General features: G+C 40.0%; 1 protein-coding gene across 1 annotated transcript; it reads right to left on the bottom strand.

Moving 5' to 3' along the window:
- Window positions 1–24,722: 24,722 nt before the first annotated feature.
- SLC39A8 (solute carrier family 39 member 8) lies at window positions 24,723–97,377 on the bottom strand. The gene is made up of 8 exons (XM_036340858.1): window positions 96,901–97,377; window positions 70,471–70,633; window positions 63,940–64,109; window positions 60,508–60,630; window positions 59,856–60,023; window positions 28,909–29,116; window positions 28,539–28,723; window positions 24,723–26,230 (listed from the first exon to the last, which is right to left on the bottom strand). The coding sequence occupies exons 1-8, from the start codon at window positions 97,123–97,125 to the stop codon at window positions 26,081–26,083; spliced, it is 1,392 nt and encodes a 463-aa protein (XP_036196751.1). The 5' UTR covers window positions 97,126–97,377; the 3' UTR covers window positions 24,723–26,080.
- Between the last annotated feature and the right edge of the window lie 14,320 nt (window positions 97,378–111,697).

The raw sequence follows: 111,697 nt of genomic DNA on the forward strand, positions 1-111,697 counted from the left end.
CTCCTAAATGATTTAATCAGTAATGGCCATTAAATTCCCAATTCAATACTAGATTTATACTTTTAACCACTTTTAATTTACCAGTGCTTCATGATTTTTCATGTGAATCACGTAACATCTTTACATGACCCTACCCGTGTATCTGTGATCTGGTATCATTTCACAAATGGCCATTTTAACTGCATTCAGTAAATAAAACTATGGTTCTTCACAGCTCCTAAGAAAGATAAATTTGCCCGTCATTCTGTTTTCAAGAAATTGGGAACAAAAGATGTGACACAACAGTTAGGAAAAAAATTGACCATGTTCACTGAACTCTGTAGCCTAGTAATCGCACAACCCAAACGGGCAAGATGATCACAGACCTTCGGTGACAGTTCTGATTATCTTAAAGAACAATTTAGCAGGAAGGAAGACTTCATCTTGTTCAGTAAATGGAACATGTCAGAGTTCAATAGCCATCATTCTTACAGCATCTGTATCCCAACATCCAGGAAAAAAGTCATGAGGTCTGAATCCAGGTGATAATTTATTTCTGGTAGACACATTATTGAGTAAACAATAAGATTTTAATTTGAATAAGTTAACTCTCCTTTCCTGGACTAATACTGTCCCTACTTACTTGTGAGAGAATTTGGTAAGGAAAAGGAGTATAGTGAGGAAGTGAGAGGAAGTTTCTTGATGACCAATTGAAAACTACTCACATTTCTTGCACTGATTCTGAAAAGCTCTTAGGGAGAAAAAAAAAAAAGCTCTTAAAGTCAGATTGTCTCTTAGAACAAAGGAATTTACCTTAAATATATGAAAGATTTTTCTTAACCTGTGAGAAAAATATTTCTTGGCTAGGTAGTAGACTTACAGGCCCCCATTCTTTGCAGTAGACTAGAATCATGACTTCTGTCCTTCCAAGTCTTCATGGAAGACCCCTGGGCCAGTAGAAGGGACAGTCGGATGGGAGTCCCCAGAATCAGCAGTAATGGAACCAGAAATAAACTTTCTAAATGGCAATTCAGTGTTTCTAATGTAATTATACCCAATAATTTCTTTTTCAACTTTCTTAAAACACCCACTAATACTACAGAGCAAGATTAGAATTGTAAATTAGCATGAAGGAAACAATAGAGTCAGTATGGAATGTGGGATGGCAATACAAATTCTGGAATCAGAGACTGTTGAGTATAAATTTCAGCCTTCCCCACTCCCCCCTCATTTTTAGCTGCATCAACTGGGGAAGCTACTGTACTTTTCTAAGCCTCCATGTCCCCAGATATTAGAGGAGATAAGCATGCTTATTTCACAGCATTGATTTAAAGATTACATAAGATTATGTACGTTAAGCATTTCCCAGAGTGCCTACAGTTGCTCAGCACTCAAGACATTGTACTTAGTGTCATGCTGCTACTAATAAGGATCCATTGTTGGCTCACATATAAGCACTGCTAACACTTTAGCATGTAGTCTTTCATTTTGTTTTCTATATGTCTGCTTAGCATTTTTTATACAATAATGGGATCATAATGTCGGTATGCATAATGTCTGTAGCTTGCTTTATTAAATAAATCTTTCCATGTCAAAAAAGTTCACAATATAATTTGCAATGGCTGTACAATAATCTCTTTTTATCTCTACAATAATTTATTTCACTGATCCCCTTATGGCTAAGCACTTGGGAGATGATTCCAAATTTTCACTGTGATAAACAATGCTGTGATAAATTGCCTTGTACCTAAATATTTCCTCCTGGGGTTAAATTCCTAGCACTGAAGTCACTGGGTCAAACAAAGTGCATGTGCACATTTTTAGGTTTTTGGCATATTTTGACAAAGTCCCTTCTAGATAAGGCTCCCACTGAGAATACGTGAGATTCTCTTTTTCTGAAACTATCCACAACACTGGGATGTGTCATTTCACCTTCAAAAGAGAAAAACATTGCCAATATAAGAGCAGTGAGAGGTGTTTTGTGGCTGCCACTATAAAATAAAAGAACCTTCTAATTGCTTTTTGAAATGGCTAATTGGAATTTCCTGATTGCTGTCTTCCAGTTGAAGTTTATTCTAGAGGAGTCGACAAACTATGGCCCACACACCAAATCTAACCTGCTGTCTATTTTGGTACATCCCACAAGCTAAGAATTGTTTTTACAGATGAGCATTTGCAGTCGCTTTGTTAATAGGGAACAGTGACTTGAACTCCAATTAAGCAAAATAGTGGTTTTTTTTTAATTCAATTCTTCTCATTAGCCAACCAATATTACAAAAAACACTCTATCTTTATTATCATATTTTGAATTTTGTCATGAGTTTTGTAGAAATGTGCTTTCTCTCCTATTATGTAAGTATCTACATAATATCGTCACTTTTGCACCGTGGTCCACATTGCCTAAAAGATTCACTACCTAGCTGTTTACAGAAAAAGTTTGCCAACCCCTCTTCCAGAGTGTCCATTAAAAATAGAAAAGTTTAAATGTATTTTTAAGTAATTCACCTAACATAATATGCCGGGAGCCGGTCCATCCTTGCTGTTTCAAGGGACCTGGCATATATGGCATACTGTTCTTAATGTTTGCTCACCTTCTTGGCACTATGTGTTTTAACCAAGGTCACCTCTCTGAGAAAGGTTGTTTCCCCAGATAGGGATTTTCCCCTGAAGTTAGGGAGGGAATAAAACCTCTTAACTAAGTGCCAGGCGGGTAATTAATCACTTTAACTATGAACAATCATGCTTAAGCTACATAATCTTTACTCCCTGGAATGGAGATGAGAAATGCCCTAACCTTTGGAATAGAGATTGATAGGATTGGAATCAACTGGTATAAATACAGATGTAAGAACACAGAACTTAGAACACAGAACTAAGAAGACAGAACCAGGAGGCATAGAACCTACACAGAACATTCTCTAGAGACAGAAGAACTTCGCTGGAGAGAACATGGCAAAAGATACTGGACAGAAACTGGCCTCAGAACCTAGAGACAGAACCTAGCGAGAGAACATGGCAAAAGATCCTGGACTGAACTTGACTACAGAAATTGGCAAGAGAACCTGACTAGAACCTGGTGACTGAACCTGGCTGGAGAACCTGGACAGAACCTGGCTGGAGAACCTAGCGAGGGAACATGGCTACAGAACCTGGCTGGAGAACCTGGAGAACCTAGCAAGAGAACATGGACACAGAACCTGGCTGGAGATCCTAACCAGAACTTTGCTGGAGATCCAGACCAGAACTTGGCTGGAGATCCTGGCTGGAGATCTTGGCTAGGCTGCTGATCAACTGAACGCTGTCTCTGTGTCATTCCTTCTTCGCCGACTCCATCCACACCTTTGGGGAACCCTGGACCTTCTGGTGCTGGACCCCGGCAATAATAGAGTGAAAAATTTAACAGGGATATTGGTTTATTCTGAACATCAGTCGTTTTCAAACTTGGAGTTCTCAAGTTTCCCAGAGATCATCTTAGGAGAGAAATGAGGACAAAGAAAACCCAGCAAGCCTTCATACTTCAACCATTTTTATTGTCTCTTATTTCATACTATGGGTCCCAAATAATATTCCACGTAAACAATTCCACTATAAAAATGTGTCTAAAAACAGCTTCCTAATATGGAACCGGACCTCCTTCAAGCCAGAAGCTTTTGTTCTACCTTCTTCCAGTGACTGTTAACAGTGGACAGTTATTCCTGTGGGCCCCAGCCCACTTCCTTTCAAATCCAACGGGCTCCCTTCTTAAAAGGTTATAACTCTAATTGATTGAAATGGCCAATACAAATAAATCTGAATTGGTATTTGTAACTTTTTCTCTTTTGGAGAGGAAACTAATCTTAATGCATACAAACTCTCTCACATTTACAACGGTGGAGCCACTGTTCGCACAGTAAGGGAGGCAAGAGAGAGTGTAAAAGAAAAAATGAGCAAAGAACAGAAAAATGCAGGCCTACCTTTTCTTTATTTTTCTGAGCCATTTATTTAGGCAGTGAGAGTAAACTTACACTGAAGCTATTACTTCACTTTGAGACAAACTGTAAAGAAATGGTTAGGAGTGGAGAAAATAAACACAGGAATAAGTCTGGGCTGTTTTTCCATTAACTGTGACTTTCTTGATGACTGTGCATTTCCAGAAGGTTTAACGCAAGTGCCTCTTTTCCCTTCCTGAAGCTTGTTTAGATTCGGCCTGACACATTCCCACACTTATAGCTCTTCTACCCTCGGGTTCAGTTTGGCAGGGAAATTCTTTCAAATAAGCAAGAAAGAAAATAGTCTGTTTTTTACAGGGCATATGCTATAAAAAATCAACAACAAAATACATATCAATTCTATGACAGGAGCAATGGGCACTAGCATTAAAATTTCTATAGAATTTATATCAAAGTTATCTCCATTCCAGAATCAGATAAGTCAAGACAATGAGAATATAATCAACAGAATTATCAAAAGAGTAACAGTAACAATGGCAATCATACCCAATGTTTGGGTGCTTTCTGTATAACAGGCCATGATCAAGTCACAAGAACCAGATTCAAATGACTTTCGATAGTACCAGCAAACACTCACTTATGATGACCAGGCCCTGTTCTAAGTCCATTATGTGTATTAACTGCTTCAAGGCAATGGCAGCAGTGAGGTAGGCACCATTATTGCCACCATGTTACTCATGTGGCTCAGCAGGTTTGCCTGCTCACAGAGCTGGTACACACTGGCCCTGGAATTGGAACCCAGGCCTCTTGGTCCTAGAGCTATGCATGAGGGTGCTCGCCCCTGACATTCTGCTGCCTCTCATATCCGCCTGCTGATGGCAGGTGAGGACATTATAGTAGGATAAACTCCAGACTAAACCGACACTGAAATATTGAATAGAACAGTTCTGTTCTCTTTTGAAAGGATTATAAACTGCTGAGAATGAACAAGGAGGTAACTACTACAAAAGTGGATTTAACCCTGATTATCTTCAAAACTTTCAAAATAAAGACCAGAAAAAATGAGCTCCACACCATTCACAATACATTAGCCCATTTTAGACTGACAAAGCCATGGGTCTCAAATATTGCCCAGGGGAAAGTGATACCACAAGAAGGACAAACATGTGGGGACCTAATAAATGCTGATGCAGCCACATTATTGATGGGTACCAGGCTAAGTGGTGGTTGTTATAGGAATCACAAAAATTGAATGAGAGTAGGATAGTCACCATTTCCTGAAGGAATTAAGAAGTACAAATTGGTAGTTACAAAACACTTGTGGGGAATATAGTCAATAATATTGTAATAACCATGTACAGTGCTAGGTGTTTTCTGGAAATATTGGGGGGAACACTTTGTAAAGTATATGATTGCCTAACCACTATGCATATATCTAAAATTAGCACAAAATAATACTGAATATAAACTGTAATTAAAAAATAAAATTTAAAAAATAAACCTCCCTCTATCCCCACCCTAGCCCCCCCCCCCCCGCCCCCCAAAAAAGTAGCCACCATTTCCAAAAGTGTATTCTAGGTAATGCTAATAAGAATTATCCTAATATATAAAAACCCAGGGTCTGTAACATCCAAAATGACCAAAGCCTTGACCAACCAGAAGTCAGTCTTTCAGTCAGTGCTGGGTTGCATGGAAATTCAGCACTGACTGCCGAGGGGGCTGCGGATCAGGCCAAGAGAGAGGCCTGGAGAGAGCAGCAGGGTCTGATCCATAGCCTCTGTGGCAGCTGTTGATCAGCCCTGGTCTCTCTCTTTCTCTCCGGGCCTGGCCAGAAGCTGTGCCTCTCTTTCTCTCCAGGCCTCTGCTAGGACTGATCAGCCCACCTCTCTGATCAGGCCCAGAGATAGGCCTGGAGAAGCTGACTGGCATAGAAACCGACCAATCAGAACCAAATCTGGGTCAACTGTGAGGAGCCAATGGCTGCCTACTAGGCAGAGCTTCTGATGCTGACTGGCATAGAAACCGACCAATCAAAACCTAATCTGGGTGAACTGTGAAGGCAGAACCTAAGGTGGGGGGGGCTGAGGAGGGGTTTTAGGGGCAATAGCTGCTTGGTGTAAGGTGTAAGAAAGTGGTTTAATTTTTTAATGACTGGTTTGGCAGTATGGTGCATATGGCTGGCTATCAGTCCAGATATAGGGATTATGTATTTTTGTCTGCCAAGAGCATCTCCTCCTGATGAAAAAGGCTTTTCCCCCCCATTTAAGCAATTCTATCCTATATAATCTACCTATACTAATAAAAGGGTAATATGCTAATTAGACCGGGTTGATCGGCCATCTTCCGGACGTCCGACTTCCTTCTGGACAAAGCCATGATGGTGGGGGCTGAGGCAGAGGCAGCTAGAGGCAATCAGACTGGCAGGGGAGGGCATTGGGGGCAAGATCAGGCCGGCAGGGGAAGGCAGTTGTGGGTGAGATCAGGCTGGCAGGGGAGGGCAGTTGGGGGCAACCAGGCCAGCAGGGGAGGGCAGTTGGGGGTGATCAGACAGGCAGGCAGAGGCAGTTAGGGGAGATCAGGCAGGCAGCCAGGTGAGCGGTTAGGAGCCAGTGGTCCCAGATTGTGAGAGGGATGTCCGACCACAGGGATTGGGCCTAAAGCGACAGTTGGACATCCCCCAAGGGGTCCCCAATTGGAGAGGGTGCAGGCTGAGCTGAGGGAACCCACCCCCCATGTACGAATTTTGTGCACCAGGCCACTAGTCCTATATAATAAAACCCTAATATGCAAATCAACCAAATGGCAGAATGACTGGTCACTATAATGCATACTGACCACCAGGAGGCAGACGCTCAACACAGGAGCTGTCCCCTGGTTGTTAGTGCGCTCCCACAAGGGGAGCACCACTCAGCCAGAAGTCAGGCTCACGGCTGGCAAGCACAGTGGTGGTAGTGGGGAACAGGTCTAAGCCAGCAGCTGGACATCCCCCGAGGGTCCCAGACTGTGAGAGGGCACATTTCAGGCTGAGAGGACCCCTCCTCCCCCAGTGCACGAATGTTGTGCACCAGGCCTCTAGTCCAAATATAAAGAAAAATGCTATGTGGTTTGATAATATGAGGAGAAAAGCTAGGTGACACATGTTTCTTTACTGCAAGACTTAGAATCTTGCCAGACTAATATGAATCTCCATGAACCAACTCTAGTATGCCACATTTCTTAAACTTTTTTGAACACAGAATTTTTTTCTTGGAAAAAGACGTTAACATTTTGTAGATTACCCACTTTCCAAGAAACACAGTTTGAATAAATTAATCAACCTTTATTCTTTCTTTGTGGTAAAAATGTCAGAGTGCATTGCTTAGGGGAGGGATTTGTGCTGTGTGTCTCAAGTGTTCTCTTCCATGTAACTTACATGCAAAATAGTCTCATAAATCAGCAAAAACAGGCTGCTTTATCAGGTTCATTGCCATGTGACCCATATGCAGGACTGTTAAAAGCAGAGGTCCACTTGCCTTCGCCTGGTGGCTCAGGAAGGTGGAGCGTTATCCTGTGAACGAAAGGGTTGCAGGTTTGATTCCCATCAGAACACATACCTAGGTTACAGGTTCAATCCCCAGTTGGGACATATGCAGAAGGCAACCAATCGATGTTTCTCTCGCGTTGCTGATTAAAAAATAAAGTGGGGATGTGAGGGCAATCTGGCTGCAACATCTGTCACCCCATTGATCGCCAGGGTTGATTCGGCTGATCTGGCTGGGTAGGCGGGTGTCCCCCTCCTCCCTCACCGATCCATGTGCGTCCCTCCTGAAGCTGCCCGCTCAGTCGAAGAGGACGACCTTCCCCCCCCGAGGAGAGGACCGGTCTTAGGTCAAGGGTATACGAGTAGCTGCGCTTCCCTGCTAGAACCTCCAAAAAATAAAGTGGAGTCGGGGAGGGAAGAGGAACTGCAGAAATGTGTGTATGCATGATTATTACTGCTGTATACAGAGAGAGGCACCATTACGTTAATCAGAGATTTAAAAAATTCCAAGATCCAAAAAAGTTTAAGAACCAATTGTACTGTACACAGTAAAAATAACCTTTACAAAGTTATATTAACACTGAATTCCAGATCTCCTTAAAATGTCAGACAAATCATTTCTTTGGGGTTTAGTTTCCCTAAGTGCTATGCAGAGAATAAAGGGACTTATAAAATAAAATGAATTGAGTGTCTACCATTTACCAGACATGTTTTAGGCATGGGCACATTCTGACCTGGAAGATAGAAATTATTATCACTGACTTACTGATAAGGAAACTGAGGTCCAGAGAGATGTACCCAAATTCACATAGCAAGTAGATGTCAGACGTAGGATTAAAGTCTGGTCCCCGATTCCAAAATTCTTTCCTTTTCAATAAAACTGTTGTTTCTATAATAAAAATAAATTTTAAAAAACCACTAAATAATGAAAAGTTAAGAAACTAAAAACAACTGCAGAGAAATGTTTTTGGTAATGAGAGTTCATACCCAAAAATTTAGGTACCTGAAATAAGCTTATTTTAATCAGAAAATAAAAATAAAAATTTTAATCAGAAAATACCTCTAGAATTATCCCAGAAACTTACTTTTGTAATTACATTTATAGGAGATATTTCAAAAGAAACATTACTTGTAACAGAAGTAATACTTGACAAGTGGTAGTGTAAGTGATAAATGAAAGAAATAACATAGCATAATTAAAATTAGAAGTATTTAATGGTTAATACTTATTGATTGATTGACAATAGACCCGCACTAAAAAATAAAAAATACAAGTGTTATATTTAATAAAACGTTCCCTGCTCAATATTTCCTATTTTTATACTGATCTTGAAATAGCAATATCAAGTTCTGTATTTTAAAACCAGGTTGAAGGATGATCTAGTTTCTTTGCACCCTCTGCGCCCTTTTTAAGAAAGTTTCTTACCTTCACAATTTCTGTGAGAACACCTCACAAAACATTCATTTTAGCCTGATAAACACGGCATTCAAGGAAGACACTTCCCATTCTTTACTCATCAGCAATAATAAAAATCATCTTCAGCAATAATAAAAAACACCTTTCCCTGAATGTCCATTTACCACTAATCCTTCAATAAATAACGACATACAATGGGAACCCATGCTAGCATCCCTGGGTAGAAAGCCCACAGTTCTGTCAGGAGATCATTGAACCCACGACCCACAATACAATTGGAAGCAAAGACAGCCAATTAGGAATTCCACCTGGAAGTCAGGGGCTGAGTTCCAGGATAAAGGATAAAAAACCATCCTTTCCCTCCAAATCTATATATACCCCATTCCCCTGTGAAACTGTTATTGTAGCAGCTTAAAGACACGGGGAAGCCCGTAGAAGATGAGGAGACAGTAGGAACCCTGTCAGCCAAAGGCAGCGGGTGTGCAGTGTCCCGCCCTGCAGCCCCTGCGCCCGTGCAGCGACAGCTAGCCCTGGCTACCGGCTGCCCAGGAGCAGGGAGTTCCACGGGGCCCGCGTCCAGCCGCACTGCCCACCTCTAAGCCTAGGACACCACCCTCTGTGCTTTCCCAGGCCTCCCGTCCTTAAGCATCTTTCTCCCCAGCACCCCAAAGAGTCTCTCCACCAAAGCGGAGAGTATGGAAATGACTACCTTTCCTGGGTCCTAGAGATTCCAAGCCCAAAAGCCAACCGTCAAAGGTGAGGAGTCAGAGCCCAGGCCTGAAACTGCTTCTTTTCCTTCTACCCTGCAACCACCAGCCGCTGCATAAAGCTCAGTTAAGTAAAGAATGCAGACTCACGCAAACCTAACAGAAAAGTCTGTTGGGGCTTATCTCATAAAAGGGGGTTCTCTAAAGCAGCGGTTCTCAACCTGTGGGTCGCGACCCCTTTGGGGGTCGAACGACCCTTTCACAGGGGTCGCCTAAATACATCCTGCATATCAGATATTTACATTACGATTCTTAACAGTAGCAACATTAGAGTTATGAAGTAGCAATGAAAATAATTTTATGGTTGGGTCACCACAACATGAGGAACTGTATTAAAGGGTCGTGGCATTAGGAAGGTTGAGAACCACTGCGAAAGGGTCCTGGCTGGGCTCAATTCGCACTCTTTCTGGTTTTCACAGAAGCAGGGAATCTTTGGGGGGAATAATTTATCCTTCTCTGCCTCTTGGGTTGTCACTTTTTATTTATTTTTTTGTTGTGGCAAGAACAGTTATGGTGAGATCTACCCTCTAAACTATTTTGGTGCACAATGTGTGCAGCAGTTCTCTAAAACGTATCTTGCTTAATTGAAACTTTATGCTCGTGGATTAGCAACCTCCTACTAGTATTTCCCCCTCTCTGCCCCCCTCCCCCCGCAACTGCCATTTCACTGTCTGATATGATTGTGACTACTTTAGATACTTCTAAATAAGATAGTTTTAGATGAATGGCATCATGCAGAAACAGAGGACCTGTAGGAGAGAATGTGGAGGGCGGGACACTGCACACCCGCTGCCTTTGGCTGACAGGGTTCAGATTCCTACGGCCTCTGCATCTTCTACTGGCGCCCCCGTGTCCTTAAGCTGCTGCACTAACAGTTTCACAGGGGAATGGGGTATAGATTTGGAGGGAAAGGATGATTCTTTATCCTTTATCCTGGAATTCAGCCCCTGACTTCCAGGTGGGAAGGCAAATGGTGCAGCCACTATGAAAAAAAAGTGCAGAATGTCCTCAAGAACTTCTAAATAGAACTACTATATGATCCAGAAGCAATTCTTTTGGGTGAACGCTTGTAGGTGTTTACCCAAAAGAATTGAAATCAGGGTCTTGAAAGAATATCAGCATTCCCATGTTCATAGCAGCATTTATTCATAGTAGCATCTATTCAATAGCCAAGACATGAAAAAGAAGTAAATGTCCACTGATGGTTGAATGGATAAAGAAAATGTGCTACATAGGTACTATGGAATATTATTCAGAGTTAAAAAAATGAAGGAAATCCTGAAATGTGTGGCAACATGGATGAACCTGGAGGACATTATGCTAAGTGAAATAATTCAGTCACTGAAAGACAAATACTGTCTGGTTTCTCTTGAGTTTAGACATATAGAGAAACTTCTGGGAGACAAGTGGGTGAGATGGCCAGGTGGGCAGAGTTGGACAACAGAATTTGCATTACAGAAGAGAACAGTGAGGAAGGCTGAATCAGTTTGCTTTAATTTCTGGCCATCTGAAGCAATTCAAAAGGGTTTGCACAACTAAGAAAAGTGATGATTACGCGCATCAAGAAGTCCCAAGGAATTGGGACTCTAAGGAGAAGGCTTGTTAACTCATCTGCTAAGGATAGCAAGTAGGGGCGCATTTCCGCTTTCTACTTTGCATTCTCAGCAAATCACCTTTGTTCTCATGTTAGCTCCTCTCAGTGTACTAGTTTAGTTTGCTTGGGCTGCCATAATGAAGTACCAATGACTAGGGACTGGGGAGCTTTAAAAAACAAACAGAAATGTATTGTCTCACAGTTCTTGAGGCTAGAAGTCCAATATCAAGTTGTGCTTAGGGTGAAATAGAATCTGTTCCATGCCTCTCTCCTAACTTCTGGTAGTTTGCTGGTAATCCTTGTCATCCCTTGGCTTATAAAAGCATCCCCCAATCTCTGCCTTTAACTTTTCATGGCATTACTCCTGGGTGTATATCTGGGCCCAAATTTCTCCTTTTTATAAGAACACCAATTATACTAGAAAATGAACCCACTCTACTCCAATATAGCCTCATTTTAACTGATTATGTAACTGCAATGATCCCATTTCCAAATAAGGTCACAGTTTGAGGTACTAGGGCTTAGGAATCCAACATAGCTTTTGCGGGTGGAATACAATTTGACCCCGAGGAGTAGCAAAACAGCTGCTCCAGACATCACATCTAGATACAATGGCTCAAGGAAGTAGAGGGTATCTCTTCCTCATTCCTTCTGAGAAATTTCTTGGTACACATACTGTCTTGTCTTAGTGGTCAGAACTGTGTCATATGCCTATTCCTAAGCAAATGAAACATATTTTCCATCTGCAAATATTACACACATACATCTAGAGGCAATATCATTGACAAAATAATTAGGAAAAGATATTTAGCATGTGTCAAAGATTTAAAACAGTAACAGGACACTTTACAAAAAGTTGTGTGGGAAATAAAGTTCTTAAGCTATACATAGGAATGTAACATTACAGAGTATCTTATAAAATACAATGACAGAAATATAAAAGGACCGTGCGTGAAGGAGTTGGAATTACACAGATTTGGAGGTGAAATGTTTCAGAGAATGTAATTACTACCTACACTGATGGATATGGGGAAGGAGCATACCAAGATATTATGCAAGTTGGCTACTGTGCTCCCCAATTTCTTCAGTCCTTTAAGTTGTCTCCTTTTTTCCAACAGCATTTATTATCTTTTTTAGGATAAATGTTCATTGAAGAAAATTGAGAAAATAGAAAAAAAATTCTTGAATGATTTAAATCCCACCAACTGCAATTTATTCTTTTAAACCATGGATACAGACATGTTTATTGAAGAAAACTGGGGAAAAGTTAATATTTTACACAGAACCAATTTGAAACAATTCATGATCCCACAAAAAAAAAAATGGAGTTACAGAGTACATACTCCTGAGTAGCCTGCACTTTAAAGTTAATACTAATTTAACTGTTTACATTTCCTTTAATGTTGTAATAATACTAATAGTAGTCATATTATCTGGAACACCTCACCTCAAATATATTCACACTCTGCAGCATAAATGATACCAAAAGGTATACAATTGGTATCAATGGATATTCATCAAATAGATACAGAATACGTTATACCAGTTTAATGAAACCAAAAGTAACATTCTGGTGATATCAAAAGTACCATTTGTTGCCCTAACCGGTTTGGCTCAGTGTATAGAGCATCGGCCTGCGAAATCAAGGGTTCCAGGTTCGATTCCGGTCAAGGGCATGTACCTTGGTTGCAGGCACATCCCCAGTGGGGAGTGTGCAGGAGGCAGCTGATCGATGTTTCTCTCTCATCGATGTTTCTAACTCTCTATCCCTCTCCTTTCCTCTCTGTAAAAAATCAATAAAGTACATTTTTTTTAAAAAAGTACCATTTGTTATCATTAGTTGTAAAAGTGTTCCATCCCAAGTTAAGTCACAGAGTGAGTTCTTGTTTGCATTCATGGGAAGGAGAAAAGGTCTGGTCAGAAAGGAATTAAAAATTATTCACTAAAACCAATGTTAATAGTCAGATGCTACCTTCTCTGTGAAGTATTGCTTGACTGGCTCTCACTCTAACCTAAGGAGAATTCTCCTACTTGTGCCCAATTGCTATTTGTCTGTGTGTCTGTCTATCTATCTGACTGACCGACTGACTGCCGGCCCCTGTCCTCTAACAGCTGGGTTAGTGGTATCATTGGTTTTTACATGCCTAGATCCCCATGAGCTTTCTGAGGGCAGGCATGGACTCTGATTTGTTTTGTATCCTCTGAGCCTGGCTTCAGTAGACATCGAATATGTATCTTACTGAGCTAATGAATTCATGCATTCACAGGACAACAAGCTCAGATTTTTTTTTTCTCATCCCATGCAATGATTCCCTGCAAAGGTTTCTCTTATTTTTTAAAGTAGGTAAATTTTTAATGGTTAATTTTTAAAGTGTCATTTGGAAGAAAGTGAAATGTAATTATTCCAACACTAACCTGAATATTATGCTTAAGCATTAGTGAGGTATGAGCCTAAAAAAGCCAGGTGTCTATAAAAAATCAAATAATAACTTGACAACCAGATGATAGTTGCTAAGAGACTGCATTTTTCTGCAAACACATGGTGTATGAAGTATGGCCTAGATTCCTATCCCACATAAAACACCTTCCTTGAAGTTATCGAAAAAGTCTGACTTTGTATGGTTTGTCAAGGCATATAAGTTACTCCCTTCAATACCTTGCTCCTGCTATTAAAAACCACTGGTCTTGCCTTAGCCGGTTTGACTCAGTGAATAGTCAGCCTGCAGACTGAAGGATCCTGGGTTCGATTCCAGGTCAGGGCACATGCCTGGGTTAGGGGCTTGATCCTCAGTAGGGGGTGTGCAGGAGGCAGCCGATCAATGATTCTCTCTCATCATTGATGTTTCTATCTCTCTCTCCCTCTCCCTTCCTCTCTGAAATCAACAAAAACATTTTTTAAAACCAGGGGTCTATACGTAGAATATTATCCCAACACCATTATCTGTTCTGAACCCCAAGTTTTTTAGATTACAGACTGAGGGCCCCTTTAGCTCCAAAGTATTTCAGTGGTGTTGAATGTTACCCTCTCCTGAAGTCACCAGTTAGAAACAACCATCACTCATGATGTACTAACAGAGCTAAATAAAAAAATTAAATATCTACAATGTCTCTATGTTCCAAAGTGAAATAAAAAATGAACTGAGGTTATCTGCCGGTTTTGAAAGACTTGTTCACCATTAGTGGAACGTATTGGAGATTTTGCAATATCTGCCCAAAGCTAGAAATTGTGTTTGAAATAAATATGTCAATACCTAACTGCTGTACAGTATTAGTTAGAATGTTTTATTGCAAGTAACAGGAACTCAAATCAAGTCATCTAAATCAAAAGAAGAAAGGACCTCCAGAATAGCTTGGGTAAATTGAAGGAATTGCAGAAAAATCAGAAGCATATCAAGGATGTCAGAGACTAGGACCACTGACAACTGAGTAAGCCCCTCTCTACCTTAGTCTTCAGCCATATCATTGTCCTCTCTCTGGGCATCAGCCTCATTTCCTCAGGTTTCTCCTCTGCCAGAGATGTGACCAACCAGAAGCTCTGGAGCAATGTCCAATAGGCAAAAGCTCGGCTCCTCGCCTCCAATGTGAGAAAGATTATGATTGGATCAGCCTGGTGGCTTGTCCTGCTTGAGGCACAGAGGTGGAGCAAATGCTGTGATTGACAGGCCCTCTTGACCACTGGAGGCGGGAGCAGCCCGTTTCTAAGAGGAAGACTGAAGCTGTTACAAGAAGAAGGGCGGCAGTCAAGATGAGCAAGAAAAATCAGAAGTGCATTATTCCAACCATGTTGGCAATGATTTTAATATCACTTTAATCAGTTTTTCACTGCAAAGTCATAGGGGCACATAACCCCTATCTTATACAATTTCACCTCTAATATTCACTATTCTAAAATGTTTAAACTTTTCTCACCTCAAAACACTAAGGGATCACTATGACAGTTGATTATTCTCACACTAGAGGCCTGGTGCATGAAATTCATGTACTGGGAGCAGTGGGTATCCCTGAGCCCAGCCTGCACCCTCTCCAATCTGGGATCCCTCTCGCAATCCAGGACTGCTGACTCTCAACCACTCGCTTGCCTGCCAGCCTGATCACCCCCTAACCACTCCCCTGCCAGCCTGATCAACACCTAACTGCCCTCCCCTGCCACCCCGGTCACCCCCAACTGCCCTCCCCTGCCAGCCTGGTCACCCCTAACTGCCCTCCCCTGCAGGCCTGGTTGCCCCTAACTGCCCTCCCCTGCTGGCCTGGTCGCCCCTAACTGCCCTCCCTTGCCAGTCATCTTGTGACCACATGGGGGCGGCAATCTTGTGTCAAAAGACAGAAAGCAAAGGTAGAGAAAGGAGGAAGGTGCATACAGTTTCTAAGATTTCTAAAATCAGCATTTCCCGGTTCCTAGCAAGTCCTCATTTAATTCAAGAGTAACATTAAGACCAACGAATATAAAAACCCCAAAGGAAAAGCATTGTCTGCCCACAGGTGTCTACTGCAAACAGGCTCTCACTCTGCAGCCACAAGCTGGAGCCCCTGGTTTTCTCACTCAGCAATGCCTCATAATAAGTCAAAGTGCATTTTAACTGAAGGACTGTGATACCTCTATGTGGAAAAATTATCACAAGACACAAACTGTTTATTCAGCATCACTTACAGAAATATATTCACTCTGCCCCACCTAGAAATCCATGTCTTTATTTTAAGTGTGATGTTTAAGAAGTGCTGCCTCACAGATAGTTGGAATATTTTATCTGCTCCAAAGATGCTTATCTGCCAGAAGTACAATAAGTACACTTGATAGGTAGTCTCTCAACACATCCTAGATATTCTTCTCTGTTTGAATTGTTATTCATACAAATTAATCTATCTCAGCAATGTTCAACCTATTTCATCTCATGGCACACATAAAATAATTACTAAAATTCTGCCGCACACCCACAATATATATATATATATATATATTTTACCTTTCTGGCAAAAAAAAAAGTATAATTTTGATTTATTCACACCTATGGCTATTGTTGTGTTGGCTGTTGTCATGTTTTTATTTGACAATCTAAGGGAAAAGAGGTCAGTGCCCCTGACTAAATAGTCAGGTATTGCTTGTTTTAAAAATCCTTGCATCATACCAGTGTGCGGTGGCACACAGGTTGAAAATCACTGATCTAACCAATTTCCATCCTAAGAACACCTTCTAACCATCTTTAGCCCCTGGCAACTTTCAGTTTGCTTTCAAATCACACTCATTCCACTTCCCTTTACCCACATTAGTGTCTAACTCTCTCCCCAAAGTTCACATATAGTCACCTTCTCTTCCAGGATAAACATTTACTGCTGATCAGTCACAGTTGCAACTGGAAACAATCAGCCCACTCAAACTAGGGTAAGGTGAGTCAAGTTTATTTATTTACAAAGGGTCTACAGTCATGTGCAGCATAACAATGTTTTGGTCAATGATGGACCGAATATATGACAGTGGTCCCATAAGATTATAATGGAGCTGAAAAATTCCTTTCTCCAAGTGATGTTGTAGCCATGGTAACGTGGTAGTGCACTGCCTTTCTGTTTGGCGAAGGTATCAGTCTATGGATAGTAATACCTGGGCCCAGGTGAGCTTCCCACAGACTTCTTGCCTTTCTGAACCAAGGTTACAATTGAACACAATGCCCTTTAGCAATAACCATTAGGAACTTTGAAGGAAAAAAAGATTTTATTTCTTTCAAACCCTGGACCCTACCAGGGGGCACACAGCAAGGTCACAGGTAAAGAGAGAGAGAGCAGGTGTATAGGACTGAGGGTTCTGCTTTTATTGGGGTTGAGGGTGGAGGCCTAGGGTTTAACAGACCCCTCTTTTTTGGTGAATGGAGAACATACAAGTGAGCATTTAAAGTGTGGGAGTGGTAAAATGCAAGCAGCCCAAAAGGTCAATTAGCAAGAGCAACCAAAAATCTCTTTAAAAAAAGGACCCTCAGTGAGGGGAGGGGCCTGGATCTTAATCTAGTGTGAAGCTGGCAATGTGTTTATCTGAGATAGCTGGCTTTAAAGTGGATGCCCCTCGGAAATGGATGCCATTGCAATCAAAGCTTAAGCCAAGCCCTGCATTGCCTGCCCCCACCCCCCCCCCCCAAAAAAAAAAGAAGGAAAAAAAAAAGCTAACTGTTCTGGCTTACACTAGGATTACTCATATGTTTGTGGTGATCCTGGTGTAAACAAACATACTGCGCTGCTAGTCCTATAAAAGTCTGGAGCACACAATTACAGCAGTAGGCTCTCACCTAGGATTGTGCAAATGAACTCTATGATGTTCACACAACAATCACTCAGGTCGCATTTCTCGGAACACATCCTGGAGGTTAAGTGGCACATGACTGTAACTACAGGTGTGCAAGAGGGACTTGGGAAACCACAGCGTGAACCCAGGGCTAACTGCAGCTGAACTGTCTCTACCCCTATGCCGAGGGGTCAGAGAGAGTCCCTGCCAAAAGCAAAGGTGAGGGATCCACAGACCTAGTGTTTGTTCAGTGAGCTCCATACAGCAACTGAGAGGAAGCATTTACAACTTTCAATAGCAATTGGACAGAATAAGTGTGTGTCTTGTATGTAATAATAAAAAATGGTTTGGATTATCTATGTCTTTATTTTAATTTTTACTTCATTTTCTACTAAAGTACCAACCAGCGACAGACTAGAAATGAGAAAAATAAAGTGGCCCTTCACTGGCGGTAATGCAAGCGCTCTGCCTGGAAAAGGCTTCTGAGGAGGAGTTGCCTTCACTCGTGCAACAGGCAGCCCAGGGAGCCCAGTGGGAAGACAGCCCCTCCCCGCTCTCCCATCTCCTGTTGAAGTTCTCCTTTAGCTAAACTCTTTGACATCCATACAGGTCAGTTCTCTGGGACAAAGAGAAGGGTGGAGACAGAAGGGTGGAGAGTGGGTCCCCTTTTGTACAACCAGAAAAGCTCACGTCCCCAACATCGCCAATGCACCAAGTCCCATCATCACAGCCATGTTATTGTGGCCCTTCTCCCTGTGCCACTTGTCATGTTATTGCCTCTCAGCTCCAGATTCACCCTTCCACACATGCTCTGCCTAACGATCAGAGGTCCTGTAAGCAGCTCTCCTGTACAGCAAACACCCTGTTGAGCTTTCTCAGTAGAGGGCTCTGGGGACACTGCAGGAGGAAAGGGCTCTCCTGCTGTTCACAGCTGCTGCCTGGGGTCAGCGGTGCAACGGGGATGACTTCCGTCACACTCTGCCTCAGACACACACCCAGAGTATGTGGCCCGTTGGGAGCTCTCAGCTCCAGCCTAGCCTGGCATTAAAGATAGAACCCATTGCACCGGTTGCCGTGAGTACCGGTTTTAAAGTGCACATGGAATCAGCACATGGACATGCAGTTCTTACAAGGTGAGCCCAAAGCAACTTTGGTTACTTCCTCACCTGCTTGGGGCATGGGGACTGGGTAGGCCTTCACCCTTGGGTAAAGCTTGGCTGACACAATGACTGTTCTGACGCAGATTCCGGGGGGACCTAAGGTCTTACAATCACTGAAGAGAAACATAGTCTCAGGTCAATTATTGAAAGTTTCCAGTCCAGTATATAGATCAGTACTTCCATCTTTATTCAAATGTAAGACTTCTGGGAAGGAATCTTTCTCTTTCATCCCTCTTCCTCCCCCTGTTTGTTAGCTGTGACCATGGGGCCCTCCAGGGTTGAGTGCTCGCAGGGAGGAGGTAACGGAGGCAGAGAAAAGCTCTTACATGGCCATTTTAGTCAAAATATGGCTTCATGCTGTCTGCACTGACAGGTACTTAAAGCAAACCCTTTCTCTTCACAGGGTATATAAATGTCTAATCACTCTATGTTGTACATCTGAATAATATAATATAATATTGTATGTCAACTATAATTGGAAAATATGTTAATTTTTAAAAAGCTAATCCTTTCTCTTACTGACATCTGTAGGATTCCTCAGAGGGGTTCCTCCCCAGTGACGTATTCTAGTTCTCCATGAATCCCGCCTGACTCAGTCCTTGGTTTCCCAGAAGCCTTCTCGGTGCTGACCTTCTCTGTCCTCAAGATGTATCCCTCTCACATGTGATTTTAAATTGTTCCTGCCCGCGAAATCGCAAACATATGCCGAAGAAATTTCTTCTCTGATAATGCTCCTAGGGCAATGGAAACTAAAGAGAAAATAAACAAATGGGACTACATCAAAATAAAAAGCTTTTGCACAGCAAAGGAAACCATCAACAAAACATCAAGAAGACCCACTACATGGGAGAACATATTTGCCAATGATACCACCGATAAGGGTTTAATTTCCAACATTTACAGGGATCTCATGAAACTTAACAAAAGGAAGATAAACAATCCAATAAAAAAAATGGGCAACGGACCTAGATAGACACTTTTCGAAAGAGGACATACAGAAGGCCGAAAGACATATGAAAACCTGCTCAAAGTCACTAATTATACGAGAGATGCAAATCAAAACGACAATGCGTTATCATCTCACACCTGTCAGAATGGCTATCATCAACAAATCAACAAACAACAAGTGTTGGAGAGGATGTGGAGAAAAAGGAACCCTTCTGCACTGCTGGTGGAAATGCAGACTGGTGCAGCCACTGTGGAGAACAGTATGGAGCTACCTCAGAAGACTAAAAATGGAACTCCCATTTGACCCAGTGATCCCACTACTAGGAATATATCCCAAGAAACCAGAAACGCCAATCAGAAAGGATATATGCACCCCTATGTTCATAGCAGCACAATTCACCATAGCTAAGATTTGGAAACAGCCTAAGTGCCTATCAGCAGATGAGTGGATTAGAAAACTGTGGTACATATACACAATGGAATACTATGCTGCGGTAAAAAAAAAAAGGAACTCTTGCCTTTTGCAACAGCATGGATGGAACTGGAGAGCATTATGCTAAGTGAAATAAGCCAGTCAGAGAAAGATAAATACCACATGATCTCACTCATTTGTGGATTATAGAGAACAACATAGACTGATGAAAAGGGACAGATCCAAAGACTGAGAAACAGCAATCAGGCTATCAATCCCCAGAAGGAAAGTAGGGGAGGGCGGGGGTAAGGGGAAGAGATCAACCGAAGGACTTGTATACATGTATATAAGCCAAACCAATGGACATGGACAACAGGGGGATGGGAGCATGAGTTTGTGTGGGGGGGGGAGGTTGGGGGTTAATGGGGGGGATGAGGACACATTTGTAATACCTTAACTAATAATAATAATAAAAAAAAATTGTTCCTGCCCAGCTCTCTCACCCCCCAAGTGGCTTACACTAGGCCAAAAGAATATTCATGTAGCCCTTGTCCCAAGAAATCTAGGACTGAAAGTCAAGCCAAAGGCAGCAACAACGCTCCTCATTCACCTTCCAAAGCTACCTGCCAGCATCCCCTCAGCCTCTCTAGACTTTTCTGGAAGAGAGTCAGACACCATTCCACTGTGTCCATCCAACTCCAGTGCCGCCCCTACCGAGCACTCTGCAGACCCACTGGTGCGCACCACAAAATCAAAATGAGACAGGTTTTATGAACTTGCTCAGCTTTTTGAGGGAGGGCAGCATTTCTGATTTCAATGCTCCCTGAGAGACTCCCCTACAATTTATAATTTTACGTCTCTATTTTTCATTCCCATAACCCTTGGTCAGACATCTCTTTGGTGCCCACAAGCATGATCATAAATTATCCAAGTTAGTTTACTGGGGTTTTACCACAGACTGCTCCATACAGTTGTGGGGGTAACATGCACAATCACTTAAATAGGAATTCAACTATTATGTTCAACAATAATGTTTAAAACTTGCAAGCCCTACCCATTGAAATCATTCTTTAGCAATCTTGCTGTGTACATTCAAACTAGAGGATGTTGAGATTTTTATGTCACCAGTAGTCACCATTTTAATTATATGCAAAAACCAGATAACAAATAACATTTCTGATCCAACTTTGCTTATGCTAAATAGCTGTAATGACATATCAGGGGGAGTATCCTATATAATAAAATGGTAAGTGTCCTAATATGCTAAGTGTCTGGTCATCTGTTCAACCAAAGGTTAATATGCTAATGATATGCTAAGGCTGCTCAACTGCTCGCTATGATGTACACTGACCACCAGGGGGCAGACATTCCAACCAGTAGGTTAGCTTGCTGCTGGGGTCTGGCTGATCGGTTACTGATCAAGACGGGCCAGACATGCACTGACCACCAGGGGGCAGCTCCTGCATTGAGCGTCTGCCCCCTGGTGGTCAGTACACTCCCACAGGGGGAGCGCTGCTCAGCCAGAAGCTGGGCTGGCGAGCGCAGCAGGATTGGCAGAAGCCTCTCCTGCCTCCCTGGCAGTGTGAAGGATGTCTGACTGAAGGCTTAGGGAGCAGGCCTAAGCTGTCAAGCAGACATCCCCAGAGGCCTCTCAGACTGCGAGAGGGTGCAGGCTGGGCTGAGGGACCCCCTCCTCCCCCCCAGTGCACAAATTTCATGCACTGGGCCTCTAGTAAATAAATAATTTTTAAATTTTCTTTTTGCCAATGTTTGCTGATAGTTTTATAGCTTTGCATGTGAAGAATTTTAAACAGAAAGATCAAAGTCCATTAAAAAGGAGGTTTGGGGTTTTTTGGTGGGTTTTTTTTATTTGTTTTCTTAAAATTTAGACCATCCTTTGGAAACCACGGGATGTATAAAAATACATGTAGTACTCACAACAGGCTGAGACAGAAAGTACAAAGATGAGTACAACTTGTATGAACAATACTGTTGATAAGACTGGTTATGTGGGTCAGTATAATTAAAATGGTCAAGGTGACATGGAATTACTCTGAAAGAAGTCATGAGAATTCCTAAAAGAAGCAGTTTCCTGAACTGGCTGTGTCAGAACCATCTGGAACAATAATTCCCCCAAGTAAACCAGACACAAGCCTGTCTGTACCAGGGTGGCCACTAGTCTGCACAATGTCCATTCTTTGCTGCTTCTCAGTAGCAGAACCCTGATTTTATTGGTGCAGTGTATCCAAATAAAAGCAACATTTCCCAGCTTCTTTTGCAAATTTATATGACCGTGTGACTCATTCTGGTTGGTGAATAGAGCTAGAAATGTTGTATATTATTTCTGAGAACGCTCCTTTAAGAGGGGTGAAGAACTGGGTGTGAATTTTTTGTTTTTCTACACAACCCTCCTGAACTACTTAGAATTTGGACTCTACAGCTGGATCCCTCCAGCAAACATCTTAGAACATGAAGTAATCTTGAAGTCAGAAGCCCTAGATGACAGATCAAAGGAGCCCGGGTTCCCAGTGCCTCCAGCCCTGCACTGTTTCTGCCACCCTTCCTCTGCAGGAAGGAAAGTGAGCCTGACATGTTTAAGTGCCTGCTATTACACACCATCAAATCCCAAACACAGTGATCCTGGCATTTTCTTGGCCTTCCCAGATTCCAACAGATTCTCTTCACTTTCACACAACTATAACAACCTCAACAATGCCACCTGGTTGCTAGTGATTGTAACATGTCGCTTGGAAATGTTAAAATCTGGAGGAAATGCCTGTCTTAGAATGAATAGAGCAGGTGTTTGGAGTTTTCGGTTTATCGTGTCGCCTTAGCTTCCCTGAAATGTTACTGGTAACATCACTGATTATGGGACATGGAGAAGTTGGGGACCTCCAGTATAGGAAGTTGTATGACCATGAGAGGATGCTTTGTGTATACTCAGCACAGGAAGGAAGCTAAGGGAAATGTGATCTAACACATTTGCCACCCACAGCTGGGGCAAGGCAGCGTGTCAGTGAAACAGTAGCTATAGCAACATCAGTGTTAGGGAATTTATGTATTATTGGGTTAAGAATCTCTTGCACTGTAATGGAGCTTAACCAAACAAAGCACCTGGAAATTAGGATAGCCTACTGATAAATATCAAAGAAAGGCCCAAAGGAAGACAACTCCAATCAGAGGATGGAGGAGAGATAGGCCATCAGTAATTAGCCCTGTTAAAATACCTATGTTGACTATCCACACATAACGTACACTGGCAAAGGAAAGGAAATAATGTTCTAATAAAAGGGAATCTGAATAAATATTTGCATTAGAACAAGGAAATGGTTCTGGAAACTTCTAATGAGTTATTATTGATATTATGTATTTTCTACCAGGTAAAATGAAATACTAAATAGCCTATAGAAACCAGTTAAGGTAGATTGAATGCTTTTGTTCTCATTCTCCCCCTGTACTAGAATTATGCACCTATGCCCTTTGCCACATGACTTTGCACCTCTTTTTACAGCGGCCCAGCCTAGAAGACCCCCAGCCTGAAGCTGAGCTGAGCCACCCAGCAATAGCACAGGCTAGATCAGCTGGCCTCCAATCCACAAACCCATGAGCATGAGAATAGCCTGGTGTGAATCTCCAATTCTGCAGGTAATAAGGGGTCTTCTTTGTTATGAATGTGTGTCTTCTCCCTGGTCCATATGTTGAACTCTAACCCCAAAGATGATGGTATTCGGTGGAGGCTTCGGGAAGTGCTTAGGTCATTAGGTGGCGCCCTCATGAGTAGGATTGGTGCTCTTACAAAAAGGTTCTAGAGAGATCCCTTGCCCCTTCCACCACATGAGGATACATTGAAAAGGCACTATCTATGAATCAGAAAACAGGCTCTCACCAGACACCAAATGTGCTGGTGCCTTGATCTTGAACTTCCACCCTTCACAGCTGTGAAAAATGAATATCTGTTGTTTATAAGCTACTCAGTCTGGTATTTTTGTATAGCAGCCTGAATAGACTAAGACAGGATATGATACAATACTCAAAAAATGCCAGCGATTTCTGGGCATTTTTAAAAATTTAACAATACAAAACTAAAAGTATGTAACCCAATATATCATGCACTGGAATCATTTTTAGTTTGTCATAGCATCATTAAGTCTAAAGATTAGAGAAGGTTCAACTGAATGCTTCAGTATATATGTTGACTGATAGGGTTATACTTTGTCAAATAGGTATCTTGGATAATATAAATTTAATCATGGCTATCCATTTCCTACCTATTGGAGACAACACACATAGTCTTCAATAAGTAGCAATTTTGTTTTTGCTTTTTGTCCCTTCATGCTGTATTGCCTGTGTTCAACTCATAGTTGAGGAAAATGGCTAGAAGGTCAACACATGGAGAAGATAACATGAAGCACCCAAACAGTCCATATATGCAATGATCTATTGTTTTAATATCATGTTGTAAATAGTTTCTTAACCCAGACATACAATCTGTGCTTTGAAAAGGTAAGATTATTTCTTAAAATTTTGTAAACAGATGACATGATAAAAATAGATTCTATGCCTACTGCCTTGAATGAAGAGTTACTAACTTTATCATTTTTAATTTGCTGAATGTCCCTGAAAGAAACACGTCACCAACTTCCTATTTACCTATCTCCCTCATAATACCCAGTATATGAAAGTTACTCAAAAAAGATACATACGAAAATTCATAATGAATGACACAATACATGGTTTCAAAGGTGTTTACTATTTGGTCAAACAATATTTTTAATTGTCAGTCATAAAGTGAAATGTATATTCACATACATGTTAAATACCCATCAGACCTGCATTATTGCTATGAGACACCATTTTATACTCTGTGGGAAAATGCAATTCCTGAGGTCATTATTGGCTTTTATAAATCATTTTCTTCACCGTTAGATCATCTTTCCTTAAGTGACTTGGGAGTGTGAATTGGGGGCAGGATGTCAATTTCAGACCAACTTTCTGTGCCTACTAAATGAGAAAACAGGCTCTATCTTTTATAAAACGTAGAAAAATAACCATGATGTGCAGAATTTTTTTCCAACATATACCATAGAGGAAAAATGTAGAATGAACACAAAAAAGGGCTTTTCTGAATGATCTCAATCCCATAAGGAACGTATGTTTTCCAGATAATCAGTCCTCAACATACAGCAGTCCAGCTGTTGTTTTGCATTTATTTAAAACATCCTTTGCTAAATAATTGTGTTCATCTTTAAGAGAAAATTACTTAAAATTACATTCAATTTTTTTTTCTGAAAACCAGCATAAAGCAAGGACATTATACATGAAAACTGAGCCATCAGTTACCAGCTTTGCAGACTCTTTTTGTTTGGTGCAGCCACAACCTAAGTCATACAAAGCAATTCCTACTTTTTGTGAAATCTGGTAGATTTCTGATACTTAGAGATAAGTATCAGATACGGTCTAAATTTACTAAGGCTAGCAAAGCTTTATTGATTTCATAATTTATATTGGATGGTTTTCAAAACAATCCTATGAATGCCTAACTAAAGTATGACACAACAAAAGCTGTGAGCAATACTTCATTCCTGGGCTCAGGAAGGCCTGGGAATCCTTTGTATCTGGGTTGTGTACGTTTTGCTAGCCTTCCACATTTTTATGTACTTGCTCGTGAAAGTACTAGAACAAATCAATTTAAAAGAACACCACACTGAAACCTCTTGAATTCTTGATCCTACCCAGAGGTTTAAAAGCTTCTACCACCTAGCTTGGATTCTCCTCTGGGTTTTTGGTGTCTAAGTGACTATACACTGCATGTTTCTTGCTTTGTGATGATTTTCTAATATGTATGATACATGAAAAAGTATTTCCCAAAGATCTTGCATTCAAGGCTTTTCAGACTGGAACTATAATCTTTTGAAACATTTTTAATAACAAATAATAGCCTATTTCCCAGATCTGAAAGCAATAGCTAGTTTTCTTGACCTACAGTTGAAAAAAATTATCTTTTAACTAAAGAGGATCAGCTTAAAATCCCTCTGGAGATGTTTTTATTTGTTAAATGCCTTCATTACAACACCATCTTTCATCTCCTGCTACCCCAATTCAATTTCTCCTGCATACAGAGTAATGAGCAGGATGGCTGTGAACCCCGTTAACATTCCAGCGTTCTGAATCATGAAGAAGGTGAAGTCAATCTTTCTGCCAGTTACCTTTTCTCTCAGCATGTCGTTCATCTCTGGAAACTGGAAGAGAGATATATTGTTAGATAACTGTCGCCATCTTGTGGTAAAACATCAACTAGTCATTTATAGACTTCTGAAATAACCATTTATTTCAGATGTTTTGGTGTTTTAGGAATATCTAGTTCTATTAAATATCAAAAAATAAATAAAAGCACTAAAATAGTGTTCCTCAGTGAGTTAATTAGTTAACCAGTGAAATGGGATTTACCTCATTTAATATTCTCTCTCTCTCTCTCTCTCTCTCTCTCTCTCTCTCTCTCTCTCTCTCTCTCTCTCTCTCCTCTCTCTCTCTTTCTCTACCCCATCACAGCATTCTTTCAGGGCCTCAAACACATGGAGCCTCTTCCCACCCTCAAATCTTCACACCTGCTAACATTTTTACTGAGCTTTTCCACCTCCAGTTTTCCAATGAGCTAAATCCTTCAGGTTTCAACTTAAATCATACTTTCTTAGAAAGGCTTCTCTTAGCCCCTTCTAAGTTACATTAGGTTCCTTTACTTTCATCTCTCAGATATATTGCTTTATCTTTTATTTCACATATTTTTATGTGTAATTATTTAGTCATGTGTGTGGTTTTTGTTTCTTTGTTGAACTTTAGCTTCTCCTCTTTGTAAACAGGAAGCCCCATGAGTGAGGGGACAGTGCCGCTTGTTCACACCAGCATGCCCAGTGGCCTATCAATTTCCAGGCCTGGTGGCTGAATAAATCATTTTTTAGTAATCACTGTACATTTAAACCCTGTTCTTTTCAATTTGTGTATTTTTGCTTGCTCTGCCCCTCACAAAATTACAAGGTTTTTAAATAAATTATGCACTGCTCTAGGATTGAAGACTATAGCAGTCTCATTACAGTGAAAGCAATTAAACCCCCAAGTTCTGTACTTAAGATCTACTCTTTCTCAGCAGGTAACTTCTACTGAAAAGGCTCCATGTGGAGATCAGCAAATGCCACTCCTAAAAACATATTCCGAAATGCTTGCTGTGTGTGCAGTGGTGCATTGTACCAGCATCCAAGAGGTCCCCTCAGTCAGTCATGTGCCTGATTTAAGAAAATCGGTACGAAGATAAAATGGGTGAAACCATTCTGAAAAGAATGAAACTGCTGCAAGTATATACAGCATCATTTATCAGTATTATTTCTGCAAATTAACCACTCTAATAGAGTCTGTTCTTATATCAGAGAAAGGAGAAGTGATGACCTAGCATCAATAGAATAGGAAACACTAATTCTGTGAAGAAAACTGTAAATGCAGTGATGGCTCTAAAGGATGTAATCCTTGCTCTTATAAGGGGCTGAACAGCACAACCAACAGGGCTCAGCAATGATCATTTGGAGCTAAGAGTGCAGATGAAGGAATTTAAATTATTAAATTATGCCTGTATTTTAAAACATTCAGTTCCAAATGCAAAGGAAATAAGCCTTGATTTGCATACACTTAGCACCTCTTCATTTTCTAAAAAGCTGTACATGATGCATATGAAAATGCACAGGACTATTTATATTCTCTCTCTTACACACACACACACACACACACACACACACACACACACTAAATAAATAAATAAATAAATAAATAAATAAATAAATAAATAAATACACAAGACACAGCCATAGGTATAAATATAGATATAAGTATAGACTGATCCAAGTACATATTGTCTACTTTTAATTTACCAGTTTCAGTTTCACCCAAAAGTCTCTCACTGTTTAGAACTTTGAAATAACAAAATTCTATTTACAAAACAAGTTAGTCCTCTTCCAATGTGAGATCCTCACAACAGAGAAGGAAAAAACCCTAAGGGACATACACTAATAGAATACAAGGTTCATCCACCCCAAGACAAAACCTTGGGAAAATATCTCTACTTCAGCAAGAATAATTCATTTCCTCTTCTATCAATAAGATCATAACTTAAAGAATCACCCTGCCAACATGGCTCAGAGATTATACATCGACCTAGGAACCAGAAGGTCACAGTTTGATTTCCAGTCAAGGGCACATGCCCGGGTTGCAGGCTCGATCCCGGGGGTGGGGTGTGCAAGAGGCAGCCAATCAATGATTCTCTCATCACTGATGTTTCTATCTCCTTCTCCCTCTCTCTTCCTCTCTGAAATCAATAAAAATATATTTTTAAAAAAGAATCAATGAGAATACCTTTCAAATTACTATTCAAAGAGTTATCTGCTAAACCAGGAATGTCTTAAATTACAACAAAAAGAGTTTCTTTTCATCCTTAGTCAAATTGTAACCCAGATGTTTATTCATAAATTTTAAACTAAAACAAGATAAAAATTTAAAATTTCTTACCATGTCTGCCAGAGAAATATACAGGAACATGCCTCCAGCAAGTGCGAATATAATATTTGGAGCAAAGTTGTTGCCCACCAAAATGCCAAAAGCTAACCCAACATAACAGGAACACGCCGAAAGGAAATTGAATAGCAAGGCTTGTCGAGTGCTCATTCCTGCATTGAGTAGGATCACAAAGTCCCCTAGAAGAAGAAGAAAATATCAAGAGTTTTTTTTTCAATTTGGGATGAGATAAAAGATAATGTCTAACAAGGGCTTCTTTACTTTGATGCCATCAGCAGGGCTTTTAAGTGTGTCACCTGAAATGTCTCATTCCACTGAAAAACCAAGAAGGAACTGACTTTCCCAGCCTGAGCAGAGCCCTTACCTAGCTCGTGAGGAAACTCCTCGCACAGGATTGCTATAGAGGTGCTGAGTCCCTGGAGAAGAGACAAGGTGCAGGAAGCCCCAATCGCCAGGCCATCGATGAAATTGTGGAGGGCATCACTGAGCGTTATCATCCAGGCGATTGTCCCTATCTCTGACAGTTTGGGCCCCTTCAAGCAGGTGCATGAGCTTGACTCCTTTTTATCATCCTGTAAAACGGCAGAAAAATCAATCAGCAGAAAAAAAAAAAACATTTCTTGAAAGTGTAAGAAATATAGAGAAGTAGGAGATATGTTATGTCTTGAGGGAGACAAAAGGTTACAACAGAAAGTCTTTCATAGTGGATGGGAACCCCTCATCATTTGTAACAGAGAAAAGAAAACTTATGGTAGGGAAAAGGGAAATGAGTAGATTGGCAGGCCTTGAACAAGCCACTTAAAAGACATTTTATTTTACTTTCCCCTTAAAATAATCCTTTGATTTACATGAACAAATTCCTACCACTGCCTTCCTGAAATGTGACAGTTATTAATCTATGAATTTGATTTATTCACATACTTTGAAAAAAAATTTTAAAGGCTAAATTTAAAGTCTTTTGCATGTCACTATTTAAGTGTGAAATCCATGTTTAAAGCATGATGGCATCAAAGAACGTTTACTCTAGTCACTCCTGCACCACTATGGGACTGTGAGCAAGTGACCTGGGCCTCAGGTTCTTCAGCTGTAAAGGGAGGAGAATGTATTAGATGATTCATTTATTTTTCCATGACTTTTTAAATTTCCACCGTCTTCTAGATGCCATGCTGGGTGTCTAGGCTATAATAACGTAGTCCTACCAGCTCTAATTTCAACGATTCCCTTAACAAATTTCACAAAGTGTGATTGGAACAAGCTTGCCTTTATACTAACACTTCTTTCCATTTTGAAACAATTATAAAAATAGAAAATCTTACAATGAACCCTTTTTAAGAATTTAAATTTTCATGAAATTTACAAAATGTATAAAATCAAATGTCAAATGCCAACTAAAGCATTTTCCTGAAATTGTGGTGGGGGGAAAAGATAATGTCATGCAAATACATTTTTAAGTAGGGAAGCAATTTACAATTAACTGGAGAACATTTTATTCCTAATTCCCCACCCCTCAACTCTACTTTAGCAGCTAATCAACATATTTATTCAACATCTGCAATTTGGAAAACAGTGTGCTGGATGTTACAGGAAATGCCTGGAAGCATAAAATTCAGCTTCTATCTTCAACAAATGTATTTACCTTGGAGAAGCACGACTGTAAAGTACCTGACTGACTCTTTTTAAAAGGTGCACTATATATCCGGCTGAGAGAGACTTCCTTCAGAGCAATCATCTGAGAGTTTTTACATTTACTCCAACATCACTTCATTACGCAAAACACTTTGGGGACTATGCTTTCAGAATTGACTTTAGATCTTGCAATACATCTTTTCACTGTTTCCTTAGTGGCAAATATTCACCTTTGGGGGATGATTTTTGTTCGTAGACACAGCCAAAGTCATCTGGAGCCTATAAATTATTACATTTATATGGAAGAAGGGAGGATTGTTAGTACTAGTAATAGTAGAGGTGGTAGTAGCAGCCGTCTTCATAACAGCATTGGAAATAGTCATAGCAAAGCCCTATAGTTTTTTATTATGTGCCAGGTACTGTTCTAAGCACCTAGATAGCTAATTCCTTTAGGACAAGTCTATGAATTAAGCACAACTGTTATCATCATTTTATAGCTGAGGAAACTAAAGCACAGAAAGGTTAGTTAACTTACCCAGGAATACAAAGAAAGGAAGTGGGATTGTTTTAATTTTATTTTTTTAGTAACCATTTCACTACTCCAAAGGCCTGGTGGCAGAGGGGCGGGGACTTCTTGTTTGGAACAGGATCTGGAGGCAGTTCCCCAGGAGAACACCCCCTCCTGTCAAACACCTCTTCTAAACACTTGAAGCAGTGTTGGGGTAAGTGTTCACTCTCCTTTGGTTTTAAAAGGCAAAATCTCCTCAGCATAAAAAAACTTCATCTGGTCTTAAAATATATTTTTGTTACTTTATAGTGTTAAAAGACAAACTGAAGCAAATTAAAAATGTTAAAAAAGAGTTTTGTTGAGCAAAAATCGATTCAAATAGGCCCCGTCAAACAGGAAGTGGGGAGGAGCGCTGCACTGACAGGAGCTCAGGGAGAGACCTTTATAGAGACGAGGTAAAGCCAAATTGTTGATTGGCTGTAGCTTCCACCCAGCTGGCTGTTTGTGACTGATTGCCCTTGGGTTTCTATTTTGTACCTTTCAGGCATTTACAGGCTTAGATTTGAGTTTGCTTCCATGGGCCACCATAGCATTAGAGCCACCTCAGTCAATGGCCTCCTGGTTTAATTAATTTAACCATTGATGTATCTTAAACGCACAAAAATATACACAATTATGATTTAGTACATGGCTAGGAATAAATGCGGGAAGCATTTACTGCCAACAGAAAAACAAAGGCGGTCATGGGAAAAACCATAGAGGAAGAGACCTTGGCTTTGCAAAAACTTACTGCCAAGATACGCATACTAAGAACAGTTGTTTTAATCCTCCAGCTTGGTTTACCTAATCAAATATTTATGATTTTTAAATTTTTATTTCTTTTCTTTTTCTATTTTTCAATTACAGTTTTAAATGTCTTTATTTACCTATAATGACTTAGGGAAGAGACTACAAGACCAAGTCTTGCATGCCTGATATTACATAATATATACAAACTCTGTGTTCAAACTCCTTTAATTCTGAAAAAGAAATTAAATTAATATATTAGACATGATAATTTTACCTCTAAGTACAGTTATTATTGAATCTATTTATTATACTCCCTTTTAGCTCTATAAGCTCAGGTCTCCAATGGCACTGTTAGGCAGGTTAACAGTCATACATTTTTAATAGCTTTGGAATAAACAAAAGTAGGCAAACATTCACAAAAAAAGTCTTTTTTAATTTGCCTATAACTGAGCAGAGAGAACACTAAATTCAAGTCCTTCTAATTAAGTTAGTGACTATTCTTCTCTTTCTCTTTTTTATTTCTGTTTGCTGTTGTTACTGTTTGCTTGCTTGCTTCTTTGTTTAACTTGTACACTAAATGTAAAGCTATGTTCATCCTCAGCCATGATGAGACAACTCAATCTAGTGAAAAAAAAACAGAGGTCTGAAATCCAGAACTGAATTCTAGCTTGGTTCTGACGAGAATTACTGTGTAATCATCAGCAAAGTTCTTAACATCTCTCACCTTAATTATTAATGGAAATGAAAGTCAAGGAAAATTATAGAATAATCAAAATGGGGAGGGAAAGAATATCATGGACTGAAATTATAAAAGTAGAGGAGAGACTAAGTAGAAACTCAACATAAATATGGAGGAAGAAGCAAAAAGTAAAAGCAAGAAAAACTACAAAGTAATCAAAATGAAGAAAACAAGTGGGCTTACTGCAGAACAGTTAAAGCTGAAGCAAGGAGGAGGAAGATCTAAAAGAGAAAGCGGCATGAGGGGGAAGGAGGAGGCAGAAGAGAAATGGAAGGAGGAGGAAGAGAGAAAGGATGAAGAAAAGGAGAATAAAAAGAAGGAGGTAGAGAAGAATAAGGAGGGAGAGAAAGATGAGGAAAGAAAAAGAAAGCACGTGGCTATCCTTCAGTAGAATATAGTTTATAAAAATATGGCTTATACCTGCAATGAAATAGTATGCAGAGTAATAGAGATGGTGAATAACTATGTATTTCCACATGTAAAGATGTCCAAAACATAGTGCCAAGGTAAAATAACATTATAAAACAGCATGTCTATTGGGTACCTTTTCTGTAAAAATAATAATTATTATCCTATATAATAAAACCCTAATATGCAAATCGACCAAACAGTGGAATAACTGGTCACTATGATGCACACTGACCACCAGGGGGCAGACACTCAATGCAGGAGCTGCCCCCTGGTGGTCAATGGGCTCCCACAGGGGGAGTGCTACTCAGCCAGAAGCTGGGCTCATGGCCTGTGAGAGGGCACAGGCTGGGCTGAGGGACCTCTTGCCCTCCAGTGCATGAATGTTGTGCACTGGGCCTCTAGTAATTTTATAATGGTCTCAGGGCAAATATATTTGGAATGAGGCATACAAAAATGCTAAGCATGGTTCTCCCTGGGAGATAGTACTATGAATAATCCTTGTTTGTGTGTGGTTTTATATTTTATGGGTGTCCTGGATTTTTTTTGCAATTATATATTGTTTTAATACTCAGAACACAAAACATTAAAGCCATGGGGTAAGAATCTGCAAGAGGAAAAATGAATTTGTGATGACTCAGGAGTTATTATCAGCAACAAACAAGGTAAAGCTGGAGAAGCAGGCTGCCTGTGGGCTTGATCTGAATTGAAAAGAGGATGTATTATGTAACTTTTTTGTAGGGTTAATGGTTGCAAGTTCAGCACGATCACAATCAGACCTCATCTGCACTGGGGGAGGCAAGATGAGTCATTATTAATGAAAATGTTTTTATGGTTTATTGTCTGTAAGTTTTATCAGTAAGAAAATAAAAGCAAACAAACAGTACAGGTAAATATTAAATTCCCAATTCCATATTCCATGCTGAAAGAATTTTGCCAAGTAAGAGCTCTGAAAAAAAAAAAAAGAGACAAACAAGCCAAAAATGAAAGTAGCACCCACCAAAAAACACAATGAAGATGGCAAAAGGAAGTATAAATGACAACAAAAGATGAAAGTTATATGCAAAAAAAACTCCATAAAATTTATGCCTGTGAAGGATAACCTAATGAAACATAAGTACAAATAACATAATATCATAAGAATCTGCTAATAAAGATAGATAGGTGAGATTTAATTTAAGGAAAGGAGCACTGAATACAAGATAGCTTAATGATTAAAGGGTATGTAAGTGCCTTGCTATCAAATGGGTGTGAGTTTGAGTATTGGCTCTGCTACTTAATAGTGCTGTGTCTTTCCGAAAGTTACTTGGGTTCTAGCTAATGTACTAAGATAAGAAAAGGCAATAAAAGGTATATACACATTGAGAAGGAAAAAATATAATTGCCTTTGTTGACAAAGATTACCTATGTAGAAAGTGCAAAAGAATTGACAAAGATGATCATGGAACTAAAAAGCAATTATAGCAAGGTTGTAGAATGCAAAATATACAAAAGTCAATTGCTTTCCTATATCCCAACAATTAACAAGTGGAATTGAAAATACTGTTTATATTAGCTCCCCCCAAAAACAAAATACGTAGGTGTAAATCCAACAAAATATGTACAAAATCTATATAAGGCAAAGCATAAAACTATGATAAAAGAAAAACTAAATAAATGGAGAGATATTCCATTCTTATGGATTGGAAGACTTGATATTGTCAGCATGTCAGTTCTTCCCAATTTGATCTATAATTCAGTGAAATCTCAATCAAAACCCTAGCAAGTTATTTTTTGGATATTTTGTGATTCTAAAGTGTCTATAGAAAGACAAAAAATCTAGAATAGCCAACACAACATTGAGGGGAAGGAACAAAGTTGGAGAATTGACACTATCTGATGTCAACTTACTATACAGCAACAGTAATCAAGACAGTGTAGTATTGGAGAAAGAATAGACAAACAGATCAATAGAACCCAGTACAAATCACAGAAATAGACTCATACAGATATGGTTAACTGATCTTTGACAAAGAAACAAAGGCAATAGAAAAAAATAGTCTTTTCAACAACCAGTGCTATAACTAGTGGACAGCTACACATACACACACACACACACACACAATCTAGACACAGACCTCCACCCGAAAAATTAATTCAAAATGGATCATAGACCTAGAAGCAATGCAAAACCATAAAACTCTTGGATGATAACACAGGAGCAAACCTAGATGACCTTGGGTATGGCTACAACTTTTTAGATACAATGCCAAAGGCACAATCCATGAAATAAATAATTGATAACCTGGACTTCATTAAAATTAAAAACTTCTGCTTTGTTAATACGGTGTCAATAGAATGAGAAGACAAGCCACAGACTGAGAGAAAATATTTTCAAAATGCACATCTGATAAAGGACTGTTAAAGAAAATATACTAAAAGCTCATAAAGCTAAACAATAAGAAAACAAACAGCCTGGTTTAAAAATGGGCCAAAGACATTAACAGGCACCCCACCAAAGATAATCAGATGACAAATAAACATAAGAAAATATTCTCCACATTATATGTCATCAGGGAAATGCAAATTAAAACATGATAACACAATATACCAAAATCGGGAACAATAACAACATCAAATATTGGTGAGGATGTAGAGCAAGAGGAACTCTTATTCGCTGCTGGTAGAAATGCAAAATGGTACAGTCACTTTGGAAGACAGTTTGGCAATTTCTTACAAAACTAAATGTACTCTTGCCATATGACTCAACAATTGTGCTCTTTGATGTTTAGTCAACGAAGTTGAAAATTTTTATGCTCATAGATGTTGCAGTAGCTTTATTTTTGTTTGCCAAAACTTGGAAGCAACCAAGATGCCCTTCAGGAGGTAAGTGGGTAAATAAATTGTGGTATATCCACGTAATGGAATATTATTAATACACACCCCCCCCCAAAAAAAAAAAAGATCTATCAAGCCATGAAAATGCATGGAGGAATCTTAAATGCATATTACTAAGTGAAAGAAACTAATTGGAAAAGGCAACAAACAGAGTGATTCCAACCACAGGACATTCTGAAAAAGGCAAAACTATGGAGACAGTAAAAAGAACACTGGTCGCCAAGGCTTAGGGGAGGAAAGTGGATGGATAGGTAGAGCACAGAGAATTTTTAGAGTAGTGAAAATACTCTATATTTTACTATAATGATGTACACATATCATTACAAATTTGTCCAAAGCCACCCAATTTTCAACACGGAGTGAACTATCAACTATGGACTTGGGGTAATTACAATGTGTCACTGTAGGCTTATCAATTATAACAAATGTACTGACCTGGTAGGGGACATTGATAATGGGGGAGGCTATACCTGTGTGAGAGCAGAGGTACATGAGAAATCTTTCTTCTCAGCTTTGCTATGAACCTAAAACTTCTCTTCAAAAAATTAAAGTTCTTAAAAAAAAGTTGCTTGGAATCTGACTTCAGGTTCCTTATCTGTAGAGTGGTGAAAATAAGACTACCAACTTCATAGAATTGCTGTGACGATTAAATGAGATGTTTATAAACCGCTAAGAGCTCCATGAATAACTATGTATCATATAGCTCATTTTATCTAACCGAGTGAAGATGAACACAGGATTATTATAAGGAAGAAAAACAAAACAAAACTGCCTAAGAGAAAAATGTGCAAAGCAAAACATTTCTCATGTATGATCCTTGAATATATTTAAGAGCATACTGATCAAGATTATTGGAGAAAAATGGAGAAAATTAAATCTACAGCAAAAAAAAAGAGAGCTTTAGGAAAATAAGAGGGTGCAAAGACTTGTTAAAAAGAAAAAGGCAATTTTTAACTAGGTCTCTTGATCTTGAGTATAAATCTACTCTTAAAGAAAGCTATTGATTTTCAACTACTGAAGTTCAAGGTGTGTGAAAGAGTCAAGCAATTAATTAGCCAGCAAGTAAAAAGTATGAAGTCTGAGTTAATAGGGTTATATGAATTATATAGCTGACTAGGTATAGGAAGAATAAAAATCGTAAAGATGTTAAGTAATATCGTGCATCCTCAGCACTTCACAGTTTACAAAGCACTTCCACATGTTAGCGTCTTCATTTTCTTTTGACTTTTACAATATATTCCTAGTAAAACAGAACAGATACTGGTGTTCTAATTTTAGAAATGAGAAAAATGACAATCCTAGAATATAAATGATTTGCTCAAAGTCACACAGAAGGTGTTGGGATTAGGCTACTCCATTATTGACTGAGCACCTATTTTACAGCAGGCAGGAACTGTGTGAAGAACTGAGGACAGAAATATAAATAAAGGAATATCTTGTTGGAATTCGCAGTCCAGAAAGGAACATCCAGGACTCAGATGTCAAGCCTGTGAGAAGCAGCTTTCATCTGCCCTTCCAGCGTGACTCTCCTCCTCCCGCCCTGCTCTCAGTCCTGAGACGGTCCCGAATGGGCCACCGCTACAGGCTTCTTGTTCTCTGGTTTCCATTTGAGATTGACCACTGGGGAGGCCTAGCGGGAGTTCAGCGGTAGAAAGGAGGGAGAAATCATGGTATGTATTCTCCTGATACACCTTTGTATGGTCACCTCAGCTGTCCATGACCCTCAATTGAAGGCCACGGCTCTTCTCAAGATAATTTCCTTCCCAGTTTCTAATAAATCCTCCTTCTATTCCACCCTTTGGGTCCAGGCATGGTCACTAATTTTCCATTACTGGTCCCTGGTTTATGCATTATCCCTGGGTCCTCTAACACCACACTCACACCCATAAATAAGCCTTCCTAAAATTATTCTAATTAAAGAGTCTCATCTGTTCCCTATCAGGATGCTCACAGATATAATCATTGGTGTGGAAATGGCCATAAGGAACAGATCCCCCCCCAAAAAAAAAATGGTATTTAATTGAGTTTTTCATGTACTCAAAGTAGAGAGAAATAGGAAATTGATTACCCATAGGTAGGCTGAATTTTTCAGTGAAGCTCAGAATTTGAAAGGGCTCTGCAAGGTCTAGGCTACATCACAAGCTTTTCTCCTCTTGGTCTTTATGGCCCAGCAGGCCCAGTAGAAGTGGAAGGATCTGTGGCTGAAAGAAGTATTTTTGCAAGCCTCAAACAGAGACTCACAGCGCAGGTCCCTCGCACATTCGGGTAAAGCCATGTTCTCTTTTGCTATTACTGGTAACTGATATATTTTTAGAAAGCGGTCCCTCGCTTGTTTCTGGGAACTTGTAGAGACTTCCCTTTTGTCCATGAGACATGAAGTGGCCATGAGATCAAGTTCAACACACACTAGATGGTATCGGATCCAGCAAGCCATAAACCAACCGTTCACATCCGCATTCCATTATTAAATTGTGTATACAAGATGAGGGCCACACCAGTCTTAAAGACACAAACTGCAATGGCAGGTGATTCAGACTCTCATGATATCTAAACTTAAGGCTTGACCTCTTGCCCTGAAAACAACAAGGCTTCGTGAGGGTTCCCTACAGCCATTTATCTGTGGGTGGATCTGGAACTGTGCCAGCACCAGCCAGCTACACAATCTCACTCAAGCTGAACTTAAAATATATTGATAAAGAGAAAGCCATTAACAGGAAAATAATAACTTCCAGTCACCTTGAAAATTGTTTCATTTCCCTCCATCCTTTCTGTGGATTATAAGTAAATTGTTTTGTTCTTTAGGAGTTGAAATAATTGCCTTTCATTTTCAGTTTAGGAGCATTATCATTTTACTGCCTTGATTAAAAAAAAAAAAATTTAGGAGAAATTTGAAGGGTTTCAAGAAGTATGCTACTATTCCATCAATGGAATTTAAAGTACATACTAATTAAGCATTTGTAGTCATCTCAATGGACTATTTATATCACTCCAAAAGATTGCCTATTGTCACTTCAGACGAGGATAGCATTAATGTTTGGTACATTTGGGAAGTAAGGTATCATTTCTTATGAGAAGCCTGCATAATGTTCTCCCCAACCCATACAACTCTCATTGTTAATGAAGTCTTAAAGGGAGTCAGGAGGCACAGAAAATTGGTTAAGTTTTTAAGGTAAATTACAGAAATTTTTGGCTAGGCTCCTGGAAAGTAGTGTTGTCCCCAAATACAGGAATATCTACCTTGCTCAGCATGAAGGCTTCCAGAATGATTCAGATGAGGAAACAGGAGTAGGGCAGGGTATGAAAGGGACCCAGGCAGCAGCTGCCTGTTGTGTACTTACCATTTGACAAGAACTGTAGAAGCTCCCACCCAATGCACTACAAACAATTGGTTAACTAGCCTTGCAAGAGATAAGGGAGGGAGTGCTCTCTGGTTGGCAGAGAAGATCTAGAAATGCAAGTCTCTTAGGGAAAGAAACCTGGGAAAAGTGCTAAAAGCAAGGAATGATAGATGACAAGAGGGATGAGATAAAGTGTTAACTGCAGTCATGGTGACAGAACAGGCATTTCGGATCATAGTGGGATGTTAAGAAATAGGCAGTCTGCCAGCAGAGAAGAAAATGAACAGCAGAGAGTTAGAAATTAAAAAGCTCTTCTCTTTAAGAGGGCACCCTGGTCTATATTTTAATGATTGAGAAAACAGAGGCCATCTCTACTTTGTATGTGGAGGGCAGGGGTGGACGTTCATAGGGGATAAGGGCACCAGGGCCTCACTGCCTCTTAAAGATGTCACTGTGATGCTCTGGGGACTTGATGACCAGCTTGAGAAAAGAAGTTCTATAGTGAGGAACTGAGTGTCAGAGATATAAGGTACTCTCATTGAGAAAAGAGCAGTAATAATGATAGTATTAGGAGTACAACTAATATTAATGATAATATTAGTTGTACAAGTCATTTAATCTTCATAAGAACCCAATATGGTTATTATTTCCATTTTACAGATGAGGGAACTGAGGTAGAAAGAGTTTCAGTAAGTTGCCGAAAGTCATACCTCTAGAAAACAGCATAACCAGGATTTGAACCTGTATGCAAAAAAACTATGCCTGTGATCTCTAGAAGATGTGGAATTTAATTTTCTTTCTTCTCACTCCTGTTTACCCAGTGTCTAGCATTGCAGACCCTCTGAAGATTTGGTGTCTGAATAAATGAATGTATAGTAAGAGTAAAAGTACATTTTTCTCTCATCACAGGTTCACAGATTATTGCCACGTGAAGCATCTATTCTAATCTTTTCGAAGAGCATTTACACGCAATATAAAAGGGGTGAGCCTAGAAAGGTGATCATTAATCAATTCCAAATCGGTTGCTCTACATTAAAAACACCCCAAAAGTACTGAAGTGTTTTTGTTATTCTTTGTTTTCTTGACAATTCTTTGTGACTAAAAGTTGTGGAGCCAAAGCAAAAGTTCCTGGAACACAAGAAAATTTTTTTTTAATTTCAGCCCAGAGCTTAACATTAGTAGGTGGTTCAATAAAAAAAAAAAAATGTATAATGAGTAATGAGATGAGGAGCTTTTTTTGTTGAACTGAATGGAAAAATGGAAAGCCAAAACAGCATGTTAGTCAACAGACCTCAGGATGCATCCACCCCAGTAACCACTAGAAAGAGAAGATTGTTGTCAGCAGCCATCTTGCATCTAACTTTATGAGGCTGACACATTTTTCAGAAGATTGTTGGAGGAAGAGGGCATCAACATAAGAATAGAAGCAACAAAGGCAATGTGAGTGCTTACTGTTTGCAAAGTATTCTCCTACATGCCATGAGATGAGTGCTTCCAACGTCAGAATCACAGGTGAAGTAATGAGGACACCAGGACTAGAAATGGGAAAGCCAGAACTTGAACCCAGACAATGTGCCTCCTAAGCCCCAGACAATGTGCAACAATAAAAAGCAGAGAGACTGCACAAAAGAACTGAGTGCTTTAGGTAAGAAATTCTGAGTTCCGACATTTATTGCTAGAATAATGGATTCTTTTATTGCTGTTTCCAGCCTCCATCCTGGAAGGCGCCAGTGACTGAAGCACCCCCGTTTTGAGTAGAATATGTTAAGTTGATATTCTGAGGTTTGCCAAAAGCAGGAAATCTTACCCTTGGTGACAGCATGGGGACCTGGGGAGTATGATGCCAAATGAAATAAGCCGTCAGAGAGAGACAAGTACCATATGATTTCACTTATGTGAAAACTAATGAACAGCATGGACTCACAAGCAAAACAGAAACAGGCTCATAAAGGCAGAAAACAACCTGACAGCTCTCAGAGGGGAGTGGGTTAGGGGCTCGGTGAAAAAGCTGAAAGGCTTAAGAAAAAAATAAATAAAACCGCACACACACAAACTCATAGACACAGACAACAGTATGGTGATTACCAGAGAGAAAAGGAGGTGGGGAGAGGTAGAAGACGGTAAGGGGGGTGGGGCGTAAATGGTGATGGAAGGAGACTTGACTCAGGGTGGTGAACACATAATTCAATATACAGATGATGCATTATAGAACTGTACACCTGAAACCTATATAACTTTATTAACCAATGTCACCCCCAATAGATTAAATTAAAAAAATAAATTAATACCTCCAACTATTGAGGAGGGAAAAAACACCATTTTGGGGCTTTCAGATCTATTCCATATAACCTGTTGTTTACAGACCACAGTATGGATAGAAAAATGAAGTTGCTTTCTTGACTGTCCCTTCCTGAGTTTGTTACATTGAAGAAAATGTAACCTTAGAACCAGCGACTTCCTTGAGATTATCGATACTATTTAAATGTTAGAACACAGCAACACTACCTTTGAAGAAAGAGTTCTAATCTACAATTTTCTCCAATGTCACTTTATATCAGCATCCATTATGCCCAACCTATGCTGACCTTCTTCTACTCTAAAACCCACCATACGCTTTCTCTCCCTCGAGACTCTGCACCAGCTCTTTCCTTTGTGGGGACCTTCTTCTCCCTGCTCTTTGCCTGGATAGCTGCTTCTTACAGTTCAGTTTTATCTTAGATGTGTCCCTGACCACCCAAACTAAAGGAGCCACCCCGACATCATCACATCACATTTTCATTCCCTGCACAGCCATGTGTAACCCTATAATGTTGAACTGTGTGTCCCACTGGAATGAAAAAGTTCCAGAGAGCAGAAACATCTTCTGTCCAATTTGCCACCATATCTCCAGGGTACAGAACAGGATACATGACAAGTGAATGAATGACAGGACGAATAACTGCCTTCCATCCTCCTGCCCTTTAATATAGCTTCACTGATCGGAGCTATAGACCAGGATGTCATTCAGAACGTGAAATGTTACCACAAATGAAGGCTCGATTTAAGATTGCCATTACTGTTTTACTATAAAAGTTGCATGACTTTGAAATGTTGGTCAAAGTCACAAAAGCTACAAAAAAACCCAAAGATAATGTAAAGTATTTCTGCAAAAGTGGTGCCTCCCCAGGAAAGAATTTCTGCAATTTTACTTTCCAAATGTAGAACAACCTCTAGATTTGGGTGCTTGTTTTGCAGCCTAGAAAACAATGATCTCTCACTTCCGTTTTTCCAATATGTATTTCATAACCTAGTAATAAAAGCAGACGAATTAGAAAGCATCAGACCCGAGATCTGCATGGTTTATTGAATCTTTATTGGTGCCTTCTCAGCTATTGAATTTTTTTTTTACTTTAATCCACCTTTACTGTGTTGCTATATAAGTTTAATAAATTCATGTTCATTAAGCAACTTGATATTACTAAATAGAAATTCCATAAAATGAAATTTGTTCTTTTTTTTACTTTTAATGCTCTGATAGCTAATAACAGAGAAAAAGTACAATAATGATATCCCACCACTTTAAAAATAATTGGGCTCACACATTGGGCTCTCTCTTTTCTGGTAAGAATTCAAAACTTACAATACATTTGAATAAGTTGGGCCACTGATTAACATGGTGAACAAAGTTAAGACAGGAAAAATTCACCAGTTAATTAAAATAAATGAGGTGTCATCAACTTAATTAGGTTGAGATCCTCAGAAAGGGTCTGAAATCCCCTATCTAGCGAGGAGGCATATAGTAAAATCCAATTTCACCACCCAATGACCTGACTCTAACCTGATGGTACATTTATTAAGGATGAGCACTTAATGTGGCCTTCAAACAACTTCAACTACTTTTTTTATTCACTAAGATTATCAGTAAAGTGTTAATAACTATAAAAGTGATATTTTTTATCTGGACATTTGCCTCAGACATAAAACTGAATAGACATGAATACAGAGACAGTTGAATAGCTATAGGTGTGTGTGTGTGTGTGTGTGTGTGTGTGTGTGTGTGTGTATCAGTTGAAACTCTACTACATAGTACAGTCATGTGAAACTCAAAAAAACATTTTGGCAAGACCACACTTCATTTGCCAGATGCTTTAGCTTTGTGATCTTTCTTAGTTTGAAATTTATAGAATAAATAGAGCACGGAATAATGGAATAAATTATAAATTCTGCCTCTTCCAGGGCTTCTCTTGGGGACATACGATTCATTTACTATAATAAAACACTTCATCCTTTGGCCAATGTTCCATCATGCAATACACTGAGTAAAACTTACTCACCAGGTCTCGATCCAGTATCCCGAAACTGCAAAATGTAGCATGTAAAAAATATAGCACCATATAAATACTTTGAAATGAGCAAATGACAGAAATCAAAATAAAAAGGCTTATTTTGGCAAGTTCAATCTTTATGACATAGACATCCTTTACAAAGCAACCGTAAGGGGAAAACTTTGCAAAAACTGATGTTAAAGACACATCAACAATAGAAAATGTATTTAAACTTCACTATTGCTTATGCTGATTTGCAACTGGGCTTTCTACACAATAGAGTTAAACAACTCTTTCTGATGCCCTGGATAATTTTCTTGAACCTCATAAATTTTTCCTCATTTATCAAAGGAAAATATGTAGGCATTCATTATCCTTTTCTTCCCCATCAATCAGCAAGCACGACAGAGCAACACAGAAATTCTTCATTATATTAATGGGGGGAAATTAGCTTGACATCAAACCTAATTGAGTAAAATCTCACTAATTCTTCTAAAGAGAGATAAGTCCTGCTTGATTAGTGAAAGCAATTTAGCATACAACATGTTTAGATAAATATACTGTTCTTGCTTTTCAGAACTCCCACTAACAAAGGGCTCCCACAGCCAGCTCGGGGTACGGGAAAGGTCTTTAAGAAAGCCGGCGACATTTCCACAGGTACGATGAAAGCAGCATATCAATGATCTAATAGCAACCTGGTGTTTCTTTAGAAGACTTTAAACCTTCAGGCATCTCTTACAACAATTTGCTTCAAAACCAAATTTTATAGATGCTGCCAAGATACTCTATGGCCTCTAAGCAAAACATAAAAAAAATTGTAATTTATCAGTTATGACTGATTAGTAGAGTCAAAATTAACAAGGTCTCATTATGTAGGCAATCCTCAACTCAGTACAAATTATATTTCAAAAATTCATCTGTAATGCAATTGTTAGGAATCAGAACTGATTAGAGCAATGTTCCCAGTAGGGAGCGAGTGTTATGTACAGGAAGGAACATGGGCTTGGAACTCAAAACCCCAGAAGGGATCTCATCATAGCTTTGCCATTTATTATCTGTGTGAGCTCGAGTGAGTTGCTCAACTTAATGGAGTCTTAATTTACTCATCTGTAAATAGATTTAATGCCTACGCCACGGGCTGTTGCAGGAATTACACATAGTGGTAAGTCACCTATTGCAGTGCTCTCTGCTCTTACCCCTGGGCATTTATTTTCTTTCTTCAGGATGCTCCCTACGTCAGAGAGCATTAGCTGGGAGGCTGTAGAGGTGCTTCAGTGGGCTCATGAATCCCTTTAAATTGTAGGCAAAAATGGTGGGTCTGTATATTCTGTTGCCAAAGCCAATGAGCATCATCAAACAACTTCCTAAGCGGAGTGTTGAAGAACCAGTGCTCTACAGGGAAACGTCCCCAAACTTTTCAAAATTAGAAAAGGCCCAATATTTAAAAATAATAATCGGAAATATCCTCTGCACCTACTCACCATTCATCCAGTCCTGCTTACCCAGCAATCCTTCAAGATGGGTACAGGTGTCATCTTCCCAAGAGAGCATCCGTGTCCATTTCACCTACATCTCTTCCAACCCTAGGGTGTGCCACATCTTTCTTAACCCAGCAACTGTGCCTACCTCTATGATAGGTCTTCTTCACACGAACTATATATACTACTTTTACCTTTCTGTAAGTGCCCTTAAGGAATACCAAGTACTTGATAGATGCCTGTCAAGTAGGTAAGAATTTTTTTCTCACAAAAAATATCTATTTATATTTGGATTTCATTCAAAGTTGCCATATGAATTGATGAGAAGCATATAAATCAGGAAGCAACTTAGCTTTATTTTTTAAAAAAAAACTTTGAGTGGATTGATCTAAGTTTAAATAAATCCTAATCCCTCACTTTTCTCATCTGTGAAATGGAGATAATCACACCTACAATCAAGGTTGAACACGAATAATATTGAAAAGGACTGAGCACATTCCCTGCACATGACAGGTACCATCACCACCACACCACCAACTACCACCGTGACTATCATTGCTCTTAATTATTCAGAAGTGACAGGTAATAGAAATCTGACATGCATATTAATGGGTTCCTGTACCTGGCACTGAGTATGGTTCAGAGACCAGAGAAAAGAAAATCTGTGCAGAGACAGCCTTCCCGGAGGTGTAGCACGAAATTATGTTTCTGGAACTTTGTACACAGGAGCCGGCTCCTTCCATATACGACCGCCTGGCTCCCTGAGCCCTCCCAGGTTTGCAGGCAGGGTGTTCCTGTCTGCAGTAGTGTGGGACTCTGCCCAGGTGGAGTATTGCTCTCTGTGCCTCACATCTGTGCAGAGCAGTGCTCAGCTCCATGGGATCCAGGCTGCTAAGGTCAACCTTTCCACCCTGAAAGTACAGACCTGGGCTTAGGGCTGAGAAATCTGCCTTTCTAATAAGCTGATTTATCATTCTCATTCATTCCTCTGTGGGGGGCAATGCGAACAAAGACATCCAATCAAGGAGAGTCCTCTCTATACTGGGCTCCTCGGGTGTCTTCTATTCACAGCTCGAAACATGGCACCACCCCATCCCACCCATGGCACCACCCCATCCCACCCCGTTCCCTGGTCATTTTCTTCGACTTTTCCTCTCTAATGCTCCTGAAGATGGCATTGCACGGGACTTGGTCTCCAAAAATCTCTTCTAATGAACCCTGACACGGGGAATTTTGTTCTGAAGGGAAAGCAAAACAATATAAAAATTCAATCCAACTGCCTTCATATCCTGTACTCAAACTTGCTCTTCGGTTTTGTTCTCTGCAGGCTGCCATGAAAGCCCTGTTCTCATTTAGTCTGGAAACCTTCATCAATATAACTCTTGACTGTAAATTGCTACTACGCTGAAGTAATCCATCTATTTTTTTAATATATCATTATTGTTTAAAGAATTACAGATGCTCCCCCTCCTTTTCCCTCCATTGACCTCCTTCACCCTATTTCCTCCCCCTCCCCAGGCCTTCACTGCACTGTTGTCTGTGTGATCCATCTATTTTTGGATCTTCAAAATATTCCCCACCATATCTTCATAGAAAACCCACTGCATAAAATGCTTCCCTCCTTCTAGTTGGCATGTGCTTATAAACCTGACATATCATCCCACAGTGTGGTGTTAGCCTCCCACTCCTGCATGCGCGCCTCAGTGTGCTGCCATTGAAATAAGGAACTTGTGGCTTTGTGTCCAAACACAGTGTTGGCCACTGCTACTCTCACTTGATCCCCACTGCTTCTCAGTGCCATGGTGATGCTCGGTAGTGTGGTGGTAGTAGGAATAAGATTTAATTTACTATTTACTGCATACCTATGCCTGTTCATTACTTTTGAAAGATTTTATTTAATCCTAGTAATAATCCTGACTGCTATACATTTTTGCCAATTTACAAATACAAAAAATAAATTAGTTTTAGGAAAGTGAAGTCACCTGATTAGTCATCAGAGTCAGAATTTAAACTAAGACCTATGCCTCAAGTTCTTTTGACAAAGTTGCTCTAATTTTCATGTTACTAACCAATTAGCACACCTAATAAATAACACTGTCGTTTAGAAATGAAGTGATTTTTGTGAGAAAATGTACTTACTTATTTATTTCGTCTTTCACCCTGCTCTAAGACTCCCAATTCTAAAAGTAGACAAATTAACTCTGTATAGATTATCCATAATTGGTAATAGTATAGAACAAATTTCCAATAAAATTTAAAACTGAGAAAAACACTTAGTAAATTGTGAATAATGATGGAACTGTCTTAATCTAATTAAGGGTATTATTTTTTTTAAGAGGGACAATTGAAGCAAGCAACCTACTGAACTTAGAAGCATTCCCATCAAAGTCAGAAATAATACAAATTGCCAGCTATCACTGCTTCTACTCAGCATTATCTCATGAGTCCTTGTAAATTTAATGAGACAGGAAAAATAAGAGTTATAGCAATTGGAGAAAGAAAAGAAATGTGTTTATTTGTCCTTTGGTGTCTATATAGAAAATCCAAAAGACTAAACAAATAAAACACAAGAAATAGTAGGAGAGTTCGACAATAACGCAGGATACAAAATCATTATACTAAAATGTGTGTACTCCTACATATTAGTAATAACTAATTAGAAAATATAATAGGAAAAAATATCATTTAGAATACCTGCAAAGCTACAAAGTAATTAGGAATAAATCCAACAGAACAATTTACATGGAAAATTACAAAACAAAGAAAATCTAAAATATTATAAACATGCCAGTTGTCTCTCAATTATCTGTAAGTTCAATATAATTTCAATAAAGTCCCCAAAATTATACAGATATGAAAAAAACAAAGACAATTTTTCAATTAAAAAAAAAAGTTAGGAACCTTGTCTTAGGAGCTCAAGGCTAACTAAAAGGATAATGAAGGTAGTGTTGTTTAGAACAAGAATGGTTGTGGTATAGGGCAAGAAGAGCATAAAAAGCCCTCATGCAGCCCTAGCCAGTTTTTCTCAGTGAATAGAGTATCAGCCTGCAGACTGAAGGGCCCTGGGTTTGATTCTGGTCAAGAGTACATGCCTTGGTTGTGGCTCGATTCCCAGTAGGAGGCACACAGGAGGCAGCCAATCAATGATTCTCTGTCATCATTGATGTTTCTATCTCTCTCTCTACCTCTCCCTTCCTCTCTGAAATCAATAAAAAAATATATATTTTTTTAAAGTCCTAATGTAGACACATTGATATATAGAAACTTGATATATGGCCCATCTAATGAAAGAAACTAGGATAACTGCTTATCTATACAGAAAAAAAAAATCCTGGATCTTTTTCTTATATCATATCCTATATAATAAAAGCCTAATATGCAAATTGCCCCCTCAGGTGGTCATTCCACCAAGAGTTCGACCAGGAATTTGACTGCTCACTATGACGTGCACTGACCACCAGGGGGCGGTGCAGAATATGGCAAGTGTCGGTCAGCAACACGGTGCTGGCAGCATGGGGCAGTGGAGGTGCTACCGGCCCTGATGGACCCCACGAGAGCAGGACCATGGCAAGATGGTGGAGCAGGTGAGGGGGCAGTGCCAGTCCAAGGAGGGGTGCCAGGCGGGGCTGCAGGGCTGTGGGGCTGCGGGGCTGCAAGACTGGAGACAGGAGCTGGGGCTGCAAGACTGGGGGCATGAGCTGCGGCCCGATCTCCACAGGCCACCCCAAGGGACCTCACCCATGCACAAATTTGTGCACCAGGCCCCTAGTACAAAATAAAATTCCACTTGGGAAATTAAACTTTAAATTTTTTAATGGAAGAATATTATCCTTACTTTGGCAAAGGAAATATATTTTAAACAACTCTCAGAGAGTAGAGAAGAAAAGTACTGATAATATGCTGCCTATGTCAAAATTAAAACTTTTAAAAAATATATATTATAAACTATGTGAAAAGAGAAGTCACAGACTCCAAGAACATCTTTTAACCAATTTAATAAGTAAAGATTAGGATCTAGAATATCTGAAAAACTCTAACCAATGACTAAGACTCTCCTTGACTGAACTTCAGTCAGGGTCCTCTGAGCCCTCTTCTCCACTAGGTCTCAGGCGTGGGCTTCTCTGTCCACCTTTGCAGAGTCCAGTTATAGCAAGAATCCTGCTAAGGCAGCTCAACAAGAATCTCCTTATCCTTGATATCTGACCTTCCTAGCCTGCCTGCAGCAATAATCCTGTTAAGTTGACTTAGCAAGAGTCCTCCCTGCCCTTGATGTCTCCACTTAGTAATTTTCTATCCACTCACCTCCTCACTCGCCTATGAGCTATAAATCCTCAACAGTCACTGCTATATTCTGATGGAGTCCAATCTCTGCCTTCTATAGAGTCAACCCATATTGTTACAGTCTTGGTGAAAGTCTCCCTTACCATTTTAACGTATGTCAGAATAATGCTCCTTTAACACAAATCAAGTAAAAAAGACAAACAACTAAAAACATGTGAACTAGGTGAACAGGAAACACAAAAGTGAACTTTTGACCATTAAGCACATAAAGAGATGTTCAAGTTTGCTAGTAATCAGACATATGCAAAGACAAATCACAAAAAGATACCATTTCAAACTCATTAAATTGGCAACAAATTTTTGAAAGTCTGAAATTTTCAGGTATTGTCCAAGATGTGGAGAAAATGTGAATTCTCTTCTGCTGTTGATGAAAGTGTGACTAAACATAGCAGGTGGAGAACAATTTGTTGTTATTCAGTATTATCACATATGTGCAGACTCTGACTCATTTCTTACAGGCCTAGCTCTGTAGCCCCACCTTTCTCACAGAAATTCTGCAGGACAATTAAGGTTAATGCCTTAAGGTATCCATTATACATAGTAAATTAATTTATCTTTTGTGCATGTAGAATGCCCTATGCATTTTGTGCCATCCTTACAGGGAAAGAGAAAATAGTCACAAATTGTTTTCTATGGGGCTTACTTGTCTCACAGCAACCCAGTTGAGAAAAGATAGATGGTTCTGAATCTGAAACTACCTAAATGCCGCCCTAGGGCTTTTAGAAATGTGAAGGTAATGGGGCTATTTTTTGGTTGTCATTAATGACTGTAGTGCTGCTACTGACAGATAGTACCCTGGGAACCAGAAATGCTTAACACACTACAATGTACAGGAAATTCTCACACACAAAATTGTTTTTCTCAAAATGCCTTCATCACCCACCTCAGCCCTAGACAAACTCTCATACACAGACACAATGAGATGTGGGTAAGCATGGTACAAAGCAGCATTACTACAGCAAAAAGCTGGAAAGACAGAAATTATCATTATCAGAGGAAATGGAAAAACAAGTAGTAGTAAAATCACACAGTTAAAATGAATGTGTGGTGATTGCGGGGACAGGAGAAAGGTGGAAGAGGGCATAGAGGCGATAAATGGTGATGGAAATAAAAATAAAATAAATATCAAAGTAAGTGTTATATCAGGAAAAATAAAGTGAAATAAATAAAGACAACATAACACAAAAAATGAAACTAAAAATGAATACTTAAAGTGTTAAAAGGATAATAAAATTACAGAAATTGCTAATGGCCAGAAATGAATGAATGAATGAATGAATGAATGAATGACTAAAATTAAATAGAAATACTAGTACTCAAATCAAGTTATAAACCAAGAAGGTTTTGGTATCTTATCCTGATAATTCACAAAAGGTTTCTTTCCACTGTGGGTAGGAATCTGAGTAGATTTTTAAAGGTTTTTGGCAAGCAATGTGTAGGACTAGGAATTAGTCAAGATTTCTCTCCAATGTCTAGGGATTTGAAAGGATGACTCTTGGAAAGTCTTGTCTTTGAATACTTTTTCTTTTTTTTTTCAGTTTTACTTCAAAATATTCCTTTATTCAACAGAAATTAGATTGGGGGAGAGGACTATATACAGAGGGAAAAGAAATCCCTAAAAATCTAGAAGTTATAGCCAGAAGTCAAATTCAGTAACATTTTAATTATGTTCGCATGAACCTGAAAGCACATATCAACAAATTGAAATGAGAAACTCCACAAAAATACTAACCATTTAAATGTTTACCAGGCAATTAACTAAAATGTTCCCTTTTCATTTAGATACGAGAGCAGTCCCTGAATGACCCTTAAGCAACCCTTAATAGATTAAATAGTACAGATTTGGGTACCTTTCAAAGCAATTTTATATACATTATCTTATTTTATTCTCCCAGCTAGCCTAGTAGTTGGTAGTAAAAACATTTTTCTTTATAAAATTTACTTGTCAATGGTGATGCAACCAATCTCCCTGTGTGAGATCAGGAATGTCCTAGCTGGCCAAGTGATTGGCTAATTAAAGGAGTTACAACAGATGTCCCTCCTCACGTAGTGTATCAACAATACGTTTGCCAAATTTACATGCCTGGGACATGGTTCTATCTGAGAAAAAAAAGTAGTTCTTAATGACTGATTTCCCTTTTTGGCCAGTTGCTCTGACTACTTCAAACCTTTCTGTTTGAGTTCTAATTTAATTTAGATAGCAATACTATCTCTAGCAGTGTGATTTTATTCACTAGTGCTCTGTCTCATCTTTTTAAAAATTACGATTTTTACCCTTGTATCACTAAATTTTTCATCTTTGTAATTAGTCTATATAAAATTTTTATATCCAGATTTAAAAATTAATAGCACGAACTACAACCCTTAATTCAATGGTAAGAGATTTTATGCACTCCGATTATTTCAATAATATGACAATCAAATAACTTTCATACATAATAAAAGTGTCATTATTTTAATGCCCTTTCAAATGCACCGAATATATCAGAGTGTGGCGGAGTGCATAGCTGAACAACTCTGATAGAGAATCTGTGGGGCAAAAGCTGATGATATCATTCAAGTGGCAGGTTAAATTGGACTTTAAAGTTTTATTCCATTAAGTGGGAGTAAATGTTTCAAGTTCTCTTAGACTGTGTGACAGAGGTCAATGGCAGGCCTGCAAGCATTTACATTCAGAAGGTTATCTTTATTACCAAATGGCCTTCAAGCTTTAAACATCAAACCTAGGAAAAGTACTCAAATTGTAAAAAAAGATAAATAACAGAGATGAGAATGCAGGGAATTGTGTATACTTTATCCTCTCGTTGTGTTTCTCTGTTCCAGAAGAAAAATACAAATAGAGTCAAAAGCCTTTATGATTTAGTACAAAAAGTCCTCTTCTGATGATCTGTAAGTAATTAAGTATATAGATTTTGAAGTTATTCCCGGAGTAATGAAAGTTAAAGTGATGGGATTTGATGGATTACTATGATTAAAAAGTAAGAAAAGAGAAGAAAAAAGTTGGTGAACAGAAAAAGGGAAATGTATAGTTATCATACACATACCATGTGTCAGACACATTGTTACAAAGTTGACCCATAATAAATTATTTAATTTTCACACAAAAAAAACATCAATTTAAAGATGTTTGCTTATCATTTAACAGATGAGCAAACACAGATGCACAGATGTTAATTTTCCACAAGTCACACAACAAACGCTTTATTGCTAAAATGCAAAATGAAAACCCCTTGCTTTCTCCTCTAAACCTACTGGGTCTGAAAAAAAAAAAAATGAGAGAGAGAGAGAAGAGAAGAGAGATTCAAAAGCTGAAATAGCAGCAGAAGGATAGTACTACATCACAGAAAACGACTAACTAATGAGCAATTTCAAAAGGTAGGGAATGGCTTTCAGTGAAAAATCTGCCTGTATATTCAATAGTATTTCATCAATAATAAACAGGAATCTACAGGAATGCCTGGGGGCGGTGGGGGGGGGGAGGACAATGAGTGTTAAGATTATAGCATGCTGCCTAGAAAAATCACTGGTATCATTCAAAAGAGAAATTTTAGAAAATAGGTAGATTTTTTAAAAATGTACACAATTGAATATTTGAGGATATAATGACGAAGAGGAGGGGGCACGTAAAGATTGGTCAGCAGGTGGAAACAGCAGGCAGTGCACTGCAGGGTAATGGTTAACCACATGGACCTTGGAACCAGGATGCCCGGGTTTAAATCTTAACTCGGTGCCTGTGTGACCCTGGCGCAGTTACTTAACTTCTCTATACATCCGTTCCCATGTCTTTAAGATGGAGGTAATAGTTGTGCTTACCTCGGAGGGTTGTTAGTTAGGCGTCAATGAGTTAATGTATGTAAAGCAACGAAGACAATGTCTGACACATAGTCATTTCAGATTAGCTGGTCTTTCAAGAAGTTGAACAGTGACCAGCGTAAGGACAAGGACGTAGGGAGTGTGAGAAATCTTGGACAGTAGCAGAGTCAAGGGGAAAACAAAGAGTAAGGTGGAAAAGACAGAGCATGTTTGTAGACATGGGAAGAAAGAGCGATTCGGGAAAGGTAAATGAAAACAGGAAGATAAGCACATCGGGGAGAGCCGGCCTTAAAAAGAGGAAGGACGCAAGTTCTGACACAAAAGGGAAGGTAGAGAACAGAACAGGAGACAGCAGTGTTTCAGGAAGTAACAGATGAGATGACACCCAAAGTCCAAATACTGGTCTCAGTCCCTCCACTAGAGGAAGAAAAGGTAGAAGTGAGAATTTTAGGGAGAATTGAAAAAAAGTTATTCAGAAAAATTATCCTTGAAAAGATGAAAAGGTAGTCACTAATGATGAATAAAAGCGCTGTTAATATCAGTGAAGTGCGGGCCAATTCAAGTGGATTCAGGCACCAATTTTTATGACTTCACAACACATTAACTATCACCAGATAAAATGGCCTGGCATGGGCAACGAGGCACAGAGATGGATCTGGTGAGAGCAAATTTCACCACTAACCAAGCATACCCAGAATTCCTCCTCCTGATTGTCTAGGGAAGCGGTTCTCGACCCCTTTGGGGTCGAACGACCCTTTCATAGGGGTTGCCTAAATACATCCTGCATATCAGATATTTACATTACAATTCATAACAGTAGCAAAATTACAGTTATGAAGTAGCAATGAAAATAATTTTATGGTTGGGGGTCACCACAACATGAGGAACTGTATTAAAAGGGTCACAGCGTTAGGAAGGTTGAGAACCACTGGTCTAGGGACATCATCCGCCTCTACTTAAACCAGCTTTTCTATTAAGTGCCAGACAATGAAAACCACTTCTTATATAATTTTATTACCTATATAGTTTTCAATTTTAACTAATTGTTAATATAAGCACATACAGAAAAGTAACTGATTTCTGTTTTTAAATCTTTTGACGTTAACAATCTATGTGGCCCTAGCCAGCTAGGCTCAGCGGGTAAAGAATCGGCCCGTGGACTGAGGGTCCTGAGTTCAATTCCTATCAAGAGCACGCTCAGTAGCAGGCTTGATCCCTGGCCTTGGTTGGGGCGCATGCGGGAGGCAACCAGTCAATGTGTCTCACTCATATCAATACTTCTCTCTCTCTCCCTCTCTTTCTCTCTCTCTCTCTCTCTCTCTCTCTATCTCTATCTCTATCTCTATCTCTATCTCTATCTTTATCTCTATCTCTCTTCCCCTCCCTTCCACTCTTTCTAAAAAATCAATGGAAAAATATCCTCAGGTAAGGATATTTTCACAACAAAAATCTATGTGATTTAAAATAGAAAATAAGTTTTTGGTGAAATATGGCAAACTGAGACTCCTTGAAATAAAAGAATAAGAAAGCCATAAAGTCACAGGGTCAGAAAGAATGAAAGGTGACATGATAGCACCAAGATATTTATTTTGGGAGCTAAAAAGAGGTGGGTGAGTTCTAACTGATTTCACAGAGGAGAAAACTCAACAAAAAGACAAAGTGAAGCCAGGCCCCAAACCTCAGACACATTGAGGGACTGAAGGTGCCAAGTACCTCTGAACATGGTAGGTAAAGAGTGAAAATTAGTTGTAAGCAATTAGAACCCCAGATCCTGCTCCCAAGCCAGTGCAGCAAGGCAACCACCCCCAAGTAACTAGAGATTTATCCTTTGGGTAAATTCAAGAACGGAAAGCACACTTGAAGCCTAGAGTCAAGTAAAGTACCTACGTCAGATATTCACCGCCATCCAGACCCCTTTTCCTCCCCCACTTCATGCCCATGTGGACAGTCGTGAACATCCACAGCCCTTCCCATCTCCAGGCAAGAAGGGAAGAAAACCAACCACCCAGGAAAGAAGACTCATAGGCAAGCCTCACACATATACACAGGGTGTCTCATCAGTTTTTGTATCTGATACTTTAACAAAAGTGCTTTCCATTTTTCAGTATAATATTATATAATATTTCAGTTATATTATGGAAGTTCTTTCTGTCCCATTAATGCACTCTGTCCCATTAATGCATTCCCAGTTCTTAGAACAGCACCAAGTACACATTAGGTACTCAGTAAATATTTGATGAATGAACTGAGTGTTTTTAAAATCTGTTAGACTCTCATAGAGACCCAAGAACATCAAATAGGTTATCTTTCTGTTTGTAGAGTATCACTTCCTGCCGGTATTGACAGTGTGTCTCCTGGGCATCACCTTACTTTGCAGCTCAAGTCCTCTTCATTGCACCTCGATTTCAAACACAAAATTTGCAATAGTCAATTTCTAAAAATGGATGATATTAATTTTCTTCTATAAGGGAAAATAGGTGGCTCATATCACTTTATATTTATTAGCGTCTATTCATAAATGAAAGCACAAGAGGTTTTCATTTAGAAAATGAAACTGATTACAGTCCAGGAGAAATGCGTTAGATGGGCCCTCTAGTGGCCTTGAAGAGCTAATACTTTCCAAAATACCTAGCATTCCTAAGGAATCCACAATTAATAAATACTAATACGTGGAATATAAAGAACAAAACTAATGAACAAACAAAATAGAAACAGACTCATAGATACGGTTGGGGAGCTTGGTGAAAAAGGAGAAGGGATTAAAAAGTACCAATTGGTCATTACAATATAGTCACAGGGCTGTAAAGTACAGCATAGGAAATATAGTTATTAATATTGTAATAACTGTGTTTGGTGCCAGGTAGGTACTTGAAATATCAAGGGACTTTATAAAGTATATAACTGCCTAACCACTATGCTGAACACCTGAAACTAATATAAAGTAATATTGAATGTCAACTGCAATTGAAAAAAATATTTTTTTAAACAACTAGTAAACACAGTCCTTCCAAAGCTGTAGATTCCGGGAAAAACACAGCTGGCTGCACAGATACTGACATGACTTCTCCACAAGACTGCACAGTAACTAGAGAGAAAAGAACAAAGCAGCGAGTGTCGCAGGGCGAAGTGTGAAACATTGCCTCGCGGCAATAACTGAGGAACTGGCGCAATGGAATCCTGTGCTCCCTTCTTCCCTCATAGCTGCCTTCTTATGATGCCCCTAGTTCCCCCACCTTTCCTGAAAATGCACATGTTCCTGTGTGTGTGCACCATATCCCACAGGGACTGCAGTGCCTCACATGCACTGGGTCCGGAGCAAGGTACTAAGGAAGCGTCACATCATTGGTATAAATATTTGGACATTACAATCAAGCTAACAAACTGTTAAGTAAAATATCTTCTACCTTCCTAGTGTGATAAATATACTCCTATGGCAATACAATTTTTAAAACTTTGTGTAAAGGTATAATTTTAATATGACCAGATATAAACAAAATTCCACAGGCAACTAAACGTCAATATTATTGCACATCTGAGTATTCTGGGATGGACCAGAATTGTTTGGATGAATATCAATAGAGACATCCCTAAGTCATGCATTTTAATTATTCTGTAACAATTCGTTGTTCTTCCTACGCTCTAGCAAAATCATGAATCATGCTGATATCATCTAGATTGTCACATAATTTGTGTTCTATTGATAGTAATGTCAAGTTAAATGACTTTTCATAACTCACTCTTAGATAGGTTCTTACTCTTTGCAATTTGAAAAAAAATTCCTTGTGTGGAAGCAGTAGCTACAAGGAATCATCAACGAAAATATTAAGGCAATACGTGGACTCAGAAATGATCCATAAATTTTACATCCCATGATTGATCACTGTAATGGGGTCACCTGGCTTAAATTATTTATATAATCTAAAATATAAAAAAATATTTTATTTTATTTTTTTCATTAAAATCACTTATAGCACAATACCTACTGTCTCTTAAAGTCATATTTAGACCCTTGTGGTATTTAATTTCTATTTCTTTGAATTTTTTAATGCAATATAATGAGAAAACTGAAAATTGTATTTTGCTCAGTTTGTTTAAATCTCTCTTCATTTAAGACTGTATCTTCAACCAAAATGGCTGGAAGATAATCCCCATAGGAAATTAGTGTCAGGACTGCTTATATGGCTCATCTCGGGGCCTAGTACATGGTCGTCATTCTGGTACCCACCTTCTCTGCCTTCAGTTTGACTTCTTATTCCTGGAAGTATATTTCCAGAACCCAAGCTTCATTCCATTCTCTCACTAGATTGGTAGTTTACCTATGTATACAATTCCACAGTTGTTTCTATTCAGAATATTAAAGAAATTGTGTCACTGGCCTCTCGCATTGATGTCAGTAAGTACAATTTAGCTTCCAGATCCCTCATATGTGACCTGCTTGATTATTCTCAAAACTTTTAGAATATTCTTTTCCCAAAAACGGCTGGCTTTTTCATTATCCAGTTTTCCACTGACCTCTTAAGGGACCTTTCTTTCTTTCTTAATATATTTTTATGGATTTCAGAGAGGAAGGGAGAGAAACATCAATAATGAAAGAGAATCATTGATTTGCTGCCTCCTGCACACCCTACACTGGGAATCGAACCTGAAACCCGGGCACATGCCCTGATTGGAATAGAACTGATTGTCGGGTTCATAAGACGACACTGTAGCACTGAGCCACATTGGCTGGGCTCAAGAGACCTTTTTTGATCAGGCAATCAAACAAGCTCCCACATGTCACTCCCTCATCACCAAGTTTTATTTTCATCCAAGTGTTTATTGCTGACTAGTATATTCTTGTTTTGCACTTTTCTATACTGTATTTTTTTTCAGCTGAGTAAACTATAAGCTCCACAAGAATTTGTTCACTTCTCAATCCCCAATGCCTAGGATAGTGAGGAGATATCAATAAATGTTTACTGAATCAATGAATAAAAGCCTGTAAACTAGTACTACAAACAGAAGTAGAGTAAGAGTGGCCTTTTGATTGACATTCCTAAATTACGTAAAACAGGATCATGTCTAGGACCCCAACTTTGTCACATTTACTGCAAACATGTCTTCTGGCCATAGTGAATTATAAACCAGGAGCCCTAAAACTTAAAACTAAAATCATGCTGGAAATATCGATGGGACACTATATAAAGTATATGATGGTCTAACCATAAGCAATAGACCTGAAACCAATACAAAATAAAATTGGAGGCGGGGGAGAAAAATTTTTTTAAAAGATTAAAAAACTAAAATTAAACTTTTGAACAATTCAATTTTTTTGGCCTCAGACAGCAATTCTCTGGGGCCAAATTATTTTCTTTCCCCTACAAAAAATTAATATTTACGAAGTTAAGAGTCAATGTTATCTTGGTTCCAGTAGAGCAGTGACATGAATACAATTCGGCATGGTACGTAAGAATACAGCCTTCAACATCAGAGGACCTCAGTCCTAATCCAAGCTTGGCCATTTAGGATCTGTGTGTTCTTGCATTTGTTATTTAAACTCTCTAAGCTATAGTCTCCTAGTTATAACACTACTTGTCTCCTTGGCTATTGTGAGGATCAAATGATAGCATTCACCTAAAATTTAGGTGTGGTCCTTGAGCACTTAATAAATGTTAGTTGTAATTATTATAAGAAATCATCTATTTGAACATTTCCATATTCTTTGCAAAATCTTGGCTGAAAGCATCCTTCATTACATTGCATGAAATTATTTTCTCTCACAAGCTGCCTCTTCAAATGCACTTGAGATTTTCCTTAAGCAGTTGGAGAAGTACATGACTAACCATGTTGTCTTTCCAGAAGGAAATTCAAGTCATTTTCCATAATGACCTTTTCAGATATCTTTTTCCCACCTTTTTCTCCCTTGGCTGGCTTTCTTTTGATTTTATTTTTTAAATTGTGGTCTTTTGTATTGCTTTTAACTTTGTAGCTTATGAATCTGTCATTTGCGAGCTGAATGACCCTGGAGAGGTTATTTAACATCTAGAGCTTCACTTTCTTAGTCTGTCAAATGAGAATTGTTGTGGACACCAATGACACTATCACCCCAGCGTCCTTTTCAATACTCACTCCTCTACAGCATCCATATTCCCTGGGGGCCATATATGGGGCCCAACCCTCTAAGCACGTGGATGAGTCTAGTAGTAGACATCTAATGCAAATGGATCAAGAAGACCCTTGCCAGGAATTCTGTATTTAAGACTGAAAGAGTCAGGTCAATTTCCTTTTGTAGCTGAAACTGTAAGACACAAATCTCAGGAGTTGCTAGTGTCTGTGCTTCACACTTACTTGGGAGTTGGTACATAGTGAAGAAGAGCATGCAAAGAGGAGAAGAAGAGGGGGTCCTAATAGTTCTCATGGTCCCTAGGCTCTTGCTTTTCCTACAGTTGGGCTATTCCATTAGACATCCCGCTATCTTTCCAATAAATCCTCCTTTTGGCATACATAATTAGGATTTGATTCCCATCACTTGAAACTGAAATATTCCTAATATAAAGAAAACAAACCCTATTTTGGATAGGTATTATAGAAAGTAAATGAGATAAAATATTTAAGTGCCTAGCATGTAACCTGGCATATAATATTTGTTCAAGCAATAATACCTATTGACATTATTTAGAAGATGGGAATATAAACTCTAAGTCGATTTAATTACTGAAAATAATTTTAATAGCTTACACCTCTTCTTTCTTCTTACAGTTTCAAAATCACTCAAAGGTATTACTTGATTTCAAATACGGAAAGAATAACAAAATAAGAGAAATGCTTTGATTCATGTTGCTACATATGATTGTATAAGTCTAAGTGATTTTTATATAGCTAAACAATCTTAGAGAATAGTGAAGCCTCAATGTCTTGCTTAACTCACTTGCTTAGAGTAAACATAGGGAGGGAAAAGGGAAAATAATGCAGACTTAACTTTAATTATCCCACACATACAGGAGTAAGTCTGACCCATTTAAACATACAAAATACTGACACAGTTGTATTCACAACAATCATCACATAGTGTAAAGGATCAGTGAGTAAAAAGAAAATGAAATTCCCATACCTGTAGAGATACCACACTGACATTATCAAAATGGATGTGTCCATTAGGCTCTGTGACAGCTGGGTTTGCATAGCATGTCACACCATTGATGGCAGGTAATGTTTTAGGTTGATGAGTTTTTTCTGGAGAAGGGCCAAAGTCATCATTTCTAAAGTGGGCATGATCATTCTACATTGAAAAATTAAAAAAGTAAAAAGGGTTATAAGAAGAAAAAAGATGGCTCATATAAACAAGAAAATAGAGGTCAGTGCTTTTTATCCACAAGAGAGCATTGTTATGTCTATTCTGTGTGTACCCTAACCTTTTTAGATTTTTAAGATTTCTCTACCTTTAAAAATATCCTCATTTATTAGCCTGTTGTGTCTGTTTTCTCATGTTAGAGCATATATGCCTTCTTATTCTGTTGAATATGAATAGAATACATCTGTTATTCAACATTAACTTATTAGTACTAACTTCAAATTCTACAATATAAACCAAGTGTGTCTCTTATACTTATCAATATATTAACTCTTTTCTTTGTCCTCACATTCACAAATCTAATACATGAACAGTTCATAAAATTCTAAGAATAAAATTCCTTCCTTTATTCGCCTTTATAAAGTAGCTTTGTTATGTATAATAGCAAAAGTTTTAAATAAAGTCCATTTACCTGACCATATGTCTTTAATAACATCTTAAGCATTCTTTCAAAAAAGAAAAGTAAATAAAAGCCACCAAATACAGCAACAGCCTTCTCAACATAGTTGTCAGTTTTAGGATTGAATCCAAATGCCTGGGGAGGAAAAAAAATGGGGGCAAATCAGGTAAAACCAAGTAATATTACTTGATTTCTAGCAAATAATACCAAAATTTCTCAGTATTCAATTTTCACTGTAGTTCTATGCCCATCTTCACATCCAGCTAATATTGAGAACTTACCTGCCAAAATCACAAAACAAAAATTCAAGTAAGCAAACTGTAAGGGATGTTTTAGAAACCTCATGACCAGCGGATGCTCCAGTAAACAAAACCTGAGTATCTTGTGTCCTAGCTCCAACACCTGCAGTAATAAGTGCCTTGAAAGAGGAAACTTTAGTGGTAAAGAAGCAGCACTAAATCCCACATCTGTAAGGTAGCATTAGATCTAGGTAATAAGGATACCAGTAAATGAAACATTATTTGCTTTCTCTAAAAAAAAATATATTTGTCTATCGTATCCAGAGTCAAATATTTTTATATTTTTTAATTGATTTCAGAGAGGAAAGGAGAGGGAAAGAGAGATAGAAACATCAATGATGAGAGAAATCATCGATTGGCTGCCTCCTGCACGTCCCCCCACTGGGGATTGAGCCCACAACCCAGGCATGTCCCCTTCACCGGAATCGAACCTGGGATGCTTCAGTCTGCAGGCTGACGCTCTATCCACTGAGCCAAACCATCTAGGGCCAAAGTCAAATTTTTAAAGCAATATGGCAAGCCACTTGGATTACTGTTTTCCTACAGGAGATCCTCTTGAACCTAGAGGATCCCAATAAGACCTAATGAAATTCAATAAATTAAGAATTGAGCCGAAACTGGTTTGGCTCGGTGGATGGAGCATCGGCCTGCAGACTGAGGGGTCCCGGGTTCGATTCCGGTCGGGGGCATGTACCTGGGTTGCGGGCACATCCCCAGTGGGAGATGTGCAGGAGGCAGCTGATTGATGTTTCTCTCTCATCGATGTTTCTCTCTCATCAATGTTTCTAGCTCTCTATCTCTCTCCCTTCCTCTCTGTAAAAAATCAATAAAATATATTTAAAAAAAAAAAAATTGAGCCCAAGAATAAAGAAGAAAAGATTTAAGATACCAGATAAGCACGTGCACACACACACACACACACACACACAGACGAGTATGAGAATTTATTGTTTAAAGAACATAGGACAAGAATTGGAGTTTGAAATTATAAAGAGTAGAGATATTTCTAACAGACAAGAAACACAAGCTTAAAATAAATAAAATAAGAGAAAGCTTGACACCATTCCAGACATTGTAAATCTTCCCTCTGAAGAGCAACCAGAATAGAGGATGCCTTGGTTCTTGTTCTACGCCTGCCTCTGGGAAGAGCTCACAGCCACATCTTCATTTGATTGACTGCTCTGTGCTTATTTATATAGTGCAAAACTGGCACAAAGACACCTACTCTACATATGTAACACAGAGGTTATAAAAACCAAATGAAGTAAAAAAAGGGAAAGAATTTTGCCAAAAGTAGAAATAACTATCTATGGAAAATTGAGGTAATATTACAAAGACAGATTATCTAGTGCTTATATAATTTTCTTTTTACAGCCATAGTTACTTAATTATCACCTACAGGCAAAAGGACATCCACCAATGCTGTTGAAGGAGTTTCTTATTTTCCTAAGACATTTCTTATGTATTACTACATTTTCAATAAAATAGAAAACCTCAAAATCATAAATGTGGAATCCCCAGTCCATACACAATACCAGTTTTTAAATTTAATTTGATCCAAATTTCAGATAAGTTAATATATACACATATAATATTATATTGTATTAAATATATTGCATGTATAATGTTACATATAAAATTATTAATTAGAAAATCTGTATTGTCATACTAGTTTTGTTGCCAGCTGATTGTATCTCTAGTTGAAATGACCTTTCTAGTTCCTTTCTAGATATAATGATAACAATAACAACAATCATAAGTCTGTGACTCTAAGAAAATCCCCAATTTCATATATAGCTGTGAAAATTAAAAGAAGCTTTAGTTATAATTTTCTAAAAATTATGAGATGAGAATAATACCCTGAACTACTATTATTCTCTTTGCTCAGGACTCGCCCACCCATCTTTGTGTGTGCATTGGGGGTGGAGGAGATACAGTCCATCTATGTATATAAAACCCTAAGCGACCGGCCCACCATTTAACTGGTCGAACATTTGGCTGGTCGCTATGACACACATTGACCACCAGGGGGAAGATGCTCAACGCAGGAGCTGCCCCCTGGTGGTCAGTGCGTTCCCACAGTGGGAGCGCCACTCAGCTGACTGATGGGCGACTCCTGGCTCATAGCTGGTGCGGCACGAGCCTCTCCACCTCTCCTGCCTCCGTGGCAGTGCTACCGGGTGGCGGCAGCAGGAGCAGTGGGGCCGGATTGAGCAGGAGCAGCCGGTGCCCAGCCCGGGCTCGGGCTCCTCCCCGGTCGCCTGCTGCTTCATGCACTACTACATCCCTCAGGGGATATCAGACTGCCAGTTTTGGCCTGATCCCTGCGGGCCAAAACCAGCAGTCCAGTATTCTCCAAGGGATCCTGGACTGTGAGAGGGCACAGGCCAGGCTGAGGGACCCCACCAATGCACGAACCCATGCACCAGGCCTCTAGTGTGTATATATTTCCCTAGCTCCCCTTCCTTCTACTGTCTCTTTCTCTTTCCCCTCTCTTCCTTCTCAATTATTTTCCTTCCTCTTTCTTCCTTATACTGGCTGGCCATAATATAGATATAAAATAAAACATATATGTTATGTGTTGATTAACTGAATAATGCACTATTGTCAATATCAGATCAATAATACATCTTATGAAAAGGAAAAAAATAAGCTGCTGTTTATTCATTGACCTCAATTGATTTTTTTCCACAGTCAAAAGAAAATTAAAAGGTTTGTCAACCACATTCTTATTGATCCTCTGGTCTTCAGTAACTGTAGTAAATATATAAGAAAATTTTATGGTATATCTTCAGTAAATTTGACATTGCATGCTCTTTAGATAAATAAATAAATAACTGAAGTATTAGAGAAATTAAATTTTTCCAAAAATTCCATCACTAGCAGGATAGAATAAAATGTTAAGGCCCTATCTGAGCGCATCCTGGTGGCTGGTCTCCAGGAATATTAATTTTATCTCTGACACTGACATTCCCTGAAGCTTCAGACACGCTTTTTTCATTTGCTGTGATTCCGCTCTTTTATTCAAAACACCATAAACCAGACCATAAAATTCTGTGAGAATCATGGAGGTTTAAAATGTACAAAGTGCTAAAACATTTTAAAGAAACAATTATTCACAGAAACAGGTAGCTAACACCCTTACCTCTGGAATAAGTTGGAAAATTGCATTTGAAAATAGAGTCCCAATAGCCAGCCCCACAAAATAGGTCAAAATCTTGGGGAAGTAAGATTTCTTTATCAACGGAGTCAAAACCAATCCGAGGAGAGAGGCCAGATTAATGATTGTCACTGACAGGAATCCATATCCCCATACTGTGAATAAGAGGGAAAGAGGAGCAATTAATCAGCGCAAAGGAGCCAAATGAAGACTTACTCTCCATTAAACCTGAAACACATTTCTTCTTTAAAAGCTTGAGACTGATTTCTTCTTGCAAAGAACAAATTCATCTCAATGAAAATTACACAGAAAATTGAGACCACATAGCATAATAAATATTAATAGAAACACTGCCTATGCTTTCATCAGTCTTAAGTCATCATTACGGGATCAAAGAATTGTACAGCTTGCAGAGAATTTGCATAAGACCTAGAATAGTGACCATCTGAGGTCCACAGGCTTCAAGCCACCTACTTTTATCTATTGGTTCATGGCCTAGTTAAAACTCAGCCTTTCAGAGGAAGATAGAGGTCATGTGAGTTTCAGGGGAAAGGTATGGTAGCTTTGCCTGTGGCCCACACACACTGTGCAGAGACAATGTGAAAGATTAGAAAGCTGCCTCTACATTGCCACTTCTTTGTCCAGAATTTTTAAACCATGGGCCACTTTTCTCATGGACACTATCAGTTGAGTAGCATAGTAACACTTAATGCTTAGTGAGTGTTCACCATGTGCCAGGCACTGTGCTGGGCGACTAACATGTATTAATTCATTTGATCCTCACAAAACCCTATGAGGTAAGTACTACTATCATCTCTTCCATACAGTAGAAACCAAAGCATATGGAGTTCAAATGAGCTGCCCAAGTCATGCAGATCGAAAATCCTGCAGATTTCAAACCCAGACAGTTTGTCTCCAGGGCCCACATTTTTTTTTTTTGCAATATGTTTCATTATTCCTGTGGCGGTGATTTAATTTTTGAGAAGCCCATGGGGCTCAACAGAACTAAACATTTTATTATATGTTTTATGCATGTAAGAGTTTTCACCATTATTCTGGTTCAAGCGAGTCTATCTATAAAAAAGCAATCTTAGCAAATGTTTATGGAGCCTAGGATGCAAACCATGATTCCTGCCAACAAGCAGCTTGGATCTTTTGCTTGGGGAGCTGAGAAATGTGAAGAAACACCCATGCGCAAAGCAATATAAGGTAGCCTGTGCCGAGTACCAAGTAACAGGTAATAAATGTTACTATGTCATCACAAGAATCATCACAGCACTAACCATGACTTTATCTTCTCCACGTTCCTATCAGTTCAAGACTCCCGACCATGCCCTACAAAGTCATCTCATTGGACCTACACAGGTCCACCTCATTCCCATTTACTATCTTATCACCTCAGACAGCAATATCTACTCTCCTCAGACTTCCCACATAGAGGAAGTTCTCAATCCCACATCCTCCTCCATGATATATCTATGTGTAGTTTCCCTTCATATGAATAGCTTTCTATCTCATCACTAGCCTACATTCATTCACTCATTCAATCAATATTTATAATCTCATTGGGTAGACAAGATGCATACCTGTTGAAACTAAAATTAAAATGCAGAGATGTTTTTGAGTACCAAATAGAGGCAAAGCCACATACACATATTAAACTCATCATCTGCCCCTGAGAAATCCTGCTCCCCTACCCTTGTTCACTACCTCCTTAAATAGCAGAAATGTTGGGGTCAATTTCAATTGCTCACTCCACCACTCAATTCCATACATGATTGGTGATCAAACTCTATCAATTCTGCTTGAGATCTCTCACTCCAGCTTCTCCATCTTCTTTACCGATACCTTGAGTTCAGGCCCTCACCATCTCTAACTCCTTCATCTAATGCATTATGACAGTTTTCTGTCTGCCCTTCCTCCCCTACTGGACATGACCACCCGACTCATTATTCTAAAACACAACTCTGATCACCTCATACCCTATTTGGCACTGCCCTTCATCAACTGAATCCCATAGAGCCTCACTGGTGTTATTTACACCTTTATCAACATGCCTTTACGCAGACACAATGTTTTCCAAGTCCAGAATTACCTTTACTTGTGGCTCTCTATCTGGAAATATGTTTTTTTCTTCATTGCGTGAGAAACTCACACATGGTTCTCCAAGCCAACTCAAAGACCTCCTCTATAAAGCTTCCCTAGCTCCTCCAGGCATCAGTGCCTTGCTTGTCAAGCTTCCTATAGCTCTTTGAAGATAATTGGGCCACTTACCATTTCTTGTGTGCGATAGTGATTTTATCATTTACATATCTGTCTATATCATATAAATTATGAGATTTTCAAGGAGGGGGCTATGTTATATTCACCTTCAGTGCTTAGCAAATAACACAAATTCCTTGAAAAATGAATTCATGAAACCCATACTTTAAAATGCAGCCCAGAACTCTGTCAAAAAATATCAATTCATCTGCTTATTTAATCTTTCTAACTTTCCTTAATATTGTGCACGTTTATCAGAACCACTTGGGGAACTTTGGGGGTGTGAATCACCACTCTTTTAGGCACACTACTTAGTTTTCCCTCCTTTCATTGTTAGGACATTATTGGGGGCCAGGGGGAGGGAAATCCATCATCCACTCAACTAGGGCATCAAAGAATGAATTAGTATAAAAATACTCTTTGGATCTCTCCATATACAAATAGGACTTCCTCTAATGATCTGTTTCAGACTTTCTGATTCTTAGTGAATGTGGAAAAATTTTAATACATTTCCAGGGAATATTAGTGACACTAGTTAACATTTATTGAATGCCAATATGTGTGAAAATTCTTCTAAAAACTTTACCTATTTTTTTAATTTTTCTATTTAATGGATTATTTTTTACAGGAATAACATAAAGCCAGTTACACATAGCCCCTGGAATACAGTCAAGTCTTCAATAAATGTTATCATTATTTTTTAAAAAATAGTAAGTAGACCAGCATGTAAATTTTAGTTCCATTAGCTCACTGTTGTACAGTGGAAGAACCACAGACTAGGAGTTAGGAGCCCTGGACTTGCATCCTTCCTCAGGTACTGTCCCTAAAGAAAGCCTTTAATCTCTCTGGAGCTTGAGACTTATGTCATCGGGTTGCACTATGCAGTTCTGGACTATGTGATCTCCAGGGATGCTACAAGTAAAATTCCATTATTATTATTATCTATTATTTAAATTAAATAGCGTTATATAACTTCATCAAAAAATTAGACAATTTTGGACCATTAAATGATTGTTAAAATTTATATCACCTAGAGAATTTAATTTACCATCCATTTGTTGCACTCATCCATTTTACGACTTTGAAGTGTTGTCCTTAGAATTCTCTCACTTCGTGTCCCCACTGCCTATTCCTACCTCCTGGTTCCTAAGATAGAGTAAACCTGAGAATTGAGGTTACAAACACTTTTGAATATCAGAAATTAACCTTCACAGAGTAGAGGATTTGCTTTTACTAAAGCCTCACCTCCTGTACTCACAATTATGTCTGTTATACATATATACATATTTTATTTAGCAGACATATATATAGTGCCTAACCACGTGCCAGATAGCATTCTAAATGCTTTGCCAAAATTAAGTTAGAAAATTACAGAGCTGGGATTTGACCTCAGATGGGCTGACTTCAGAATCTATGCCTTTACTACGCTGTACAATCTGTACTGAAATTAAACAGATTTATGGGAATACAAACATACTCCCATTTAGTATATATTCTATTAAAAATATGTGTTTGAACCATTAGCTCTAAAATTATTGTTATTCACAAATATGATAATTGTATTGACAAAGTATACTTAGTGATTTCTATTCCTTATATATGTAAACATAGAATATAAAAGACAATGTGGACCCAGCTGGTGTGACTCAGTGGTTGAACGTCACCTATGAACCAGGAGGTCACAGTTCAACTCCTGGTCAAGGTACATACCCGGATTATGGGCTCAATCCCCAGTAGGGCTTGTGCAGGAGGCAGCCGATCAAGGATTCTCTCTCATCACTGATGTTTCTATCTCTCTTTCCCTCTCCCTTCCTCTCTGAAATCAATAAAAATAAAATGACATATCTCCAGCCTCAACCTATTCTCTGAGCTCTACATGTATGCATGCCATTGCCTACTGGATATCTCTCCTTGTTGGTCGACATCAATGCCTCAAACTGACCATGTCGAAAACCATCCTCTTGATTCTCACCACTGGCTTCCTTTATAACAAACTACTCCACCCCAGTCTTCATCCTGGGAAATGGCACAGCCATCTATCCACTTTCAAGGACTTAAACTTTGGTTTATCATTCCCTCCTCCACATCCAAACCATTTTAGCACAGTCTCTGAAATCCACCCTGAATCTCCTCACTTCTCCTCACTCCTGCTTCTCCCACCTTAGCCCCAGACCCCATCATCCTGAATACCAACCCCTGGCAACAGCCTCCTGCCCAATCAGTCTCCATGCTTCTACTCTTGCCCCATGACCGGCTCTCCCCAAACTGCAAGTAGAACCATCTTTTACAAATCCAAATGAAATCATATCCCTCTCCTGCTTAGAACCCTACAGTGTCTTCATAGCACATTCAGAATAAAATCCAATCAACTTACTGTACACTGCAAGGCCCCTGGTTCCCCCTCCTTCTGTCCTCCCTCCTGCTCACTATGCTCCAGACGCACAGACATTCTTGCTGATCCTTACACATGCCAAGCACATTCCCAAGCTTATGCTCACTGTTCCCTTGACCTTGCTCTCTCTTTCCCCAAAGAAGATCTTGCCATGGCCCTCTCCTCCGACCTTAGTCGGGATTCAGTTCAAATGTAATCTCATCAGAAATACCTCCCTTTTTTCATCTAAATTCACACGCACCCACCATCTCCTTCTATTGTGACCTACTTTATTTTCTTCAAAGCATTTATCCCTCTGAAATCATATTATTTGCCTTATTATTTGTGTAAATGTTTATTATGTTTATTCTCTACTACATTATAAGCCCTAAGAGGGCAGGATTTTTTTCTTCTTGCTTATGACTGAATCCTTGATACACAGAACAGTGCGTGTCGTGTCAATCAATAGACACTTATTGAATGAACAAATAAACAAAACAATGAGAATTAAAATATCCATGCAGGACAGGGCAACAATTTGGGAATACCAAGAAATGGCACACAGTTAATAAATAGACCCCCCTGAACAATTGGTTTATCTCATTTGTGAAAGAACCCTTCATACTTAAGTGTGTGAACCATATTATACAGTAAACAAGCACTTGTTTTCTTATATTTTAAAATTTCTTTGCAGCAGATAATTCTTTTAAAATGCTGTCTCTGTGACAATACCATTATAGGCACTTAAAACAGCCACTGGGCCCTGGCTGGTTTGGCTCACTGGATGGAGCGTCAGCCTGGGGACTGAAGGGTCCCAGGTTCAATTCCGGACAAGGGCATGTACCTTGGTTGCAGGTACATCCCCAGTGGGGGAGGTGCAGGAGGCAGCTGATCGATGTTTCTCTCTCATCGATGTTTCTAACTCTCTCTCCCTCTCCCTTCCTCTCTGTAAAAAATCAATAAAATATATTTTTTAAAAAAAACAGCCGCTGGTATTTTCTTTCATTTATGAAAATTTTATATATATATATATATATATATATATATATATATATATATATATATATATATATATATATATATGCCTAAGAGACCGTTCGACCATTCAACCATTCGACTGGTAGCTATAACTAACGTGCACTGACCACCAGGGAACAGATGCTCAATGCACAGGCATGCAAATATGGAACAGACTGATGAATCTCAGAGGGAAGGGGGGAAGGGGGAGGGTGGGAAAAGATTAATCAAAAATCTTATATGCATACTAGAGGCCTGGTGCACGGATTCATGCACCAGTGGGGTCCCTCCGCCTGGCCTGCAGGGACTGGGCTGAACTGGCAGTCCTACATCCCCCAAGGGGTCCCGGATTGCGAAAGGATGCAGGCCAGGATGAAGGACCCCACTGATGCACAAATCTGTGCACAGGGCCTCTAGTAGTGGTAATAATTCAGTACTTTTAGATTTAATCTAGAGACACCACTAGTTATCTTATCTCTTTACTGACACATATAGATAAACTGGCAGGGTTTTTAATACTATTTAAAAGCACAATTTGATGGAAATTAACTGATCAATGTTGAGGTAGGTGGTTAATATATAATCCAATGTGTACAGTATAAAACATATGTTTAAAATAAAGCATTGGGTTTTATAAAGTTTTTACATGGTACCACGTATAATTTTAACTCCACAAATAGAAGAGTATAACTTAAGAAGTTTAAATGAACTCTAATTATTCTTATTCTACATACTTCCAGAATATACGTACTTTACCAGGGGACTCTATGTAGAGTAATAAAAGCAGAAAAGGGAAGCATGTTAATGTCATTTCATACAACCCCATAAACCTTTCAAACAAATGGGAGGACAAGTTTCCAACATACCTTCGGAAAGACTTGGTTTTGAATCGTGTTTGGGCCGCTCATCACAGGGATGAAAGTTCAGTTGCTGTAGGACTGCTGGACAGATGACAGAGAAGTTTGAGCTGGTGATCTGCGTAGCATTTGAAAAGCCATGAAGGGAAAAGATCTCTTCAGCTGACAAACACTGAAGTAGAAGAAACAAAGTAAACATCTGCATGTCAATACAGTAGAAGCACTCATGCAAAGACACTATGAAGAAACAGAACACTTCTTCTAGACACATAGCACTAACTCTTTATACAAAAGCCCACTCCAGAAATGTATAGACCCTTAAAATTGTAAAACAGCCCACACTTCTTTTAACCTAGAAACCATAAAAATAGCAAAAACCTTCTTGATCAACAGTCTACCTATAGAAGCCTAAAAGGCGAGAACTGGTTTGGAGGTTTCCAAGTGCTTTAAGACAAAAGGGCTTTAAGATGATTCAGTATTCTCAATGTTCCCTCTCTGTTCATCTTCAGCTTGACTGCGTATTTTGTGTGAGCTATTGGAGTGGCTCTCTATAACATTTCCTGTAGACAAACACCAGGCTCACTTACAGTTTCACAATTAAAAGAGTGTCCATCCTCCTAAACAGCAATAATAGCCCCATCATATAAAAGTTGTTTTAAAATATGTCTTTAGCACAAATGGTTGTTTGCTAAAACATGTATTTTGCTCAATGATGGTGGATAGCTTTTTTATTTTATATAAAGTTTTGAAATAGTGATGTGCTGTTTAGAAATTCATTAACTATTAATGAGAAATCGAATCTTCATTAGAAAAGAATTCTCTGCAAAAAAAATAATAACTTTTTAAAGGTATCATTTTACCCTAGGGCAAAATTTAACTGTAAACTATTTTCCATATACTCACATTATTAAGAAGAATATAAAAGAAATTAAATGTGTTACTATTGTTAGTAAGTGTTATAAGAATTATAGAGTGTGAAAACATCTATTCACTCAAATAGAAGAGTCTGTTTTTAATAAGTGCAACTGAGAGCATTTCTTTGCATATTTCAGCCAATATTTAAACCCTGCTGAGATCTTAACTTTGTAAAATAGACTGGATTGATTCCTCCTAGATTTCATATAATGAAGCCCTATCCTCCAACGTGGAGATTTTTGGAGGTACTTAGGGTTAGCTAAAGTCATGAGGGTGAGGCCCTGCTCCAATCAGATTAGTAGACTTATATAAAGTCACAGAGAGAGGATGTAGCAAAAAAATAGTCATCTACAATCCAAGGAGAGAGCTCTGAACAGAAACCAATCCTCTGCCAACCTCTAATAGTCTCCAGAACTGCGAGAAAATAAACTTCTGTTATTTAAGCCACCCAGTTGATAGTATTTTGTTATAGCAGCCTATGCTAATACACTATGATTGATATTGAGAATTCAAAAGTCTTTGTTAAGTGTTTGACCATAAGTGCTGTAACTAACTCTATTCACAAAAGGAACAATGAAACTAAAACTGTAAAATTTTTATGAAAGGAGATCACTACTGATTTTGAAGGAAAGATGAAAAAACATCAAATACACCAAGATGTTTGGAGTTGTCAAAAGCTAAGAGTACAATTGCCTTAAAGAAAATACACATTTAGACCTCTCTCTTTTTAATGTGTAAGTATATGCCTACAGCTGTTTCTTATTCAACTCATGCTCTCCTTTGGGTTCATGACAATGATAGCTGTGTGCCATCCCTAGAAGAGGGGACAGTACACTCAGCGCTTTGTTAACAGTCTTCCCTTCGGTGAGAATGGGGGATAATAAACTAATGAAGGGAGAAAATAGCTTGATAGCCAACTGGGGGAGGGAAAGTGAGTATAGTCTATTCATTACCATGAAACTACATGGAAGCATAATTGCTAGGCTCAAAAATTACAGAGTCCATGAGTTCCAACTGCCCACTGCATGATTCCAGGAATAAATAGGTGTAGTAGGACAAACACAAAGCAGCACTGTGTCCCTGCAAGGAAGTCTTCACCTACCTGGACTTCAGGTTCCTCCAACTATAAAATAAGAGGAAAAAGGGAAGCTGCCAATAGGTCATTTCCAAAGCCTTCTCGGAATTAATATTCTAAGGTGTCCTAAAACTTAATGACTGTTAAGCAGTTCTTTTCAGACTCCTATTGTGACCTGTTAGTGGGTCAGGAAGTTCACTTACAGTCAGCATCTTAAAAGGAAGTAAAAAAAAACAACCTAATAGAAACTATAGAGTGTACCACACATAACTAGGATAAGTGTTGCTGGATCAAATTTTACTTCAGCTATACATTATACATACCATGCACCTGTACATGGGAGCACAGGCCAAATTTATTTTCTACCAGCTGTGTGAAAAGGGTAAAGGGATTAAGAAGTACAAACTGGCAGTTACAAAATAGTCATTAGTCATTAGGATGTAAAGTACAACACAGGGAGTATAGTCAATGATATTGTCATAGCTACATACTGTGTTAGGGGAGTACTAGACTTATTAGGGGGATCACTTTGTAGGTTATGTAAATCTCTAACCACTTTACTGTACACCTGAAATTAATAAACTATTGAATGTCAACTGTAAGTGAAAATCTTTTTTAATTCTTTTAATTTAAAAAAATCATTTTTTACTATAAGGGCAGTCAAATGTTTGAAAAACACTGCCCTTAAGGATTCTCAAATTGCCTGTTGTACATCCTTAAACACACTCTCCTACATACAGTTAGAATAAAAGATAATCAACTACACTACACTAATAAAAGAGAAAATGCAAATTGACCATACCTTCGTGACCCCCACCAGCCAATCAGGCATGAGTATGCAAATTAACCCAACAAAGATGGCGGGTTAATTTGCATACACAGGCACTGAGCAGTCAGGGGTGGGGCAGGATGTTTGCATCGTTACCATGGCAACAACAAAGGCGTTTTGCACTGCCCCAGCCACGCTGGGCCTCTGGGCAGCGTGGGAAGGTGGAAAGGTGGCTCTGGCCAGAGCAAAGGTGGTGCCGGTAGCCAGGGAAAGGAAGGCCCATTCTTGCACAAATCTTCGTGCATCGGGCCTCTAGTAAATAATACTGTAAGTTAGCTTAGAGTCTTGATGATCTGTGCAGCATCTGAGTGGATATTTTGGTTGGCAGGCACTCATAAATAATAACACTGACAGTGGCAAATGCTCAATCTCAAAAAAGAGTAAGTAGGTGGACAGATGACAGAACTTTAGATATTCCCTTATGTTACGAGAATGAGAATAGAATATTAAGGGATATTATCAGTATGGCAAAATAAAAATAATGCAGCCCTGATTTATTCAAAATAGCTATATACCAGCAAGTAAAATGCAAATAATTTTATACAGCAGCCTAATTTGGCTTTAAATAACTTTGATTTTATTTCTTTTTTATTTATTTTATTCTTTTGACTCCCTTTACCTATTTCTCCCACTCTCTACCTCCCACCTCTGCCAACACAGATCTGCTCCCTATATCTGTGAGCTTCGTTTTGTTTTGTTTGTTTTATATTCTACATATAGGAGAGATCATACGGTATTTGTCTTTTCCTGACTTATTTCACTTAGCATAATGTAGTCAAGATCTACCCATGTTATCACAAATGGTATGATTTCTGTCTTCTTTATGGCTGAGTAATATTCCACTGTACATATGTACCACCTCATTTTTCTCCATTCATCCATCAGTGGACACTCAGGTTGCTTCCCTGTCTTGGCAATTGTACTAGTAAATAATGCTGTAATGAACATGAGGGCACATATATCTTTGTGAGTTAGTGTTTTTGTTTTCTTCAGATAAATATCCAGAAATAGAATTGCTGAATATATGGTAGTTCTATTTTTTATTTTTTGAGGAACCTTCATACTCTTTCCATAGTGGCTGCACCAATTTACATTCCCACCAAGTGGACAGGGTTCCTTTACTCCACATCCTCACCAACATTTGTTATTTCTTGTCTTTCTGATAATAGCCACTATGTGAGGTGACATCTCATTGTGGTTTTGATTTGCATTTCCTGATGATTAATGATGTGAACAACTTTTCTTGTGCCTGTTAGCCATCTGTGTGTCTTCTTCCAAAAATGTCTAGTCATTTCTTCTGCACATTTTTTAATCGAACTGTTTGGTGGTTTCCTTGGCTGTGCAGAAGCTTTTGGGTTTGATGTGTCCCCTTTTTTTCTATTGTTACTTTTGCTTTTAGTGTCAGATTCAAAAATTGTTGCCAAGACCTATGTCAAGGAGCTTACTACCTAGGTTTTCTTCTAGGAGTTTTATGGTTTCCGCTCTTAGCATTCAAATATTTAATCCATTCTGAGTTAATTTAGGGGTATGGTGTAAGGTAGTGTTCAAGTTTCATTCTTTTGCATGTAGCTGAGCAGTTTTCCAAACACCATTTATTAAAGAGAGTGTCCTTTCCCCATTGTATATTCTTGGCTCCATTATTATAAATTAGTTGACCATATATGCATGGTTTCATTTCTGGGCTTTCTATTCTGTTCCATTGACCTCTGTGTCTGTCTTTATGCCAATGCCACCCTGTATTTAATTACTACAGCTTTGTCATATAGTCTACAGACAGGAACGTGATGCCTCCAGCTTTGTTCTTTCTCAAAATTGTTTTGGCTGTTCAGGGGTTTGTTTTGTGGTTCTCTACAAATTTTAGGATTAGATTTATATTTTTGTAAAAATGACATTAGCATTTTAATAAGAAGTGTATTGAATCTATAGATTGCTTTGGGTAGGAAGAACATTTTAACAATATTGATTCTTCCAATCCATAAGCACATGATATCTTGCATTTATTTGTGTTTTCTTCAATTTCTTTCATTAATGTCTTTTAGTTTTAAATATATAGGTCTTTCCCCTCTTTTATTAAATTTATCCCTAAGTATTTTATTCTTTTTAATGCAATTGTAAATAGAATTATTATCTTAATTTCTCTCTTTGATAGTTTGTTATTAGTGTGCAGAAATGCAACAGATTTTGTGTATTGATTTTTATTATGCTTTGATTTAACCAAGTTGAACTTGAAACAAAGAAAGCGGTTGTCTAAGAAAGGGCAGTGTTGCCCTGACCGGTTTGGCTCAGTGGTCGGCCTGTGGTCCGAAGGGTCGGTCGCTGGTTCAATTCCTGATCAAGGATACATACCTTGGTTGCATGTTCGACCCTTGGCCCTGGACGGGGTGTGAACAGGAGGCAACCAATCCATATATCTCTCTCTCCCCACCTTCTCCTTCCCCTCCATCCTCTCTCTAAAAATAAATGGGGGCAGTGTTCCCCAGAGCAGGTACAAACAGGATGACAGCCAGAGTTGTGAGAGCAATAAAACCAGTAGAACCACTAAGGAAGTTCAAACATCCTCTCAAATACACCCCATTCACCTCCAAAACAAACAGTGAATATATTTTTAAACTGTGGGATTCACAGTACTCAGGAAACAGCTCAGGGTGATTAGCCAGAATAGTATGTGCCTTAAAAGAAACTTCATAAGCTTTCAACATCTTCCAATTGACATACTGAGCTTTTCCTCTATGTGTTTTTACAATACTGCTGTTCTCAAGAGTGTGCTTGTTGCTTGCTCTAGCCTCTTGAACCTTGTGCTATCAGAGGCAAACTCCCTTGATGCCCTAATGTTCAGTGGGTTGACTTTTTCCTAAAGACATTCATTAGTCTCTTGTCACCATAAGATGATCTCAAATGGGCTTTATATAAACAACAAACCAAAGGAAAGTAGTAGAAGCCTATCATAAACGAGATCTCAAATTATATTCAAAATCATTTTCCCAAATAGTTCCACACCTTTCTTCTGCTGCTTTCCCTACTCCTTCTTCCTCACCTGTTCTAACTAGTCAACTGTTTGGGGGGGCTGGGATTTGTTTTTGTTTTTTTACCTTCTTTCCAGACATATTTTAGTGGGAATGAAGGAGGCTGGTACAAGGAGGGGAGGGAAAGGTGATAGTTGAATGATTACAGCAAGTTCCTCACTCAACGTTTTTACACAGTTTAAGTCTGCTTATCATAATAAATGCCAAGGTGTTAGGCAAGATTTAAAATTACATAGCTTAGATAATGACACAGACTCTCTGCTTAACTAAACTTTAGTCAGGCTCTCTCAGCTTCAGCCTCATGTCTGTCCCTGCGGGGCCTGCATTGCCCAATTTTAGCAAGAATCCTGCTAAGTCAGTTTAGAGAGCATCCCCCATCCATCTCTGACAACTGATCAGGCCTGCCTTCAGCAAATATCCTGTTGGGTCTGTTTAACCAAATTCCCCACCTCTGATGCTCTGTCTCGGTAGTGTTCCACGCACTACCCCACCCTGCTTTGGGTTGTATTCAGAACTGAGCACAGCTCTATCCTGAGGCCGTTTTCCCCTTGCTGCAATCGTTCTTAAATAAAATTTCTTTTTATGGCCCTCACTACTGTTGGTAGGTTTTCCTCAACAATACCAAGTATAATAACTATGCAATTATACTACGTAGCACATGAATTCTTCCCTTCTCTCAGCAAATATTTATTGAATCATAAAAATCCGGGTAGAATATTGATGGGAGAAGTGGGAAGTGGGGGAGCTGGAGGATGACCCCCCCCCCAAGAAAGAAATACAGTGGTCCTCCCTTTTCCACAGGGGATACGTTCCAAGACCCCAGTGGATGCCTGAAACCTCCGATACTACCAAACCTTATAGATATACTATGATTTTTTCCATGCATACACACCTATGATAAAGCTTAATTTATAAATTAGGCACAGTAAGAGATTAACAACAGCTGATAATAAAATAGAACAATTTATAACAGTATACTGCAATAAAAGTTATGGGAATGTGGTCCCTCTCAGCAAACTAGCACAATTTCTTTTTCCTTCTTCACAATTTCACTGAAAGAAGATTCCTTCTTACCAGACAAGTTAGCAACCTCAGCATACAGTTCTTTTCTTATCTAAGTTGAAAACTTTTACTTTTTCATTTAAACAAATCACTTTGCAGCTTCTCTTAGCATATCTGTCCTGCCAGCATCACGACTCTTGCATTTCAGGGGCATTGAAGAAAATAGAAGTTCCATGAATACAGGCACTTTGATACCAGGGCAGTTGATCTGATAAGTGAGAAGGCTACTATGTAACTACTGAACAAGGAGCGTATATACAGCATAGACATGCCGGACAAAAGGAAGAAAACCAAAGTTTTGCCACCCCAACAACTGTGCCTTTTGGCACACTGATTTTAAGCTGGTTCCTAAGAAACAAAAGACTTAGAAAGAATCTTTGACCTTCCCCTTTTCCTACCACAGAGAGTCAGACAGAAAGGCCTGCTCCAGGAGAAAATCTCAGGACATTAGCCTCTGCCTCACTTGAGTTGAGTACGGTGCTTGGGAGCGCTCCAGGTAAGGGCCTGATGGCCGGATCAGCCCCTGTCCATTGTTTCTGGGTTGCCTGGCAGGAATTTGCCTACCATGTGTGTTCCGTTCTTTCTCAATTACCTGTAAAGCAATAACTTTCACTTTTAAAATCTAAGATCTAGTTCCCCCTTTTCTCTTTGTCCAAAATGACATATTCGATTTTTCCTCACTATCTCTGCAATTTTATGCTATATGAATTCCCCATGTGTATGTATTAAAAATTTATTTTTGCCCTAACAGGTTTGGCTCAGTGGATAGAGCGTCGGCCTTTGGACTCAAGGGTCCCAGGTTTGATTCTGGTCAAGGGCATGTACCTTGGTTGTGGGCACATACCCAGTAGGGAGTGTGCAGCATGCAGCTGATAGATGTCTCTCTCTAATCGATGTTTCTACCTCTCTATCTCTCTCCCTTCCTCTCTGTAAAAAAATCAATAAAATATATATTTTTTTAAAAAATTATTTTCATCTATTAATCTGCGAATGTTGTTTGAATTAGCCCAGCAAGACAAGCTTCGAAGGTGGAAGTAAAGGCACTTCTTTAAGTCCTCACAAATGGGATGCTTAGTTTCCTGGGCGGGACAGAGATCTCACCACGCTACTCAAGATGGTGCACAATATAAAACTTACAAATGGTTTATTTCTGGACTTTTCCACTTAATATTTTTGAACCGCAGTTGCCCGTGGGTAACTGACACTGCAGATCAGGTGGGGACTACTTCAGTACAAAGGTAGTTAAGTCATAACACTTGTCATCAAGAACCCTACATAATTGTGGCAGAAATAAATCATATACAACAATACCTATACAACTGGAGAGAAGGTGATAAATTCACAAGAAGCCTAATGGTAAAGAACTATGAGGGCTCATAAAAAGAAGAAATAACGTGCAGAGGAAACAGTCAAAAACTACTCTGAGGTTAAAACTCTGAGAAAATGGCAAGAGGATGTTGTTACTGGTGTGCTTAAGGAACCCAGTAAGAGAAACAAGAAGGATGGTGGTCAGTTTGTTGTTAGACATTTTAAGTTGCAATACCTGTGGGACCCCAGATGGAGATGATGAGTGAGCTTTCTCTGAGAAAGGTAGAGGCAGACATAAAGATGTGAGCAGACAACAGCTGAGTAGGAGTGAAGGCTGCCATCAAGAGAGAGTATAGGAAGAAGAGAGAAGCTTTAGGAATACATATATAGGGTGGGGCCTCTTGTGTGATCTAAGTGGGGCTGACCAGGGAAGAAATGACCCAGATCTATCTACTCTGGTAGAGCTAGTGAAGAAGCCTTTTCCACTAGGATTGCTATGAGTCCGGGGTCTCCTTAGCTCACTTTTTTCTACCATGTGAAAGAAGGTGATCTATAAGTAGAGGAAAGACAGGTTTCCAATACCACCACTAATCCTCCGGATTCAGCTGTGCCTAAAGCTGGTCTGCCCTTAAGTCTTCTGTTAGTTATTGAGCCAATGAATTCCTTTTTTGACTTAAGCTAATTAAAGTCATTTCACATTCAAATGAAAGAGTCCTGACTGATATAGAAAGTAATTATTTAAAATACTTAAAAAAAATTTTATTGATTTCAGAGAGGGAGAAAGAGATAGAAACATGAATGATGAGAAAGAATCATTGATCGGCTGCCTCTTGCATGCCCCACACTGGGGATCGAGCCCGCAACTGTGGCATGTGCCCTGGCCAGGAACCTCCTGGTTTATAGATCTATGCTCAACCACTGAGCCATGCCGGCTGAGCTAAAAGACGTTTTTAAGGCTAACAAATGAATACAACATCCAGAACCTATGGAAAAACAAAAAGATAAGTTTTCCTAATGTTTAAACTTTCTCCATTCTTCTTCCTTTTCTCAACATATGGGTTGTTTTCTCTACTTGGCTGTCTTGTCAAATGGCACCCATTAAATAATACAAACCAGTAGGGCCCTCTGCTCCTGAGCCCATTGAACTGACTCCTTCACGCTATAAATGAAATATCACCCCATTCAAAAGTCACCCAGAGGTGGTTTCAGATTTTGTTTTGCCATATACTGTGCTTCTGTGGAAGCTCGTTCACATTCCCAATGAGGACCCTGCTGGTGTGGCTGTGTTTTCTTTTGTGGAGGTAAAGGTGAGAAGAAAATGTGCATCATAAGGCAATCAAAACTGGAATAAAACACCAAGTCCACTCAGCTTTCTAGGTTGTCAAGTAACTGAACCACACACTTTAAATTGTATTACAAAGCTTCTAGCCCAGTGGTTCTCAACCTTCTGGCCCTTTAAATACAGTTCCTCATGTTGTGACCCCCAACCAAAAAATTATTTTCGTTGCTACTTCATAACTGTAATGTTGCTACTGTTATGAATCGTAATGTAAATATCTGATATGCAGGATGGTCTTAGGCGACCCCTGTGAAAGGGTCGTTCGACCCCCAAAGGGGTCGAGACCCACAGGTTGAGAACCCTGGCCAGAGGCAGAAATGGGGTTAGAATACAAGTCTGAAAGAGCCCCATCTACCCTCTTTTCTTTACTGAATTCTCTGCCCAGCTCTGTCACAGCTGTTGCTTTCAGCAAGAACTACAAGTACTGGAATTTGCCATCCTTCTCCATACCCCAGTGAATGATGGGCCTTCCACTCTTTGAAGAAGAATTCATCCAAAGTCTTCATCTATTTTGCTGTTATAGAGCCAGTTCCTCTTCTCCCTCACTCTCATTAATTTATTCATTCATCAAACACAGATTGCTCACATAATCTCGGGGATATGTATTAGTCTCTGGTAGGTGCTGAGACTAAGATATGGTTCCATAAAGACATAAAACAGCTAACTATAATACAAAATGGTAAGTAAAATAATAAAGATTTGTGCAAAGTGTTGTGAGAGGGGACAGTCAGGGAAGACTTCCTGGAGAGGAGATATGTGTGCTGAGTTTAAAATGTTAGTTCGGTGCTTCTGATGACTAGAGAGATAAGACATAAACCACAAAAACCTAAGGCAGAAATCAGTAATGCAATAAGCATACGATTAGTGGACAAATGAATTTTAGAAACAATAGTTATTATAAGAGTCTGGGAAGCACATAAAAATTATATGCTAAACATATATAATCTCTTTTAATCCCTACATCAGCTACCAAAATAGATTTTAGGAAATATCTGGGATGAAGAAATCATGTATTAGAAAGATCAATTGTTCAAAGATTAAATAACTTATTAAAGGCAGAATTCAAATCAGTATCTTCGTATGTCATCTGACTTCTAAGCCAATACTCTTGCTGCTGTACTCTTATATATTGATGAGTTGAACAATGAGAACACAAATAGTGACAGAGAGAACCATTTAGACCCTGGCAAGGAATGTATTTGTTGCCCTTGATAGTGACTTGAGTCATACCGTTAAATTACTCTTAGACCATATTTAGCATCCCACCCAAAGAGAAACTGCAAAAACAAGCAAACATCAGCTAACTCCAACAATTCAAATTATTAGCCAAGTTTTCTCATCATGGTGAGAATTAAAGAAATGCAAGATGGTTCTGATTTTTTGCCCCAATAAGCCTTTCTGTCCATCACCCAAAAAGAATATTGGACAGGCACAATAACCACAGTCAAGAAGCAGACAGTCTGGCACAAACTTGCACAACACCCTCTGCCACATGCCCAAGGCTGCTGACATTGCTGGGAGGTATCCTGTAACAGGATCATCAAACCTAGAATGTCCGGTGTGTGCCATATCTTGAATGTTTTGCTTTCCTATTACTGTTTTAAACTCAGTATTTTTGCTTAAGCAGAAAAGTCAGATTGTTGATTCACCCACCTGAGCTACCATCACACAACCATATGACTATGAGACCAGTACGACTAGCCATAGATTGCTAGGAAAGAGGATGAAAAGGTAAAGATCCAAAATAATTATTTAATGGGGAGGAAGCCTCTAGAATCCTGGAAATCATACTTACCTTAGAATTTACTACCGCTAATACTAATAATACCATGTGCCTGGCACACAGTAACTCAGTAAATACTTGTTAAATGAATGAATGAGTAAATGCATGAGTGAATCCCTCACTTGTCTTGAAAGTATTTTGCAAAATCAATTGCAAAACCAGTTTAAGTTCATAGTAGTAACTTAAACAAAACTAGGAAAAAGCCAAAGCAGTTAAGCTCAAAAAGTGAATTACTTATACATAAGAGTGATTTAAATGTGGAACTGGACAAAGATCACAACAGAACAATTTAAAAATTCCCATTTTAAAGGGGTAGTTTGAGTTTAACAATTGGGAGGCCACTTCTAATCTTGAAACAAGTGAGTAGTCCCTTCAATTTATCTCTTCAGAGGTGAGTGAACAATCTCATGAAACTGATGATTTAAATGCTTCACACTGGACCCTAGCTGGTTTGGCTCAGCAGATAGAGGGCTGGCCTGTGGACTGAAGGGTCCCAGCTTCGATTTTGGTCAAGGGCACATGCCCCGGTTGTGGGCTCAATCTCCAGTAGGGTGTGTGCAGGAGGTAGGTGATCAATGATTCTCTCTCATCATTGATGCTTCTATCTCTCTCTCCCTCTCCCTTCCTTTCTGAAATCAATAAAAATATATTAACAAATAAATAAATACTTCAGTGGATCCCGGAATCCCAGCTGGGCCACTGGCAACGGGAGTACTCAAAGCAGGAGTGACTGAGGACATCACTTCTAGGATTGTTACTGATACAAAATGAAACCACCCAACAGGGAACTAGAGTACCACTCCCAAATCTCCTTGATATTGCTCAGCATACTAGTATCTACGTACTGAAATACCCTCTACCAACTTCTCTTGAACTTTTTCCCTCTTAATCAAGTGATCCCACCTCTGTTTCCCAAGATGCATTTTTTCCATTTTTCCTTCAGGTTTCTAACACTGCTTACTGAAGCCACTACAGTGTGGGTGCATTCTTACCCACAATACATACACACATGCACACACATTTGCACACTCACATCCACTCTCAAAACTCTTCCTTACAAGGAAGCAAAAAGTACCTTTCCTAAAAATACTATTCAAAAGAGAAAGATGTCGTGTTTGGGGATGCATTCTTAAGGGAAAAAGAATTATTATGAAACAATATGTATAGAATGACACCATACCATAAACAAGGTTAACTAAAATCTACAGATACATTCTTCAAAATGTTAACAGTTTTATCTCTGGGTGGTGAAATTATGGGTGATTTTTATTTTTTCCTTCCTGCTCCTCTGGATTTGCCAAAGTTTTAGACAATATGCATGTGTTCTTATTTCAATTAGAAAAAAATAAGTTAAAGCATGGGGGAAGGAGGGTTAACCCTCTTATCGTGTTCCTCCAAATACAATCAAGACAGGTTAGAATTATTTTTTAATTTTACTAAAGAAAACAAAATTGTAAAAGCTATTACATACTTTTTTTTAAAAGATTTACAAAGTTTTCTGAGTTTACCACAGCTATTGACAAGTTCCTCGGCCTTATTCCATTCCACAGTCAGTTTCTCAAGGCCCCCTCTCCATAAAGCATGGCCTAGCGTCAGAGCACGGATCCTCAGTCTGCATTCTTGACTTCCTGCCCCTGCCCTGCCCCAGGGGGCAAGGGCCACCCTACTTACTGTCAGCTGTGATATAGCTCCACAGGCCTTCTGTTGGTTGTCAAGACCAAAGGGCCTCCCACTCAGTGCCTCTGGGTTAAGGTGTGGAAGGCATGCCTCTTCAACTCAGGGCTGGGGCGAATGCCACAAGGAGTGAGCTCATCCTCTAGGGCAGTGGTTCTCAACCTTCCTAATGCTGCGACCCTTTAATACAGCTCCTCATGTTGTGGTGGCCCCCAACCATAAAATTATTTTCGTTGCTACTTCATAATTGTTATTTTGCTACTGTAAACAATATGTAATTATATATGTGTTTTCTGATGGTCTTAGGCGACCTCTGTGAAAGGGTCGTTGGACCCCCAAAGGGGTTGCAACCCACAGGTTGAGAACCGCTGCTCTAGAGCCATCTCATCTCTGCAAGGAAAGGCCTTGTCCATCACAGGCCCACCTATGTAACAATCCTTTAGCACAGTGGTTCTCAAAGTGTGTTCCCTAGAAAATATGCAAGGTCAAAACTGTCTTCATAATAATACTAAGACTGCATTTTCCTTTTTCCAAAGGCTACATGACATATGTCACAATAGACTGCATGCAAAAGCATATATGAGACTGTTTTCTACTAAGCCAGATATTAGAGATTTGCAAGAATGTAAAGCAATGCCATTCTTCTCATTAATTACTGTGTCATGGAAAATACTTATTTTTCATTTTAAAAATGTTAACATGGTATGGGTTTATTAATGCTATTTTTAATAAATAAATATTTTTAAATTTTCTCAACATTAATTTCTATAATTGTAAATATCAGTAAAAATAAACCACATATACTAAAGCTATTTGGTGTCCTCAGTTTTTAAGGGTAAGTACACAGGGGTCCTGAATCCCAAAGGTTTGGTAAGACACACAAGAATGACATACAAACAGGCCCTTATATACCACCTAACTGGCGAGTCAGGAGCTTCCAGTCAATCTTATCTAATACTCGTCTCATCCAGTTTAGTCTACATGCCCACAAGATTGATTCTACAGAAACACTGCCGTTGTCACTCTTCTTCTCACATTGCATCACACACACACACACACACACACACACACACACACACACACACACACACAGCTTTCTTTCTACCAAGAGTATAAGGTCCTAACACTGAAGAACCTTAACTATCTGTCTTCAGTCTTCCACTCCCTTTACTAGTACTGTCCTCCAAAGCATACCTGAACTCTATCTTAACCAAACAGTTCCAATGTCTTGTATTTTACAGTCATTGTGACTTTGCATGGCCCATGTCCCCCACCTAGAGTTCTAATATGCCTCCTCTCAAAGTTTCCAGCTGCTATCTGTCCTACATGGGCCCACATCTCCTCTCCTTCCTATTGCTATGCTCCCCCTCCCTCTCCAGACTCCTACACCAACATATTTATTTGTTTAGCACTTATTCTATGCTTTCATGCATTATCATCTGCTCATAAAAATGGTAAGATCATGAACATCTAGAGAGGATAGGCATATTCCTTTTTATTTCTTCCTGAACCTTTAACAAAGTCTCAGACAAGAGTACCAGGTTTTGATGGAAAAAGCATGGAGTTGATGAGTTCCATTTGGGGCAGGTTTAGACCCATTGAGTTGGGGAAAATAGAAACTTAGACGTCAATAGTCAATAGGATGTGCAAAGTGAACCTCATGAGAGAAATCTGAACCAAGCCAACCTATTTAGAAAACATCTACAGAGAGGTGATAACTGTAGGCACAGGGGTGACCAGGGTTGTACAGAGAGAGTGTACAAGAGGGTTTGAGATAGAACCCTAAAACACACCAGTATTTGAATGATGAGCAAAGGTAAAAAAAAAAAAAAATGAGGTAGACAAGTTACAGGCAAGAAAAGGGTGTGTTTCAAGTAGGAGTGTTCAACGCTATAAAAATTTAGCAATAAGAAGGTTTAGGGTGAAGTCCTGTGAATAATTTCAAGGGACAGAGCCACGCCATAATATGTTCAAGAGTGACTGGAAGGTGAGGAAATGGAATCGGAATTCATACCTGTTAGGGCAGAACCTGCTTCCTCTGCTAGCCTAAAGGCCCTACCCAGACACTTACTTAAATGCCATTCATCCCAAGATTAGAAATAGAGTCAGTGTCTAGCTTTTCTCATGAATATGTATAGGTGTACAATGGACCTAGATTCTGAGATGCCTATTCCTAAAGAAAACTGCAATGCAACATGATTTGATATACAAACTCAGTTACCTGGTATCAGTTACAGGCACCCATTCACAAATAGGTCTGTGTGTTTTCTAGCACATGTGTTCAATATACATATATAGCAGGACCTGTTACCCAACTCAGAATCGGCCTATTGACTTTACTTCCCCCTTTCATCTGACACACGGGCTAATTTTCTCTTTCCCTGAAGAGACGCATCTCACTTCTCCCAGGGAGACCGAAGTGGCTCCTGTTCTCTTCTCTGCTTTACCAGCTCACAAGGGCGGCTGAACATGGAGTGCACTGGATTCTTTCAGCTTGCAAAACCCATGCAGAGGTCCTGATGTAAATCTAAATTCAAAACCACAATGATACCAATTTCTAGAACTATAATATGGTCTCTCAGTCATTCATTTTCAGTAGTGATATAAATTTTGGAGCCAATTCCTAAACACGGCTTCGGAAGTCCTGTTGGAAGAGAGGGAATGTTCATAATTTCAACACATGTTGAAATACTCAAATTATTTCATTGGCTTCTACATCTGAGGTTTACATTTTCAAATATTCATTATTTTATTTGATGAAAGGGAAGTAGAGGCAAATCATAAAAGCCTTTCTCAAGTTGAGAATCATCATGGAAACTAACACTGAAAACAAAGTCACTGAACTGATGTATTTCTCACTGAACATTTTATTTCATTAACCTCAGCTGTCTTTTTATAGCAGTGCTTTCCTCTACACGTTGAGTGACCCTAAAGTGCTCAAGTCTTAGGCAATTTTGTTAAGGGTACTATAGCTATATCAAGGAACACAGTATTATAATGATAATAAAAATGCATTGAGCATATAACGTGAGCCAGGCATGAAGCTAAGCATTTTACATATATTGTCTTTTTTTATTTATTATTTATCACTTGAATTAACGTGGTTAATGAAAAAAAATGTATCTTATTTCTCTGAGTTACTATATGTAATGCACTAAATTTATAAGTGCCTAAAATATAGTGAATACTCAGTACATGTTATTATTGTTCTCACTTTTAATTTAAGCAGCCATCCTATGAGTAAGGTTCATTTTTTCAATTCACAGATGTAAAAATTAAGGATCAAGGGGTTGTCACGTGCCTGTGATTCCCCAGCTATAAGTGACAGGTTTGGAATTTCTACCCAGATCTGTTTGATTCCAGAAGCCAAATTGCTAACCATTATGTTGTATTCTCTAGTTAGAGATCTAAGAAGCTCACCAAATAAATTGATGATAAGTGGGTTATTTTTTAATTAGATTCATAGAACTAAACCCTTAGGGCTCACTGTATGTGTGTTTTTGCTGTTTTCTTTTATTCCTTCAGTTATGAAGAAGTCAAGATATTAAATATTTGGGCTTGGAAGACATAATGCTACTTTTTAGGTTAACACCATTGATCTGGATTCACAGAGTTTTGTTTTTGTTCTCCTTAAACTTCAGACCAAGAAAGACAACAGAGGATCTTTGGAAGGAGACAGAAACCAATTTCACAAGGCTCCATTCTGAAGATTTTCTATGCTCCTAAAACCCATCATCACAAAAATAATTCAATGATAGTTTCATCTCTTGATGAAATAAATGTCAAGACTCAATGACCCCATTTGGCTCCAGAAACAGACAACTGGGAATAGTCTGAGAATAAATTAATTAGTTTTAATTACAAATAAGAATCTACCATTATCTGGAGTTTAAAATGGGAAACTCTGAAAACAACATAGATTCTGAGGTTGTCTAGAGTTTAGTAACATTCTTTTTTTTTTTAGTAAGTTGCATTGTAAATGGTCTTAATATTAACTGTTTGCACTTAGTAAGAAATATAGACAGTCCCTTGAGGCAATGCCACTTTGTATACAAGTAACTCACAAACTCTTACTCCCAACAACATCAAGCTGCCTTAATTAGGGGCTGCTTTTCTTTTCCTTTCCCTGAGGAATGTCAGTCCTTCTCAACTTCAAGCTCTATTTTCTGTTCCTATCTATATTCCTATTTTTCTCCCCCAACTCCTACTGATATTGATAAGAAATTGATAACAGGGTATTTAAATGTACATTAAATTTAAAGAAAAAATACCTTTAAAAAAGAGTAATGGGTTTAGGACAGGGGAATGAAGGCCCAGCCCCTCACCATCTCCCAATGGGTGTCATCAGGAAACAGGAGTAGGGGTAAACCATGGAAAGCAAAAAAACTGCAAGTCTCCCACCCAGCTACTCTACTTTGAACATCCCTAGAGAGACACAAAGACCTAACCCAATTAAGGAGAAGAAATTACCTCTCCCTTTACAGTAATCGTGTGAGAGAGCTCAGACTAGCAGCAATGACCTGCGAACAGCTAGTTAGTAACTCCGTTAGAGTACTCTGCTCACCTACTCATCCCTCATTGCTACCACTCATTCCCTGTCACCCAGGCACAGGCCACTTTCTCCAGTGTTACCCCGTCAGCGAAGCAGTTGCTTCTCAGCATGATAGAGGAGGCTTTACACTCTACGCTGCAGAAGAGAGAGTGAGTTCATTGGCAGAATCCTTCTACAATAAGATTGAGAACAGGACTGAATAGTTTTTTTCTTTGCTTTTTATTTTAAAAATATGGTTTTATTGATTTTTAGAGAAAGAGGAAGGGAGGGAGATAGAAACATCGATGAGAGAGGAACATCATCTATCAGCTGCCTCCTGCAAGCCCCCATTGGGGATCGAGCCCACAACCCCTGCATGTGTCCTGACTGGGAATCAAACTGGTGACCACCTGGTGCCTGGGTCGAGACTCAACTGCTAAACCACACCGGTAGGCAGGACTGAATGTTTTAACACTAGACATAAGTGTTTCTCTCATATCTGAAGTCTATTCATAGAAGAAATATAGTTAATATGGCTTTGTCTAGGAAAACTTTAGGAACTCAAAATTAGGAAAACTATTGCTGCCAATATATTTTCTCCGAAAAAAAAAATTCCTCATATGAGAAAGAATAAAAGAAAACGTCATTCTATTAAAAAGTTCATGTAACTCACAGAAAAATCTATCTTGTGAGTAAAGGTAGAAATACATTTGGTACAGGCAAATATTCAATAAATGAATATATTACAAATCACACCAGATAAGCAGAATTCTCCAAAAGGATAACTGACTGATTTGTAACTCTTCCATGAGACATCTCCCAAAAGGATCCTTTGCCCTTCTAAACTAGTAATACCTGCTGCAACATTGAACCATTAATCACATACAGCCTTGTGAGATGTCTTATATGTGGTTCAGTGATCACTTACTTACTGCAGTTTTGCCTGGTATACCTTTTTCAAGTTTCTATCTTACTTCTTAATTAAGTTATAAACTCTCTGAGCACAAGGACCCATCATCGTTAGGGGAGTTTCTGTAGTCAGCACTGTTCTCTCAATGTGACTAAGTAGAGTTAGATAAGCGGTTGATGATTAGTAACTTCTACCCATAGTTCAAAATCTGAGGTAACATTTGTCCCAGCTACAGAGAGTGTACTTTTCTAGCCTATAATTCAAAAAACCCACTACAGCACATGTTTAGGATTGCCTGAGGTTCTACCACTTATTGTGTAACATTGGTCCAGTTACTGAACCTCTCTATACCTCATTTTTCTCATGTATAAAATGAAGATGATAATGGTACATTTATCATAGGATTGTTATACAGTAAGTATGAAATATGATAATACAAATAAACTGGGTAAAAAAGTTATGTCACATAGAAAAAGACTGATAATCCCTCGCTATGTTATGTAGGAAGAGTCCATGTGACTCCTAGGTATTGAGCAAAGGTGCAAGCTTGGGAGTTAGGTATGGAAAGAATGAAGGCCATTTTCCCATAGATTCCAAGCATACCTGACCTGGAGGCAAACTGAGCTCCCGACATCTATATAGATGTAGATTGAGACAAAACCAACTCCATCTCTGGGTCCAGGGCTTTATTTCATTTTTAAATTCCATGCAGTGACCTTTGACCAACCTCACCATCCTTAGCAAGTACATCAAAGCCTTCTAGTTGATGTTCTGTGTTTCCTTAAAATGTAACTATAAATATTTTTGTTAGTATAGCTGGACTGGCATGACAACTGAGATAAGTATCAAGTCGATAATAGTATCGATTATATGAAACCATCTATCATAAGACCCCCAGGAGGTATGGCCCCTGGAGCTACAGCATTCTTTGTCCCTTTCCCTTGTCAAGCATTAGAACCTGAGTTACACTATAAAAACTACAGTACTACAGCAGAGGTCTGTAGGTGAGGAATAATCTGTGCAGACTGTTGGGTCGTCTTTTCCATTCCAACCCAATCTTCCCCTAAGTAAACTGCTGTCTAATAAATTGTTATATTCTGTCAAGTATGCCTGCTTCATTTCTTTTTTTTTGGTCCAAAGATTCTGTCTCCTTACAATTGGCCATTACACCTTTGCCCCGCCAGCAGACAGCATCATCGTCAAATGATTTATGAATACCCCTCATTTTCCCAAAACCTCTTGAAAACAATGACTGTGCTGTACACAGTCAGTTTAAATGAGAGGATATAACAGATCAGAATAGGTCCATGGTCTTGAAGAAAAAATGACCAGAGACCCAAGTGTAACCTTGCCCTCATGCACCCCCGTTCTGCCCCACCCTTCCAGTTTCTCACCTGCTTTGTCCATGGTCAGTGCTTCCCAGAACCCCCTTCATCTAACCCACCATTACCCCACCCCAGGAAAATCCACAGTATATGACAACTAGCTATGCATACAATGTACATGTAATGACCCCCCAACACACACACACACACACACACACACACATCTTCTGTTTGCTACGTACCATTATGTAGCAAGTGTCATGTAGCAAAGGTAGATGTATTTAGCCTGGCCATCCATTGAAATAAACCAAGAGTGGGGGATTAAAAATGGCAGCAGAGCCCTAACCGTTTTGGCTCAGTGGATAGAGCGTCAGCCTGCAGACTGAAAGGTCCCAGGTTCGATTCTGGTCAAGGGCATGTACCTTGGTTGCGGGCACATCCCCAATGTGGGGTGTGCAGGAGGCAGCTGATCAATGTTTCTCTCTCAGCGATGTTTCTAACTCTATCCCTCTCCCTTCCTCTCTGTAAAATTTCAATAAAATATATTTTTTTAAAAATGGCAGCAGAGTAAGTGGATGCTGCACGGACATGCTCCCAGGAACAAAATGAAATTACAACTAAAATACGGAAAGGCTTCCTGAATAATCACCAGAAAACTCACAGGAGAGAACTCTGATACCCGAGGATCAAAAGTGGAGACCGTATAGAGACTGGTAGGAGGAGCAGAGGTGAGAAAGGGCTGGCCGGGTGCCCACAGACAGCAACTGAAGTCTCAGAGAGATCTCTCAGCTGTGGGGGGAAAGGGGTGCCACTGAGAACTCTGGGATCTAATCCCGAAGCTGGGCTCCCCAGCAGAGAGCACCAAACTGAGGAGGGTACCCACATAACAACTAGCTGTGAAAAGCAGTGGGGTGCTGTCAGCCAGGGAGTGGCAGCTGAAAGTTCAGGCTTAAAGGGCCAACACACAATATTCCCTGTGGAGCCACCCACCTTATGCTCTGGCAGAGAGAGGGTGAAGTGGACTAGAGCTGTGAGAGCAGAAGCCAGGACTGGGGACTCGGGGGATAGAGCTCAGAAGGCAGACTGGGGAAGCTGAGGATCAAATCAGTGAATCAGAAGACAGAGTTGAAAATATCACTCAATCAAAGAACCAAAAGGAAAAAAGAAATTTGAAAAAACAGGAGCACAGTTTAAGGGATCTGTGGGATGATGTGAAATGTAACAATATTAGAATAGCAGGTGTGCCAGAAGAGGCAGAAAGGGAGAAAGGAATAGAGAATGAGTTTGAGGAAATAACGGCAGAAAACGTCCCTAACCTGGTAAAGAAAAAAGTCACACAAGTTCAGAAGGTACGGAGAACCCCAGGCAAGAAGAACCCAAACAGGCCCACGCCCAGACACATCATAATTAAAATGCCAAAAAATTAAAGACAAAGAGAGAATCTTAAAGGCAGCAAGAGAAAAGAAAGCTGTTACCTACAAAGGAGTTCCCATAAGGCTGACTCCTAATTTCTCACCAGAAACTCTACAGGCCAGAAGGGAAGGCAAGGATCTGAGCCCAAGATTACTAAACCCATGTATGAGAGCAGGTGTTCTTGTGGACAGGAGCCTCCTAACTCAGGTTAGTTTGCTTGTTTCCTTAACAACTCAACAGCCACGCCCCACTTTTAAAAAGCCCTTAAGACCATTTTTACCATCTTTACGTTCAGCAACACCGAACAAAGGGAGCTTCTCTGAAGCTACCTGCTACTTAGAGCCTTTGGATCTTGGCTCATGCTGTTCCAGGCTGTTCCCTCTGCCTGGAGTGCATCACTTCACAAAGAAAACCTTCCCTTACCCGCCCCTCTCAGCAGAGCTAAACGCCCTTCCTCTCTGTTCCCTCTACATATCCGATCTTGCATTTCTCCCATACCTAGCACAAGCCCTTCCTCAGCCACATTGCAAGGTAAAAGCCACCATGAGCTAATCACAGATGGCTTAATGATGGACAAAAAAGGCAACAGCGATAAAGAAGAGCACTCGAAGTATGGTTTGACAGCCTGTAGCCTTAATGATGAACTTCTCCAAAAGTGTACAGCAGGCCTTTAAAAAGTGGCCACAAATAGGTTAAGGCCACTATGATTTGTATGACATTTAAAACTCTCGCTTCCAGACCATGTTAGTTGCAATATTATGTTAACAGATACAAAAATAGCTTTTAAATTATTGATAAATAAATCATTTTTTAAAAAGAAAAAAAGAAAGGAACCAAGAGTTACCTCGCTGCCTCTCCCCCTTGAAGTCCTCAAGCCAGAAGCGAATGAAGAAAAAGAGCTAATAATAGTTAAATGACCACTGCAGGCAAAAGACTGAAGGAGAAAGTATTTATCTTGGGGCTCTTCCAGAAAAAGGCAGAGCCTTTGTGCGTCCTACTGCCTGTCTCCAGGTTCAAACAATCATTACATCTCATGCAAACCACTGCAGTTTCCTCCTTAGCTCCCATCCTGACCCACTCCAGCCCTTCCTACTTGCTCATGCAAATGACTTTTCTGAAAACACAAGTCTGATCCCATTCCACTTTCTTTTGTAATTCTTTAATTAGACATATCATCCTAGCATGCATTATAGTTATGTGTGCAGGTACCATAGCTCCCCCAGTGAACATTAAACTCATGTGAGGGTCCAAATAATCTTACTCATATTAAGCAATCTTCACTTATTCATTCAAAAAATACATCATGAATACATGTTATGTACCAGGTACTACACTAACCTCAGCGGTTCTCAACCTGTGGGTTGTGACCCCTTTGGGGGTCGAACAACCCTTTCACAGGGGTTGCCTAAGACCATCAGAAAACACATATATAATTACATATTGTTTTTGTGATTAATCACTATGTTTTAATTATGTTCAATTTATAACAATGAAATTGGGGGTCACCACAACATGAGGAACTGTATTAAAGGGTCGCGGCATTAGGAAGGTTGAGAACCACTGCTCCAGACAGAAAAGTTAGGTCATTCCGTTTGATTTGTTTAAAACTGTGGGGTGGTAAGGAAGTTGGAAGGGTGTAGCCAAATAAACAGAAAATTATAATACATACTAAATTATTTACATATTATAATATAATTGCAACTAAACCCTTGAGTAGACCAAGAAAGGCTTCTCAGAAAAAGTAATGTATAAACCAATACCTAAAGCAGAAGCAGATGTATATGAGAAACCAGGAACTACAGGCAGTCCACTAAGACTGCAGTCGTGGCAAAGGATAAGGCTTGAGAAATATACAGGGACTAGATCATACAAGGGCTTAAGCCACATTGAAGTGTTTGAAGTTTATCTTGAAGGAATTTAATTGTTTTACTAAGATGAGTGATATGATCAGATTTGTACTTTAAAATGACCACTCTAATTAGAGTATAGTAGTCATTCAAAATACTTGTTGAACACATGACTAGTTAAGTGTCATTACCATAGTAAAAAACATTTCAGTTATTCAAAAAGAGAGCGAAAACAGCATATCAGTGCTGGCTATTATACCCTGGAAAGGTTTTGTGGAGGAGGAGTGGCAAAGGATAACTGGGAGATTAAACATATAGGATTTTGATAGGGCAATTCAAGGGGAAAAAAAGGATATTCCAGTTGGAAACAGAAAGAGTGTAAGGAAGATAATAAGCTAGGAAATGGTTGGTGAATTCATAGAAGAGTAAATAGTTTTTTAGTGAGGTCTAGGTCTGGAGAGGCAGGTAGACTTTTCAGGGTCAACCTTGAGGTGAAGGGCCTGGAATGCCAGGCTCAAGATGAAAGAAGATAGGCGTACTCCAAGTATTGCCTCAGGAGGATGGAATGTGAATTGAAAGTTTTCACAATGTTCAAGCAAGCAGGTGGCAGGAATGTCAAAAGGGGGGAAAAGGTGCAGGAGATATGCTGCAAATTATGTTTCAAAAGAAAAAAGAAAGTTAAGAGAGAGAAGCAAAGGATGTGGTTGAGTGATGGTGTGAAACAGTTTGCCTCACAGGCCAACCTACCACACCCAGGCCCACTTCTCCAGCACCCCAATAACCCTCCCTGGGAGACTGATTTATTAAAATCAGTTTAGTGTGATAACTTGGAGGATGAGGATCTTCGTTTTTATCAGTCTTTTTAACCAGTGTCTACAAGAACTTGGAGGTGAGGCGTTTGGAAGAGGAGATGAAGAGAAAAGAGCAGTTGGAGAGTGAGAAAGGAACATCTGCATAAACAAGTCCTGAGGCCATTTTAACCCCCTAAATTCATCACCCAAAGAATGCATTCAGTTGGGGCTTCTCTGTGTATTCTAGGAAATCCCTGACTTAGATGATTTATACCCCATCACCTCCCACTGAACTAAAAGAGCCACCTGCTCTCACTGTTTGGGCCGCCTCTTCTACCTGATCTTTGGACCCTCAGTGGCCATGAAGCAAAACAATAAACTCAACAGTTCTATTGTCACCAGTTTGAACTTAAATCACTTTGATCTCCCAAAGCAACAAGTCAATTTAATAGTACTTAGGAATACTGAAAAAAAAATATTAGAAAACCTTCCAAATTGTCTAACAAATCTCCAGAGTACAAGAGTCTATAACCTGAGTTAAGCTCACCTAAGAAATACCACAGCCCTCATCCAAAGGAACAATGTCATTTGTGAACAGGTTCCATAGAAGAGTCAATAAATCCCTGACCCACAGAAATAAATTCTATTTTTTTTTTCAACCTTTTTTCAAAGTCAGAAAATCAAGTTTCTCACAATAGGCCCATACATTATTTATTCTACTTTGTCACAGGTGAGGAGACTGGAGTTGCGTTCTTTCAGGTATGCAGTCTAAATTAATGAGTCTAAATTTTGCTCCAAATTGGATGGTTTCCTGCTGGAACAAATAAGAATGTGAACAAACTAATAGATTCTTCTGGAATCTTTCATTTGTGGGCATCTTGTTTGGTGATTGTTGTTTTCATCAGGACCTTTTAGAACCTCGAATTTTTATTTGTCAGGCCTGAGTAAGTGATACATTTTCTTTGGCTTCCCTTTGTTTCCAGATTACGGGCTTCTTCCTGTTCCTTATTGTTGCCCAAAGAGGCCATAATGATGGCAAAGGTGCGATTGTGAGAATGAGAAACAAGGTGTCAGCATGCATACGATTTATCTATTGAGGTTTATCTATTGAGGTATCCTACTAACTCGCAACCTGGGAATCATACTACTAATGAACTTAACCAACTTTTAAAAATAATTTAGACCTATTTTCCAGTCTTTGCCAAGAGGTGGCTCAGAGGTCTTTTGTCTCTTTATGATTCGTCAACACCTCCACACACTGCGAGACAAGGAGATAATTTAAGTCAAAACAATGTGTGGGCTACAGATAGGCAGCTGCAAGGCCCCAAGCTTCTGCCCAAGCACGTGACCACTCCTACTGCTACCTAGAAATCCTTTAGTCAGCTCAGTTGTTTCCCCTACTTGAAGAGACTGCAACTAGGCAGAAAACACTTTGGAAGTTGTTTGCTTTGTTTTCTTTTCCAAATATTAATATAATATGTGGGAATTTCAGTTTTGCTAACATATGTCTTAGACATTAAATCAAATGTTTAATTAAGCCATGCCAGAGCCAGAACTACAGTTTATTCGAAAACATGCATAAGTGAACCACAAAACCCTTCTAGTTCAGAGGGAGGTCACCCTCTGATACACATGGCATCACAAAGTTCTTCTTGAGCAGTGTCTGTTTTAATTGCGGCAAGATATTTCCTACACAAAGGATGTCTTCCTCTCCATAATGTTCTTAGCAAGGAGTTCACCTGATTAAAGTTTCTCCAACTGTGATCTAAGGTCAGGTACATTAGAAAATGTTAAATTTCCAAGAGTGGAGTATAGTGTGCAGCATTCCCCATACATCTTGGACCACAAACAGTTTGTAGCACAAACATGGGCTAGAAGTGACAAATAATATGGAAAAGACTGCATACTACTATTCCTCGTCCATTCTCCCAGGAACGAGAGCAGAAGGAGAAAAAAAAAATCAAGGCACTGAGTTAACACTTTAAAAAAAAAAAAAATGGGGAGGATGCAGAAACCACACTGTGCTTCCTTCACAATTTTAAGAAATTATCATAGAACATGCATTCTGTAAATAACCATCTATACTATCAGCGTGTTGAAATTTATTAACAGCTATAATCTTCATTGCTCTCTGTACCATGAGTCTCCTCAGGTAAACTAAAGGCCTCCTGTAAACCTACACGGAAAAGGCGGAACTGCATTATATCTCCTTGGCAGTGGTTACCTGCCACGCAACAGTTGGCGAGGGCAGCATGTGAGCCCCTATCTTTGCTGGGAGGATTTAAGTACGCCGTTTTCTATGCTTAAATAAAAAATAAAAAGCATCTCTTAAGGTACTTCCCGCCTTAAACTACTTTATAAACTTTTCTATAAAATCCTATATTCACAAGCGCCGGAATACTCAGCTCATCGGCTGCAATGTCTGGCTCCCTCCCTCCCGCCAGCCCGTGAACCCCGGCGAAGGAGCTGGTCTGGTGGAAATCAAGTACCACCAGCCGCCGCTCCGCACTTGAAACAGGTCCCGAAACTCGTCCTCCCGCAGGGTCCCGCAGGAATAGCGCCGGTGTGTGCAAGGGCCGCGCAGGGGCAGCGCGGAGCGCGGGCCGGCGCCTACCTGGTTGAAGTGCAGCGGCGCGGGCTGCGGGGCGCCCTCCGCCGGGCCGGCTCCCAGCCGCTGCAGCAGGCGCCCGAGCTGCGCCGCCGACAGGCTCCCGTTCGCGCCGAACACGCTCAGCACATCCTCGCTGAAGGCGAGCCCGGGCCCCGCCGCCGCCCCTCCGAGCCCCGCTGCCGCCAGGAGCAGGAGCAGGAGCCCGGCCACCGCCCGGCCGGGGGCCATCCTGGCCGGGACTGCTCCTCGCCGACCCGAAGCGGGCGGGGGCGCACGGGGACCCGCGGGGCGCGCCGGCAAAGATGCCCAAGGGCGTGCGAGTCAGGCGTCGGCGCCGATCCGAGTCCGCGGTGGCACCGGGCGCCCGTCGTCCTCCGCCGCCTTCGGAAGAAGAGCAGCCGGCGACCTGCGGGGCATTGAAGTGGCGGTGCGGGGGGGTGGGGAGCGATAGGCAGAGCGGCCCCGGTCCTCCTGGAGAGCCTGAGATAAAGAGGACAAAGGGGGAGCAGAGATAAAGGCCACCGGCCACCCGCCGGCCGGCCCCGGGGACACTGTGTGGCTGGAGCCCTCGGACGCTCGGCCGGGCAGGGGGCCAACTGCCCCGGAGCCAGGTTTGCAATCGGCCCGGGATTTGCTTACAGTGCGGTGACACAGGCTCCTCCCGGAGACCGAGCCCACACCACCCACAGTTCTTAAGAAGGACTGAACCCGCATCGCGGCGGGACCCCACCTCCCCTTCCTGTCCTTCGGCCCAAGGCCCTCGGAGCAGACTCAAAAGGGATGGGCCGTGCCGTCCCTTTCGGCGTCCTGGGGTTTGAGCGCCTCCACGGGACCCTCCCTCTCCCAGGTCGCTGGCCTTGGCAAGCCAGTAGGAAGGACTGGGTTAACCTGCTAACCTCTCGCCTCGCCTCGCCTGTCTGCCCGTTGGTTGCCGTCCCGCCCGGCACCCTTTCAGATAAGAGGCGGATGCCCCTGTCCCCGCCTCTGCAGCACGTGGGGGCACACTCCCCCAGCCCGGAGTCCCGCGCGCGTCCGCGCGAGGGCGCCGGGCCACTGGGCTGGCCTCTGGCTTTGCGGGTTCCCAGCCTCAGCCCCGCCGGCTCCGCACGCTCACCGCGTGAGGTTACCTTAGTGACACCTCCGTGCCGGTGTTCCCGGGCTTGCTTTCGGCTCTCCGCGGTCTCTTTGTTACCTGGAAGCCGGCTTCCTGGAATAGAGTCTGGAGCCCCTTGCATTGTCTCAGATGCTAGCAGGAATTACTTTTTTGTCTTACTTCTTAAACCCAGAGGAGAAAAAGGAAGCGAAATCTGGAGCGTGGTGGCAAACTCTCTGAGCCAGCACTGCGCAAGCCGGCCCTTCCTGACGCCGCACGGGATATCCGCAGATTAAAATAAATGTTTGTTCAGATGAGGGTTCAAGAAAAGCTGACTTACGTATGAGGTCAACAAGTTTGTGCCAAGTGAATGTGGTGTTTGGGGACAAAGGTTGTGTCTCGTGGATATAATTGTCCAGAAATAAAGTGAAACCATGATGCAAGAACAGTAAGAATTCAAAGTGTTCTCGCCTTTCATGGGTTAAATTCACCGCTTTCTAAAGCAGCACATTTCCAAAAAAGATACTAAATCCAAACAAGGGCAAGGAGATGGGGCAGGAGAAAGAATATCATCTCCCAGGAGAACTTAGGTATAACTCTGGAAGAAAGAGACATGGAGAGAAGATTCGAGAAGGATGAGGAACTAGGTGGACATAACTGAAGGGCTGTCATATGGAGAGGGTTTAATTGCATTCTAATTGCAGAAGGCAGCAGTAACAGGGTAAAGTAGCAAGAGGAAAGTTTCTTCAGAGTGTCGGGCACAACTGCTTTGGGAAGTAGTGATTTCCCAAGACTGAAGGGGATTCAAATCCAGGAGTATGTGGTAGAAGGATTCCTGCCCTCCAGGGAGAACAGCAAAATGATCTTGATGTGTCCCTTCCAGTGATAAAATCTGTATATTTGTTAATTTACAGGATTACATTGGTGCAAAAAGGGCAATTATTTCACTCAAGGGCCAGAAGTAAGTTCATGTCACCATTAAGCTCTTAAATTACACAGCTAATAGGACTCTACACGATTTTTATTGGAAATATTGTAATAAATATGTATGGTGCCATAAATATGTATTGTACTTTAAATAACGCGGGGACCACTTTGTAAAGTATATAATTGTCTAACCACTATGCTGTACACCTCAAACTTATACAAAATAATATTGAATGTAAACTGTAACTGAAAAATAATAATAAAGATGATTTTTCAAATAATTTGTAAAAAAATAAAATGGAAAGTGGTGCATTGCATTGCTCGCTTAGCTATGCTCAAAGCACAAGTAGCATATTAAGAACTCTGAGACCTCCTTCAACAATAAAATCTCCTTTTCTTTCTTTAATTCAGGATTTCAAATTTTTGTTTTCAGGAATCAAGCCAGAAGATCAGATGTTTGCTGAGCGAACTGGTGAGGGCAGAACTTCTTTGGCAACATGATGTTGGAGGCAGAGCGCTAAGAGAATGTTCAGTATCACCATGAACAAAGAGAAATCAGTAATTCAAAACAATAACAAGGGTAGTGAGGGCTTTGACCTGAGAAAATGCACCATTCAGTGCCTGTTGTGTGGAATCAGAAGAATCCAAAAGAGGATTTGTGAAACATGAACAAAAGAAATGAAATTAGATTATGACTGAATATACAGTATTCTTATCTGTTTCTCAGTGAGGAGGTTTTGACATTTATTTATGTATTTATAGTTCATTTAAAAAAATGAGTTTATATAACTGAATAGTAAACTGCTTATTGATTTTCAAAAAAAATTTTTTGCTGGGTTCTTAAATATAGTTTGTTGTCTATTTTTTCTTTTCAGTGACTCAAGGTGTTTCTTGGAAATTAATAAAAACTCTAAATGGTAAATCTACACCCAACAAGTTGTTACCTCCAAGCATGAACAGCAACATTGATAATGTGTTGGATTTTCCACAAATATAAATGGGCTTTAAATAATACAAATTTTACATCATGGAGTTTTTAAAATAAAATTTTATTTATCAGTCATTTGCGTCTATGTACTGTCTGTGTATTCACTTTTGCCAATCCTCCATAAGACAATAAATAGGAAAATAGATAATAATCAACTTACTTGAATACCTTATCAAATAGTTAACATAATGTAAGATGCAATTAAGAGGGAGTATTCAAAACCTTAACTACTAATGTGATGTAAGAAATCTCCAAATCAATAATGTTTATAATAGGATTTGGGGGAGCGTTTTTGAGCCAAAACTGACAACAATTCTCAGGAAGCAAGATCTCAATTGTTAGGAAATAACAGTTGGCAATTTATTTTATGCATTTGAAATTAAGAAGGAATGTTAAGGAAGATTACATGGAGGTGGGAGAAAGCAAGGTGGGAATGGGATTCCAGAATAGTTAGAATTATGCCCTCCCTTGAGGGTGATCATGCTTTAGAACAGTGGTTCTCAACCTGTGGGTCGCGACCCCTTTAGGGGTCGAATGACCCTTTCACAGGGGTCGCCTAAGACCATCGGAAAACACATATATAATTACATATTGTTTTTGTGATTCATCGTTATGCTTTAATTATGTTCAATTTGTGACAATGAAATTGGGGGTCACCACAACATGAGGAACTGTATTAAAGGGTCGCGGCATTAGGAAGGTTGAGAACCACTGCTTTAGAAGGAGGCATCTAAAAAAAGAGGCAGCTTAAAAGTATGTTAATCTAGATACACAGAAACAATGAACAGGGCTTGCTTAAGGCAAATAAGCCTTTTATTAAAGACTAGAGGCCCAGTGCACGAAATTCATGCACTGGCAGGGGGAGGGCATCCCTCAGCTCAGCCTGCACCTTCTTGCAGTCCGGGAGCCATCGGGGGATGTCCGACTACAGGAAGCAGGCCTAAGCCAGCAGTCGGACTTCCTTAGCACTGCTGCTGTGCTCACCAGCCATGAGCCCAGCTTCTGGCTGAGCAACACTCCCTCTGTGGGAGCATACTGACTACCAGGGGACAGCGCCTGCATTGGAAGTCTGCCCCCTGGTGGTCAGTGCACATTATAACAACTGGACATTCTGCCATTTGGTTGATTTGCATATTAGCCTTTTATTATATAGGAAGTTATAGGCCTGAGTACGTGACTACACACCAACCTATCCAGTTAGGAATTTAAGGTCTTCCATGGAACTCTTTTCATCCACACTAATTACTAAATTACTGTTGTTACTAACTACCAAATTGGTAAGGCTAATTTCTAGATAATCTACTCTAATGAAATATGAACACCAAAGTACTAGTCAGATAATGTAGGGCCCAAAATATGGCATTCTATCAGCAATATCATTACTGAAGAAAAAGACTTCCAAATTAAAGTATAAGGTGTAACTGTATACGCTACATGTTTTCTCAGAAATTCATCTTAAAGATCAAATGGTTTTAAACAATAATAATGAAAAGTTCACTGGCCAGGATGTTGAAAGATAGCCATCTTTTTCTGCTATGTCACCTGGGAAACCTGGGAAAGTCATTTGACCTAACCAGAATGCCATTCTCTTAACTATGAAAGAAGAAAACTGGGTGAGAAGAACAAATATCCCAGGCTTTTTATTTCTAAACTAGTGGCCCAGTGCACGAAATTCATGCACAGGGATGGGGGGGGGTGCTACCTCAGCCCAGCCTGCACCCTATCTAATCGGGGACCCCTTGGGGGATGTCTGGCAACCAGAAGTTGGAAATCCCTCTTGCAATCTGGGACCACTGGCTCCTAACCGCTCACCTGCCTGCCTGCCTGATTGCCCCTAACCCCTCTGCCTGCCTGCCTGATCACCCCTAACTGCCTCTGCCTGCCTGCCTGATCGCCCCTAACTACCCTTCCCTGCCGGCCTGATGTTGCCCCCAACTGCCCTCCCCTGCCAGCCTGATCTCGCTCCCAACTGCCCTCCCCTGCTGACCTGATTGCCCCTAAACCTCTGCTGGCCTGATCTTGCCCCCAACTGCCATCCCCTGATCGCTCCTAACTGCCTCTGCCTAAGCCCCCACCACCATGGCTTTGTCCGTAAGTAAGTCGGACATCCAGAAGATGGCCGGTCAACCTGGTGTAATTAGCATATTACCCTTTTATTAGTATAGATGTCTATCAGAAATAGACATTGGCAGTAATCAATCAGAACAAAACACGAAGCACCCAGAAAAGAAATGAAAATTCAGTTCACCAATGTGAAACCAAAATGCAACAGTTGGGTTCAAGATCTTTGTCTCACAAAACCTACGAATGGTTGGCAGACACATAGTTTTTGAGGGAAATACAGACTTCCTGCCGCAAGAGGCCAGCAGGAAGGGGGCCCAACGAGGTTACCACTTAAGCTCTTTGTTTAGGGATATTCATATACCCTGCTAGCTTCTGATTGGTCCCTTCAAAGAATTCTGGCAATATCCAATTATTTCAAAGCTCAAGTTCCCAGGTTCCTGCCTAACTGGGACTAGTTCTAGGTCCTCTATTTGTCTCCACGTCTACTTCCCTTCTCCTCTGCCCCCCTCCCCTTGGTCCCTGTCCTGGACTGACTGGTCCTTGTCATTGACTGCCTGGCCCTCTTTTTCTATCTCCTCAAATGGAAAGGGCATTTAATCTCAAATGTTACTTTTTCTAATAGCTTCCAATGTTTCCCAGTCTAAATCTTTTGCTACTATAGCAAATACAAAGCATTGGCCTCTTAAACTTTCCCATGCATTCAATTCCTGTGGGAGGACTAATAAGTAAATCTAAGAGATGGCATGTCCCTTACCTTCTTCTCCTTCCTTTCCTTTTTCTCCCTTCCAGTCCTAAAGCCCTTAGATGGGGCATAGCACAACAAATATATCTGTGCAGAGGGCATCAGAGTGGCCCGATGCAGGGTGTTGGATTCTGAACCAGGGAAGAAGGGTATCCAAGTAAGAGGGAAACTTAGTCTGGGCAGTTATAGACCAAGCAGGGTGACAAAGTTGTCCAGATTGTGGGAGGGAATGTGGAAAATCACCCCTACATCCGTAATGAGGTAAGACTTTGTGCATACACCCCAACACAGAATGTCAGCACCCACATGTGACCAGGGGAGCACACTTCCCCACCTGGTTCATTGGAGCTCAAGCTAGAGGAAGAAGGAGTCCTTGCAAAGCAAAGCCTTGATGTGGAGCAAAGACTAGAGGGCGTCCATGAGTCCAGAGTGAAGAGAGACAGTCTGGTGTGAAGAGTCAGGCATCCCTGCGAGCTGGTGACTCTGCACAAAATAGACAAGGGTGAGGAGGAAGACCCTGCTGAGGTACCAGAGTCTGTACAGGGAGGAGGGCATCTGTACAGGGGAGGGTGTGATAGTGAGATTTAAATAGGAAATGGACATTTGGTCATCATTCAGTTGCTGGCACACAGCTAACACCCTTGGAATTTCCTAAGTGAAAAAGAAGTTAAAAGGTTTTCTCTTGTCATGTTAGTGAGGTGACTTTTGGACTGATCAGAGGATGGGAGCAGGAAAACCAACCACGTAATTAGAGGGTTGGAAATGTCAGTCCCATTCTCCCACCCTGGCCTCTGGAGCGAAAGAGGGGCTGGAGATTAACAAACTCACCAATGGCAAATGTTCCAACCAGCCACGCCCACCCGTGTAACAAAGCCTCCATGAACACCCAATGGAGACCTGTGGAGGTTCATGGAGAGCAGTCAGAGAAACCACGGAAGCTCCACGCCCTTTCCCCATACCTTGTCCTGGGCAACTCCTCCATCTGGCTATTCCTCAGTCACATCCTTGTACAATAAACCAGAGGTCTAGTGTACTAGTAAGTAAAGTGTTTCTCTTGGCTCTGTGCATTGTTGCAGTCTCCCATCTATAATCAACCAGTCAGAAGTGACAACCTGGACCTTGTGACTGGCGTTTGAAGGGAAAGGCAGCCTTTCTTGTGGTCTGAGCCCTTAAACTGGGATCTGATGCTGCCTCCAGACGGGCAGTGTCAGAACCGCATTCAACTGCAGGACCCCCAGCTGGTGTATGAGACTTGCCTTATGCATGTGGAAACCTCCCTGCATATTGAAATCTGGGTGCAGAAAAAATTGAGTATCAGCAGCCAAGAAGGAGAAAGAAGGAATTGAGGCAGAAGGAAATGCCATCAAAACTAGAAGATGTGTTATATACACAGCGGGTTCATTAAATACATAAATATATTCTAGATAATAGTAGTCAGTTTTCTCACAGTCTGGGAAGGTTGTTGCAAACACGGAGAGGGAGAAAACTAGAAACGAACTAAAAAACTAGAATGAACTCATGGCGTTAGGTGGGAATTGGTGATGTCAGTGTAAGTTCATGGTTTTCTGCATATAAACTGATAAAAATAGATATAGCTATAAATAATCCCAGCACTGTCCACTGGGAGGGCCAGGGAACAGCGAGACCCTAACAACAATGAGCACACAAAGGGCCCTGAGTTTGGCTTCCAAAAACTATTCTCCACTAAGAACCAGGGCTCCTTAGAGAAAGGGTTGATCCCAGGACTGAGCAGACAAAGAATAACATGAACCCAGAAACTCTTACGCCTGAAAGCAAGAAGGTGATCAAAGAATGAAGGGAATACATATTAAAATATTCCAAGATAATGGGGCATCAGAGCAGCAACTTATCCTCAAATGGTTCAAAGGAAAGGTCTTTGTTCTGTGCATCACTTCTGTAAGTTTGTAATTGCTTCGAATTTTAAAAAAAATAAATAAAACATTGAGTTTTAATAAAAGAGAAAGTTCTGGCAACAAATTACATAGAAATTAAAAAATAAAATTTTGCTAAGATTTCAAACTATTTTTAACTTTTGGATCACAGTCCATGCTGTCAGGGAATACTCATGTGAGAAGATGGATTTCATTTTACCCTTAAGAAGCTTGTAGTTGAGGTTATACAGAAGTGGGATGCTTGCTATAATGAAGATCTTAAAGGTTGCAGTGAGAGAGATTAGGAGCACCTATGTCTGCAGAAGATGCTGAGAAATTAATTGACAGAGGAGCTAACCCTTGAGCTTGAAGGATAACTAGGAGTTTGACAGAAAGACAGGGCAGTGGAAGCACATTCCAGGATGAAGAAATGCAAAAATAAAAAAAATCCTGGGAGACCTGAAAGAGTGAGAACTACAACAGGATCTTTGGGACTGGAGGGTCTGGAACAGATAGGCAGCATCTAGCCAGTTTGGCTCAGTGGATAGAGCGTCGGCCTGCTGATTGAAGAATCCCAGGTTCGATTCAAGTCAAGGGCATATACCTTGGTTGCAGGCACATCCCCAATGGGGGGTGTGCAGGAGGCAGCTGATTGATGTTTTTCTCTCAACGATGTTTCTAACTCTCTATCCCTCTCCCTTCCTCTCTGTAAAAAAATCAATAAAAATATGTATTTAAAAACAAAAAATCTCAAAGTTCTCTAACTGGACAACCAAGAGGTCTGTGCTGCATGTCACTACTTGAGCCAATTAAGCAGAGACAGGGTTGAATCATATATGAGTGCTCATTCCAATAATACTGGCAGTATGGGAGAGCAGCAAGTCACCCAGGAAAATCTTCTCTGCCCCTCCCCATAAGCCAGTTGCTTATACTGGGTAGAGGGCAAAGATTATGTGGGAAAGTAGGAATTACCAGCATGGGGAAGTAGGCAGGGGATAATGGCTACAGGCAATAGAGGCTGGAGGTTGCAAAGGGCAGGTGCCTCTGGGACTAGATTTTTTCAGCCACGAGGTTGTAAATGTTTCCACAATGATAGGCAGTTCTTGGGAAAGGAGGACAGACTGCATTCCGATGTTAGCTCCCATGTTCCAGGGCGGACAACTCCCAGCCAGGTTAGAATGTGCTTTCTCTAATCAGAACAGAACCATCATGGTTAACAGAGCATGATTAATATTTCTTATAATTGTAGCTGGTCCCCAATATTCTATTTCTGCCCCTAACAGTTCCACTGGATCAAAAATATTTTTATCTAGTGATGTTCCAGAAGATTCTTTATGTTCATCTGTGGTAAAAATCTCCTTGGTGAATTTAAACCACCTTTTTCCTGTATTACAAATACCAACTAATATTCATTCCTTATTATTACAAACATGCCACACATAAAACTCTCAAATAAGAGCAAGGTGGTGACTCTATCCAAATCATATATGTCTATTCAGCCATCAGTGCTACAGATGATGTAGGTAGGAATCACATTTGTGCAATTCCACACTGAACTTAATCCCTAATCTATAAAATGGGGATTAAAGTAATATCTGCTCAATCTACATCACTGAAAAACTGAAAATCAGTTGTGATAAGGTGTGTGAAAAGTCTTTATAACCTGGAAAACAGAAGGGCAGTATTATAAGCTAAAATGATAGGGTAATGTGACCTGTGTAATCAGCCTAGTGAATCGCCATTGAGCAATGACAAGAACAACCAAGAATACGCTGGGACAAAGACTACTTTATGCCTAACAACATTCTTGAGGTTGTTTTCCAGGAAATTAAAGCAGACATGGAAAGAACTGAAGATACCGTCGAGTCTAATCTAGTCATTTTTAGTAAGGAAAGGAAAGCTCAGAGAGTTTAGTGAAGTACACATGTGGTACACAGTGAGGTACATGGTCAAGTACACATTTAGACTGGAACATAGGCGTGGACCTGCCTCTTCCCATTGTACCACCAAAAATAATGCCCGGTCCATGTTTTGAGAATAATAGTGTGTGGCTTTCGTTGGATTGAGTAAATCAAACTGGAAACGACATTAGCCATGCCCTTCTGAGGGCTTTTCCCTCCTTTCTCATTCACACTTTTCTAGTGCACCCATATACCGGCTCTTTTGCTCCCATTCAGCTCAGCACACCCAGCACGACCTTACCATGGTTTCTGTGCTTCATAATCCCATTCATTTTTTTAACATATTCTTAGAGCTTTTGTAAAATTTATATGTCTAACATGGGAAGATGTTAAATAAACTAAAGAAAAAAGAAACAGCAGAATATGTTGTAAGACTACATAAACAACGTGCGTGCACCCATATGCACGCACTTAACATTAACAAATTTTAATGGGGGAATATGCACCAAGCTATTTACACTGTTTTCCTCCTAAGGAAATGTATATTTTTCTTTACACCTTTATTTGGCATTTGAGTTTTGCACAAGGTGTGTCCTACTTTTATAATTAAAGGAATAAAAACTTATCACAATGTAGAGGTCTGGGCAGCTCTAGTAGTAAAATGGGGAGTTAGAACCCCTCAGTGTGTCTTTATGTGCCCAGTGATGAGAATCTGGTGTGTCTGCCATGATTCTGTATCGGAAAGCTTTGTAAGAGCCAAGTGGTCCCCATAGACCAGTGGTTCTCAACCTTGGCTGCACATTAGAATCACCTGGGAATCTTTTTAAAATCCTGATTTCTTTTTTTTTTAAATAAATATATTTTATTGATGTTTTACAGAGAGGAAGGGAGAGGGATAGAGAGTTAGAAACATCGATCAGCTGCCTCCTGCACACTCCCTACTGGGGATGTGCCTGCAACCAAGGTACATGCCCTTGACCGGAATCGAACCTGGGACCCCTCAGTCCCCAGGCCTACGCTCAATCCACTGAGCCAAACCGGTTAGGGCTTAAAATCCTGATTTCTGAGCCTCATCCTCTGGAAATTATGTTTCTTTGTTACTAATGTTGTGGCCTCACCCCATAACAAGGTTCCCAGGTGATTCTAATGTGCAAAGTTGAGAACCACTGGTCCCAGTGCGTGAGTGAAATGTACCAGCTGGGACATATAAAATGTGAGAACAATTAAGAATTTTGTTTTCAGGGTAAGAGCTTAGCACAAAGCCTAGCCTTAGACAAATGAGTGGAATGAAAATATGACAAGAAGTTCTTTTCAGGGTTCTCACCTCCTCAGTACCTGGGACCCACATCACTTCCCTTGCCTTCCCTTCCAGTTTTTACTTTTTTCATTATTGACAGTTAAAAAGCAAGCAGAGCAAGTGTTTTCTCTTCAGTGCCTGCAGGATTAGGAGTTTAAATCTCCGTATGAATTTTCTTGACCAGCTTCACTTCTAGTTCTTTTCATTCACACCATATGCTTAAGGCAGAAGTACTCCCCCTGTGATGAGAGGAGGCTCACCCGTGACTCCTGGGAAGTCAGGAAGCCCTGTTTGAAAGAGCTGCCAGATCTCTAAGGAACTCACCATAGACTGACAACTCCAACCCAAGCCTCCTGGCAGTGAAAGGGCGAGGGCTATGCCCTCCATCTTGCCCCGTACCCTCCATGTTGGGGCCAGCCGCCATGTGCTCAGGAGAGTACCTTCTTCCCGGAAGCCCAGGCCCCTGCTGGCCACACCCGGGATTTCTTTAAACTAATCAATGACAATCAAGGGACATGAGCACCATAGAGATGACCACATCCTGTGTAAGAAGATCCGACTGGCGCCTGGCCAATCGGCAGGGCCCACAGTCAGCTCCCCTCCCCTCACTCCACCCCCTATTAAAACCCTGTTTCTCCCACGGCGACTTCACTCTGCTTCCGGTTGCTGCCTCGGCCAGGAGGGGGAGGTGAGCTAGCTCAATAAAGGACCCTCTGCTTTTGCATCGGACTGGCTCCCTGGTGTGGTTTTCTTGGGGATCTTGAAATCTGGGCATAACAGGCAGCACAGTACTGAGGAAAGAACGATGGAATAGGCATCAGAAGACTCGAGTTCTCCTTCTAACTGAAGCCATGTAAACAGTTTCATCATCTTTGTAGTTTCAATCCCTTAGCTTTTCCATGTATCTCATGGGGTTGTTCTGAGAGGTCAATGAGACAACACAAATTAAAGTATTTCATAAACTGCAAAGCCAAGGAAAACTAAAACTTCAAACTAGTCAAACCAGATCAAGATGTCGTTTTGTGCATGGTTTACACACTGTGACACTACTTGTCTGTCAGGCACACAGAACATCAAACAGGTGAGGTAGCCATTTCTGGACCAGAAACTGACTTCTCTGTTGGGCTGAACCTAGTCCAGAGAGCCCACTTTACAAAATGCTGCTTTCTTTCTTTCTTCTTCTTCTTTTTTAAATTTGGATGGGATTTGTAATTTTATAGAAACTGTGACACTTTCTGGTTCTGTTTCTTTTTTTTTTTTTTAATTAAATCTTTATTGTTCAGATTATTACATTTGTTCCTCTTTTTTCCCCCCATAACTCCCCTCCTCCCAGTTCCCACCACACCCTCCGCCCTCACTCCCCACCCACTGTCCTCATCCATAGGTGCACGATTTTTGTCCAGTCTCTTCCCGCATCTCCCACACCCCTTTCCCCCCCAAGAATAGTCAGTCCATTCCCTATCTATGTCCCTGATTCTATTATGATCACCAGATTATTTATTCACTTGATTCTTAGATTCACTTGTTGATAGATGCATGTTTGTTGTTCATAATTTGTATCTTTACCTTTTTCTTCTTCTCCTCTTCTTAAAGGATATCTTTCAGCATTTCATATAATACTGGTTTGGTGGTGATGAACTCCTTTAGCTTTTTCTTATCTGTGAAGCTCTTTATCTGACCTTCAATTCTGAATGATAGCTTTGCTGGATAAAGTAATCTTGGTTGTAGGTTCTTGGTATTCATCACTTTGAATATTTCTTGCCACTCCCTTCTGGCCTGCAAAGTTTCTGTTGAGAAATCAGCTGACAGTCGTATGGGTATTCCCTTGTAGGTAACTGAGTTTCTTTCTCTTGCTGCTGTTAAGATTCTCTCTTTGTCTTTTGCTCTTGGCATTTTAATGATGATGTGTCTTGGTGTGGTCCTCTTTGGATTCCTTTTGTTTGGGGTTCTCTGCGCTTCCTGGACCTGTAAGTCTATTTCTTTCACCAGGTGGGGGAAGTTTTCTGTCATGATTTCTTCAAATAGGTTTTCAATATCTTGCTCTCTCTCATCTTCTGGCACCCCTATAATTCTGATGTTGGTACGCTTGAAGCTGTCCCAGAGGCTCCTTACACTATCTTCGTATTTTCGGATTCTTTTTTCATTTTGCTTTTCCAGTTGGGTGTTTTTTGCTTCTTCGCATTTCGAATCTTTGACTTGATTCTTGCGCTCCTCTGGTCTGCTGTTGGGTGTCTGTATAATATTCTTTATTTCAGTCAGTGTATGCTTAATTTCTAGTTGGTTCTTTATCACAACATCGAGGGTTTCATTAGATTTCTTGAGGATCTCACTACATTTATCGGCGGCTTCTAGACAGTTCTTGAGAGACCCTAAAAGTGTGGTTTTTGAGCTCTATATCTTCCATTTCTGACATTTGCGTCCTGTTTCTTTGTCTCCGCATTTTTTTATGTTTTCTTGGTGCACCCCCTAGTGGTCTTTGTGCGCAGTCTTGTTGTAGTTAAGCCTTGATTGTTGTCAGCAATACCGGGGGTGATTTGACCTCCAGGCTAACTGGCTATGAGAGTCCCCTGTTTCTTGTTTGGATTCCTTTGTTGGGTATGTCTCAGAAGAAGGAAAATTACTCTTGGCACACACACATGAAAAACCAAACTTTAGTACCTGTGCCTTTACACATAAATATGATCTGTTCTAATGGGAAGGTCTTAATGTAGATAAATGTACTTGGAGTAATATAAATATTTCTCTCTTTTCCAAGACCAGTGAGACTAGAGAGCAGTCCGGTTCCTGGGTAGGGGTGGCTGGGGATTGAGAAAATGAAAGAAAGAGACAGACACAGAGATAGAAGGAAAAAGATGGGGCCTGGTGGGACAGCTGTCCTCTGATGGAGAGACAGTGACCCAGAGCCAATACAGTGCATCTATTTTATACAGCAAAATACCAGGAAGTTTTACTAAAGCCCAAGACTAAGATTATGTGCATTCTTGTGGCTTTTTCGTAATGGTCACTTCTGGGTGGGCCCGGATAATCATGTTTGTTCCTGGTGCTTAGCTGGATTTAGATAATGAAACCCACCTCCTAGCACCTGAGCTGAAGGTCAGGCTGACAACACACCTGCCTCTGTCAAGGTGTGTTTCCAGGGCATGGCTCTGCTGGACACCGCTGGATTCAGATGGCAATCAGCTCAGGGGCCTTTCCCAGGTGCTCTCTACAGAGTAAAACATGACATACATAAAAAATAATACAAAAGCAGGATAGATATTGAAACCAGACAACCAAGGGGTCTGTGCTGCCTGTCACTACTTGACCCAATTAAGCAGAGACAGGGTTGAATCATATATGAGTATTTATTCCAATAATGCCAGCAGTATGGGAGAGCAGCAGGTCACCCACGAAAATCTGCTCTACCGTTTCCCATAAACCAGCTGCTTATATGGGGTACAAGGACAAAGATTACATGGAGAAGTAGGCAGAAGGAATAAGAATGGGTATGCAAAATAAAAATGGGTATGCAAGCATGTGGAAGCAGGCAAAAAGAAATAAAAATGGGTATCATGCTTACAAATTACAGGCAATGGGGACTTGGGGTTTGCAAAGGGCTGGTGCCTCTGGTTTCAGAAACAAGGTTGTTAATCTTTCCATGTTAATAGGCAACTCCCTGATGAGGAGGATGGGCTGCACTTCCAGGTGAGCTCCTGGGTCCCTCATACAACTCCCAGCGAGGTTAGAATGTGCTTTTTTTTTAAATAAGAAAAAAAAATCACTGTTAAAAGAGCATGATTAATATTTTCCATAATTATAGCTAGTCCTCAATATTCTATTTCTGCCCCTATTTTACAATATTACAGGGAAAGACAATGATTTGAATACACAGGAAACTTACTTCCCCAAATAACATA

The sequence above is a fragment of the Myotis myotis genome, unplaced genomic scaffold (genome assembly GCF_014108235.1).
Source record: "Myotis myotis isolate mMyoMyo1 unplaced genomic scaffold, mMyoMyo1.p scaffold_m19_p_1, whole genome shotgun sequence".
Lineage (NCBI taxonomy): Eukaryota > Metazoa > Chordata > Mammalia > Chiroptera > Vespertilionidae > Myotis > Myotis myotis.

Coding starts and splice junctions, on each gene's coding strand:
- SLC39A8 (XM_036340858.1), bottom strand. CDS start 97,125: ATGGCCCCCGGCCGGGCGGTGGCCGGGCTCCTGCTCCTGCTCCTGGCG. Junction 29,117..59,855: donor TCAGTGTGGTATCTCTACAG/GTATGGGAATTT, acceptor GCCGTTTTACAG/GATGATAAAAAGGAGTCAAG. Junction 28,724..28,908: donor GGAGTTTCCTCACGAGCTAG/GTAAGGGCTCTG, acceptor TTCTTCTTCTAG/GGGACTTTGTGATCCTACTC.